Here is a 143,448-nt window from a genome sequence, read left to right as displayed (position 1 = left end):
ATTCAATATCTTGTAATAACCTATAATGGAAAAGACTCGAAAAAATATATATATAATATCCAAATCACTTTGCTGTACACCTGAAACTAACACAATATTGTAAATTAACTGTACTTCAATTAAAAAATTTATCTTATTTTTTTAAATATTTATTTATTTATTTATTTATTTGGTTGAACCTGGTCTTAGTTGCAGAAGGTGGGCTCCTTAGTTGCAGCACGTGGGCTCCTTAGTTGTGGCAGGCGGGCTCCTTAGTTATGGTAGGTTGGCTCCTTAGTTGCAGCAGGAAGACTCCTTAGTTGTGGCACGCAAACTCTTAGTTGCGGCATGCATGTGGGATCTAGTTCCCTGGCCAGGGATCAAATCTGGGCCCCCTGCATTGGGAGCACGAAGTCATATCCACTGTGCCAGTCCCCAATAAAAAAATTTTTTTAAAACTTTTATCCATCCAGAAATAAAAAGAAACTTCCATAATTTGATTAAAAACTATCTGTGAAAACAAAGGAACAAACATCACAGTTAATGTTGAAATATCAGGAGGTTCCACCTGAGATACGTAATAAGAAACAGATGGCCACTGTCACCACTTTTATTCATCACCATGATGGGAATGCTAGACTGTGCAAAAAGGGAAGAAAAAGAAAAAGTACAAGAATTGAAAAAGAAGAAAGACAATTTGCATACAAAATTATTGCATATGTAGAAACTCCAAAAGAATCTATAAATAAACTATTAAAATTAATAAATGATTTAACAAGATCACACAATACAATGTCAATATATTATTAAAAATCAGCTCTATTCCTATAACAGCAGCAAGAAATTAGAAAATGAAATTTTAAGAACAAAGTCACAAAAACCACCAAGTCCTAGAAATAATTCTAACAAAATATGTACAAGTCTGAAGATGAAAATTCAGACATTGAAAGAGATTAAAGAAGACATAATTAAAGGATGAAATATACCATGTTAATGTACTGGAGAACTCAATATTGTAAATATGTTAATTCCTTCCAAATTGATCTATAGATTCATTGCAATCACAATTAAAATCCAAACAGGTGATGTGTCTGTCTGTGTCTGTGTCTGTGTGTGCATAAATTGGCAAGCTTATTACTTAAATCTATATGGAAACACAAAGTGCCAAGAATATCGAAGACAATTCCAAAAAAAACAATAAAGAGGATTTATACTACCAAATATTAAGATGTATCATAGAGTTTATTTTTATAACTTAGAGGTAAGAAAAACTTTCCTCAGGATGAACAAAAGCCCAGAAGCCATAAAGGGAAAATATGAAAAATTTGATCACCTATAGGTGATCACCTATAAAGGGAAAAAAAACATGAATGATGCTAAATGAATTAGATATCCATCTACTTTGAGAGCACTAATTTCTACCTAAGTCAGCTTGCCCTGATTCCCTGAGCACTAAATAAACAACCTTCTGATGATAATTTGGTTTCTGATGCACATTGATCTTAGGGACAGTATGTTCTGAGCAGCCGACACTAAGAATCTGATCTACTTGGTAATTACATTTCTTATAGTAACATAGACTGTCATTCTGGTTTTTTTATTTTCAAAAAGAAATTCCACCCCATTTAATAACATGTTATGTCCATATGTAAACTTAGAAAAATGCTCAATAAACAGAAGGCTCTAATGCCCAAACAAAGATGCTTGTATTACACTTACTCTTTCACTTTTTAAAATGTAAATGGTCAACAGGGCCAAAGAGTTACACTTAGCCCACTGCCAGTGCTGGATTGAATTCCATTGACATGAACCTGTTAGGATAAAGTTACCCATCCAATAAGGCTTCTTTCCCACCCGCTACCTTCTCCCTCCACTCAGGCTTACCCCCAAACCCAAAATTGCCCAAGCCCTTAACACAAGGCCTGAGAGGGACCCAATGGAGAGGGGAAAGCATGGAGATACACATCTCTGAAAGTAAATATGCGTTATCCTGCTTGACACCACACCTCAGGGCAGAGCAAACCAGGGGTCATTACCCTAGTCTTCTGCACCCCGAGATGGCAGCACGATAGTTCTGGTTTAAAGGCAAGGAAGAGCCACAGTTTAAACAGAGAAATCAGAAAAAAACGTTCAACCTGGGATGTGATGTAAAATGAATGTAAAAAGATAGCATTGAAAATGGTCATAATCACTCTTCAAAAAAACCATTCTCAAGGGAATTTAGCAGAGAAATTAACCAAACAGAGGCATAAACACAAAATTTGCCTGAACCACATCAATTTGCTAAACCTACACTTAGAATCTCTTTTGAAACAAGGCAAGTAAAATATGAATTTAAAAATAGAAAACCAGCTTCCTGAGCCTTGAAATATTATGCTTTGGGTGGCAATTTATAAGAGAACTCTACTCCATCTTTGTAAAATTCCCTTTGAACACATTTGACTGGGATAGACCCACTTAAATTCCTAAAACCATTAGATGAGAGAAAAACCAAAATAGCAGAATATCCTCTGAGTTTCTAATTTCCTCGGTTACCCAGAAGTTGCCATCCTCTCTAAAGAGAGGACACTGCCCCCTCCTTGCCCCGATGAGCTGCCACAATCACAGAACTGTGCCCTTCCCAAAATGTTTGAGAGTGGCAGCCTCCGATGTGAAAGCATGAGGACATCTGCGTGTGGCTGGGCCGGCCCTGTGGCCTCCCTGGACCAGGCAGTCACATATCTGTCTCACACAGCACTTACCAAAGTCTGGGTGATTCCGTGCCAAACAATACCAGGTGTGGGACATCAAAATTACATGCAGTGCACATAGGGCTGTGCCACGTTAAGACTGGTGCCTTCTCAGTCTCTGTTCAACAAAGGTCCAAAAAATCTTGGCATCCAGCCACACCCAGGTCACCGTATTACCACAGCAATGACAATTATTATTTTGTATCAAATGCCCACCGGTGCATGACCTGGTGTCACGGGAATTAAGCGGTCACCCACAAAAGACACAGAAGCACAAAGAGACTACTGCCAATGGTCTCTCAGAAGGAGGAAATAAAAAGACAAGTGCGAGGGAGGGAGAGGGAAGAAGAATGGGAAGGGATGAGAAAAGAGACCTGCAGGAGCAGATGGACACTGGTCAGACCTGTGCCCCTGCTGCACGGTGGCTTTTTATTACGCAAGTTGACCTCATTTTTCACCCCATGTAGAAAAGTCACTCAGCACCCCAAGTTCAAGATATCAATACAGAAGTTTTTATTATTTGCTCCATTCTCCAACTGCTCACCCTACCTGACACATAGGAGCAGCAAGATAAATATGAGTATCTCTGTTTCTCACCCGAGCCTCGCCTATAGGCAACCCCTAAGACTTTACTCTTTCTTCTACACCTTGCTGTGTGGGTATCTACAAAGTTACGTAGTCAACATACAGAATCTCATCTCCGTCTCTGTCTTCATCAAGGGGAGTTTTGTGTTGGGTATCTATGGAGGCATTATACAGATGTTTGGCTCCATACTAAGCAATTTTAAAGCAATCAGTTGCTCATGTTTGGGAGGCCACTGGCTCTGCCTCTTGCTAATGGAGTGATCTTGGGAATCTTACCTAACTTATCCAAATCCCATTTCTTCTTCAGCAAAAATATAATAATATTTACTTGACATGATTATTGCGACTAAGGTGGGGGTGGGAGGGAAATACATAAAATGCCAATGTCTGACAAATGCTAGGTACCGCCCACCTCTTTTCTTCTATAATATACATGTCTTTGACATACATATCTTGCTTACCAAATTTGAGTAATATTATTCTAAAAAGGAGAAAACTCAGGGGCTTCTAATATTGTCTGAAATTATTATTATTATAATCTTATTTAATTATTTACAACCTAAAATTAAGCATCAATGCCTTTACTTATAGCTCTTGGAGAGAAAATCATCTTTCCTCTACCCATCTTGGGTTCTGGGCTGGGACTCTGCGACAAAAGACAGATTAACAAGAGAAAAGCATACACATTTATTTAACACAAGGTTTACGTGATATAGGAGGCTTCATAAGAAAATGAGATCCAAAGAAGTGGCAAAACCTAAATGCTTATATATTGGATTGAAGGAAGAAAAGCAATTGTGCAAAAGAAACTAAAATATGTGGAGACTAAAGGAAGATAAAAGTTATTTTGACAAGAACTGTTTTACAGAATTCTCTCAGCCTCAACTCCCCATCTCTGGTGATAAGAATATGTCTTTCCTCCTGGTATAGGAAGGGCATCGTTCACATTGGATTTTTATCTCTTGTCTTCAGGAAGAAAAGGGAAGTTCAGAGTGCCCTTCTTGTACCTGCTATTTTTCAAGTGCTTTTAGCTCAAAATAATCCTTATGCCAAAGTGGCATATTTTGGAGTAGCATATTCTGCCACTCTTCACTCTCATACAAAGTACAAAGCAAAAAACTCACAAATTAAAAATAAATCAAGCTACATAACTAAACAAATTTAAATTAACATTAATTCCATGAGATTGATAATGTTGTTTTGGTGGCTCTAAATCAGTCTGCAACATAAATATGATACCAAAGGCAAGAACACAGATTCTCTTGATTTAAACATTCCTTCAGTAGGGTGAGTCTAATGACTCCCCCTCAACCCTCTGCCAGTTTTGTAACTCAAACTACTGCAAAACCTCTATCAGTACAAAGTGATACTTAACTTACTATGGAGCAAATGCATCTTCTATGTATTATGTCTTTACGTAGTCTCATTGATGAGAAACAATTTCATTGATCTAAGATGCCTTTGATTTTTAGATACATCATTATTTTATATACCACTAAGAATGAAAAAAATATATACTTCTATTTAAACTATGACACAATGCTAAGGTGCCACCAACTATAAGATCTATCATAACTTCAGAAATACTAAAACTGGGGGGCAGGGGGTGGCAGGGAAACATCTATCTTATGATCAATGAATACAGTGGTGCTCACACTTAGTGCCGTGACAGTATTTAACATAAACACAAAATTTGGCTCCCAAGTCACCAGGTGACACTTGAAAATACAGAATATACTTATAATGAATTTCTTTAATGAAAACAGAACGCTTAAAAAACATTTATAGGAAACGCCTTAAACCCAGAAACGTGTACGTGTACTCCCAGAATTCCACCAACCCTACTTTGAGAAATACTTAGGCTTCATGTCTTCATGTCTAAACCCAGGCATTAGGAATGTTGTAAAAATTGATGAGATGGAATTGAGGAAACATATTCAGTTCTTAGAAGGGAACAAAGACCCTATTCCTCAGAGGAATTATTTTTATCAGTTTATTTATTAAAACCCACTGGGCCAACAGGTACATGAAAAGGTGCTCAGCATCCACTAATCATCAGGGAAATAGAAATCAAAACCACAATGAAATATCACCTCACACCTGTTATAATGGGTATCATCAAAATGACAAGAGATAACAAGTGTTGGCGAGGGCATGGAGAAAGGGAACCCTTGTGCACTGTTGGTTGAAATGCAAATTGGTACAGCCACTATGGAAAACAGTATGGAGGTTCCTTAAAAAAATTGAAAAATAGAACTATCATATGATCCAGCAATCTCACTTTTGGATATATGCCCAAAGGAAATAAAAACAAGATCTCGAAAAGATATCTGCACACCCATAAGCATTGCAGCATTCTTCACAATGGCTAAGATATGGAAACAGTCTAAGTGTCTATCAATAGATGAACAGAAGATGTAGTATATATACCACAGCCATGAGAACGAAGGAAATCTTGCTGTTTTCAGTAACTTTGGGAAAACTTGTAGGCAATTATGCTAAGTGAAATAAGTCAGACAGAGAATGATAAATACTGTATGACATCACTTATATGTGGAATCTAAAAAAGACGAACTCAGAGAGTAGAGTGGTAGTTACTGGGGACTGGGGGTGGAGGAAATGGGGAGATATTGGTCAAATGGTACAAATTTCCAGTTATAAGATTAACAAGTTCTGAGGATCTAATGTACAACATGGTGATTATAGCTAGTAATACTGTATTATATATTTGAATGTTGCTAAGAGAGTAGATTTTAAATATTCTCACCCAAAAAAAGAAATAGTGATTATGTGACAGGATGGAGGTGGTAGCTAATGCTATGGTGGTGGTCATTTTGCAATATATATACATATATATGTATCAATCAACAGGTCATACATCTTAAACTTACACAATGTTATGTCAATTATATCTCAATAAAGCTGGGGAAAAATAACACTAGTGTATGGCAGAAGGACACCTTAGAAAAAAAGGTAAATTAAAAATTATCCACCCTGTCTTTTAGCTAATTAAGGGTGTTCACTTTTATCAATTAACTCCTATGTTCCAGCACTACTTTAGCAGTTTACCCACATTACCTCATTTAATCATATGATATAAGGACTCTTATTATCCACATCTTGACAGCTCATCTATCATTTCAACACATCTTCCTTTTTGGTCTAAATATTTTCCCACTCAATATGTGGGAAACATATCCACATAAACCCCACCCATTCTCCCATTCTATCATCTCCTTCACTTCCAACCTAGCCTGTATCTAACATTTTTATTTTCCAACAATTACACAAAAAATCAATATACATTACAGATAAGAAAATACTGATGAGGGAAAAGATTCAAATATTAAATTCATGCACTGTCTTATTACTCATAGCCATTTTTCTTATTTTGGTATATAGCCTTTCAGAAGTTTTAATGCATGTAAATATTTTATATTTCTCAAAAATGGAATACAGTATGTATATGGTCATGTAACTGGCTTTTCCACTTAAAATATATGCTGAATTTTTTCCATGTAAATAAGTGTAGTTGCCCATCAACATTTTCAAGAGCCGAATAATGTTTCAATACCTTAATTTCTTAGCCAAGTGCCTATTTCAAGACACTTGGGTCATTCACAGTTTTTCACTCTTCAAAACAGTGCAAAGATGCACAAACTTGTACAAGCCAGTTATTTCTCCTAAGCCAATTATATCTCCTAAGGACAAATTTGTATAAGTGGAATTACTGGGTCAAAGTGCATGCACATCTTGAAAGCTTCTGAAACATGTATCCAAACGGATCTTGTACCAAGTATGCTCCCACCAGCACAGTTTGAAAGTGTCCCTCCACCCACACCTTCACCATACTCTGGGTTGGAAGAGAGGTGGATCTTGTCCAGTATGGATGTCAACAGCCCTCTCGATGGTTCCATAAAGACCCTGCCCCAACCAATCTTGTAAAAGAAATCTGATAGAAGCTCTAAAAATTATTCTTTTATATTTTCTATTATATTTTCTCATAATTTCAAAATAATCACTAACATATTCACTCCCATAGACACCAGAGTTGGACAAGAAAGAGGATGTTTTCCTATCAAATGCCCTCAGGACCCTACAATAAAATTGTCCCTCTCTGTATGTCCCCAGGATAGGTTCCAGCACTTCTTCATTCAAAGTGTCTCTCACTTCCTTCCTCCCCTTGCCACTCCCATTACCACCAGTGAAATTTCACGCCTTTAGCATCTGTGCCTGAACTATGGTGGTAACTTCCTAAGTGGTGTTCCAATCTCCAGTGGCCACTCCTGTCCCCACCCCAACTATGACCCATTCTGCACACAAGTCAGCCACATAATGTTCCTTTCATCCTGTCACTCCTCTGGTCACAAAAGGGTTTGGTGTCTCCCAGGGGTTGGTGGAATAATATACAGACACCTCAGTTTAGAAATCAGGGATCCTCCATGAACGGAACTCACCCAACTGCTGGACTGTATTTTCCATCACTCCCCTCCCCACACTTTGTTCACAGAGGAGAGGCACAGCCTTCTTCTTCTGTGGAGAAAAATTCCCACCTCCATGCCTTTCTTCCCATCACTCCTCCTTCCTCCAATGCCCTTCCGCCCTGTTTTTATCCCATCCTTCATGCCCAGTTCTACTGAAGCATCCGGAGGAGAGCACTGTTGCCTGCAGAAATAGGAAACAGATGGCCGTGATTAGAGGTTCTCAGTTTTGTTAGTATCTTTTTGTTTCCATACATCTTGCCTCTCCAAATATATCATAAACTCAAGAACATGATAAATTTTTTTTGCTGGTTAAAACACACAACTTTATTGATGAAACACAAGATTAACAAATGTAAACCAATACAAAAGTATAGCTTATTCGTGATTAGTTCGCTGTCAGTTTAAGTAGAGGAAAGAGTAAAAATATCTCAATCTAGGTAGCAAGATGGAATCAATAAATGCTTTCTTTGTACAAGCTCTAGTATTCATCTGACATCCTTAAAATGGTCTAGCCTAAAACCAACCATCACAACCAGCATCACTGTTGATATGTGATATTCATTATTCCAAAATAGCAGCTGAAAGGATCTCTTTGCCGTATAAGCACAGTGAAAAGCAAAGAATTTACAAAATGCATTGTTCCCAAGTGCAAACTAAAAAAATTACCTCAGTATTGTTTGGGACAGACCCCCAGTTAAAGTTTGGTCAATACTTTTAGGACTTTTACTTTCACGACCAGATCACTGTGATTTGCTAATGCTTTGATTTTCTTAACACACACTCCAGATTCTTTGAATAAGAAAAAAAGTGAACTTCTGCTGAATTCTTTCCTGGATGAGGCAAGCCCTTCATTTTTTATGTTGTCATTTATATTCTCAAATAGGGTAAGGATATTAAGAAGAATCTCTCTGTCCCATTCTTTATTAAAGAGGGAAATCAATTCTGATGGTACTTTACAACTGACCAGCTCTCTTGTCATGGCTGGATTTTCAGTAAAGTTTATGATTAGTTTCATAATCTGAATCTTGGTGAAGTAATTTCCCAGGAATAACAAAGCAAAAAAGTCTGGAAAAGAATAGGAAAGCAAATGTTGGTAGTGATTTGTCACAGTCATGTTGGTTAACAGTCTTAGACCAGCCATCTGCACAGCTGAGTCCAAACGACAGATCATGGTGTCATCACACACTTGACTGATATATGTCTTAATCTTGCCCTGATTTTCCGCATTCACACTCAAGTTATTAAGGGCATTGTATGCCTTTTCCCTAATAATGGGATCTTTCGTTTTTATCAGTTTTGCAATAATTGGGAGACCACCCAATTCACGAATGGCATTTTGGTTAAATGAATATGCTGCATTGTTACCCAGAGTGACCAAGGCTACTTCCTGAATAAAAGGATCATTAGTTCTTTCTAGGATGTTAAGGACCTTTTGAAGGTCAGTAGCACCCAGAATATCATCAATTTTATAGGGAAAGTTGAACTTGCCCCTTCGAACAGGCCATGATGTGGCTGGAGTCCTGGTGCTCTTACCTCTGGTCCTTCCCTTGGACTTGCCACTAGTCCTGCCCCCAGCCCTAGCTCCATTCCTCACAGGGTGGCAGCCTCCACCCCTGACTCCTGGGCAGGGTAAACCAGGTGTAAGGGTCCTGGTCCCGGAGATGGTACCCAACCTGGCCCCTTTGCCCGCCTTTGCACTTGCCTGTTCCTTCAGGGTGCTGAAAAGGGCCTTGGCCTTGGCCTCTAGGCCACCTCCGCTCTGGGCCTTCAAGTGGGCCTCTGCCTTTACATCAGGTCCACTCTTGAGTTCCACGGACACCTCAGCCTTGGCCTTTGAGTCACCCTGAAGTCTGGCTCCAGCCCTTGCCCCAGCATTAGCCTTAGCTCCTTTCCCAGTCTCTGCAATATCGCTAGATTCCTCCTCATCATCGTCATCGTGGTCGTCCCAGATTTTCTCGCTCTCATCTCTTCCCCAGGTCAGTCTGTATACGCAGTAGCAGGCGCCAGCGCCAATCACTACACCAGCAGCCAAGCAGCCAGCTTCCCGAGTTCGGCCCATGCTGCCGCGAGTGTCTGGAGGGTTTGCTCTGGCCAGAAGAGCGCTCCCAAGTCAGGGGGCAGGGGGAGGGGGCTGTGGAGTCTTCAGCTACAGCCAGCAGGCTCTGCTGCAGCTACAGATACTGGGGGACCTAAGAATGAAAGGAAGATTTGAGGCTTCAGTCTCCTCCTTCTGTGCCTTCGCATGCAGACAGACTGAACTACAGACCTACAAACAGACAAAACAAATGGGGACATGGCAGGGACTCAAGGGTAGATCACTGATTCCTTTTTTTAATCAGGAAGGTAATTTTGAAAATTTTCCCCACCTCCAGATTCTCCAACCTCATGTTCAACCACCCCACCCCAGTATGTTAAATTTAAGACAGCTAATCAGTTCCCTACCTCCCCTGCCCCTCCAGATGTCCTGGGGGCAGTGGCAGCCCCACATACACCCGCAGGGGTCCAGGCAGTTTCTTCCTTCTATTTCTTGCCTGGAAGTACACTGAGTCCTGCAAACCTGCATACAAAGCGGTGGGGGGAGTGGCGCTGAGAGCTCATGGGACAGACAGATGAACCTCACCCGGGACGGGACACACGTTCCTCTGCGGAATCACTGGCCCTAGTCCCGCGGAGCCCAATATTTCCCACGTTCGGTTCCCCTCCTCTCCTCACTGAGCTGCGGCTTTGAAGTTCATTATGACCCGCCCCCCCCCCGCCCCGTTCTTTCGATCTCCTCCAATCCTCCACCCAGCCCCCACCCCCGAAAGTCACTGCCTTCGAAGGTGACTGCCACAACTCCTTCCCTGTAACAAAATGGATGGTGGTGGAGGGAGAGTGTCTAGAAGCCAGACAGGCGTAAAATGCACAGAAGTCTCGAACTCCGCCCTTGCCTCCGCCACCCCCACCAACTCAGAGGTACCAGGATACTCCTACCCCCACCCATTATATCCACTGCTCCAGAGCAATTTCCTTCCTCCCTCATCTCGGTTTCCGCCTCCACCTAACCTAAAGACTGACAACTCTGGGACCAAAGAGTAATTTGGAGAAAGGTCCTCCCCACCCCCACCCCAGGACTCTCGTGACACCTTCGTCCTCCCAGCCACTTCCTTCCGTGCAGGGCACTTTCTTTTGCAAGCTCCGCAATGGTCCAGAGAGGAGAGGAGGAGGGGTATGTGGGGGAGGTCCACGGGCCCACTGGAGTTTGCAGTCTTCACCATTCTCCAGCCCAGGGATCCCTAAATAGTGCCACCACTCTCACTCTGACATACTTGTTTCTGGACAATTTTCCTCTTCTTCCTGCTCCTAGAGTTGGATTGGCCTTCAGCCGCAAGATCCAAAGACACAGACAGGCGACAGGGCAGAGACAGATTGCTAGGCAGACAGAACAGCACTTCAGACAGTCCCAATACCAGCCTTTCCGAATCCAAGGTCCTGGTTGTCAAACGGATTTCACCTTTTGGTCTCTCACCCTACCCCCACTTCTCAGGACTCCGCTAACAGCAGCCCTCTTCCAGCAAGGGCGTCCATCCACCCCCTCCCCCAGCCCCCAGTCCCAGCCCCAGCCCCAGCCCCAGCGGTCGGCCATTTTCCCAGGAAAAACCACACCCCTTTCGAACAACTGGAAAGAGGGGAGGCGGGGCGAAGGAGTGAGAAAAACCGGAGGAGCAAAAGAAAACCCAAAGATCTCTTTGATTCCCCTGCCCGACGCAGTCTCAGCCCCAACGACAACTATGTTTCCTGTACGCGCTGTCATCTCCTATTTCCTATATAAAAGAGCAGGGAGGTAACTGGGGAGTCAGTAATGCGCCCAAGTTAGGAGGAGAACCCCAGCCATCCCCGCCCTTCTGGGGGCCGCGGGGCAATCCCACCTTTACACTGACCTGCAGGGGTTCGGGGCAGATTCTTTATTCCTTTGCTCCGAGTGGTACAGCGCCCTACTGAAAGACACGGGGAATGACAAGACAGACGCCCAGCCCCAAGATACTGGCTTGCTAGATGGACCGACACACAGGACAAGAATCTTAACATCGGCCCTTCCCGATTCAAGGCCCTGGATGCCAAAGGTTTTCAGGTTTCCCCCCTCCTGGTCTGGGGTCTCCCCTGGAATTTGGCCCCCAAGGTCCACCATTCTTGTTCTCGAAAGGGCCAGGGATAGTGCAAGGGTGTGGAGAAAGCGAGCCTCGTCCTTCTTTAGTCTCCACCCTCCGCTACCCGCACCGCGGGAATCCCTCGGGCAAGCACCCATCCGCACATAGACTGGCTGGGATCAGGGCGGTTACCTCCTCCTCCTCCTCTCCTGGCCACAGGCCCGCCAGCCCTCGAGGTAATAGGGAGATGGCAACCGGACCAAACGAAAGACCGGGATTAGAAGGACGTCTGCACACGTCGGCTCCCGCTCACGTGAGAGCCACGTCACTCGTGAGCTCAGAACCCCAATTACCACTCCCACCAGCAGTGCGGCAGGAGCCGGCCCACCCCTTTCCTTTCCCTTCACAGCAGGTCCTGCCACTCATTTTCCACTGCCAATCCCAGAAACCAGAAGTAGCTTATCTTGTGGTTGGCATTTGCCTTTCTTTGGTTAGCAGAGAGACACTGTATCTGCTCCCATGTCCATTGGTCTTGTCTTCCTCTTTGAGGAATAATTTTTGTCTCCTCTGCTCCCTGTCCACCCACCTCTCCCTTCACCCCCCACCCCCCCCCCCACAACGCAGCCTCACTGCTCAGCGTTTCCCCTGCACCCCTATACGAAATGGGATTCAAGATCTCAGAAAAGGATATGGGTAGTGGGAATGTCTTACTTTCTTAAACTTTTCTGTTCATTTTTTAAAAATCAGTAATGCATTACTCTTATATTGAGAAAATAAAACGATGCTATCTTCATTTGACTGGAGAAGAATTTAAGTCGGAGGGGAAAACCCAAAAGGCCTCGCTAATTTTACTATATTTATTTATAACACAAGGAAAATGTTTCCACTGGTTACAGTCAAGAAGAAGCTTTCAAAACGTAGTAACCTGTTTTAAAATGGAAAACTGTTATTTTTCACACGGTCTATGAATTAGTCCACAAACATGACTAGTTGTCTAATCTTTGCCATTTTACATAAATGATCTATTACTTTTTCTAATTTTGGATCAACTTACAATTTGACAAAATAAAAACAATAAAATCTTATATTGCTTGATTAAAGAAGGACATGCATTCAATGTCCCAAGGTCTTGGCTGACTGCTGTGTGAACCTCTTGTGATTTGATGGCTGTTCTGAACACCTGCCCCAGATTAGCTTTTAGTCTACTATAGCTGAGGAAGCTGAGGGTGTGAGGGATGCAGAAATCATCCGATCTTCCCGGCCTTGTCAAGAAGGAAGGGTGGAAGGTGATGCCCTCCCATCTCTCCTATATTCCAGAGCTTCTCATCCCCTGCATTATAGAACCTGACTCTTTTTGCACACTCTAAAAATATACATGGACAGGTGACCAAAGTGGTAAATGCCACCTTTACTCAGGTGACAAAACTGAGTAAACACCTTTGACTTCTTTCCTCCCTCCCTCCCTCAAATTCCCACAGAGGTAACTCAGGGATGCAGAGAAGGGACTGCTGTTCCCACCTACTCCTGCAGCTGCAGGTTTCCATGAAGCCTAGAGAAGCAATTGCTGGGGGAAGCACCCAGGCCTGCCTGTCCTGCTCTGCCCTGATTAATGGTGGCCCAGTTAACCTTGTTCCTGATGCCGTCTGCTGCTACCCCCTGGCCTGAGAGGGGCAGCCTGCTGGCCTCCCACCCCTGGCCTCCTTACCTCAGGGCACCCAGGGAGAACCCAGCCTTGCTGCAGGGTCACTGCCCACAGCCCACACCCACCTTGGTGCTCCCTCAGCCAAATGTATGCCTGGGCCTGAAGGACTCTCCCCACTGACCATACTGATTAACCTAGAGTAGGTATTCTCAACTGGCCACCTCTGTGTTCTACCTAAAATTGTATCAAAGTCATGTGCACGCATATGTCCATCTTAGTGGGAAGAGGGGTCATAGCTCTCATCAGATTCTCACAGGCAACTAAGAATTAAAAAAAAAACTATACATCCCCTTAGTAGAAATCAATCTCTGTCTCTCTCTCACACACATTATACACACTCTTTATTTTTTAAAAAATGTGCAAACAACACAGAAATGTATAAAGTAGAATGTGAAAGTTCCCTGCAATGCCTGTTCCACCACCAACCACTTATAACAATTTCCACCTTTCTTCATGCAAATACAAAGAGTCTATGTATGCATATGTGTTGAACAACAATGTACAGAACAACTATATACAGAACAAAAAGACTCACACTGAGTGACATAAAGTGCAAAGAATCTGCACTTTAATTTGAGAACTGGTATCTTTAAAAATTGTGTCTTTCTATCCATGTCAACTTTTATGATCTTCAATAAATTTTATGTTTCTTCAGATAGGTCATACTCATTATTTGTTAAGTTTATTCCTAGGTGTTTTATGGTTTTGTTGCTTTGGGGGATGACATTCCTTTTATGATTATATTTTCTACCAGGTTATTGCCGAAGGAAATAATTCTGACATATTTACTTTTAGTGACCTTTCTTAATATTTCTAATAGAGGCATAACTCATTTTATTGCGCTTTGCTTTATTGTGATTCACAGACATTGAGTTTTTTACTAATTGAAGGTTTGTGGCAACCTTGTGTCAAGCAAGTCTATCAGTGCCATTTTTCCAACAGCATGTGCTCACTTCATGTCTCTATGTCAAGTTTGGTAATTCTCACAATATTTCAAACCTTTTCATTATTATTATATTTGTTACAGTGATCTGTGATCAGTGATCTTTGATGTTACTATTGCAAAAACATTACAACTCGTTGAAGGCTCAAATGATGGTTAGCATTTTTTAGCAGTAACATATTTTTAAATTAACATATACACATTTTTAAAGACATAATGTTTTGCGCACTTAATAGACCACTGTATAGTGTAAACAAAACTTTCATATGCACTGGGAAGCCAAAAAGATGTGTGACTCACTTTATTGCGATACTGGCTTTATTGTGGTAGTCTGGAATTGAACCCACAATATCTCTGAGGTATGCCTGTAGTTTTTCAGTTGATAACTGGTTTTCCTAGGTATGCATACATAATCATTTGAAAATGATGATTTTTTTAATTTTGTCTTTTCCAATCATTATTGTCTCTTATTCTTTCATTTTCTGGATGTACTTCATCAACCAGAACCTCCAGAACTATGTTGAATAATAATGGTGACTTGAGAGCCTCCTTATCTTGTTCTTGAAGTAAATGAGAATGCCCCTAATATTTCACCATTTAGTGTAATGTTAGCTATTTGTTTCTGCTGTGCTTTTCTTCATCTGTGTTTCTGTGATGGGGGGAGATGTTTAAGACCTGCACTCTCATAACCCTTTATGTAAGACTGAGAAAATGTAACTGTCTACATCAAAATATTGGGAGGGGGAGAGAAAGAGGGAGCATTGCCACAAGTGCTGTGCTTATTGTGAATATGTTGATGAGCAAAAACAGACACTAATTCTGCTCTCATAGTGAAAACAAGACCTTAATGAAATAATCACATATACATACAAAGTGAGAAAAATACTTTGAAGGAAAGGAAAACTGTTAATACAGTAAAAGAAGTGGCAGAGTCTGGGGATCAGGGAAGGCTTCCTTGATGGGGAGAGGAGTGAAACTTTGAACTGAGATTAAGGGAAGCAGGTGTTAACTAGGAAAAGAGAAGAAGAAAATAAAAATGTCTCAAATTCTCCACCTTTCTTATAACCACCATGATAAACCATCTACCTCAATCCTAGGATAAATCCTGTGAAAACCACTGCTAACTTTTCGATGGACTCTTTCAGGTTTTTTTGTTGTTTCCTATATATCAACAAAAAAATTATGTAGATATATGTGAATGTGTGTACATGCATATCTTTTAAAAATAACTTGGGATCGTACTATGCAAACTATTCTGCAAACTACTTTTTCACCTAATATAACATGTACATCATTTTATCAGCTACAATAATATTCTCTAGTGTGGACGTATCAAAATTCAACCAATCTATTACTGGTTGATATTTAGCCTCTTCCCAAACTTTGTCTATTACCAAAATATTACAGTGGAGACCTTTGTTTACATATATATTTGACAATTGTGGCATTATTTCCTTAGGATAAATTCCTAGAAGTGAAATCACTGGGTCAAAGTGGAAGTTCATTTTAAATTTTATCCATGCTGCCAACTCTCACCTCTTAAATTTTGATATATATTTTCCATGTTGTGCTCCAAAATTTTTTGATTTTTTAAATTATAAGTGAGATTAAGCATCTTCCCATAGGTTTAACCATTTGTATTCCTCTTTCTATGAACTGCCTTTCCCAGTTTTTCCACTAGGTTTTTCATCTTTTTCTTATTAATACATGAAAACTTTCTGTAAATTAAGGAAATGAGCTCTTCGATTGTCATAAGTATTATAAATATTTTCCCAGTTTATAATTTTCTTTGGACTTCTGCTATATAGAATTTTAAAAATCTTTATGATACAAACTGTATCAATTCTTTCTTTACATTTTTGGGGGTTTGTGTCCTGCTTAGGATGGCCCGTATGTTTTTCTAATTTTATGTGTGTTTTTTAATATTTAAATTTTGATCCATATAGAATTTTTTTTGTTGCGTTGCTTCTATTATCAGTAAGCCAGAAATTTTATCCACCCTTGCTTTTGTTCCATTTGTATAAATGTCAACACAGTGAAAGAAGCAAATGACATCTCAGTGTTATTATGAATATATTTTTCCAGCTTTATTAAACATATGGAATTAATATTTTCCAAATAGTTAGCAAATTTTCCTAATACCCATTATCAAATAATACCTCTCTAGCTCCTGATTTTAAATGCCACCTTTATCATGAGCTAAATATCCACATATATTTGGATCTATATTTTGATTCTCTATGTTCCTTTAATCTGTTATTTTTTTCTTTTTATGTCCCTAACTGTTTTAATTATAGTATCTTTATAATATGTTTTAATATCTGGAAGGGTAAGGCCTCTCTAATTATTCTTCTTTTTCATAATTTGCCTGTCCACTCACATTTGTTTATTTACAGATAAAATGAATTATTTTGTTAAATTCCCTTTAAAATCCTGTTTTTAATTTCAATTTGGATGAAGTTAATTCTAAGGTTAACTGAGGGATAATTGGCATTTTTATAAGAATATGTTACCACTTCACACCAGTTAGAATGGTTATTATCAAAAAGATAAGAGATAACAAGTGCTGGTGCAGATGTGGAGAAAAGGAAATGCTGTTGGTGGGAATGTAAATTGGCGCAGCCACTACAGAAAACAGTATGGAGTTTCCACAAAAAAATAAAAATATAACTACTGTATGATCCAGCAATCTCACTCTGTGTACATATCCAAAGAAAATGAAATCACTCTTGAAGAGATATCTGAACCCCAATGTTCATTGCAGCATTGATCACAAAAGCCAAGACATGTGAACAACCAATGTGTCCATCAATGAACGAATGGATTAAAAACAAGCATCATGTACATATGGTACCCTGTAGGTTATCAATAAATAGTTGTTGAATGAATGAGTATATCTTGCAAATTTTTTGTTAATTCTTAAGCTTACTTTTTATATGTATAGTGGAATATTATTCAGCCATAGAAAAGAAGGGAATTCTGCCGTTTGCAACAACATGGATGGAACTATATGTGGAATCTAAAAAAGCCATGAAAATATAGAGTAGGATGGTGGTTGCCAAGGGCTGCAGGGAAGGGGAAATGGGAAACTGTTGGTCAAAGGGTACAAACTTCCAGTTATAAGATGAATAGTTCTGGGGATCTAATGAAGAGCATGGTGACTATAGTTAACAGTACTGTAGTGTACACTTGAAAGTTGCTAAGAGAGTAGATCTTAAATGTTCTCACCATAACAATTACAAAAAAATGGTAATTATGGTAGATGTGTTAACTAACCTTATTGTGATAATCATTTTGCTATATATACATGTATCAAATCAGCACACTGTACACCTTAAACTTACGCAATATTATATGTCAATTATATCTCAGTAAAGCTGGGGGAAAAAAGAATATTTTTCTACCCAAGAACCCAGTTTCTCTAGTTATTTGTCTTCATTTATTTTTCCAGCAGAATTTATACGTTAAAAAATATAACTGGGCTTCCCTGGTGGCGCAGTGGTTAAGAATCCGCTTGCCAATGCAGGGGACACAGGTTCGAGCCCTGATCCGGGAAGATCCCACATGCCGCAGAGCAACTAAGCCCGTGTGCCACAACTATTGTACCCGCGTGCTGCAACTACTGAAACCCGTGTGCCTAGAGCCCGAGCGCCGCAACTAGAGAAAGCCCACGTGCAGCAACGAAGACCCAACTCAGCCATAAATTAATTGATTAATTAATTTAAAAAAAAGGAATAAGATTGTCAGAGCTGCAAGGGATTTAAAAAAAAAGATAACTGAATCTTTTCATTGCAGAAAATCATAGCTGATGTGTAAAAATTAAAAGTCAAGAAATAAAAGTATAAACAGATTATTTAGAAATATGGGGTGATACCAGAAGAAATAGTTAAAAGATTTGAAAGCGATTCTCTCTGAGGAGGAGAAATGTGGGATGGGGAAGGATGAAGCAAAGTTCTGGTAGATTTTTATTGTTGCTGTTATAAGCCTTATGGTATTCTATAACTATAAAAATTACATTTTAAAAAACCAGGACTCCAAACGTGTACAGAAAACTTAAGGACTGTTATGGGCTGAATGTGTGTCCCCCGCAAATTCATACGTTGAAGGCCTTACCCCCAGTATGGCTGTATTTGGAGATAGGTCCTCTAAGGATGTAATTAAGGTTAAATGAGTCCATAAGGGTGGATCCCTGATCCTATAGGATTAGTGTCCTTATAAGAAGAGATATCAGAAAGCTCACTCGCTCTCTCTCCACACACATGCACCAAGAAAAGGCCATGTGAGGTCATAGTGAGAAGGCGGCTGTCTACAAGCCAAGAGGAAAGCTCTCACGGAAACTAAGTTTACCAGCACCTAATCTTGGACTTCCCAGGCTCCAGAACTGTGAGAAAATAAATTTCTGTTTTTCAAGCCACCCAGTCTGTGGTATTTTGTTTCAGCAGCCCAAGAAGATTAATACAGGGACATTATCCTCAATGAAATAAGCCAGTCATAGGGACATTCCTGGCAGGCGAGTGGTTAAGACACTGCGCTTCCACTACAAGGGGCATGGGTTTGATCCCTGGTTAGGGAACTAAGATCCCACATGCTGCCTGGCGCAGCCAAAAAAAAAAAAAAAAAAAAGAAGAAAGAAAGAAAGAAGCCAGTCATAAAAGGACAAATACTGAACGACTCCACTTAAATGAGGTACCTCAAGTAGTCAAATTCATAGACAGACAGTAGAATGGTGGTTGCCATGGGGATGGGATAATGGGGAGTTATTTTTTTTTAACATCTTTATTGGAGTATAATTGCTTTACAATGTTGTGTTAGTTTCTTCTGTATAACAAAGTGAATCAACTATATGTATACATATATCCTCATATCCCCTCCCTCTTGCGTCTCCCTCCCACCCTCCCTATCCCACCCCCCCTATCCCACCCCCTAGGTGGTCACAAAGCACCGAGCTGATCTCCCCTTGCGATGCAGCTGCTTCCCAGTAGCTATCTATTTTACATTTGGTAGTGTATATATGTCAGTGCTACTCTCTCACTCCGTCCCACCTTACCCTTCCCCCTCCCTGTGTCCTCAAGTCCATTCTCTACGTCTGCGTCTTTATTCCTGTCCTGCCCCTAGGTTCTTCAGAACCATTTGTTTTTTTGTTTTTTGTTTTTTGTTTTTTAGATTCCATATATATGTGTTAGCATACGGTATTTGTTCTTCTCCTTCTGGCTTACTTCATTCCATATGACAGACTCTAGGTCCATCCACCTTAATGGGGAGTTATTGTTTAACGGGTATAGAATTTCAGTTTGGGAAGATGGAAAGAGTTTTAGAGATGGATGGTGGTGATGGTTATGCAACAATGTGAATGTACTAAATGTCAATGAACTGTACACTTAAAAATGGTGAAGATGGTAAACGTTTTCTGTATTTTACCACAATTTTCTTAAAACGGAGAAAAGAATGTATAGAGGTATGCATTGCAATATAGATGGGAGGCTGTACGCTTGGTTTCAGTTCTGCATTCCTGCTTGCCAAAGTCTCACACATATAGAGCTTCCTCAGTATTCTGCTCTCAGTTTTTCAGTCTGTACCCCTTGCTGGGGCTACCTGACTAACTCCCTGGCTTCAGTTATCATCTACAATACATATCTTTAGTCAGACCTTTCTTCTGTGCTCTATATCCATATTTTTCAAATGAACACTGAGCATCTCCACTTGAAAGTCCCAAAAGGACCTCAAATTCAAAGAATTCAAACAAGATTCATTCCCTTCCTCTCCCAATTCTACTCCTTCATGTTTGAAAAATAGAAAGAGAAAAGAAATGTTAATACCCTTCCTCCTTCATTCCATACTCCAGACTGTACTCTTTCTCCTACACCACACTGCCTTCAGGGCCAATTAGTTCATGTGTTTCCCAGAAATAGGCCTTTTTCCCCTAGAAGAAGGACTGAATTTTCATCTTCAAAAAGTGATGTTAAATTATACTTCATATGTGCATGACCCAGCAAGGCCACTGTACCCAAAACCTTAAACCAACCCTTGATCCCTGAGTATGCTGTAACAACAACACTAGAGTAAGAATCTGGGGACCCAGGGCCACAGTCAGACCCAGAACTGGCTATAAGACCACTTAATTTTCCAAAACATCTAGGAATGTTATCCACTGCTATCTTAGCCTCATTGCTGCCCCTAGAACTGGGGACGAGGGCCACCCTAAACCCCATGCTTTGAAGGGTCCTGCATATCACACACAAACACACACACACACACACACACACACACACACACACTTATTAAAGAACACATGGGTGCCTGTGTTACATGGGATCTGGTGCTCATTGTTGGTACAATGCAACTTATAGGCTTAAACATCTGTACTTTGACTAACACTGTTCAGGCTCCAGGAAAATGCTTCTCCACATCTGTTTCCCTGTCTCCTTTAAACAAAAGGCAACTGTGTCCAAATGCCATGAAGATTTGTGGCTTGTGCCACTGCTGACATAAGAAATAGACATTATTTCAGACTACAGGGAAGATTCTAGCAGTGAACCACTTAGGGAAGAGAAAAAAACAAGCTACCTTGTCAGAGCCTTCTTCTCAGATACATGAATGCCATAGATTTTTGCTTAACAAACTTTAATTTCCCAGTAGTGTCCATTTTCTTGTCTGTATTTATTTTCTGGTTTGTGGTTCCAAAGTAATAAAAAATTAATGCAATATTAGCAACAGTTGCATATAGAAGCTAAAGAATATTTCACAACATTAAACAACAGATATGACTCTTGATTCGGGGATGTATGGAGAGAGAGAAACACACATGAATCGTTGTCACAGATTGGATCCCCAGGAAACAGATTATGAGACAAAGATTAGTATAGGAGGTTTATTGGGGAGAGCTCCTGGGATAAATATTTATGGAAGAAAAGGGAGAAAATAAGCAGGAATGAAAAGAGGAAAAAATCAAATGTCAGTGCACTATCAGTAGAATGCCTCAGCGTACACTGTAGGGAATTCTGAAGTTAGGATGAAACTTCAAAGCTATCTCAAGTAGGGGCAAGAGGACCAGGCCTTTATACACAGCATCAGTGAGCCATTGGATGTGGGACACTCTGAGAATAGGGTGTGATCTTGAACAAGACAATTCTCAGATGAGGAGATGCCTGAATGGGGCTGGCAGCCAAGGGCTCTCTGATGGCAACATTCTTAACAACTGAAGTAATAAGGCCTTTATTGCTAAAGGGAACTCTGGGCAGGGCATTGCAGTATCCACCACAGTCCACCCCTTGTGCCTCCCCGATCCGCTTTATGTAAGTTCCAGGATCAGCTCTTCCAGGGGTCTGGTAGGCCTCTCTTCCTAGGGGAAACTTAAACTATAGCCCCCAACACTGCAGCTGGTCTCAAAGCTGAAAATGACCATCCCTCTCTTCCACTATCAATTACAGATCCCAATCACTCTTAGGGTCTTGGTGGTTTGCCTGGTGGTATGATCCAGACCCTCATTCCTGATCATCATGGGTTTCTCAGGCTGGAGTTGCTGTCCTGGTTGATACCCACATACCAAGCCCACCAATCTATAAATAAGGCTGGGGTTTTTCCTTCTCAGTCAGCTTGTCAAAAAAGATCTCCCATGAGGCCACAGGTGTAAGGAGTGTGAAAGGTGCTAGCGCAACAGTGGTGGATATCATGGAGGATCTGCTCTAGCTGATTGTGCAGGTGCTTATACCCTCCAGTCCTGCTTGTGCTTGATCCTGTGTATAAAACTTCCATCTTGTTGCTGGGCCTGCCCTCCCTTATACCTTGGAGGATCTGACAGAACTCAGTTCATAATGGGCAGTTCTGGTTGTATGGTCACTTGCATGGTCATTTGATGTCCTATGACCATGTATTCCATCTCTACCAGGACACAGTAGCATATCAGGAGATGTTTTTAAAATATATATAATTCTCCACTGCATGTGGCACGACTTTGTTCCAGAATCTAAGTTCTGGTCTAAGTTGTGACCTTCCCATTGGGGCTTACCAAAAACTCCACATGGCATCTTCCACCAACACAGATATCTCTAATACCTTAGAGTCTATTGACTGCATGGTCCAAATGGCAGGACTGCTTGAAACCACAGCCTGGACCTGCTATAAGGCCTTCTTTTGTTCTAGGCCCCACTCAAAGTTGGCAGCTTTTCATGTTACCCAGTATGTGGGTCAAAACAGTAATTCCAGATGTTAAATGTGCTGCTTCCAGAACCCAATAAAGCCTACTACAAGACACTGAGCTTCCTTCTTCATGAGGAAGGTGGAAAATGCAGTAATTTGTACTGTACTTTTAGAGGGAATCTCCTGGCATGCCCCAGACCATTCAACCCCTAAAAACTGTACTTAATGTAGCCAGCCCCTGGATCTTTGTAGGGTTTATCTCCCATCCTCAGGAGTACACATGTCTTACCAAGGCCTCCAACGTGCTACCCACTTCTTAGCCATTTGGTCCAACTAGCATGATGTCATCAACACAGTGGACTAGTATCATATTCAGATGGTCCAGATCTCTTCAGACTATACCATGACAGAGGACAGGAGAGTGAGTAGAGTCTTGAGGAAAAACTATAAATGTATACTGTTGTCATTCTATGTGAATGTGAACTTTTATGATGTTCCATTCTGATAGGGATAGGAAAAAAATATTTTCCAAATCAGTAGCTGATTACTGTACTAGGTACCTAAGGCCATGTCATCCTGTTCTAGCAAAGATATCGTATCTGACATGGCAACTGCCCTTGTGCCACTAGTTGGTTGAGTTTACAGTAGTCTACTGTCATCTACCAGACTCTGTCCACATTTTTCAGGGGCCCAAACTGATGCATTAAATGGAGATATGATGGGGACCACATCCCAGCATTCTTTAGGTCTTTAGGTGGCACTAACTTCAGCCATCCTCTCCAAGATGTTATCTATATGTTTTCATTTACTATCTTTGCCAAGGAAGAGGACAGCAATTTCAAAGCTTCCACTTGGCCTCATCTACAAATAGCTCTGACTCCACATGCCAAGGAACCAATATGGGGCTTGTACCAACTATCATAATGTCTATTCCAATTATATATTCAAAAACCAGAAAAATAACCATTGAGTGAGTCTGTGGACCCAGTGGAGCCACTATAAACCCAACATAGACTAGGAGCCTATATAACTTCTGGCTTCCATCTGCCCCTATTCTAACAAGGGTGAGGCATGATGACACGTTAGGTCTCTGGGTATCAATAGCAACTCACAACCAGGGTCCATCAGCCCTCAAAATGTTTGGGTATTCCTCTGTCCCCAGCACACAGTTACCTTCGTAAATGGAAGGACTGGAGGAATCAGTCCTGGGTACCCCACTCCTTCAAACAGTGCTCTCTGGATCAAAAACTGACTTAAGGCGAAAGCTGAGCAGGAGAGTGTGACTTCTTATTGAGGCACCTTCCCTCAGACTTCTGAGTATCTTTGATTTTTTTTTTTTTGATTGTACAGATTGAATACAAATTGTTGGACGCCTGTTTTCCCTAGGGCAATGTGTTATATCGACCACCCACATTCTATTAACTACCTCTTAACCATCTGTCTACCAGGAGGAGCACTGTGTTCTATTAACCCTCTCCAAAGCTCTCTGCAGATCAGGCCTCCCGGCCTATGACTCTGACCCTGTGGTGCATTATGGTATTTGCATCTACCTGACTTCTGACAATTGAGTACAGTTATCCTGTCTCGATTGTTTCAGTGGCATCACCATTTCTATCAGTGATCTTCATCTTATAATACCCTCCCCTACTCTGAGCCCTGCTCTGCAGAGGCAAGCCACCACTGAACTTCTCAGTGATGCTGGTAACCCTTTAACCAGTGCATTCCTTATAGCTTTAGCAAATGGTGTGTCCTTTGGGTCCTCCTCCAGAACATAGTCCTCTGGAGGGCTTTCTGGCTTTATAATATATTTATTCTATTCCCACTTCCCTGAGCCTTTAATCCCTTCTCCCACCATCTGCAATGGCAACCCTGGCCTTTATACCTCAATGTGGGCCATTGGCTTTTTGCCATTCTTTGAGGAGCCATTCTAATAGTGAGTTCACATTGATCTCCTGGGATCTTTTCCAGGATGTTAAATCCTGTATCTTGGTAGAGGACTCTCTAATCAATTAATTCTCCCTTACTCAATTTTATATTCTAGCTCCCCTGATCAAGGCCCTCAGAATTCAGTCCCATGCTTACTCCCTCAGCACCTGCTAGAACATGCTGGCTAGGTCCTGCAGCTCCTTCTTGAGATATTCCCTTTCCTTCCTTATTAGGCCCAGCACAACACCAACGAAGTTATGTAACTTAACCCTAGACATAGGCCCAGTGGCCAGGATGGGAGGTGGGGGCAGATTCTGTGGGAAACACACATTATCTTACAAGGGAAAGGGCTCTGCATGTTCAAGCAAGGTGAAGCACTAACCCTTAATAGGAAGGAGTGGGACACTTCTGAACGCTCGAGGAGCTCAGGGAAATCTGAGGATATAAGGCATTTAGGGACATCAATCCAGATGTCCCCATTCCATGTGTCAGGGTCACATTCCTTCCTAACCAGGGCCCTGGTCTTGGCATAGCAGACTTATCTTGGTTTAGATTTTAACTTTCTTTGAAGCTTGTTTCAGTAAGTCCTGGGCTTGGTCCTCAGATTTCTCTACTCTCTACCTGAAAAAGATGAGGGCCTCTTTATATGCTGTGAATGAAACCCTCTGGCTTTCACACATAGCTTAAATTGTTGACTAATTTAATTCAGCTTTTCATTATCTTTTCCTAGAGGTCCATCAAGCTGAGCAATAGCCACCCAATTTTCTGGACTTCCTTATATTTAATATACCTCACATATTTCTCAAATGTTTACCACATGGCACCAGTTAATGCATTCCCTTCCATGAATGCCATTCTAGTTCACCTCCAGTGAAAGCTCTAACTCCTCTGCTACCTGTTCCACGTGTCTATCTACTCCACCTACCACAAATGATGGGGTCCTCATTGCCAGCTGGGCAGCAGATGATCCATCTCCTAAATTTCATCACAGTGTATGCTTTTCTGAACCTCTTCTTGTACCAACTTTTGTAGGTTGGCTTCCTGGAGGGCAGACTCAGAGACAGGGTTCAGCATGAAGGGCTTTTATTAGGGAATGCTCTTAGGATTAAAACCTGTGGAAAGGAAAAGAAGGAAGCAGGATTGGACAGAGGGAGAAGTTAAGCTGTCCCATTTGGGGCAAGAAGGCCATGTAGATCAGTCATTGAATGTGAAGTACCCCAGAAAGGAGGTATGACCTTGGGGGAGGTGGCTTTCTAGCTGAGGCAATTCCTGAAGAGGGCTGACAGCTGAGGGCTGTCTGCTGGCAGCACTCCTAGCAACTGAAATAATAAACTCTTTATTCCTGAAGGAGGATTAGGGCAGCAGATTGCAGAATTCACCACAAGTATGACATCATTTTTTCCACTGGAAAGTTGGTGACCATCAAATGGTAGAATTGAGAACAGCTTTACTTTCAAAACGATTAATGAAATTTAAAATTTCAAACATTTATACTTATATTTCTGGCTTTATTTAAGTAATATTTATTTTAAAATTTTATTTATACCTTCCAAATATTCAGACATACATACGTGAACCTCCATTTATACTTTTGCTCTAGTGCCCTGAAATGCTATTAACAGGCCTGCTTAGCCTGAATTCATCCGTTTCCTTTTAGTAAATTATGCAAAAAGTCCTGGTTTATTATATAAATATCAGAAAATACAGATGAGTAAAAAACAGGTAAAATTACCCATTAATCTTACACTCACAGGGAACTATCCACATTCTCAAGAGTATACACACCAAAGTTTATACATAGACATAATTTAAATATATGTTCTTTCTTCATAAAAAGTAGAGCATGTGCTTTTGCAGCCTATTTTCCCCATTTAAGATTATATGCTGAGTTTTTCCCATGTAAATAAGTATAGTTGCCCATCAACAGTTTCAAGAGCTGCATAATGTCTCAATGTGTAGACATACCTTAATTTCTTAGCCAAGTGCCTATTTCAAGACACTTGGGTCATTCACAATTTTTCACTCTTCAAAAAGGTGCAGATGCACAGCCTTGTACAAGCCAATTATTTGATTATCTCCTAATGATAAATTTCTACAAGTGGAATTTCTGGGTCAAAGAGCGTGCACATCTTGAAAGCTTCTAAAACATGTATCCAAATGGATCTTGTACCAAGTATGCTCCCACCAGCACAGTTTGAAGGTGTCCCTCCACCCACACCCTCACCATACTCTGGGTTGGAAGAGAGGTGGATCTTGTCCAGTATGGCTGCCAACAGCCCTCTCGATGGTTCCATAAAGACCCTGCTCCAACCAATCTTGTAAAAGAAATCTGATAGAAGCTCTAAAAATTATTCTTTTATATTTTCTATTATATTTTTTCATAATTCCAAAATAATCACTAACATATTCACTCCCATAGACACCAGAGTTGGACAAGAAAGAGGATGTTTTCCTATCAAATGCCCTCAGGACCCTACAATAAAATTGTCCCTCTCTGTATGTCCCCAGGATAGGTTCCAGCACTTCTTCATTCAAAGCGTCTCTCATTTACTTCCTCCCCTTGCCACTCCCATTGCCACCAGTGAAATTTCACGCCTTTAGCAACTATGCCTGAACTATGGTGGTAACTTCCTAAGTGGTGTTCCAATCTCCAGTGACCACTCCTGTCCCCACCCCAACTCTGACCCATTCTGCACACAAGTCAGCCACATAATGTTCCTTTCATCTTGTCACTCCTCTGGTCACAAAAGGCTTTCGTGTCTCCCAGAGGTGGGTAGAATATACAGACACCTCAGTTTAGAAATCAGGGATCCTCCATGAATGGGACTCACCCCACTGCTGGACTGTATTTCCCATCACTCCCCTCCCCACACTTTGTACTCCAGGCAGGCCAGTCTCCTCTGTGGAGCAAAATTCCCACCTCCATGCCTTTCTTCCCATCACTCCTCCTTCCTCCAATGCCCTTCTGCCCTGTTTTTATCCTGTCTTTCATGCCCAGCTTACTTAAGTGCCCCCTCCTCTGCAAAACTTTCCCTGAACACTGTTGCATGCAGAAGTTTCTTCTGCCTTTAAGCACTAATAGGAAACAGCTGGCTATGATCAGAGGTTCTCCGGTTTTGTTAGTATCTTTTTGTTTCCATACATCTTGCCTTTCCAAATAGATCACAGATTCAAGGACAAAGACGTGTCTTTTTTTCTGCTTAAAACACACAACTTTATTGATGACATAAAAATAAAGTCTCAAATGTATAAACATAAGTCCACACAAAGGACCAAAGATTACCTTACTTATGAAGAATCAGTTCAGTTTCTGCTCATGAAGCATACCAAAAATATCTCAATCCAGACAAGGTAAAAATCAACACATGTATTTTCAGTACAAGATTGAATTCATTTGGTGTTCATAAAATGGTCCAGCTAACGACCATCATAAGCAACATCACTTTAGAAATTATAATGCAATTTACAATGTGCATTACTTCCAGGCTGCAAAACCAAAATATTACTCAAATTTGTTTGGAAAATTACAACTAATCAGAGTTTACTTAATAATAGCTCAACTCTTTCTTTCACCTCAGGGTCATTGTATTCTGCTGCTAAGACTCGAAGTTTCTTGGCACATGCTTTAGGTCGTTGGAATATGAAATAAAGGGAATTTTTACTGAACTTGTCCTGGGTAAATACTTTTGCTCTTCTTTTAAAATGGTAATTTATATTTTCAAATAGTGAAAGAGCATTAAGAATATTTTCCTTTGTCTCTTTCTTGCTAAAGATATTAATCAGTGACGCCGGTGCATTGGCAATGAGCAAGTCTTTTGTCATAGATGGATTTTTAGAGAAATTTAAAAGCATTCCCAAAATATGGTCTTTAGTTTCTCCACTTCCCACAGTTAACAAACGAAGAAATTCTGAAATGTAATTTGTAACCATATGCTGATATTCACTAATAATAGTCAGGTGCTTTATCAATCTCAATCCAGCCAGCTGCACATTTGAATTCAAGGGATAGGTGATGGTGTCTTCACATACTTGGTTTAAGTATGTTTTAACCTTCCTATGATTTTCAGCAGCCACCGAGATGTTATTCAGTGCATTTAAAGCCTTCTGCCTAACACTGGGGTAGGGATTATTGAGCAAGCCTTCAATAATTGAGATTCTACCTGCATTACGAATGACTTCATGGGAAAATGGGTAATCACGACTGTTATACAGAGCATTATTGGCTATTTCATGAATAGAAGGATCTTCAGTCATCTCAATCATGCAAATGAGTTTTTCAAGCTCTCGTGGATCCATATTAGTTTCACGTCTACAGCGGCAGGCCCAAGGCTGAGTTTTCTCCCCAGACCTGATCTGCTTTCTGAGCTCATCTTCAGGTGGGAAGCAGGACTCATTTTGGTATGGAAATTTCATTTCTGTCCAGATCATGGCTCCGGCCCATGACCCCATTCCTGCCCCAGGGACCATGGATGGATATGTGACTCTTGATTCAGCTGACTTTTTGGCTTTAGTCTTAGGTGCAGATTTATCCTCACTTCTGTTTTCATTACCATCCCAGAAACAAGACTTTACATCGACTCCACCAGCAGCTTCAAGCTTGTCTTTGGTGCTGGCCTTATCTCCAGCCCTACGCTCAAAATTGACATCCTTCTCACGCTTAGATCTGAATGCATTATTGTTCTCACTCTCAGCCCAAAACAAGGACCTTAAACTTATCTCCTCAATATCAGGGCTGGATGCCCTACTTAGCTCATCCTCATCTATATCCCCAGCCAAAGTCCAGGACCCCATGCCAGCCTCTTCCCCAACCCCAAGCCTAGACCCTGTAGTGGCTGCATCTCCATCCCAGAGCCAAGACTCCTGCCTGACCTCAGCCCCAACCCCAGCCCCAGCCTCAGCCCCCACACAGGAATCCATACAGGCAGCCTCATCAGATCTGATCCAGGACCCAATACTGTTTTTGTTCTCAGCCCCAAATCTAGAACTAATGACAGCCTCTTCCCTAACCACTGAGCTGGATTCAATACTGGCCTCATTTTTATCTCCAGGACTAGACACAATACCAGCTTCTTCCCCTCTCCAGAACCAAGACCCTGTACTAGCCTCACTCCCAGCCCCAAACCAGGATCCTTCACTGGCCTCTGACCCAGCACTCACCTGAGACCTTCTACTGGTCTGGTCTCCAGGCCTAGCCCAGGACCCTCCACTTGCCTGATCTTCAGGCCCCAGGCTAGACCCTCTACTGGCCTCATTCCCAGGCTTAGACCCAGCCCAGGATTTTCCACAAGCCTGATCCCCAGTGCCAGCCCAGGAGCCTCCTCCACTGGCTTGATCCTCAAACCCAGCTTTGGAACAGCTACCAGCTTGATCCCCAGCCACAATCCAGGACCTTCCCCTGGCCTGACTCCCAGTGCCAACCCAGGACCCACCACTGGGCTGGTCTGCAAGCCCTGGACTAGACCCTCCAATGGCCTGGTCCTGAGCACCAGACCAGAACGCTCCTCCACTGCCCTGATCCTCAAATCCAGGTTTGGAACAGCTACCAGCCTGATCCCCAGCCCCAGCCCAAGACCCTCCACTGACCTGACTCCCAGTATCAGCCCAGGACCCACCACTGGACTGGTTCATGGGCCCTCCAATGGCCTGGCCACTAGCCCCACCCCAGGACCCTCCTGTATTGGCCTGACTCCCACTGCAAGCATAGAACCATCCAGTGGACTGATCCTTGAGCACCGGCCTGGATCCTCCACTGGCCTGGTCCCCAATGCCAGCCCAGGAATCTCCAACGGACTGGTCCCTGGGCCCCAGTGTAGACCCTCCACTCGCCTGGCCCCCACTGTCAGCCCAAGACACCCTTCCAGATTTGGCCTGATCCTCATATCTAGGCTTTGCCTCACCACCAGCCTGATGCCCAGGTCCAACCCAGGACCCTTCATTGGCCTGGTCCACAGCCCCAACCAAGAAACCTCCACTGGCTTGGTCCCCAGAGTCAGCCCAAGACCCTCCACTGGACTGGTCCTCAGGCCCCGACCTAGTCCCTCCACCAGCCTGGCTACCAGCCCCAGCCAAAGACCCTTCTTCACTGACCTGATCCTTAAATCCAGGCTTGGACCCACCACCAGACTGATCACCAGTCCCAGTCCAAGAACCCCCACTGGCCTGATCCACGACCCCCACCAAGAATCCTTCACTGGCCTGGTTCCCAGTGCCAGCCCAGGACCCAACACTGGACTGGTCTGCAAACCCTGGCCTAGACCCTCTATTGGGCTGTTCTCCAGCCGTAACCCAGGACCCACCACTGGACTGATCCACAAGCCCTAGCCCAGACCCTCCACTGGCTTGGTCCGCAGTGTCAGCCCAGGCCCTTCCCCTAGACTGGTTTTCAGGCCCCAGCCCAGCTCCAGCCCAGGACACATTTTCATTGGTCTGATCCTCAAGTCTAGGCTTGGATCCACCAGCAGACAAATCACTAGTCCCAACCCAGGACGCACCGCCAGACAGATCACTAGTCAGAATCCAGGACCCTCCAGTAGCTTGGTCCACAGCCACAGCCCAGTACCCAATGTTAACCACATTCCCAGCCGTAGCCTGAGCCCAGGATCCTCCATTAGCCTGAATCCCAGCCCCATCCTGGGACCTTCCACTGGCCTGTGCCTCAGCCCCACCCCAGGATGCTCCATTGGCCTGGTTCTCAACCACAGTCCAGGACACTCCAATGGCCTCTCCCCCAGTCCAGGATACCCCACTGGCCTGGCCCCCAGCCCAGGAACTCTCACTGGCCTGAGCTCCAGTCCAGGGCACCACAACAGCCTGGTTCCCAGTGCCAGCCCAAGAAGCCCCACTGGCCTGGTTCTCAGCCACAGTCCAGGACCCTCCAACAGCCTTGTCCCCAGCCTCTACCCAGTAACCCCCACTGGCCTGGCCTGCAGCCCAGGACTGTTCACTGGCGTGACTCCCAGCCCAGAGCCCTCCACTGGCCTGGTCCCCAGCTCCAGCCCAGGACTGAATACCAACCTCATTCTCACCCCTAGTCGCACTCCAGGATTCAACATTGGCTTCATTCTCATCATCAGCCCAGGACATGCTATTCTCCCAGTATCCATCCCTAGCCTGAAACCTAAATTTGATCCATCGCTCAGAAGCAATCCAGTCCTCAACACCAATCCCATTCCAGTAGTAGTCATGGACCTTAGGCTGAGACTTTTTGCAGGCCTGAGTGCCTGCCCCACCCTCACTCTCAGAAGTGGGCGTGGCCTTAGCCTTGGGCTTTACAGAGACATCTCCTGTGGCTTCTGCCTCAGACTTACGCATAGCCTTGTCCTTTGCCCCAGACGAGGTCTTACTCTGGGAATGGGCTACAGACTGACGCTGGCCAGAGCCCATCGTACCTGCTCCAGCCTCTACCTTAGACTCAGCAACACGATTGCCCCTAACCTTACTCCTGGCACCAAGCAAGCCCTCACCCTGGGAATTGGCCACAGCCTGGGGTGGGGCAGAGCCTGTTGTACCTGGTCCAGTTCCTGCTTTAGACACAGCATTGGGATTGCCCTTGACCTTACTCCTGGCACCAAGCAAGGCGTCACCCTGGGAACTGGCCACAGCCTGGGGCTGAGTAGAGCCTGTTGTATCTGTCTGAGGCTGGGCAGAGTCTGCTGTATCTGGCCCAGCCCCTGCCTTAGACACAGCACTGGGATTGCCCCGGACCTTATTCTTAGTACCACACAAGGCCTCACCCAGGGAAGTGGCTGCAGCCTGGGGCTGAGCAGAGCCCTTCGTATCTGTCTTAGACCCTACCTTAGACACAGCATTGGGATTGCCCCGGACCTTATTCTTAGTACCATATAAGGTCTCACCTTGGGAATTGGCTGCAGCCTGGGGCTGGGCAGAGCCCTTTGTATCTGGCCCAGACCCTACCTTAGACACAGCATTGGGATTGCCCCGGACCTTATTTCTGGCACCAGGTAAGACTTCACCTTGGGAATTAGACTCAGCTTGAGGCTGAACAGAGCCCACTGTATCTGCTCCAGCCTCTGCCTTAGACACATCATTGGGATTACCCCTGACCTTATTCTTGGCAGCAGGCAAGACCTCACCCTGAGAATTGGCCACTGCTTGGGGCTGGACAGTGTTTGTTGTATCTGTTTGAGGCTGGGCAGAACACGTTGTATCTGGCCCAGACCCTGCTTTAGACACAGCATTGGGATTGCCCCAGACCTTATTCTTAGTACCAGGTGAGTCTTCACCCTGAGAACTGACCGCAGCCTGGGGCTGAGCAGAGCCTGTTGTATCTGTTTGAGGCTGGGCAGAGCCCTTTGTATCTGGCCCAGCCCCCGCCTTAGACACAGCATTGGGATTGCCCCTGACTTTAATCTTGACACCAGGCAAAGTCTCACCTTGGGAATTGGCCACAGCTTGGGGCTGGGCAGAGTTCTTTGTATCTGGTCCAGTCCCTGCTTTACACACAGCATTGGGATTGCCCCGGACCTTATTCTTAGTACCACACAAGGCCTCACCCTGAGAATTGGCCACAGCCTGGGGCTGAGCAGGGCTTGTTGTATCTGTTTCAGGCTGGGCAGAGCCCTTTGTATCTGGCCCAGTACCTGCCTTAGACACAGCATTGGGATTGCCCCGGACTTTATTCTTGACACCAGGCAAGGCTTCCCCCTGGGTATTGGCCATAGCCTGGGGCTGTGCAGAGCTCTTTGCATGTGGCCCAGCCCCTGACTTAGACACAGCATTGGGATTGTCCTGGACCTTCTTCTTGGCACCAGGCAAGGCCTCGCCCTGGGAACTGGCCATTTCCTGAGGCTGAGCACAGGCCCTCAGTTCTGCCTTAGCCCCTGCCCCAGAAATGGTATCAGGATCACCCCTGCCATCAATCCTGGAATCAGGGAAAACATCAGCTTGGGCCTTGACCCCAGCTTGAGGCTGTGCACAGGTTTTCATGTCTGCTCCGACCCCTGCCTTACACTTGCCTTTGGCTTTGCCCCTAGCTTTACCTCTGGTACTAGGTAGAGCCTCAACCTGGCTCTTAGTGGAAGTCTGAGACTGTGCCTTTGTGTCTGTCCCAGCCTCTTCTTTAGGCTTGGTGTTGGCATTGCCCTGAGCCTTAATCCTGTCATCAGGCAAGGCATCAGCCTGGACATTGGCCTTAGGCTGAGGCTGTGTATAGGACTCAGTGTCTGTCCCAACCCCCACCTTAGATACGGCATTGGAATTGCCTCTACCCTTACCCCTGGCATCAGGCGTAGCCTCAGTCTGAGCACCGGCTACAGCTTGAGGCTGAGCGGCAGCCCTCGTGTCAGCTCCAGTCATTGCCCTAGATGTGACATTGTTATTTCCCCTATCATCAACCCTGGCACCAGACATTGTCTCAGCCTGTTTCTTGGTCACAGTCTGAGATTGTGTAGAAGCACTTGTACCTGCCCCCACCCCTGCCTCACACATGGCATTGGTATTAACCCCAGCATCAACCATTGCCCCAGGCACGGCCTCAGTCTGGGCCTTGGCTACAATCTGAGGCTGAGCAGAAGCCCTCATATTTGCCACAGACCCAGCCTGAGACGCGGTTTTGCAATTCCCCTTGGCCTCAACCCCAGTACCAAGCATGTCGTCAACCTGGATCTTGGCCACAGCCTGAGACAGTGCACAGGACTTCATGTCTGCTCCAGCTTCTGCCTTGGACTTGGTGTTATGATTTCCCTTAGCCTCAACTGAGGTACCAGACCTGGCCTCAGACTGAGTCTTGGCCACACTCACAGTCTCTTCCAGGGCTCTCAACTTGGTCTCAGCCACATTTCCAATCTTGTTTATAGCACCCATCTTGGCCACTTCCCTGATTACTGCCAAGGCCTCATTCTGTGTCACCATCACTCTGTTCATTTCTGTCTCTTTTTCAGCCAATATATGAGTTTCTGCTTTGGTCTGGGTCATTGCTTCTTTCTTGGTCTCTGCCCTAGCACCAAGTGCCCAAGCTTTAGCCTTGGTCTGGGTCACTGCCTCTTTCTTGACTAGTCTCCCAGACTCAGAGTCAGTTTGGGTCACTGCTTCTTTCATGGCCACTTCACTGGCTTTGGCCTCAGTCAGGATCACAGCCTCTGTTATGACCACTGTTCCAGCCACTGTTTTGGCCTCAGATTGGGTCTCTGTCTCTGCCTCAGCCATTGCCTTGGCTTGAGAGTTGGTTTTGATTCTGGCTGTAGAAGTGGTCTTAGTCTCTACTTCAGCCCCAGCCCCACCTCCTGCTCCAGTTTCTGCTCCAGTCTTGGGCTTGGGTCTAGTCTCAATCTCTGTCCCAACCATGGCTTCACACATCGCCAAGGTCTGGTTCTGTATCCCAACCACAGTCTCCATCTTGACTCTGGACCCATTTCTGGCAAGTCTCCTCACACTCTGGGCTCTTCCCTTGGTTAATCTGTAAATGCAGTAGCAAGCACCAGCCCAGATCATCAGTCCTGCGGTCACCCAGCCCACTTCCTGAACACGACCCATGTAATCACCCCTGCTGAAGACACGAACAAGGTACAGAGGGGCTCAGTCAGGCTGGGAAAAGTGGGTAGTAGGTCTGCACGTAGGCCTGTGAGGGTGTTGGTCTTCAGCCACTCAAAGGCCACTACAGTTGCCACTGGAGGTGGACCTAGAAGTGGAGGAAGGAAATGCACTAAAATTTCTCTTCTAATTCTGTGCATCGTACAGATAGATACAGAAGGACAGGAAAGTGTAAAAATGATGTGCTTGGTGGAAGAAGAGGACGATTAGCAAATTCTCTCTCCATCCCTTTTATTTTATCTCCTCTCCATCTTCCCCAGTGCCCAACAATTTCCCCCAAGGTACTTCTGTACACATTTCCTTATACCAAATGAACAGTGGAAAGGATGGTGGTAAGGCTGACTATGAATGGTAGACACTGGGAAGCCCTCAGACTTCGATTTTTACTGGACCTACTCTGGTCACCACTCCCACAGGTCCCCACCCTCATACCAACCTGTAATGATCAAGGCAGTTCCCTCCTCTTTCCTTCTCTTGATTGGAGATATACCGTAAAGTAGATCTATAAACTCATGAGATCTGTGGACCTAGAGACAGACAGATGGACAGGCGGAAGTGAAGATTTTGCTCTTGTTGTGACAGATATATTATTAGCAAACTACCTCTCTATCCCCTTCAATTCGCCCCACTCCCTGTGCCAAAATAAAGGTGAAGGTGTGGGGTAAGTGAAGAGATGGTGGGAAAAGTGACTGGAAAAAGGAGAGACTGAGGATCCTCCAGACTGGACACTGGCCCTACTGGATGGACACTGGTCTCCAGCAACCCATCTTAGATGTCTACCCAGCCAGTCCCCATCCTCTTACCAGTCTATACCTATCAGGGATAATTTCCTCCTTGTTTCTTTGCTTCCAGTGATCTCAAGCCTTTCAGACCTGTAGACCAACCTGTGGACAAGTAAACAGATAGTAGAGACCGGGTCCTTCACAGAACAAACAAGCACCTTGATCCCTGACTCCAGTCCCTGCCTTGTGAGAGCCCATGTCCAGTTTGCTAATATGATCCATCCTTTCAAGTCTTCTCTCCGTCACACTCCAGCCCACCCTTACCCCAATATTCCTACTATTTCCTGCACTGAAATCAGTAGGAGGCATAGCAACACTGTGGCAATCTGGCAGAGTGTAGGAGGGGCAGAAGAACCCTCCACTGAGACCTTCTCAAGTCTCAGCCACCTTATATGCCCACCCTCTCTTGTTACCCCCAGGCACTGCCCATCTTCACACCAACCTCCACGGTCCCAGGCCAGTCTCCCAATTTCCCTTGCTTTCAGTGGTATACAGCCCTACTGTCGCCCTATGGGTAGACCTAGGAAAAAACAGAGAAAAAAGGGAAGGTGAAAGTTGAGTGCTTGTGACATCCCAGCATCTGAAACATGGGTCCCAGTACCTGCCTTACTGGATTTAGAGATCTGTTCTCTGGCAAGCAAAACCTAGGGCTTCTCCAGCACTGAAATGGGCAGGGTGGAAAGGGGAGGCAGGAAAAAGGGGGGAGAGACAGAGGCGAATTATTCTAAAACCACCTGTAGGATTCTAGGGCTTCTCCCAAAAGTCCATCTTTTCCTTCACCTGTGCAGACAGGTGGGAGAGTCTGAAAAACTGGAAAACCAGGAGACACAGAGAGGCCCCCATATCCCATATTCTAGAATCACAGCCTACTGCCATCTACTTCTCTTTAAACCCATCTCTAGGAATCTCCAGCATATGAGACACGGTGTGTGTGTGGTGGAGGGAGGCTTTTGCTTCTGCAGAATCACCATCCCTGCCCCGCAAAGGCTATCTCCAAAACAAAACAAAAAAAAGTAATTCTTTGTGACAACAATTTGTATTTTCTGAGGCGCAAATAAAAGCATCCCTAGAAAAGTTGCTGTCTTTATTGGTCTTCAACATACACTTTACGTTAAAAAGCCCAAGCTTGGTAAGTAAACGCAATTTAGGGAAAGTCCACTATAGCCCCACCCTATATCCCAACCAGATAGAGGCGCCTAAGTTCCTGTCACAGAGAATATTCATAGAGCGCTTCAACTGTTCACAGCGGGTGCCCGTGCCCACACTAACCTCCGCAGATCCTGTGCAGTTGTCTCCTCTCCTTCCCTCGCCTTGCCGCGAACAGTGCCACCCCGAATTACTGTCTTCAGACAGGAGATAGTAAAGGCACTGAGTGCTTGGACCAGTTCCCAGGACACAGATCCCAACGCTGGATTCAGGAACCCAGTTATCAAACGTCCCTCCCCACGTTGCGAGACACCACCCTCACCAACCCCGCCGTCCAGTCACTAAGGCCCACCATTTTCTCTGCAAACGCCACCGTGGCGTGTCCCTTCCACTGAAATGAGCAGGAAGCGGAGCGGGCGTGTGTGGTCTGTGATTAGATTCAGAGAGAATGGGGCATCTCAATCTCTGCATTTCCCTCTTGAGACACTCCCTCCACCATTCGTCCTGTCAAAGCTCACGGTTCCCCAGCACAGACGTAGGGAGGAGGAGGAGGGCTCGGGAGAATCTGAGCGAAGGCTCTGGGAACTTGAGCCCGCTTTGTCCGCCACCCCCGGACCAGCTCCGGGGATCCGCAGTCCGCTGCCGCCCTGGCTTCGGCGCACGGGGCCCTTACCTGCTCCGCTTCCCCAGGGCCCGATGCCAGCCCGCCGTTCGCAGGGCAGCGGGGAGCTGGTACCCAGACACGAGTGACGACTGCACCGAAGGCTGCGTCGCTCTGCAGCTCCCGGTCACGTGAGGACCCCGCGTCACCGCCTAGCTCGCCCTCGGATCCCCCCCCCCAAACCAGGGCCGGCGGGGAGTTCAACAGGACCCTCCCCTCCACCTCCGCGCGCAAGATCTCCCCCTCCACCCAGCTGTGCGCGAGGCCCGGTCACTCAGCTCCTTTCCCTCCAATCTGAGAGCCCACAAGTGGCATCATCTCCCTGCGGTTGGAGTTTGCCCTTCTCTTGTTACCAGGGAGGGTCTGCGTCCCCCATCCACCCTCAGGCCTTGGCTCCGGCCTTTTCAGCTGCTTCTTTGAGGACTCTTTTCTCTCTTACGCTATAAGACTAGCATCCCCATTGGGTACGTTGCTGCACCAAAATGGGCTAGGGAAGAGGTGTCAGGAAGGGGAGCAGAGAGTGCAAGGAGAGGTTTAACTTTCTTTTTTATGTTCCTTTTTTTTCCCTTTTAACGTCACATTCATTGTTTTTGTAATGGGGAAATGGCGTCAAGCCATTTTCGTTTGACATTTACAAATTAGGTTGTAAAAATAACAAAAGCCTCATCCATTTGTTGACGTTATTTTGTGCCACATTAAGAATGTTTTCGAATTGCTATAAATTATTTCACAGCTTTCAAAACAGACTGGTAATTATTAACATTTTAAATATAAAATTTTCCTGAACAAAACCAATAGGTTTTCAATGTGACCTATAAATTCATCTTTGGAAAGACCAATCTTGGCAATTTTACACAAGCGATTTACAACCTTTCGAAGTTCTGGCTGAATTTATTGATGATCTTGTGTCAGGTGTCTGAGAACTTCTTCATAGATGACTCCTGGGTGATGGAATGGAGACCCCACTCCTGATGAACCCAGCGCCTGAAAACTAGTGACTTCCCAGATTAACCTGTTTTCCACTCAAGGAGTTTTATTGGGATTTTACATAAGCGTGTGATCAAATCAGTCTCATCACACCCAGGAAAGGACCAACTGTGCTATCCCACTAATGGAAATGAAGCTTAACAGGTGGATTTTCATTAGATCATGACACTGGTGAGATATCTCCACTATCTGCCATTCAGGCACTGTGTGTCCCCATAGCAGCTGGGACCCAACCCTAACCCTAGCAGCGGGGGCATACAGTGTTCAGCATCTTTCAGTAGAGATAGGGGGTAAGGTCTGTGGCTGACTATGGGTCTGTGGGCAATACTCCTGAAATCCATGTCATCTTTCTCTCACAAAAGGCACAGTTTACAGGATCCCAAGCAGTCGCCAGGGGGAAGTCCCTGCCTTCTGTTACGGTTTCACTGCACCACCCATACAAGCCCCTCAGAATAATCCCAGAACTCAGGGACAAAGTATGCAGAACTTAGTCCCCAGACATTCAGCTGTCCCCGCTGGGGAGTCATACTCTAAATATAGTCCCTTCAGGCAGCCTCTTTCTTAGGTTGAAATCTGACACCCCAGCAGGAAGCTCCCTGCCTGAGGGGCCCCTGTGTGTGGGAGGCCCCTCTAGGAGGTGAAACAGGAAGCCCAGAGTGCCTTAGACCCTTACTAATGGCTTTTCAGAACTCAATCGACTGTGACCAATTTATGTTCCCCATCAGAGGGAAGCATTTAGAAATTGATTGTGAAGACATTTAAAATTTTAGTAAACTTAAAAAAAAAAAAAAAAAACTCATGAGCATAGGATGTCAAACAGCTTATTTGTAATAATCTAAAAACTCTTACAAATCATTAATAAAATGGTAAGCCAATAGAAAGCATGCCAAAGATGCAAATGGATTTGTTTGCAGAAAAGAAATACCAATGACGGATAAACATATGAAGAAAAGCTCAACTTCAAAGAAATGCAAATTGAAACAACTATGTGTTGCCATGTTTCATCTAGGAGTGCCAAAATTTAGAAATTTGATAATGTTGTTGACTGGTTTACGGGGAAATGGGCACTCCCACACTCTGTTGGAGGCAGATGCTGTGATGCAACAGTTTTACAGAGAGCTATTTGGCAAAATCTATTATATGATAAATATAATATCCCACAAATTCTTTGACTGAGCAATTCTATTCCTAGGAGTTTAGCCAGCCTGATACCTACACAGTTTCACAAAGATTCATATACTAGGATATCTATTGCAGTGCTTGCAAAGGTTAAAACAACAGAAGCATCATAAAAAGTCCATCAATAGGGAAAACATTAAATAAATTAGGTTAAATTTATGCAATATGGCTGATAAAAATATTTAGATCTACGTATCCTGATGGAAAGATACTTAAGGTATTTTACTGTTTGCTTATTTTCTATTAAACTCTTTGTTTATTTGTAATTGCATGCAAATTCCGCAAGAATACATTCTAGTATAAGATTCAAACCCAGAAAAAGCACTAGTACAGCTTTAACACCACTGTCCTTATCAAAGCACAGTTACCTCCCCTTTTTATAAATTTTCTGTGTTAAATGCTTTTCTATACATTACACATACGTGTCTTATTAAAATATATAAATGGGTCTCTTCAATAAGTGGTGCTGGAGCTTGCCTGGTGGCACAGTGGTTAAGAATCCGCCTGCTAATGCAGGGGACACGGGTTCGAGCCCTGGTCCGGGAAGATCCCACATGCTGCGGAGCAACTAAGCCCATGTGCCACAACTACGCGGAGCAACTAAGCCTGTGTGCCACAACTACTGAGCCTGCGCTCTAGAGCTCTCGAGCCACAGCTACTGAAGCCTGTGCACGTAGAGCCTGTGCTCCTCAACAAGAGAAGCCACTGCAATGAGAAGCCCACACACCGCAAGGAAGAGTAGCCCCCGCTCGCCGCAACTAGAGAAAGCCCACGTGCAGCAACGAAGACCCAACGCAGCCAAAAATAAATAAATTAATTAACTAATTAATTTTTTTAAGTGGTGCTGGAAAAACTGGACAGCTACATGTAAAAGAATGAAATTAGAACATTCTCTAACACCATATACAAAAATAAACTCAAAATGGATTAAAGACCTAAATGTAAGACTGGATACTATAAAACTCCTAGAGGAAAACATAAGCAGAACACTCTTTGACATAAATCACAGCAATATTTTTTTGGATCCGTCTCCTAAAGTAAGTCTTGATTTCCACTATTCATCCCCTCTAAAATGCAAGTCATAATTTTTTACCACTAAATTTGAATTTCAGACAAAATGGATCATATAAGTTATCAAAATTGGCTCAAGAAGAAGTAGAAAACCTGAATAGACCAATAACCAATGAAGGTGATAGCCTGTTCCACATCGCCTCCTTCAGAGGGACCACTGCCTCTTTCCACGTTCCTAGCTAAAAGTAAAAGCTTTACTTTTTAAACTTTTCCACTAAAAATAAAAGCCAAAGTTGTAAGATTTCTAGCAGAAAACATAGAGGAACATATTCATTACCTTGGAGTAGGCAAAGATGTCTTGGACAGGATACAAGAAGCATTAATAATAAAAGAGAAAGGTAGACTATCAAAATATAAATTTTCTGTTCATCTGTACACATTATTAACAAAATGAATAGGCAAGCCACAGACTTGGAAAAAATTATATATGCAGTTCATGTATCTGACAAAGGACTTTTATGCAGCATATGTAAAGACATACAAATGAACAATCAAAAGAAGAACCCAATGTAAAATTGGGCACAAACTTAAATGGACACTTCACAAAAGAAGATACCCAATCCTCAACATCTTTAGTAATCAGGGAAATGCAAATTGAAACCACAATGAGATATCACCACACACCCACTAGAACAGCTAAAGCCAAAGACTAACAACACCAAATGTTGGTGAGAATGGAGAAACCAGAACTCTAATATATTGCCATTAGGGGTGTAAAATGGTACAAGCACTTTGGAGAACTTTTCTGCAGTTTCTTACAAAGTTTAATGTTCACTTACCCTATGAACCAGCAGTTTCACTTCTGAGTATTTAGTCAAGAAAAATGAAAACATATGTCCACGCAAAGACTTGCACATGAATGTTTAGATCAGCTTAATTCATAATAGGCTAAAACAGAAAACAACAGGAGAAAGGATAAACAAACTGTTGTATGTATATACAATATAATACCACTCAGTAATAAAAAGTAATGAAATACCGATACATGCAACAACATGGATAAATCTGTAAAGCAGTATGCTGAATGAAAGGAGCCAAACACAAAGGAGTACTGTAGGATTCCATTTATATGAAACAGAGAACAAATAAAACTAATCTGTGATGATAAAAATGAGAAAGTGATTGTCTGGGAGATAGAGGGGAATTAACTGGAAAGAAGTGCAAGGGATCTTTCTGGCGTGATGGAAATATTCTGTATCTTGGTTTGTGTGGTAGTTACATGGTTATACACAATTGTTAAAACTCTAAAAACTGAACATTTAAGATACGTGTGATATATTGCATATAAATTATACCTCAGTACACACCAATTTCTTCCCCAGAGAGAGTTGCCTTATTAGTTTGGGTATAGCACAACAGACCTTTTTCTTTGAATTAAGTACACATATGTGTACCTACAGAAATACTGTTGGGGGGCATCATATTGTACGTATGTTTCACAACTTGATGGTTTTTACTCATCAACATATCTTGGAGCTCTTTTCATGCCAGTAAATGTGGATCTTTTTAACTGTTGTATTGTATTCCATAGTGTGGCTATAGCATGGTTTATTTACCTATTCCTCTACTGATGGACATTTATGTTTTCTTTAATTTTGAATAATATCAAACAATACTACAAAAATTATCTTTGAAAATTTTGCCAATTGGAAAACTGAGAAGTGGTATAGCAATGTTGTAGATTACGTTTTGCTTTTAAGTAGTGAGGTTGTGCATTTGTTCACATGTGTGTTGGACATATGTAGCTCTGTGAATTGCCTGCTCACATCCTTTTTCTATTTTTCTGTTGTATTATCTTTATCTTATTGTCTTTGCCGAAGAGCTGTATTTAGTGTGGATAGAACTTGTTTCTCTGTTTATTATGTTACAAATATTTTCTCCCACTTTGTAGCTTGTTTTGATATTGTTTATGTTGTCTTTCCACGTACTGAAGTTTTTCAATTTTGATGTGATCAAATGAATTGTTTTTTTCATTTATGGAATTTTTAATTTTAAAAATGAAAAATTACATAGTTATTGACTATATTCCCCACACTGTACATTTCATAACTGTGACTCATTTATTTTGCAACTGGAAGTTTTTACCTCTTAATCTCCCTGACCTACTTTCCTCCACCCACCCTCCTTTCTTCTGGTAACAACCTCTGTATCTATAACTCTGTTTCTGTTTTGTTATGTTTGTTCATTTGTTTTGTTTTTCAGATTCTACATGTAAATGAAATCATACAGTACTTGTTTTTCTCTGACTTATTTCACTTAGCATAATACCCTCTAAGTCCATCCATGTTGTCACAAATGGCAAGATTTCATTCTTTTTAATGACTGAGTAATATTCTATATATATATATATATATATATATATATATATATATATATATATGCCACATCTTTTTTCCATTCATCTATTGATGGGCAGTTAGGTTGCTTCCATATCTTGGCTACTGTAAATAATGCTGCAATGAACATAGGGGTGCATATATCTTTTTTGAATTACTGTTTTTGTTTTCTTTGGATAAATACCCAGGAATGGAATTGCTGGATCATATGATAGTTCTACTTTTAATTTTTTGAGGAACCTCCATAGTATTTTCCATAGTGGCTGCACCAATTTACAATCCCACCAACAGTGCATGAGGGTTACCTTTTCTCCACATCCTCATCAACACTTGTTATTTCCTGTCTTTTTGATAATAACCATCCTAATGGGTGTAAGGTGATATCTCATTGTGGTTTTGATTGCATTTCCCTGATGATTAGTGACGGTGAGCGTAATTTAATGTGCCCGTTGGTCATCTGTATGTCTTCTTTGGGAAAAAAATGCATATTCAGATCCTCTGCCCATTTTTTAATCGGGTTGTATGTTTGATGTTGAGTTGTAGGAGTTCTTTGTATATTTAGATATGAACACCTTATCATACATACCATTTGCAAATACCTTCTCCCATTCAGTAGGTGGCCTTTTCGTATTGTTGATTGTTTCCTTTGCTCTGCCAAAGCTTTTTCATTTGATTTGGTCCCATTTGTTTATTTTTGCTTTTGTTTCCCTTGCCTGAGGAGACATATCCATAAAAATATTACTAATATGGATGTCAAAGAGCTTACTGCCTATGTTTTCTTCTAGAAGTTTTATGGTTTCAGATCTTATATTTAAGTCTTTTAATCCATTTTGAATTTATTTTTGTGTGTGGTGTGAGAGAGTCATTTATGGATTTTTTTCCTCCCCAACTAAAGTTTATGAAAAATAGTATAATACTATTATAAGTTTTAAAAATCCATTTGGAACTTAATAATTGGCATGAGATAATTCTCTGATATTATTTTTTTTCCAAATGGATATCCAACTTCCCAAAAGCATCTATTGAAGAATCTATCCTTCCTCCCACTGTATTGAAGTAGAACCTTTACCATATATTTAATGCCCATATGTACTTGGACCTCTAGGAAAATATATTGGTTAAATACAAGAATCTTATTGTACATACTATTCTGTACTATGTTTTTCCTCAAATTAATTTATAAATTAAGCACTATCCAGTCAAACCAGTTCTTTTTTAAATAACACCTGAAGCAACAGTTTGAACTGAAACAGAATTTCTTAAATTTTCTAAAACTGCTGGACTGAGCAAAACTAAGACTGAGCAAAACCAAGGCAGAGCATTCTTGGGAGAAATCAGTTGCACTAGAGGAAGGGAATTAAGCATTTGCCTATCTTTCCAGTAAGATCTATATTTCAAGTAACCAAATAGCCCTGTTAATGAAGGAAAACACTGTCTTTCAGATTAGAAGAACATTAACTAATAAGCATATAAGAATGATAGGATTCAAAAATTATCATTTTGTGATCCCCAATGAAATAATTGATTTAGGCACGGATTATCAATACATGCCTATATCATCAGATGCCAGTCATAAGGGGAAAAACATAACTTTAGAAAAGAGGAATTATATCATCACCAGCTTAACCCAGTTTAATTTAATTGAGTTTTTTCCCCTAGCTGCTTGAGATAGATGTTTTGATGGTTTATTTCCAGCCTTTATTAATTTCACAGGTTTGTTTGCTCAGGTTTATCAAAGTAAAATTTACACACAGTAAAATTCTGTTTTTTTAGATGTAAAGTTTTATGAGTTTTGACAAATGTATGCAGTCATGTAACTACCATCACAATCAAGATATAGAATATTTTCATCACCCTAAAAAGTTCCTTTGTGCCCTTTATAGCCAATCCTCTGTCCCCAACCTCAGCCTCTGGAAACCACTGATCTGATTTCTGTTCTTGCAGTTTTGCTTTCTTCAGAATGCCATATAAATGAAATAAGCCTTTTGTGTCTGAGTTTCTAAGATAGTGCTTTTGAGCTTTATATACGTTGTTACTTGTATTAATAGTTCAGTCTTTTCTATGGCTTAGCATTGCACTGTATATATGTAGCACAATCTGTTTTCCATTCACCAGTTGATGAACATTTGAGTTGCTTCCAAGTTGAGCCCATTACCAATGAAGCTGCTATAAATGTTTTCATACAAATCTTTGTTTACTCCTCCCTGGGTATATACTTAGGAGTGGGATCGCTGATTTTCTATTAAAAAACTGTTTTACCAAAGTGGCTGTGCTATTTTACATTCCCACCAGAATTATGTGACAGTTCCAGTTGCTCAAATCCTCACCTGTACTTGGTTTTGTCATTTTGTAACCGAACAAAATTTGGGTCCGCTCACCTGCATGCAGTAAAGTCAATCTACTCACTCCCAATTGTGGTGAAGGAAAGTGCAGCGTTTATTGCAGGGTGCGAAGCAAGGAATCCAGGTAGCTAATGCTCAAAAGACCCGAACTCCCCGATGTATTTCAGGGAAAGATTTTTAAAGACAGGGTGAGGAAGAGGGTTGCAGGATGCATGATCAGCTCGTGGACATTCTTCTTATTGGTTGGTGGTGAGGTAATCAGGAGTCAACATCATCAGCCTTCTGGTTCCCACCAGTCTGGGGTCTACATGCTTGTGGGCAGCATGCAGTTTTCTTCCACCTGGTAGGGGTTTTGATATCTGCAAAACAGCTCAAAGGATGTGGCTCAGAATATTATCTACATTCCTTGAGGAGGAACTAAAGGTCCTTGACTTTGTGTAATGGCTAAACTATTATTATTTTGTCTTGTTTGACTGTTTTACTTTGTTTCTGAATTTTCTCACTTTTCTGATTACATTTATTCTTTGGAACTTGGGGAAGGCCTAGGAGGCTAATGTTTTTCTACAGACAAGATATGGAGGTTTGGGGCCTGTCCTGGGGAGGCCCCATAGGGTCCTGCTCCATTACAATTTTTTAAAGTCATTGTAATAGGTATGGCTATTCTAATCTTTTGCCCATAATTTTAAATTGGGTTGTTTTTTTCTTATTATTGACATGTAAGAGTTCTTTATATATTCTGGATACAAGCCAGAATTATATCAGCTATGCTGACTTGCAAATATTTTATCCCAGTCTATGATTTGGCTTTTCATTTTCTTAACAGCATCTTACAAACAGCAGTAGTTTTAAATTTTGATAAATCCAATTTATTTATTTTTTTTTTATTTATTTTTTTTTTTTATGAACTCTAGAGTCAGCCAGAATTGACTTTTTGTTTTGTTTTGTTTATTTATTTTTACTTATGGCTGTGTTGGGTCTTCGTTTCTGTGCGAGGGCTTTCTCTAGTTGCGGCAAGCGGGGGCCACTCTTCATCGCGGTGCGCGGGCCTCTCACTATCGCAGCCTCTCCTGTTGTGAAGCACAGGCTCCAGACGCGCAGGCTCAGCAGTTGTGGCTCACGGGCCTAGTTGCTCCGTGGCATTTGGGATCTTCCCAGACCAGGGCTCGAACCCGTGTCCTCTGCATTAGCAGGCAGATTCTCAACCACTGCGCCACCAGGGAAGCCCAATCCAATTTATTTTTTCATTATGGTTTGTACTCTTTGTGTCCTAGAGAAAATTTTTACCTGACCCAAGATTACAAAGGTTTTCTATTATGTTTTCTTCTAGACATGTTATAGTTTTAGTACTTACATTTAAGTAGATGATACATTTTGAGTTAATTTTTGTGTAAAGTGTGAGGTTTATTTTTTTTTCCATATGGGTGGCCAATTGTTCCAGCATCATTTGTTAAAAAGACTACTCTTTTTCCACTAAATTACCTTGGCACCTTTGCTAAAAATCAACTGATCACATGTGTGGGTCTGTTTCTGGACTCTTTATTCGGTTTTGTTGATCTATAAACCTATCCTTTCACCAAAACCACATTCTTCTGATGACTATACTTAAGTCTCAAAATCAGGTAGTGTGAGACCTCCAATTTTGTTCTTTTTCTAAGTTGTTTTGGTTATCCTCGGTCCTTTGTTTTTTCTGTATAAATTTTTAAATCAGCTTGTCAATTTCTAATCCAAGAAAAGGCCTCCTGAGATTTTGCACCCCACAAATTCTAATATGTCACAATTTCATTAATGCTCAGTTCAAAATACTTTCTAGTTTCCATTTTTATTTCTTCTTTGACACACACATAGGTTATTTAGAAATGTATTACTTAATTTCAAAACATGTAACAATTCCTAATTTATTTTTAATTAATTTCTAGCTTAATTTCACAATGGTCAGAGAACATACTTTGTGTTATTTCAATCTTTAGAGTTTGTCAGGACTTTTTTTATGTCCTTCACATAGTCAAATTTTGTAGATGTTCCATCTGTACCTAGAAAGAAAGTGTATTCTGCTGTTTTAGAGTATGGGGTTCTATATTTGTTGATTATGTTAAGATTATTAATTGTGCTATTCAAATATTTTGTATTCTTATTGATTTTTGTCTGATTTTATACTGAGATAGGTCTGTTCAAAATCTCCCATGACATTTCTGCCATGGAACTATACAATAATGATAATGAACAAATTGAAACTGCATGCAACCACATGGATGAATCTCACAAATATAAAGTTGAGTGAAAGAAGGCAGACACAGCATAGCATGGAGTGGATGATTCTATTTAGATAAAATTCAAAAACAGGCAAAACTAATCTATGTTTGTAGAAGTCTGAATAATGGTTACTCTTGGTAGGGAGAGAGGGTTTAGTGACTAGAGGGGGATAACATTGGGGCTTCTGGGGTGCTGGTAATGTTCTCTTTCCTGATCTGGGTTCTGGCCACACAAATATGTTCATTTTGTGAAAATTTATCAAGGTGTACATTTATGGTTTGTGCACTTTTCTGTCTGTTATATCTCCTAAAGCTTACTTTAAAAAAAAATAGTCAACCTCACCAGTGATCAAATTCTGCAAATTCAAACAACAGTGAAATATTATGTTTTCTCACCAGAATTATAATTCTCTGTATTTGTATAGAGGTAGACAAATGAATACTCCTTTGCATAATTGTCAGGAGTATAAACTAGTACAATTTTTTCAATGAATATGTGTATTAGAAAGTTTTTAAAATGTGTATACCTTTGAACCCAAGAATTTAATTTCTGGGAAAGCATCCCAAAGAAATGGGAAAACAAATGCACAAACATGTATTCATGAAGATGCGCATTGCAGTGTTATTTATAATTCTATAATGCTAAACAACTTGAATGTCCAGTAGGGGATAGATTAAAGAAATCATGATACTTTCGTATAATAGAGTACAGTGTAGTCTTTAAAAACTATAACAGAACTAAAATTTTTCAATGGAAATATATTTATGATATACATTATTTTTAAGTAAAAATAGGTAACAAGATGATATGTATATTATGGGTTTTTTATTCAAATACGTATGTATATACACATATATACAAATATACAGGGAAAACTCTAGATGGATATATATCATATAAAATAAAATGTTAACAACCGTGAAATGTCCCTTTTTGTCTTTACTGATACTCCTTGCTTTAAAATCTACTTTATCTGATGTTGCCATGGCTACATCAGATTTCTTTTGTTAATATTTGCATGGTATATCTTTTTCCATCCTTTTACTTTCAACCTTCTGTGGCTTCGTATTGAAGATGAACCTTTTCTAAGCAGCAAATAGTTATTTTTTTAATCCAGTCTGACAAGTTTTGTCTTTTGATTGGAACGTTTAGGCTGTTTACCTGTAAATTTGTGGAATATTTGGGCTTAAATCTACCATCTTACTATTTGATTTCTACTGTATTTGTTCTGCCTGTTCTATATTGTTCTTTCTCTTTTCTCTTGCCCTTTTTTGGATTGCTTAATATTTTTAAATTCTATTTTCCCTCTCTATTACCTTGTTAATTATACATTTTTTACGATTATTGCAGTGGTCACCCTAGAGATTACGAAATGTGTCCTAGACATTATTAAGTTCTAATACAAATAATTTTACCACACTGTCTGACATAAAGTGCTCCTAAAATATTTGATCCCTTGCCTGCATTCCCCACTTCCATCTGTGATTTTGAAGCCTGTGCTTTTCTGTCTATATATCACTGCCTTGGAAACCTAATGATGTCAGTCCTACACTTCAGCCCTTTAACACAAGGTAGGGGTTTTTATCTCCCTTTCCTCATCTCATCAAAAGAAGTTGATGAACTGGCACCCATATGCATGTGTCACTTCCAAGCAGCTATAACATAGTCAGATCTTGATCCCTGGAATTCCATCATCTAAAAGGGTAAATGTGGTAAAATTGGGAAGTTGTGCATGTCAAGTCAGGGTAAGAACCCAGACTGGATTCAGGAAACCTGGAAACGTTTTTACCCCATCTTGACCTATTTTCATTTATAGGTCACTTGATATTCTTGGCTCTACCACTAGATGTCAGCAAATCCTAGAAAGGGATGGGTTGTTCAGGGTGTAGGATTCGGGGTGTTTATTCCTATTCTCTTTCTGTTTTAATGTATTTTCCAAATGTTCTACAAAAAAAAAAAAAGGTATCACTTAAATTCTAGGAAAAAATATAATTAATATTACCCATATCAGGCACTTACTAGCACCATATCCATTCCTCTTTGTTATAGAGCAAAATAATACAGTTCCTTATCACAAGCTATCAGTGGGTATCTTACTTCTGTAAATCCAGTATCTTTCCCAAAGACAAGGCTGGTTCTCACTCTCCCCAAGACTCAGTTTCCACAACTTTAAAATGAGGATAACAATTCTCCCCCAAAGTGTTGATCAAAGTATGTAATGCCACCATGTAGGTGTGAGAGCCAAGGTCTGTGCAAATCGATCCCCACCCAGTTCAAGAGATACGCAGCAAACACAGGAGTACTGTAGGGAGTAGCCCACAGTGCAGGTTGCCCAGAACACAGAGCACTTGGGAGACAAAACTGGAAACGTAGTCTGGATCCATGGGGTAGAGAATGCAAGCTGGGGAAAGGAGTTTGAAGTTCTCTTGGTAGGTAGTGGATTGCTTCTGAGAGTGTTTGTGTAATTATATCAGGGTCCACTTCAGGGAAACTACTATGGGCAGCTGTGTGTAAAGTGGCCTGGAGAGAGGCAGGTGGAAGGTTTGGGAAGCCATTACAGTGGTATGATACTTGGGGGCTTAAACCACCTGCTTTCTCCAGGGGACCTTCTCTACAGTGCGGACAGGTCAGCAGACCTTGATGAAAACTGGGGGTGGGGGGAGGGGCGGGGCAAGAGAGAGGTTGATAGATCTATGAATAACGCATATATGAAACTAGATAGATATCCTTTTAGTCTTTTTATATAAAAAAACTCTTTCAAGCACAATTTCAAGCACATATACAATAAGTATATGTACTGCTTAACAAGCAACTTTAAAAATAACATTTTGTTTACTCTAAAAAAAAGGCTTTTCATTAGAAAAGAGAAAAATATGAAGACAGATTCTGCCTAGTGATCAGAATCAGAGTTGCAATTCTGAAGGTCTCAGTACCAGAGGCTTTGCAAGTGGAGGAGAGAATGGAGAAGGGACTTGGCCTTGGCCTCACAGCCAGGTCTTTGCAGAATTTGCCACCCGCTGGCAGCAATCTCTCTGAATATAAGACATTCAGTGGTCTCTAAGCCCTAAAACTAGACATCAACCTCCTGCCTGAGTTGAAGAGAAAGCTGCATGCATGAAGACGTTTGAGACATAGAAACAAACACATACACAGATACACTATCAAATCAGTTGCTTTAACCTACTCTTTTCTCAACAAACAAGTATATTGTGAACACATTTCCGAAACATAACATATGAGTACATAATTTTTGTCAGTTGGGTCACATATTTTTGCTCTTTAGTAATTTTTATCTTAATAAATTTTCCTGAGTATAAATTTCAAACAAGACAAATATGTATATGTGTAAATTGAAATTATCCTGTAATCCCATCTGCCTGACCCTCAGTCCTTTTTTTTAAATATTTATTTATTTATTTGGCTGTGTCGGGTCTTAGTTGTGGTGGCATGTGGGATCTAGTTCCCTGACCAGAGATCGAACCCAGTCCCCCTGCATTGGGAGCGTGGATTCTTAGCCACTGGACCACCAGGGAAGTCCTGACCTTCAGTCCTTGACCCGAAGATATTCACTGAAAATAGACAGATGTCTATTCTTCAGGTGTGTTTCTCTGTATGTAATTTATTAACGTATAATTACATATAATCAGATATTTACATAAAATATACTAAAATGCACATATTCTTCAAAATTATAATCATGTTATACATATTCTTCTGCAACTTGCTTATTTCACTAATATGATTTCTATTATTTGCTAATGTTTATTAGCCACAAATATTGGTCCTCTAGTGAATTTTCTGTTGACATCATTGACCTGTTGGTTAGTAAATCTGCCTAACATAGCAGAAACATAAACCCCATGGAGTTTGCAAATATTTTCTCTCTACTTTTCACATAACTTTTACTTTTTTCCTGCCATACAAAGTTTTACATTTTTCAATATTATTGACTAAAATTATACAGTTATATATAAAATTATTCAAAATAAAGATTATTTTTAAAATAAATAGAAGTCATACCCATTAGGATGGCTATTATATTTTTTAAAGCAGAAAATAACAAGTGTTGGTGAGAATGTGGAGAAATTAGAATTTTGTGCATTGCTGGTGGGAGTGTAAAATGGTACAGCTGCTGTGACAAACAGTATGGAGGTTCCTCAAAAAATTAAAAATAGAATTACAATATGATCTAGCAATCCCACTTATAGGTATATACCCAAAAGAAGTGAAAGCAGGGATTCGAACAAATATTTGTGCACCAATATTCATAGCAGTATTATTCACACTGATAAGACTTTCTCCTTCACCAAATTTTAGTCAGGTTCCTCTGAACCTTTTTCTCAACTAGGTCTCAACCTTTGGACTCTTGTGTTCATCCTTGCATAGCCCAATTTTAACAAAAATCCTGCTAAGTCAACTTAGCAAGAATCCCCACTCTCAATATCTGATCACCATGGCCTGCCTTCAGCAAGAACCCTGGTCAGGTTGGTTTAACCAGAATCCCCCCCTCTGCTTCAATTTTCCATCCACTGACTCCCCACTCTGCTCCTGGGCTATGAACCTGTATTTGCCCATGATGTACTCAGAACTGAGCTCAGTTATAATCTGAGGTTTCTTTACTCTTATTACAATAGTTCCTGAATAAAATCTGTTCTTAACACTTTAACTACTATACAGCTCTGGTTTTCTTTAACAGCAGAAGCCAAAAGATGGAAACAACCCAAATGTCCACCAATGGATGACTACCATACGGTGGAATATCATTCAGCCTTAAAAAGAAATGAAATTCTGATACATGCCAAATGAAAGAAGACACACACACACACACACACACACACCCCAAATACTGTATGATTCCACTTACATGAGGCACCTGGAGTAGTCAAATTCATAGAGACAGAAAGTAGAATAGTGGTTACCAGGGGCTGATGGAAACAGGAAATTAATGTTTAATGAGCATGGAACAAGATGAAAAGAGTTCTGGAGATGGACGGTGGTGATGGTTGTACAACAATTTGAATGCACTGGATACCACTGAACTGTGCACTTTAAAAAGATTATAATGGTAAATATTATGTATATTTTATAAATAAATAAAAAATACAGCCCATTGTAATAGAAATTGAGCAATACCCTGGGGGGCATCAAGTGCCAGCCCCTAGAGAGATTAGAGCACTCAGAGCCCAGGCGGCTTCAGGACACAAAGGACAAAGCTTTAGAGTAATTCAAGGCTTCACTATTTATCTCTGTTAACCCAGCCCACACTCAAGTATAAGGATTACGCATGCACGTGCATGAATACTAGGAAGCGTGGCTCATTGGAGCCATCTTTTTTTCCACAATTTATATACATATTTTCCCTTTACTTCTTTTCATTCACTTGGATACTTAATCTACCCATATGTTCTAACTTAGTTATCTCAATTACAGACTTAAGGAATGGGTCTCTATCAAGAGTCACTGTCAAATCTCGCTTTATTTTGAAAATGGATGACCTAAGTAAGTGGTTCTTTCTCACATTCATGGCCCTTTAATATGTCTTCTTCCTAGGTTCTGTGTGCTGGACTAGTGGATATATATTGCTTCACCTCTACAGACATCATAAGCCAGAGGAGAAGAGGGTGGGGGACTGGACGAAATAGGTGAAGGGGATTAAGAGGTACAAACTTGTAGCTATAAAATAAATAAGCCACCTGGATGTAATGTACACATAGGGAATATAGTCAATAATATTGTTATAAGTTTGTATGGTGACTGATGGTAACTGGACTTATTATGGTGATCACTTCATAATGTATAAACTATTGAATCACTATGTTGTACACCTGAAACTAATATAACATTATATGTTAATTATAACTCAATTAAAAAAAAACCACAGGTTTGCTTTTTGAAAAATAACCTAGACTGAAAGAAACAATCATATCAAGTCCGTAGAAAGAGATGAAACACAGAATCAAAATGATGATCTTTTTATAGTTGCTCTCATCTCAGGGCTCATTTTTGAATAGGTTCTTAACAATTTATATTTTTTATTAGAGTCCACAGTCTGCTAAATAAAAGCAGTAATAAGATATTTCATAAAGTATCATACAATTTAAATCTTATGAACTTAATTTCATAAAAAAATTACGTGCATATTCATACTGGCTACCTTAAAAATGCTATGTTTCATCTATGGTCTAAAATAATGTATAAGAGATTTAGTTCCACCACTAAAAACAATCCCGTCACTAGATTTTTTACATGTTTTACAACAAAATGTTTGTGCTCTTAATCAAAAAGATCCACAGACTAATTCAGCATGTAAAAAATAATTTTACAAAAACAGCAAGAAAACCTTTCAAACTCACTTTTATTTTCCTTTTTCTTCCTCACAGAACTTCTCCATACATCACATGTCTTGCAGCTATAAAGTCACTTGATGTTGGTCAGGTACCATTTTATGCCTAAACTTTGCTGGCATGAAAATAGGACACTTAACCAGTGTTAAATCTATAAAATATTTATATAGGGCAGCACACTAAGGTTTATACACTTGGCAATTAAACCACATAAAAATAGGACAAGACCCCCATTCCACATGTTTCGAATCAAGTGTTTGCAGTCCCTATCTGGTGACTGTCCACTGATCCAAAAGGCAGCGGAGGCAACAGGCAGTTACTTCAAAGGACATTGAACACTATGATCTAGAAGCACATTATGATGTTACCCCAGTGTCATGTACCACCCTACCTTTGTCCAGGGTGGTCTCATAATTCTAGAATGGCAGGTCCAGCTGATACAAAATAAAGACAGACTACATAACATTTAGTCTGTGGAGATATCCTAACTCATCACTATGCACACACTGTGATTTTGAACACAACTCGTCCTAAAAACTTGTCAAGAACATCCTGGTGTTTTCGGTTGGGTAATCCATCTACCTTTCACTTGACTGTTACTTCCTTTATGGTACTGCAGGGTCAAAGGTGACCTAGATGGCAACTAATGGCTGTAGATACCTCACATGCAGTTTTTTCTCAGAATATGGAAAATGTTTTATTCCTATAATTCCATTGGGAGGATAAGTTGATAGAGTAGCTGTGTTTTCATCCTTCGAAATACATTCCATAGTTGGTTCTTCTTAAGGCTTTAATTCAATTACTCTGTTTGTTTTCACATGAATACAAGGCTTTCCTCTGGTATAACCAAACTCAGGATCATCCACACCACCACATGCTTGAAGTAAGACAGTAAAAAACTGACATGCAACATAAATTGGACTTCTCTGTTCAAAAGGCACTTCATCAGGACAGACTGTGAGATTCTTCTGTTCTTCTAAGTCATATGGCTTTAGGTCTTCAATGTACCCTTTATAGGATTCTGGATCAGACAGATTGAATGAATATTCCACCGCAGTCACTGATTTTGGAAAAACCATAAGTCCTGGACTATCTGGTCACGATATTTTGGAACCTCATTGTTCAGATTCTGAAACATAGCCCACATTGTGAATGAGAAGAGTGCAGCCAGGAACCCATAAAAGCCTGGGTAAAAGAGCAAGATCAAACCTTTGTTTAAGGGTCTTTTCACTGTTCAAATACAAGTTCGTTTTCGTGTATGATGTGCTTGTGTGATTAACCCACTGCTGTACATTCAGTGTACAGTACACACTCAATACTCCCACTCTTTCCGACTGGTTGGGGTGGCAGCGTGCGTCACAAGACAGCTGCAGGGGTGGAAATTTCCTCTTCCTGGGAGTGGAACAGGGTCTGGCTTCGCTGAACCGCTCAGCACCTCCGCCAGAGTCTCTCCGTACAAAGGCGCGCTGCGTACAAATAAGGCCCCCGGGGGCGCTCGGGCCGCAGGCTCCGGGCTCCAGGAAGGGGTCCCCGGCTTCCCGGCGCCGCTCAGGAAGGGAGGCTCCGGCTCATTGGAGCCGCCTTAGAGGCTGCTTACCACAGCATCATTTGTCCATCTCTCTATACTGGTTGCTGAGAATGCTTTCATATATCATGAGAATTAGCCCTAATTTGCAAATATTTACTGTAACCATTTCAGACAAGCTTTGCTGGGATGTTATTGTTTTTGTTATTTGCCATAGGGCGTTTTAAATTTTTCAGTAATAGAATCATTTACAAGTAATACAGCTCACTATAAAAAATGATCGAAAAGTAATATCCTGGCCACCATTGACTGCACAGGGAGATTAGAGCGTTCAGAGCTCTGGTAGTTTCGGGACACAGTGAGAAAGCTTTATGGTAATTCCAGGTTTCACTACTGAGCAGGCATTTACAAGACAGTGTCCCTGATTTACTTCACCTCTCCTAACTTCCCATAGCCTGGTCTGAATTAGGGATTTAATAAGAAGTAACCTGAATAGCTCTTAAGATCAAGGGAGATTTGGGGAGCCTGGTGCTTAATCCCTCACCCACAGGGCTCCCCAGGGCGGGAGACACGATGAAATCACAATGTCACATGAACAGTTCTGTGGACCAGTGACTGGTGCCCTCACACTTTAGGAGAGTGACATAGTGTCAGCCACTGTCTGAGTCAATGGCACACTGCACTCTGTATCCCCTTTGCTTTGACCCCAGGCCATGTACCTCCACCAGCCCTCTCAGCTCACAGTGATTCTCTAGGTGCTCGTAAAAGGTAAATGTCATTTTTGTTTGTTATTCACGTCAGTAGTTCTCCAGCTGTGGTCCCTGAACCAGCAGCATCAGCATCACCTGGGAACCTGTTAGAAGTGCACATTCTTGGGCCTCACCCAGATGGGGCCCAGCAATTAGTGTTTACACGTCATACAGATGACACAAGGTAGTTTGAGAACCACTGCTCTAATCTAGAAATGACTGATAGAGTTTTATATGTTATCACCTCTCCGAGCCTCAGTCTTCTCAGTGGATGTGACAAAATCCCTCACTTTACCACAGTGGTGTGAGGAATAAATGGGAAATCCTTTGCAAATGGTATCTGTTGACACTTCTGTGTTGTCAGACGAATTACCTCCTGGAGCTAGGAAAAGAATGGAAAATCCCTATACTATTTCCTTTTTTAAAAAAAAAAGTGCTATAACTGATCTAAAAAAAAAATAAAGTCTTTTAAAAATGTACTTTCTTTTCCTCCTTACTTTACCTTCCAGGAGACTATAATACAAAATATAGTGAGAAAATCTATTTTTAAATGTCTGGCACACAATAAGACTTCAACAAATGTTAGTCCTGGCCTACCCTGATTTCCCTCTCACATAAAAGAGATGAGTTTGATGTAAACTACATAGAATACAGCTATCATAGACAGCATCTGGAAATGTAAGCAATAAGTAAAATACACATATATTTGCGTAATGTATGAAGCTTTGGTGCCATGTCTTCATTGCATGAAGGAGGAGTCCTGACGGAAGAAAATACTCCCACCATGTCCTTTTTTTAAGATTTATTTATTTATTTATTTAATTTTTGGCTGCGTTGGGGCTCCGTTGCTGTACGTGGGCTTTCTTTAGTAGCGGTGAGCAGGGGCTACTCTTCATTGCGGTGGCTTCTCTTGTTGCAGGCTTCTGTAGTTGTGGCATGTGGGCTCAGTAGTTGTGGCTCGTGGGCTCTAGAGCACAGGCTCAGTAATTGTGGCACATGGGCTTAGTTGCTCCACGGCATGTGGGATCTTCCCGGACCAGGGATCGAACCCATGTCCCCTGCATTAGCAGGCAGATTCTTAACCACTGCACCATCAGGGAAGTCCCATCCACCATTTCCTTTTATTCCAGGTGGTTACTGGACCCTATTAGTTTAGCTTAAGTTTGACATTGGAGAGGAATCATTTCTGCCTGATCAGTGTGGCTAGAGGTTTTGCCTGAGCCTCAGGCCTAATGCAAACATTACCAACTTGCCTAGAACACTGTCTGTAACATACCAGCCACTCAGTACATGGGAATGAACGAATGAATGATAGTGACTCCTGGGCTCAGTCTCCGGATGATCACCCATCTCCTCATGTAGAGGGCTGCAATCATGACCTCTGATAAATGGAAAGAAGCAGGTTTTGAGAACCTCTGTGTATCAGGTTTTGTTCTAGGTGTTCGAGATACATTAGTGAACAAAACAAAGTGTTCGCCCTCCATGCAGCTTACATTCTAAATTCTTAGAATATAGAGGAAGAATCAGACAATATACACTGTAATGTCAGGTAATGATAAGTGCTATGAATGTGCATGTGAATGTGAGGCTTAGCAATAGAATTATTATTCTGCCAGCAGCTTAGAGAAATGGCTGATGCCAATTCTGAGGCATATAATGTACAAGATAAGTCTAGAATATCTTGTCATATCATTTAGCAAAGAAGCGGTCAAAGATTACTAGGGTAAAAAAATAAAGGAATGCTGAGGTCATGTCCAAAGGACACAGGAGATAACCTGAAGAGTCTTCCACTGGCCTAAGATAGAACTTGAGCATAAAAAAAGGCTATAACAAAAAAAAAAGACTATAACAGATTGAAACACATTGAACATGTTTTTTAAACTGTCAAGACAGTTCTCAGAAAAAGATATATAAATGACTCTGAAATATATGAAATAATATTCAACCTTACTCATAAGAGAAGTATAAATTAAAACTAAAATAAGATATAATTTCTCACTTATCAGATTGGCAAAAAGTAAAAGGTTTGACCACATAGTCTTTGGTGAGGCTCTGAACAGACATTCTCATGCTTTGATGGTGGGAATGTAAAATAGTACCACCCCAATGGAGGGGAAGTTGTCGAATCTTGCAAAATTACATAAAGCTTTTTCCCTTTGACCCTGTAATCCCACTTCTAGGAATGTATCCCAAGGATACACTGGCAAAAATACAGTAAAGCATATGCAGTAGATTATTCACTGCAGTTTTATATGTAATAGCAGAAGGTTAAAAAAAACAAATGTCCATCAATAAAAGACTGTTTGAATCAATTGCAATACATCCACATGAAGGAGTATTATGTAGCTGTAAAAAGAATGAGGAATATATACTCTGTATACTACTTTGGAATGATCTCCTGGTATATTGTTAAGGTGAAAAAGACAAGATGGAGAAAAGCATGTATAGTATGCTACCGTTTACCTAAAAAGGGAGAGAGAGGGATGAGTACATAGATGATAGTGATAGAGGATGATGATAGACAGATAGATAGAGAGATAGATTCCTGATATTAAATCAAAATAATGGGCAGACATCTGATCCACTCCCATCTTGGGCCCCAGGAGTTCAGGCTATGGGATTGGCAGCAGCAAAGTAGCCCAGCTTTGTGAAGACTCCTAGGCACCCAGGCACGCATCTTCCTCACTGAAGCCACCACCAAGATTTCTAAGAAGAAGGTCAATTCAGCTAAAGAGGCAGTAAAGAAAGACCCCAAGAGGAGATTCACAGGTTGTAGCCAAACCTGTTCCTTCCAAAGTTGAGACTAAGCCAAAAATAAAAGGCAACAAGAAAGAATAAACCTTCAGGAAAAATGTGCAAACAAGAGGGAAAGGAGGAGCAAAAGGGAAATCCACTGGGACTGGGGTGACTAACCAAGACACTAAAGGCTGCAAAAAAGAAGAAACAAAAAAGGAGAGCATGGCCTCTGATGCAGCAGGACGGAAAGAAGTCAAGTCTGACTGGCATACTTAAACCAAGTCTTACTGGTGGTCCCAGTGCCTCCCTTCTTCCAAAAATATGGAGGAATGTTTTTTATCAGCTATTTAGAAAATGCAAATTTTTTAGTAGTTCCAGAAACATATTTTTAAGAAGGAAGAAATTCCACCTCATTTAAAAAACATATTTAGATAAGTGTAAATGCTTTCTTTAGGAGGTGAAATCATGTGCTGGCTGTTTATTTTTCTGTAAAGCCATAAATCAGTCAGATATTGAATGAAAGGAAGCTTTGACTGCCTTGTGTGTCAACTTAGCATTCCATAGACTGCAGACGAGGGTAGTGTTTATATCCTGTTATACAAAGCATAACTAAATGGTAATTTAGAGCCACAATCATGCACTTAACATATCATAAATATTTAAAATTATTTATTCATATTGTTTTATTAATTATCATATCAGAAAGCAAGAAAGCTATCTTTCTTGCAAAGACGATTGGGGTAGTGTCAAAAGCACTCAGGAACCAACTTGAAAAGAGCTACAATGCCAATTTGAATATGATTAAGAATAATAACTGCAATGAACTCATGAATTGAAACACATCAAAAATGTTAAAAACCCATGAGTAATAATGATTCTGAAAAATATATTCATTATTATATTCAGACCAATATATTGGTCACCTTTGGAGGATAGTGCTAAGGGAATCCAAGCTGCCCCTCAGAGTGATGAAATAGCTTTTGAGAGGACTTTTTCCTTTATAGACATATTGCAACTAGTAAATGAAGGAAGAATTATAGAATTGGAATATCACCATCTTATAAACCCCCAATGAAATAATGAATCTAGGTAATGATTATCAATGACCACTAATATCACAAAGAAGAGATTCAGCCAGATATTCTGTACCTCTTGATGGAAATACACACAACTTTTATGAAATATTCCCACCCAAAAAAATCAATCTTGAATCAGATCAAGGCTCTAGATCTACCAGTTTACAGGAAGTATAAGGAACAAAAGAATATGTTAATCAACACTTCAGAGATGTGATCAGCAAAATCCAAAATGTGAGAAACTTTACAGGATAAACAACCTGTTTTCTTCAACAAATAAATTGAAATAATAATTTTAAAATAAAAACAGAGACAGGGAACCAATGAATTGAGAGACTTAAGAGACATCCACAAAATACAATGTATGGACTTATTTGAATCCCGTTTCAAAGAAACTGTAAAAGGAAAATTAGGTATTCAGGAAAATTAGAACACTAAATGGAAATATAATGTTAAGAAATATTGTTAATTGTTTTATGAATAATAGTGATTTCTTTAAAGTCCATCCTGTTTGGATGGATTAAATACAATTGACTATAAATTGATAATTATTGAAGTTAGTTGGTGAGAATATGTTAATCTATTACTATCCACTTTTAGGTATATATGTTTGAAAAAATCCATATTAAAAATATAAGAAGCATACATCTACAGTGTCTCTACTATAAATTCATGTCCCTACTAAGAGTTGAACTCATCATGAACATAAATGCACCATTGGTCTAGTTTGGTAGAAATGGTTCAGAAAAAGCAATAATGAGGTCAGAAAAAGAAGTATAATTAAATGAATTATGAAGGTCAAACACAGTAAGTCAAAAAAACATAAGCTAAACCCTTTAGTCATCCATAGGTACTCAAGATATTAAGAAGATAAAAGTAATACTAGAGCTTTTCAGATATTCTTGGAATTGTATTTGATTGGAGTCTTACCAGATGCATCTGGTAAGAGAATGATGATAGTGAGTTAGTTCTTCTAAAAAACCAAACTTTGATCATCTGCAGCCTCCTCTTCTGCCTTTCTTCTCTGTCTCAGTAAAAGCTGCCATCTCCTCATCCAACCAGTTGTTCAAGCCAAAAACCTAGGAATCATTGACACGTTCCTCTCCCTCATTCTCCGCATCCAATTCTTTACCAAGAGCTGTTAATTTGCAAATAATTCTAAAATACTTCTATTTCTCTCCATCTCTACCTCTACCATCCTAGCAAATGTCACCATAATTTCTCACCCAAACAACTGCAATAGCCTCTCAACTCTTTCAGTCATCCCTCCACTCTTGCCCCCTCCAATCAGTTCTCAGAAGTGCAGCTAGAATGTTTTCAAAATGTAAATCCTGTCAGGCTCATTTCCCTGCCTAAATCCCTGCTGTGTCTTCCCCTGGGTCTTGAGATAAATATCAGAATCCTAAACATAGTATATAAGGCCCTGCATAATCTGGTCCCTGTTACCTCTCCAGCTTCATCTTCCGCCATTTTGCCTCCTACTCTCTGCAGTCCAGTCACACTGACCTTATGTTCTTCAACTGCATCACACTCCCTCGGTGTCAAGGTCTTCATGTATATGGTTACCTCTGCCTGGAACTCTTCCTCACACCCTACTTTTCTTGACCCCATTCTTCTGGATAACTCCTATTTATCTTTCAGATACCAACTTAATATCTCTTTCTAGAAGTCCTCTGACCCTAACTCCTCCACTGCCAGATAAGGTAAAGTGTTGACAGAGTACTTCTCCCATCATAGCCCTTATCACACTGTATTACAATTATTTGTTTAATATACTTCTCTCCCAGTAGACTCTAAGCTCTATAAGAGAAATAATCAGGTATGACTTGTTCACTATTTTATTTCCAGCATTTAGATCATTGCATGGCACAATTTACTCAAAAAATAGTTGTTAAATCAAAGACAAATAAGTCCCTTGTTGTTTTGAGGATTTCCCTGTTCTGAAGGTGACACAACTGTTTTATTAATGTTTATTAATGAATACTGGTTTAAAAAACATCAGAAGAGTCTAAATGTTACAATATTTTCATGTCCTGATGTTCCGCCTATCCACAGACGGTGAGACATTCTATCAATAAGGCCTGTGCCTAAGAATGAGTTTATACATTATGAGTGCCTGCTGTTTAAGGTCAATTCTCCACCTGTACTCTGCATCCATTCCTGTCCAGTATCTTCAGATACTTTGCTTACATCCTTATCTCTCTTTATAGATCATTCTAATAGATCATAGTAGCATCTAAGCCTGCTCTAGTATCACTCATCTTTGAAAAGCCCTCACTTGATCCATATTCCTCTCCACCTACCACTCAAGTTCTCAACAGCTCTTGAGAGTAAAATTTTTCTAAAGAATTATCTATTCTCATTGACTCCTCTTCTTAATCTCCCATTCACTCTTCAGTGTACTCTGAAATGGCTTCTCTATCTGAAATGAAATCTCTATCACACCACTGAAACTACTCTTGTCAAGGGCACTGAAGACCTCCATGTGCCAAATTCAGTGGACACATCTCTCTTGTCTTCTTGTTTGATGCCTTAACAGTTGAATTCCTTTTTTGAAACAGTTTCCTCTCTTGAATCCTGGGGTACCACTGTCTACTAATTTTCTTCTTACTCCACTAATCACTCCTTCTCAGTTTCCTTTGCTGGATTTTTCCATATGCTGGGGTTCCTCAGGGATCTTTTCTTGACCCTCTTCTCATTTCCCACTCTATACCCTTTCCTTAAGAGGCATTCTCATGATTACAATTACAGCCTATGTACTGGTGACTCCCAAAACTATAACTCCAGCCCAATCCTCTCTGCTGAGCTTCAAATTCATATACCTGACTGCCTACTGGACATCTCCACTTGATGTTCTTTGAGTACTTCAAATTTGAACATGTCTGACAGCAGAGTCATCATCTTCATTTTAAATGTGCTCCTCTTCCAGTGTTACCTATCTCATGGGCACTACCATCCAATCACTTGCAGAAGCTAGAAAACCAGAGTAATTCTTGATTTATTCTTCCCCTCTATCCCTAATCAGCCATGAAATTCTACTATTTCTACAGCATTAATATATTTTGACTCTTTCCAAGTATCTTTTCCCCATCCCCAGAACCAGAAGCCCTATGAATTAAAAATATTGTGGTACTCTCATTTCTGCTCTAATTCAATAGTACTAAACTCACATGTATGTTAAAATTAAAATAGCTTCTGACAAAGACTCCCTCCTTGACCAAACTTTAATTAGGCTTCTCTGAGCCCTCTTCTTGACTAAGACTCAACCTTGGCCTACCTTTAGCAAAGAATCCTGTTAAGACAGTTTAGCAAGAATATCTCTACACTTGATGTCTCCTCTTAGTAATTTTCTATACACTGACCCCCTCACTCTTCTCATAGACTATAAATCCCCAGCCGTCATTGTGGTATTTGGAGTTGAGTTCAGTCTCTCTCCCTTGCTGCAATAGTCTCTCCCCTGTTGCAATAATCTTGAATGGAGTCTTCCTTACCATTTTAACAAGTGTTATAATAATTTTTCTTTGACATTTCTTCCAAATTTATTGATTATACACTTAATAATTTCATCAGAACTAATTTTTTCTTTTCCTTGGTTCCTCCACCCTTCTGGTGCCCTAAATATCAATATATGCTTAGTCTGCCTACTGGGAAATTTAACACTATTCCCTCCTACAATTTAATTCAGACTGTCAACACTTACTGCCAAAGCAACATGTTTCCTATGACCATGCTGAGTTATTTGTATTTGCTGTTTCTTCTAACTGGAATCCCTTTGTCTGTCCTCCACTTTTGACGGACTAACTTTAGCTTTACTTCAAATCTCTTCTTAGACATAATTCACTTTGGGAAGTCTTCTCTACCCCAGTGGTGTGCTAGAATTAACTTATCCTGACTTTCAAGAGCCTATTATGCACAACTCCATGTTCAGTGACATCAATTTGGTGGCTTGAAACTGGCCATGATGGGAGCATTTCCACCATGAAAATCAGCAAACGCTAACAAATCAGGGTTTTTATTTTTCTCAGAGAACTGATTGTTAAACATTAACCAGCACACCACTGCCCTGCCTCCTCCCCACCCATCCCAAATTTGGGTTAGATGGCTCTGCTATGGGCTCTGATAATAACCCTAACACCCATCACTATGTACTGTAGGTTACTTGTCTGTGTCTCCCTCCATACTGAAATTTTCTTGAGAGTAGAGATACTATATTTCTAGAATCTTAGCTGGTACTTGGTTCACGTAAGTTACTAATTAGTGTTAGTAGTCTTTGACAGATTGTTTATCTGAATGAATGACTAGAATGCATGCTTGTTAAACACTTGCCAACCCTGGGAGAACCATTAGCAGAGATGATGGTTCTTGACTACCATCTTCAGTGATCACTTATTTGCCTGAAAAGCATGGAATCAGAGCAAGGGGACTGAGCTGGATACTTTCCATGGCCTGTGCCATCAAGCTGTGATTTGATGCAGATATTTCATCTACACCACAGGTATATGTTTGTCCTACAGAATGAACCATGCTAACCATGGTCCAGGGCTCCCTCTCTCTCTTCCCTCTCAAGCAGCAGAAAATACTAGTGTTTGCCTGTCTGATTCACCCTCTTCTTGGCTGCTATTGTTCATCAGCCGGCATTTACGGTTAACATCAAGGGACTACAATAGCATGCAGATCCAGTAATATCTGGCATAGCAGATTTCCAAATCCACTCATATAAGGAGATAGAAATGGTACCATAAGCAGAGCTCTGGTGTAGAGGAGAACCTCTCTAAGATAGCTACGGCCAGAAGCTTGAGAGTTGTAACTCAGCTAGACATCCTTGATCTGTGACTACAAACTCCTGGATAACTAGAAGCATCCCTGGGGATTCCAAAAATGGTTATGGCGGAATACTCCATAGTCCTGCTACTCAAAGTATGATCTGAGATCAAACAGCATCAGCACCACCTGAGAGATTGTTAGAAAAGCAGAATCTGGGACTTCCTTGGTGGCGCAGTGGTTAAGAATCCGCCTGCCAATGCAGCGGACACAGGTTCGATCCCTGGTCCGGGAAGATATCACGTGCCGCTAAGCCCGTGGCCCACAACTACTGAGTGCGCGTGCTACAACTACTGAAGCCCGTGTGCCTAGAGCCCGTGCTCTGCAGCAAGAGAAGCCACTGCAATGAGAAGCCCGTGCACCGCAAGGAGGAGTAGCTCCCGCTCGCCGCAACCAGAGAAAGCCCGCACGCAGCAACAAAGACCCAACACAGCCAATAAGTTAAATAAATAAATAAATAAATTTATAAAAGAAAGAAAAGTAGAATCTTAGGCTCCACTCTGGACCTATTGGATTAGAGTCTGCATTTTCAGCAGATTCCTCCAGGTGATCTGAATGCATATTTAAGTTTGAAAGGCACTGATCTATAGAACATCGAATTTTCTGTAACCAAGCAGTTAGAGCCATGGAGTTTAGGGTGTTAATGCTAATGACGCTTCATAATAATAAATACTATTTATGTACCATGAAGGTATTTACATTCGTCTGTCATTGAATGAAAAAATAACTCTACTACTTAGTCAATTAAAATCAACATGACGCTGAAGCTTGAAAGCTCACCATCTGAAAAAGAAGCACCCTAATAAACACCACAGGCTTGGGAGTTAAACAAAGCCTGGATTTGAGTCCTGCTTATTTCATTCACTTGTAGAATGATCTTGAAAGAACTACTTAACTTTTCTAAATATCCATTTCTTCATCTGTAAAATGGAGATAGTAATAGTATTTTATTTTCAGAGTGGTGGTGAGAATTAAATGCAAAAATATATATAAAATGTCTGGCATGTGGTAGTTACTCATTAAATGTAAGTTCCCTCCCTTCCTGCAACCTCCTTTCTGAAAAGAAATTAAATTTAGAATAAAACAAACAGCCCAATCATGCCATGGAGAGCCTTTGGAAATTTAACAGCCAAAAGGAAAATAAGTTCTATTTTGTACATGATGTGGTAAATTCAATACCATTTCTGTGTGGTGCAATGAATTGGTTTGATAGAACCTGGGTTGAAAGAAAGACCGTTACATTCTTTTCAAATCAATTGGTGGGATTTCCTTTTAGTTTTTGGATTTCCTAGGTTACTATCAGAGATGCATGTTGTATTCTTCCATGCTCTCTGGGAAGCATATTTTGGCCTGGTGTCTTTACCTATCAAAACAGAGACACAAGCCTAGACAGACAGGAGAGAGTAAATACTGAGTACTGGGTGGGCAGCCCAGGTCCCACACAGTCTTTCCCAATCCAGGGCCACCACCATTAAAGCTTCTTCTCTTTACATCTGTTTCATCATCTGATTGTTCTCTGATATCCCTGTTCCCCCCTCCCATCATGCTCTATGAATACCAGAAGCAAGTTTTTCAGGGTTTTGTTGTTGCTTCTGCTGTAAGGAAACAACACGATGGTGACAGCAGCAGCTTCCCCTCCCCTTAAGTGTGGGCTGGACTCACTTCCAACCGAAAGAATATGGCATAAGCAAGGGTGTGTGTCTAGGTCACAGGTCTCACAGCTTTCTGCTCGATCTCTCTCAGGTCATTCACTCTGGAGGAGGTCAGTAATTGTGTCATAAGGACTCTCAACCAACCCTATGAAGAGATCTACATGGTGAGGAACTGAGACATCTTGTGAGCCCCATGAGCCCATCTTGGAAGTGGCTACTTCAACTCCAGTCAAACCTTCAAATGGCTGCAGTCCTGGCTGACATCTTTTTTGTAATAGGTATATTCTTTTTTTAATATAAATTTATTTATTTTATTTATTTATTTTTGGCTGCGTTGGGTCTTCATTGCTGTGTGTGGGCTTTCTCTAGTTGCAGCGAGTGGGGGCTACTCTTCCTTGCGGTGCATGGGCTTCTCATTACGGTGGTTTCTCTTGTTGCGGAGCATGGGCTCCAGGTGCACGGGCTTCAGCAGTTGTGGCACGCGTGCTCAGTGGTCGTGGCTCGTGGGCTCTAGAGTGCAGGCTCAGTAGTTGTGGAGTATGGGCTTAGTTGCTCCGCGGCATGTGGGATCTTCCCAGACCAGGGCTCGAACCCGTGTCCCCTGCATTGGCAGGCGGATTCTTAACCACTGCACCACCAGGGAAGCCCCCCCTGGCTGACATCTTGACTGCAACCTCATGAGAGACCGGAGCCAACTTAGCCACTCCCGGATTCCTGACCCTCAGAAATATGTGAGATAATAAATGTTTGTTGTTTTAAGCTGCTACATTTGGGGGTAAGTAGTTATGCAGCCATAGATAGCTAATAAGAGACTTCAAATAATTTGCTCCCCTCAAAAGGCAGACTTATATATACTACTGGAAACAATGTATAAAGTTGCCATTCTCTGTCCCCTGGTTTTGTTTAACAATTCTCCCCATAAGAGACATCACATGTCTGCTCTTCTTCTTGTATTACTCAATCAGCTTTTGTGGAAGCCATAGTATTTGTTTAGGGGTAACACTGAATGAACAAGGTGAGTACACCTGAAACTATAAGAGACCAACCAAGGGGGATTTAAAATCTGCTCAAAAAGAACCAAGAGATAAGAAATCGGGGTGGCTGGAGAAGTAAAAAGTGGTTTCAAAGAAGAGGTAAAACATTTTCAGTATATTCTGCAGAGAATAAAATTGTTTTTCTAACCAAAAAAGTAAACTAATATCAATTGAGAAATAGTGAATTGGGAACAAGTCGAAGAACCAACATTATGTATAGCAAATTTTCCTATCCAGCTCACATACACTTCTGTAAATTTGAAGATAATGCTGTAACAGTTTGGGAACTATTTGTCCTTGATCTAGTCAGAAGTGAGACCTTCTAGAACAGAAGGAAAGTGCGTCATCACAGTCCATAAACAATAAAGCCAACTGTCAACTGGAAATAAACATATATTGAGCACCTACTGTGTGCCAGGCAAGGGACTCTGCATGGGGAAAGGTGGCTTGCCTTAACCACCCCTACTTGGTAGCTGCAGCCCAAGTACAGACTCTTCTCCCCAGGATTGGCACCCCTCCTTTTCGCCCTCCTTGATACTCTTCCTCCACAAAATAGATAAGAGTAGGGGCAAGGAATCTAGAAAGAGCTAGAAGGGGAGGGGCAAATTCCTGTCACTGCCACTAATGAGACTTCATAATAAACATGTAACATGAGTATAAACTAAAGATTATATTCATTTTGCCATTTAATCTAAAAACTACTGCATTTTCTCCACTCCTCTCTAATTTCCAGCAATCTGCTTTTTTACCAAAATAAGGCTGGTCCTCCCCGCTCCTTGAGACTTGGTTTATTCTTCTCTGAAATGAGAGTAACTATGCTGCCTCATGGGGTTGATCTGAGGATGTAATGACATCATGTGTGTGTGAGAGCCAAACCCTGTGAAAATTGAACTCTAGCATGTTAAAGGGGTGTGGAGAATGCAGGAGTCTCTTGAGGGAGCAAACAATGGTGTAGTTTGCCAAGAGCACAGATGGGTTGGAAGAGAGGACTAGAAATGTAGTTTGGATCCATGGAGTGGGGAGCATTGAACGCCAGCTCAGGACTCTACAAATAATGTCAGAAAATCCAGCCTGGATAATGTGTTGGTTGGGGCAGGGGTGAGAATACTTTGGCATAAGAATAATAATATTATTTCAAGTGATAATGGCATACGAATGTTATCTTTTATCTCTTGCCACGTATTTCAAGATCTTATTTATTGTGGTTAATATGCAACATGTCTTATTTTCTAGAATCTTAACTCCTAAATTTCATCTCAAATGAAGCTGTATACATATATAACATTTGTATTTTACTCACAACTTTCTGACAACAATGTTATTCCAAGACCTTGGGAGATGGAGGGAAGTGACAGCCAGGGTAAGCAGTATGTCCTTCTATTGATAGGCAGTGGGATGCCTCTGAGAGTGTCTGGGTAATGAGATCACAACCAGCTTCAGGAATCCTCTTGGGGTTTAATGAGCTTCCCAGGATCCCACGGAACTGACACCACCTGTGCTCAGTAAATATGACTTTCTTTCCTTCTGAGACTCTATCCCCACTCGTTACCCTAACCCTAAAGCTGTTCACTCCCGACACAGGCCCCTATGAGGGGTCATGCTTTATTTGTGGAAAATAAATGGTTCCATTTTGGGGTTAACAGTCACACCTCACATGAGACTTAGCACACGATCAGTGCTCAATAGATATTTTTTGAATGAATGAACAATGGATGGATAGGTAAATGGAAATTTGGCCACACTGCTCTCCCGCTGCCTCTTACCTCCAGCCATACTGGCATTCTTTCAGTCCCTTTTACTCACCATGCTCTCTCTGAACACATAGCCTTAAGCCTTCTCCCCAACCCCCAGCTCCAACCTAATTAGTCTCTTCTTCTGTTACCTCTCAGCTCAATAATCCGTTCTCAGAGCAACATTCCTGACCACCTTGACTAGTCAAATCTCCCTATTTTATAGGCCCTCATGGCATAATGGACCCCTTCTTCCTGGTACTTGTCCTCACTGGCAAGTGCACTCTTGTATAGATATCTGCATGCTATTTGGCTCCCCTACTAGATTGTGAGCTCCATGAAGACAGAGACCTTGTAGATGATTTTTGCTCACATCTGTTTCCTCAGCATCTAGCACAGTGCCTGGCAAAAAGTAGGCCCTCAATATGTATTTCGTGAATGAATGAGTAGGCATTTTTAAGTGGTCTTTAAAAAAATTGCCCTCCCCCCAGCAGGCCAGACTCATATATACTACTAGAAGCACTGTCTGCCTTCTGTCAAAGAGAAACAGAGCCAGACACCAGATAAAAGCAGTAAAGACAGATTTTTTGCAATACGGGAAGAGAGACTTCAGTACAGAACTGGGCTCAATTATGAATACAACAAGGACAAGTGGGGATTTATAGCCAAGGAACAGAGTGAGAGAGTCAGCAGATGGAAAAATTACTAAGAGGAGACATCACGGGGAGGGAGATTCTTGCTAAATTGACAACAGAATTTTTGCTAGAGGCAGGCCAAGGTGATCAGCTATCAAGGGTGGGGGATGACTTCGCAGGAGTCTTGCTAAAACTTGGCTAGGCATGCCGAGGACACGATCACAGGACAGGGTCCCAGAACAAGGCCTAATTGTAAAGGGGGCTTAGAAGAGCCTGTCTAAAGTTTGGTCAAGGAGAGAGTCTTTGTCAATTCCTCAGGCTGTTGTATTTTTATCATTATGACCTACCTTTCCTTTTAGTCTTCCCACAAAATATATCATATCTCCACTATTCTTTACTTATTACTCCATAGGCATTTAAAGTATTTCTTTGAGGTATAATTTATATTCATAAAGTTCACCCATTTTAAGTCTACAATTCAATGGTTTTTAGTAAATTTACAGAGTTGTACAAACCATCACCATAATCTAAGTTTAGGACATTTACCTCTAAAAGATCTTTCATTCCCATTTGCAGTCACTCCCCCATCCCCACCCCATAGGCACTTTTGAAGACCCTCATATTTGCTTAAGGATAAAAGATACAGCCTAACCATCAAACAAAAATCAAAACTACCACATGTGAATAATTTGAGAACCACCAAGTAAGAACTGTACAGTCTGATTATTTGCTTAAAAAGATTTAGGAGAGGACAAATCAGTGTGAACTGAGGAACGAGAGAAAGTTTCAAGGAAGATGTAGAATATTTTAAGGCTTTGCTACAAGGAAAAAAATGCAAAAAAAAGGATAATAATATGAGTTTATAAATACTCAAGCAAACAAAAGATCCAAGATGTTTTCAGAACTTTTTAAGTTCCAATATGGTGTTGTGACAGTTGGCTAGTCAACAATGGGAGCTTCTATAACAGAAGAAAAAGGATTAATCACAAGCCATAAAAGTTGAATCAACACTCAACTGAAAATAAACATATATTGAGCACTCACTGTTTCCCAGGCAAGGGGCTTTGCATAGAGAAAAAGCGATCACCACATCTCACAAGAGGCCCCATCCCACCTGCTCTCTGGGCTTCCCTGGGGTGGGGGAGTGCTGGGCACGAGAAGCACAACTCCCTGGGGGGCCAGCCCAAGATGACCCACAGAGGGGGCACCCAGGGAGGTTATAGGGCCATTCCTTCCCTGGCCTGTAGCCTGGTTTGGCCTTGGGCCTCCTACTCCTAGTGCCCAGCTGGACTGAAGGGAGCCAGAGGGGCTTGGGAGGGCAAGCGAGGTTCCCAGGTAACAAAATAAAAATTCACATTTTAAGTTAAGACAAGAAAAATTTACACATAAAACCTTTTCTCTGCCCTTTGGCCTCCTTCCTCCCCTCTAGTGTGTATCTGCTTTATGCATTAACCAGACCTCCCCAATGGCAGAAATACCTGCTCAATCATAAAGATCAATTTTTCTACTTCTGGCGCCAGCCACGTAGCTCCTTAGAAGGTAACATTCCTTTATCAATCCTGTAAGGGGTCACAATGATCCACCACTCACCTTGTATGTGTAGACATCTTTGCTGAACTTTATGTACAACATATATGCCAGTATATCATTTCCCTTATAGTACAGAACAGACTGGTCATATGAGCTGGAGCGCTACTGGGCCACACCCAGTGGAAATTAACTTAAATACTTACTTATTACCTTATTAATGTTACTAGCTATATTACTTGTATTCTGCCTATTTTACAAAACTAATGTTTCTTGCGTTACCAAATGTATGACTGAGCCTCCGATAAAAAATAATGATGACTAGGCTACTTGAAACAATTGACCAAATATAGTCCTGTAAGATCAATGATTGTAATATGTAACTCTAGATATGTGAAGAAGCAACAAGAAGGAATCTTTTCCTGGACCATAGCTGTCTAGTAAGACAGGTGGTCCAGAGACTTTTGGCTACTGTTAACAGGGCCTAGTTCAATAGTAGCACATTGAGTGGCCTATCAATGAAATCTTGCTGACCTAGGAATGAGCATTCCTAGCACCGTTGGACAAAATGGTCATGAAATGCTTCCCAAACCTTGGCCAAAATTATTTTACATTTGGTAGTGTATATATGTACATGCCACTCCCTCACTTTGTCCCAGCTTACCCTTCCCCCTCCCCGTATCCTCAAGTCCATTCTCTAGTAGGTCTGCATCTTAATTCCCGTCTTGCCCCTAGGTTCTTCTGACCATTTTTTTTTTTAGATTCCATATATATGTGTTAGCATACGGTATTTGTGTTTCTCTTTCTGACTTACTTCACTCTGTATGACAGTCTCTAGGCCCATCCACCTCACTACAAATTATTAAAAGGACATTCTAAGTTTGTTTCTGAAGCTTATCACAGTAATCTATCTGTGGATGAAGATCAGATGTCCCATGACCTGCAACTAGGAGATTATGCATACTGGAAAAGACATCATTTAAAGGGCTATCTCCAACCTAGATGGAAGAACCCTTATCAGGTTCTCTTAACTAGCTCATACACAGAAAAACTGAAGGGAATTGACTCTTGGATTCATATTTCTCACTTAGAAAGTGCTCCTGCATTGGACTGGTCTATAGAGAGGACTGCTGACCTCAAAATCACCTTAGAACAATGCTCAAACCGAGGAGAAACTACACCCATACCAGGATGAGAAGAAGATGACATCAGAAGCAGAAAGCTATCCCAAGGTACTGGACCTGAGCCGTATTATTATTTACAGTGCTTTCTTAATTTCTTGGACTTTTGCATAAATCAATGTTTTCTTATCATGGGCACAAATCCTATGCAGAGTTTAGAAATTAATCCAATTTTTGGGTTTATGGTCAATTACCTACATCCAGTACTTCTGGGTTACCTTGGTGGATTTCTCCTCTCCAAGGCTCTAATTGGATGGCCCTTAGGAAATTTATTCTAGAAGAAAAAAGTTATAGCTCTGTTTGGGCCACTATTGATAGTACTAGCTGGGACCCCCTCACTTGGCCAATCAGTCATACTTGCTCTGACCATGACCATAAATATGACTTTTCTTTTAAAGTTACGCAAGCTCAGTCAGAGCAATGAGCTAAATTTCAGTCAAAGAATATAACCTTCCTCAGTTATGGGATAGATTAATATGACTAACATCAGGCTACAGTCATCTAAGTTTAAAGCCCCCTAATGTTGGGAACAATTGAATCATACTAAGGATAATCAGCCTAATAATCAGCCTAATAACTAAGGATAATCAGCCTAATAACATACTAAGGATAATCAGCCTAAAAACAGTAGGTAATTGAGCTGGGTGCCTTATGAATAATGACAATATATCATTACCTTAAAGATAGAGATTGGTATGGAACAGACCAGGTCAGATGCCCTGGGGATATACTGGGCCGAACCTAATGGAAGTTCTTAGCATAAGTATTTACTTATAACCCTATTAATGTTACTAGCTGGGAATTCCCTGGTGGTCCAGTGGTTAGGACTCCATGCTTTCACTGCCGAGGTTGCAGGTTCAATCCCTGGTCAGGGAACTAAGATCCCACAAGCTGCACGGCATGGCCAAAAAAAAAAAAAAAAAGTTATTAGCTATATTACTTGTATTCTGCCTATTTTACAAGATAATTGTTTTTTGCATTACCAAAGTATGACTGAGCCTCTGATAAAATGATGACGACTAGGCGACTTGAAACATCTGACCAAATATAGTTCTATAAAATCAATGATTATAATAGTGTAACTCTAGATATGGGAAGAAGCAACGAGAGGGAATCATTTCCTGGACCATAACAGACTAGTAATACAGGTGGTCCAGAGACTTTTGGCTACTGTTAAAAGGGCCTAGTCTAGTAATAGCACATTGAATGGCCTATCAATGAAATCCTGGCCTGACCTGGGAATTAGCATTCCTAACACTGTGGGACAAAATGGTCATAAAACGCCTCCCAAACTTTGGTCACATTTATGACAAAAAGGGGGCACTGCCAACTGAAGAAGGTCGCTCACCATCCACTTCTACAAGGATTGAGTCATTAGCCACTGAAGTCACCGACCTTTAACACACTCTAAAAGGAGGTCAGGGTAGAGATCAGGAATGAGGAACTCTGTGCTCTGGGAAAACTAGCAGAACAGAGCTTCACATAGTTAGATATTTTCAGGAGAAATGTTTTATGAACCTGAATTCTTTCATCTTGCCCTACTTAGAAAAGCGCTGTAACCATTAACCAAGATGTCCATTCCTTGGGACTAGCTGCAACCTTCTACCAAGATGTGTGCTTGGTTGCAGGTACCCCCTCTGCCAAAATCGTACGTGCTGACCTCTCCCCTTACGTCTTGGGAGCAGTTCTTCAGAGCTCTCTGAGAAGCTGTTTCCAGAGCTATAGTCCTCAGTTAGTCACCAAATAAACCTGAAACTCACAGCTCTCACTTTTCATTTCTCTAAAATCTCCCCCTTCACCTCTTTGGAACAGTGCTCAAAACTCTGAGAGATTTTTTGATGATGGCCATTCTGACCGGTGTGAGATGATATCTCATTGTAGTTTTGATTTGCATTTCTCTAATGATTAATGATGTTGAGCATTCTTTCATGTGTCTGTAGGCCATCTGTATATCTTCTTTGGAGAAATGTCTTTTTTTTTTTTTTTTTCAAAAAATCTAGAAACAATAAATGCTGGAGAGGATGTGGAGGAAAGGGAACACTCTTGCACTGTTGGTGGGAATGTAAATTGATTGATACAGCCACTATGGAGAACAGTATGGAGGTTCCTTAAAAAACTACAAATAGAACTACCATACGACCCAGCAATCCCACTACTGGGCATATACCCCGAGAAAACCATAGGTCAAAAAGTGTCATGTACCACAATGTTCATTGCAACTCTATTTACAATAGCCAGGACCTGGAAGCAACCTAAATGTCCATCGACAGACGAATGGATAAAGAAGATGTGGCACATATATACAATGGAATATTACTCAGCCATAAAAAGAAATGAAATGGAGGTATTTGTAATGAGGTGGATGGAGTTAGAGTCTGTCATACAGAGTGAAGTAAGTCAGAAAGAGAAAAACAAATACAGTATGCTAACACATATATACGGAATCTAAGGAAAAAAAAAAAAAGGCCATGAAGAACCTAGTGGCAAGACGGGAATAAAGACACAGACCTACTAGAGAATGGACTTGAGGATATGGGGAGGGGGTGGGGTGAGATGTGACAGGGTAAGAGAGTGTCATGGACATATATACACTACCAAATGTAAAGTAGATAGCTAGTGGGAAGCAGCCGCATAGCACAGGGAGATCAGCTCGGTGCTTTGTGACCACCTAGAGGGGTGGGATGGGGAGGGTGGGAGGGAGGGAGATGCAAGAGGGAAGAGAAATGGGAACATATTGTATATGTATAACTGATTCACTTTGTTATAAAGCAGAAGCTAACACACTATTGTAAGGCAATTATACTTCAATAAAGATGTTTAAAAAAAAAAAAAAAAAAACTCTGAGAGGCGGGTCACCCAGGTTATAATCCTCAGGTTGGCTTGAATAAAAATTTCCATTTCTTTCTTACTGACTATTGATTAATTTTTTTTCACCTACAGGGGCCAGACTTAGCACGGCCTGGGTGGTTACCAAAGTAGGTATCTCCCCTCTCCGAGCTGGGCAGGGACTCCGGAAGCCCCTTCCTCCCGGAAGCCACGGGCATCAGTCACCACGCTAACCACGCCCCCTCAGCCGCGGCCTGTCCCAGGTTGGCCATTGCCAGGCTTCTTCCCCATCCTGCCTGGGAAAGGAAATATACTGGGGGCGGAGATTGGGGGGATCGAGGGTCGCTGGAAAGCGGGAGGGGAGAGGGAATAATGAATTCTTATCAAATTCTTTCTCCGTCCTCCTGAGGCGCCCCTACCTGACCCTCTCCCCGCCACTCGCGGGCTAGCAGTGGGGAAAGGGAACTTCGGTCTGGGGAGCGATAGAAGAGCTCGACCCAGCGCTGGTCTGCGCCACCCTCCTCCCTCATGTATCAGGGCACGGGTACCCTTCCACTATCCCCTGAGGATCTGAGACATTTCCTTCTCTTTCCCTGGCCAGACGTCATTTCCTCCACTCTCCAGCATCCTGCTTCTTTCCCAAAGGCAAGGTTGATTCCTACCCTTCCTGAGACTCAGTTTCCTCATCTCTGAAGTAATGACATGCGTGCATGAGAAACGAGCCCTGTGCGAAGGAGGGAGGGAGGCAGAGAGGGAGGGAGAAAAAGGACTCTTGGAAAAAGTCCTTCCACAGACAGGCTCCAGGCACAACCTAACCCCCTCACCTCCCAAATGGGGTCTTGCACCAAGCTAAGCTGGTGACCCCATAGACGTGCGTGTTTTGTATTCACAAGACTGAATTTTGGTCAGTGTGGGAGCAGGTTGTGAAATGGCCCTTGTGACAGTCCCAGCCTGTATCAGGCACAGCAAGTGGAATTTCATTCCATCAGCAGCTGTTTTGCAACAGTGCTCAAGGCCCAGCTTGGAGAAATCTTCATTTTTGCTGACAGATTAGGCATTTTCACTGAAGGAAAAGGACCTTGATTTGTAAGTGAACTTGCAATGCATTTTCATATCAATTCGCGGGGTGGAGGGTACAGGGCTGTCAAGGTACAAAAGATGTGCCGTGTTTACAGATAGGATTGTCTCTGGCTTACTGACCTCCTTTATGGTTGGATGAATAAATGTAGAAATAAATGAATGGGTGAATAAGGAAATCCATACATAAACCAGTGGTTCTGAGCATCAGAATCACCCGTAGGGCTTGTTAAAACACAGGTTTTGGGACCCACTCCCGGAGTTTCTGATTCCGTCTGGGATGGGGCCAGAGAACTTGCATTTCTAACAAGTTCCCAGGTCTGCTGATTGCTGGTCCAGGAGCGGCACTCGGAGAACCACTGGTATAAGCTATCAGTGGAGACTCCCTTAGGCCATGATTGTTGTCACTGCAAACTTTCGGCCTGATTCTGCCAAGTAGCCCAAGGGGGCAGTCTAAAATGAATCCTGACTTGGTTGCAGGGTATGGGTGGGTTGCCCACTTTACCTCCCAGCAAACTCTCCCGGGTAGTGTTAGTGTTAGATTTAAGAGAGTTAGAGGTGTTTTGTGCATGTGTGTGTGTGTATGTGTGTGTGTGTACACGAGCATCTGTGCTGCTGTCCCCACAGGTACTGCTATCCCTTTTCACACCTCTAGTGCTGCCCGCTGGCCTTCCCCAGGGTCTCTCTCTTTTAACTGCTTCCCTGAGCCTTTCTGAGTTTTGTTCTCCAGCACAGAGGAAGCAAACACCATTGATGGCCAGGCTCAGCCAATCCTTTCCTGGGGTTTGGTGACATCTAGTGGCTAACTGGAGAATCTTTGCTTATAGTAAGAGAATGTTCTGGAAAATTAACTGAGCAGCCTGGAAAGCAAAATCACCTACTTGTGAACCCTCTGCAAAAGCCCTCCTGAAGGCCTTAGGAGGGCAAGGTAAATGACTGGCTCAGTATGACATGAGTTGAAATGGGTATCTTGCTCTATTGGCAGCTGTGACAGAAATTAGAAGTCATCAAAGAATCTCAAATCACCACCCACTGTATCCTCAGCATGAATGGTTTTCAATAAAAAGTGTCCTTGAATAAAATGGAGTCAGGTACTACCAATTTGGTATTTGCTTCCCTTCTCAGAGCGTTTCTCTGGGCCTCAAGCTCTGAACAGACCAAGGATTTCCAGGCTAGTCACGAGATCTACAAAAAGATCTATTGAAGTTCAGGTGCATCTGGTACTGACCTGAGGGCGTCCAGACCTGAAGGTCATTGAGAGGTGTTGTTAATGGCCACTATGATATGGGCGGAAGTGTAAGATAATCCCAGATGTCACATGTTTTCAAAGTTCTCATGGGAGGTGCAAGGTATTATAAATAGTCAAATGCAATTTATACTTTCATAGAAAGCTTAAACTACTTGTTACAGGAAAGTAAGAGGCAATCAGGAATCATGAAGGAAGCGGTTTCTTAGAGTTGCCATTTCAGGGTTTATAGGCCTGTAGCCATTAGAGAACTATGATGGATGACAAAACATGGTCTTGAGACCTGCAGGATCATCAGATTCTCAAGCACCACCCCACTACTGAATTTCAGAAACTCTAGGAGTGGGCCCCAGTAATCAATGTTTTAACAAGCCCCATAGATGATTCTGGTGCACACTAAAGTCTGAGAACCATTGGTTTAAAACAAGCTTTAAATGCCCCCTGAAAAACCTTGAATAGTGTTGAGACTATTAATGAATTCATGAAGGAAACTGAATTATTTCTATGATAACATAGGCCTACTTCTTTTAAACATATAAAGGTGTCTTAGATCTTCTAATTTATGGTTAAATGAAAGGAAGAGGATTATTTATTTGCCTTTAGTTCTTTGGATTTTGGAGCGTGCTGTCTTGATAAAGTACAATGTCTCCAGAGTAGCTCAATAGTCCTGTGGATGTGGTGAGGATAAACGTAGAAAAAAACAGAAAAATGCTCCATCTTAATATTAAGCTAAGGAACACAAATTAAAATAATAACGGGATACCACTTTTCAACTAACAAACTGGCCAAGATCAAGCAGAATAATGTGTTTCATTGAGCAGGCTATGGGGGAAAATTTTTTTTAAAATACACTCCTAGTGGAAACACAAAGTACCATAATCTTTCTGGCAATACAAATCAGAAGCCTTAAAAATGTGTGGACCTTTGACTAAGCAATTCCACCTCTAGGAATATATCTTAGAAATAATTAATGATATGTGCAATAATGTATTATAAAGATGCTAAGGTACATTTATAATAATTAAAAAATTAAAAACAATTTAAATTTCATTAGCACAGGACTGTATAAAAGAAGTGGCTCATATGATAGAACATAATAAAAATCAAGCTATACAAGATTTTTCCAGTTTTCAAAAGGAAGATTTATTTAACAAGTTTCACTTAGTACAATACATCTAATGGAAATCACAATACAAGGAAAGATTTAAACCAAAGCCTCAGAACTTCATACAAACGACATGACCAAACTCCTAAAGTATTGGTATTACATCTCAAAATTGTCCCAGAGCGTTTTTTTAAAAAAAAAGTAAAAGTGTACACTCACGTGCCTTATAGGATATTAAACCGAAAAGCTAGAATTAACAAACATGCCAAATGTTTTCACTTTAAATCGTAGACACAGCTCCTATATTTGAGTTTTACAGAAAAGCATGTTTCTCAACATGCATCCAAAGTTTTCAATGTATTGTGGTATAAGAGCAACATTTAACATAAGTGAAATTGCTTTAACCTAAATACGTTTACTGCTTAGGTACACTCCTACAACATAACTAACTTGAGGAAAGCTGAAAGTTGTTTTAACAGTTATGGTCAATACTGAACTTTGTTATTACATCCTAGGTGAATGTTTCAGTGTTCAAAATTACTGAGCTTGAAGTTTTAAAACAATCTTGACTTCCACTTTACAGTAAGCATGAATCACAAGCCTGTAATGCGAAACCGTTAAACTTAATTTTTGTTTGTTTTCTTAAAAAAAAAAGGAGAAAGCAAAAGGAAGAAAGAAAGAGAAAGAAAGAAAGAAAGAAAAAGAAAAAGAAAAAGAAAAAGAAAGGGAGGGAGGGAGAGAGAGGGAGAGAGGGAGGGAGGGCGGAAAAAGAAAAGGAAGCTAGCTGACCAAGAGTGATCAGAATCAATATTTCCCATTTACCAATCATACTGGATATGCCTAACATCATTCCCATTCTAGTCAACTCCCATAAATGCACGGCTGTTATTTGTTGCTGTTGTTTAGTACTCCTTCTCTAAGCGAGGTTTGATTGATAGTCACTGGAGTTTTCCTGCAGAACTTGGTCATATCCACTCATACTGCTCTGACCACCATAACCACCTCCGTAACCACCACTCAGCTGCTGGCTAGCAGGACCTCCGTAACTAGACTGGTTGGATATGCCCATCCCTCCCATCATTTGGCTACCATAAGCACCACCACTTGCCCCTGCTGTAGAATTCAAAAAGAGCTCTACGTAGCTGTGATCATAAGCACCCCCACTTGTGCCTGCAGTAGAATTCAAGAAGAGCTCCACGTATCTGTGTTGCATGTTAGCTTTGTCTTTTGCCATAGCTGCCACAGCATCTTCATGAGTAGCAAATTCAACATCTGCCTCACCAGTAACTCTGCCATCGGGTCCAATTTCAATGTGTACTCTCATGGGGTTAAGAGGTGAGAAAAAATTGTAAATATCATTCTCAGTGGCTCTGTAAGGTAATCCCCTCATGTGTACACAGTGCCCTGTGGTGCTCTGAAAACTGGACCCACCATCTCCATATCTATGATCAGACATTCCTGAAAAACAGTAATTGAGGTCTCTTCCAAATCTATCAGACCCAAAGCCATACCCATCATTATAGCCACCATAGTCATCATAGCCTCCATACCCTCCACCATAGGCACCCCGCCTCATCCTTTCAAACCCAGCCCCTCTGCCAATGCTATTATACCCCCTGCCAGCCCCTGGCCTATCATAGGGACCCGGCCGCTGCATAGCCATGAGCTTTCGAGGGGGATCGTAGTGGGTTCGCACTTCAGCTCGGCTACTCTTGAAGATTTCAATGTACCTGTGCCCTATTCTTTCCTTGTGTTTCTTTAAGGCCTTTTCAGCTATCTCCTGTGAAGCAAATTGCACAAAGGCCTCCCCTGTGCTCCGCCCCTGAAAGTCCACCGGCAGTGTCATCCCATTTGGCACAATTTCCAACCCAGAAAAGAACTGAACAATCTCTTCCTTGCTACAGCCAAATGGGAGTCCTCTAAGCCGGACGAAGCCATCATTGGCAGTATCAGGACTATTTGGACCTGTATGCTTCAACACCCAATCCATTTCAACACTGTTGGACTTGAACACTTCAACGTATCTGTGTCCCATGGTTTCTCTGTCCTTCTTCAGAGCCAATTTCACTTCATCTTCGGACTCAAGTTCGACAAATGCTTCACCACTTGGTCTGCCTTCTCTGGTGTAGATGAAACGAATACCTGATGTGCCATTTTGGATTTTGCAATCGGAGAAGAAGCGCATCACTTCATCAGCTGAGCAGGACCAGGGCAGGCCCCTGACCTTCACCACGAACCCCTCCCTGCCTTCTGTGCTCAGCATCATGGTGACTGTTGGGCTCTTGCTGGCAGGCTCGGTTCAGTGTAATTTCGGTGTAGCTGAAAAAAATTAAGACTAATTGTCATGGAAAAATGTTCACAATACAGTAAGGGAAAAAAGCAAACTATTAATAGAAAACTCAATTACGCTGATAGCTTTTTTGTAAAGGCATTTGTATAAACAAAAAGACTTCACCAAATTTCTAAGTCATTCATTCAACAACTATTTATTTGACACCTATTATGTGCTGGATACCATTAATGGTGGCTATTTCTGGGTGGTAAGATTATGGGAGCTTTCTGTTTCAGAGAATGTTTTCTTTGGCCATTTCTGTATGTTCTAAGTTTTCCACATTGATCATATATAAACACATAGTCAGAAAAGATATACAAAGTGAATGGCAACAAAAACAGTGGAAGAGGTCAACAAATAAAATATGGTTATATCTGATTACATAAAAATGAAAAACTTCGTTACATCAAAAGTAAGATTAAACATAAAAGACAAACAATACACTTCAGAAGATACCTACAACAAATACTATCCTTATTATATAAAAAAACTCATACAAATTAATAAAATCACGGAAATATTAAGGCCAAAGAGATAAATGGAAAAAAGACATTATAGAGCATTCACACCTTCACTTTACATTTTTCAGTTTGCCAGGTCCAGTACTTGGCTCTGGCATACAAGGCTCAATAAGCCCAGAAAGGGCTTATGGTCCTACAGAGGCACTGTACATCTTTACTAAAGACAAAAAGGGCAAATAAACATTATCCCTGCTATGACATAATTCTGTGCAGGGTGAAAGGGTGTTATAAAGCAGGGACTGGTTGGTCAATTCTATCAGTGTAGAATGGTTAAATGAAAGGACTAACCGGCTCAGGGATCCACAAATTCTTAAAATTATGATGGAGCATAAAATAGAAGGAGGCAAGGCAAGAGATAAGGCTGGCTAGGTAGAGATCGATCCAGGAGGTCTTTTGAGACAGACAAAGGCTAAGGACGTTTTAAGGGTTTTAAACAGGGGACTGAGGGGAGGGGAGAGAGGGGAGGAAAGAGAAGAAGGAAAGTGAGGGGAGGAGAGTGAAGTAATCAGAACCTTTCAGAAAGGTCACCATGGCAACAGTGAGGCAGTCACAGAGGGGATTGGGGTGACACTAGCAAGAGCAGTTAGAACTCTGTCTCTTAGAGATATGTTAAGGGATCCACCTAAGGCAACAGCAGTTTAAAAAAAGGGGGGAGGAAAGATATGATCTACACATTCAAAGCAGTGGACTCTGTGGGACTTGGTAACAGATTAAATATACCGGCAATACAGATGTGAAGATACAGGAAAAGAGTCTGGGAAATGTTCAAACCTCATCAGTCATCAGAAATACAAGTTAAAACCAGAATTAACTGCCATTTTTCACCCATCAACATAGTGAAGTTAAGCAGGGAGGATAAGTCAATACTGATATTCAGGGTTCACAAACTAATATACTCCCAGAGGAGTGAAAGTTCATACAGTATCTCTGGAAAGCAATTTGGAAATATGTATCACGCCTTTTGATACAGTAAACCCACTTCCAGTTATGTGCCCCAAGGAGAGGATCTGAAATTCAGACAAAGATTTATGGAGCTATATATTCTTTGAAAGGTATTTTACTAAGAAAGATAAGATATTACACACTTTAAAAATTATAAAAAATATCTAATAACATGAGAAATTACTTATGCTATAATCTTAAGTGACCCAAGATCATAACTGTTTTATAATCTCAACTATGAAAAAGATATATGTTCACATATCCTTCGATCATGCTAGAATTCCTTCCAGGAACCTGGTCAACAGAAATACTCACAAATGTTCACTGCCACACTGTTAGTAATGGCAGAAAATTAGAAACCTAATTATCCATTAATAGGGGGGTGGCTGAGTGAATTATATTTTATCCTTAAAACAGAATGCTGTGCAGCTGTTTAAAAAAAAATCTGCCCTGACCTAGGAAGATTTCCAAAATATATTAAATGAAGGAACATGTAGAGTATGATCCTGCTTATTTTAAAATATAAGCAGGCACATATATATGTATGCAAATTCACAGAAGTTTTGGAAGCATTTAAGTTGTTTTCTGAGAAAATGAGCACTGGTGGGTAGGAAGAGTGTAGTGGAATTTCACTTTTTACCCTATATACTTCTAAATAGTTCTAATTTTTAAAAATCACTGTAATTGGAATTTAAAAAACAATGTTACAAAAGTACATGCATGGGGAATATGTCACATGTTAATAGTGGCTACTCTAGGTGGTAGGTTTATAGCTTTCTCAACTTTTTTTCAATTTTTTGTGCATTCTTAATTTTCTATAGAGAGCAATCACTTTTATTTCAGCAAAAAAATAACAGAAAACAAGTTTAAATGTTTACTTTTCTGGGATTTAGTATAGCAAATTTGATAAAATTTTCTAATTTTGTATGTGCATGGCTTATCTGACATGGTCTGGGAACACTGGGCCTCTTGGAAAGTAAGTACAAAGTGTACTAACTGCCCTAAAACTACACTGAGGATTCAAGTCAACATTCACTAATTGCCTATTATGTGCCTGGAACACTGCACGTGCAGTGATAACAGTCTTCCTGTAGACCATCTCTAGGTCTGAGTGACAGATTAACGCCCTGGTTTTTGCTTGCCTTATCTCTTGGACGACCCATCCCATTTAATGTCCCTGCAGCCCTCTAGGCCTTAACATCCCCTCTGTGGTGGCAGGGAGGTTCTGCTTCATCACTGTGTCTCCTGGGAAGGCCACGAGGACTCTGTTGCCTGAAGTAGGAACCAGGATTCCACTTGTGAGTTAAGAATTTGTGCATTTATGTGTGTGTTATATACAGACGTTTTACAGACCAAAATGCTGAGTAGTTATCTCCGAGTGATGAATTACGTGTATTTTTTAAAATTTATAGCATACTATTATTTTTCCAAAGTCCAAAACTGAGCACGTAGATTGTTATAAGCCGAAAAATAAACGTTATTTAAATATTTAATTCAGTAAAAAAATTCATTGGGCGCCTCGGTCAGGCACGCAGCATTTGCCTAGATGTGCCTCCCCCTACAGACAGACAGACAGACAGACAATCAGGCACTGGAGACTGGGTGCCTGAAGGGACGGACCAGCATTCAGGCCACTGGACTCAAAATCTGTTTTTCCTAATCCAGGGACGTGGTTTTCAAATGCTTTCCAGCTTACGGTTTCTCTTAAGGGTCCTTTGAGACCCGCCCAGACAGATAGATATACAAAAAACACAGACACAGTCACGAGCGTCCACCATTTCCCCACCAGGCGCAGCAAAGGCGGCTTCCCGGCACTGAGATGGGGGGAGGGGGGTGCGGGGGAGGGGAAAGCAGAGAACGAAAAAGGCGGAGGCGGCCCGCGGACCCCGCTTTGGTCTGCATCATCACCACCCCCGGGTCCCCGTTTCCCACCCACACACCAACCTCTAACGATACCGGATAATTTTCCTCTTTCTTCCCTCAAACGGCTTATAGCGAGACGGTAGACGACGACCAGAACTACTTCTGCTCACGTAAGCGTTTGGTCACGTGAGGATCTACGTCATGTGAGATCTGGGTCACGTGAGCACCGCGCTGCTCTAACTCGGGATTATTAAAGTGCCGCACTTCCTTCTGGTACGAAAATAGGGCGGGTCGATATCCAGGAAGAGAGAGAGTGGTTGGTGGCGGCGCGTCTTCTATGACTGGTCATTGGTCCGCCTCTGGGAATAACCGTCCCAGTTGCCGGAGAAACAATCGGGTCAGGGCTTAATAACTCACCGGTGATTGGTGATGAGGACGAAAGCGGGTTCCCCGGGCCGCCTCTGCCTTTTTAGCTCTTAAGGTTAAATTTAAAAGCCCAGGTGACTCGTGGAAATCTGTGCTGCGTGATGACAGCGACGATGAAGCTGGTGAGCAGAGTCCGGCGGCTGGGCTGCGTGCTGGCCTTTTGCTTCCTGGCCCTGTTTCTCTGGGGGCTCCCTGTGGCCCGGGCCCTCGACAATGGCTTGGCGATGACCCCTACCATGGGCTGGCTGCACTGGGAGCGCTTCATGTGCAACGTGAACTGCCAAGAAGAGCCGGATTCCTGTGTCAGGTATCAGCGATATTGGGTACCCGCTTCCCTTCGCCTTAACGTGTATTTGTCTGGCTGTGTTTGGAGGGGTGGGGGGGTCTCAGCGAGAAAATTTGAGCCCGAGGGAGAGCTCCCCTGTTGCTGCTGCTTTTTTATCCCCAGCAGACTGCCCTGGATGGGGACTAGTCCTAAATTCTCTCCATGTGACCCCTCTTGGCGTGGGAGTCCGGCCAGCGACCTCTGCTTCTCCGCCTCTCTCTGATTGATCATCCAACTAAGGACTTTCTCCATTTACCATCCAGTTCCGTTCAGAGCCTTATTGAGATCTGCTGCTCTGTCTCTGCTGGGTACTAGCAGTGAGGACAGCTGTGGTGAATAGGAGAGACAGAGGACTAAGACGCGTGCCGTTTCTTCTCCTTTTGGGGTCACGGGTTCCTTGGCTGTAACTGGAGGGAATTTAGAGTGACCATGGAGTCTCTGAGATCTCCCCACCCCGTAGCCCTTGGGTATGGCGTGTGCTTGGAAGGTTGAAGTGGAGGATCTTTATCTGTGGAAGGTGGATAAGACAGGTATTGATCCTTTCTGACTCACACATCCCTCGTCTGTAAATTGGGAAAACAGCTCATCTCAGGGAACGACTCTGAGGATAGGTAAAATAGTTCTTATCTCACACAGGTTGACTTTCAATTAGATAACCCATTTAAAGGAGAAAGTACAATGCAGTACCAGACTCCTCAATTAGGCATATAGAAGAAATGTTCTTAACCTGGAATCCATGGGAAAATTAATGCAAATCTGCAAATATGAGTATGTATGTTTTTCTGAAGAGAGGATCTTGAGCTTTGTTCACATTCTCAAAGGGATCCGTGACCTAGAAACGGTTAAGAATCACTGATAGATATTGTTTAAAACATAATAAAGACACCTTTGGTGCAAAGACCCCTCTGTAAGCAGCGGTCATGGTAACATCCCAGTGGCCATAAGTTATTCCTATGAATGTCTTTACAGATGAAGTCAGGATGTTGGTCAAACATGACAGAATTAATTGGCTTGCTAAGTTTCAGACTAAATCCATCCATCGTGACCCTGGGGTAAATTATGGCCATCACATATTTCTTTCTTTGTCTCTTCCTTGTTTCCTAAGTGGTGGTTGTCTTATTTTTGTATCTGGTTGTAAAATTAATGCATGATCATGGCAAAAATTGTAGATGGTAAAGAAGAGTATAATAAAAATAAAGATTCCCCTCATTCCACCACCCAGAAATAATCATGGTTAAAATGTTAATATACGACCTTTCAATTTTTTTCTATGTAAATAAAAACAGATTTCTTTTTAAAGTGATTTTCAATAAAAATGAGATCACGTTTATGTTGTGAGCAGTTAACCGCAAGACTCTGAAGTCTGCCTGCCTGGGTTCAAATTCTAGCTTATTATTACTTAGCCAGGTGATCTTGGGCAAACTAATTACCCTTTCTAAATTAAAGAGTGAGTGCCTGGCACAGAATAAGAGCTTTAAAAGTTAAATTGGCTCTTTGCGTGGTTTCTTTCCTGCACTTTGTTAGTTCCCTATTTTCCATCTGGTATGTTTGGGGTTCTTTTTGTTTGTGTACGTTTTGGTTTTTCTTTGTTTTTGGTCTATCATATGTTGTGAATACAGTGGTTCTTTTTTTTTTTTTTTTTTTTTTTAAAGCCACGCTGCATGGCTTGTGGGATCTTAGTTCCCTGACCAGGGATCGAACCTGGGCCCTCAGCAGTGAAAGCGCGCGGAGTCCTAACCACTGGACCACCAGGGAATTCCCAATACAGTGGTTCTTGCTGTATTTTGGTTTTGATATTTATGTATCAAACATCAGGTTTTTCCTTTATTATTTCTGGCTCCAGCATCATGCAGAGAAAGTTCTTTCCTACCTGAAGATAACATAGTCATGTATATTTTGTACTAGTATTTTTATGTGTTTTTAAAGTATTTAAATCTTTAATCCATCTGGACTTTATTCTCCTGTAAGCAATACTACATTTAATATATACTAAATTTCATGGTATCAAATGGCTGGAAGGATCTCTTTCTGAACTTTCTCTTTGATTACATTGATCTGTGTATTCTAATGCTAATGGTACTACACTAGCTTCATTTATCTTTTGTAGACTGTTCACCTGTTTAATCTTTGAGGTGAACTTTTTGAGTCATGTTGCGAAGTTCCTTAAAAAGTCCTTTGGGGATTTGTCCAGGGTTTTATTAAATGTCTAGAAGTGTATAGGGAGAATTACCTTTTTTTTAGTATTGAGTTTTCCTATTCAAGAGCAAAATAATGTCTCTCCATTTATTCAAATAATTTGGGAACATCACAGTTTTATTCAGATGAGCCCTGCACATAATTTTAAAATTACCTCTAGGTATTTTAGGTTTTATCTGTTGCTTTTTTGGTTTCTCTTGTGAATGGTGTCTTTTTCTCCGAATAGGTCATTGCTGATATCTAAAGAAGCTGTTGATTATGTTAACTTTGTAGTTTTACTTTAGTGAACTGTCTTCTTAATTCTAATAGCCTTTTCAATTTCACGTATTTCTCATTCCTCTTTTAATTGTTTGGCGTTCTTAGGGTAGAGGGGAAAGGAGTGAGAAGAAAAAGGGCCTAGTCCATTTTACCTTGCATTGGTTGTGATTACTACCAAATTATTACTGGGTTGAAAAATAAATTGCAAAACCCCAAGATGCTTAACAAATAGGAGTACCCAAGCATTTGTTTAATGAATTGTAATGATTCTTGGAATTTCTCTTTCAGTGAGAAGCTCTTTATGCAGATAGCTGAGATCATGGCCTCAGATGGCTGGAAGGACGTAGGCTATGAGTACCTCTGCATTGATGACTGTTGGATGGCTCCCGAAAGAGATTCAGAAGGCAGACTTCAGGCAGACTCTAAACGCTTTCCTGGTGGGATCCGCCGCCTCGCTAATTATGTGAGTTTATAGATATTTCTCTTTTTCATTCAGGAGACTATAAGCACTTCTGTACCTAAGCTTGCTCAGAAACACTTAGAAAGCAAAATAGCTGCTGTTATCCCAACAATGAATTCTAAGGCTTATCAGGTGGAACTTTCATCCCATCAGCAGATCTGTGTTTTGCAATAGTTCTTGAGGCCCATCTTGAAGAAGTTCTCCTTTTGCAGAAACCGGTGAATTCTCTAGGAGGAAAAAGGAACTTGGTTCTTGACATGTGTGCATGTATTTCCATATAAGCTTTGAGCAGCTATCACAGTTGTACTATAAACTAGAGTTTTAGAAGATAGAAGGGATATATTCTGGAGATTGTTAAAGAGTAATAGAGCTGGACACTAGTTAAAGGCAGTGAAGAGAGATACTGAGTACAATTCAGTACTACTGCAATGGGGGGAAGAGCCAAGCTCAGTCCCAAATCCACCAAAGAGGAGTGGGGTTTTATAGCCAACGAGCAGATTGTGGGGGTCAGTGGATGGAAAATTACTAAGATGAGACATCAGGAGGAGGGGAATTCTTGCTAAAGGCAGGCTGAGGACTTAGACATCAAGGGTGGGGCATAAGGAATTTGATCAGATATCAAAAGGTGGGGAGATGACTTCGCAGGATTCTTTTTTTTTTTTTTTAATTTATTTATTTTTGGCTGTGTTGGGTCTTCGTTTCTGTGCGAGGGCTTTCTCCAGTTGCGGCAAGCGGGGGCCACTCTTCATCGCGGTGCGCGGGCCTCTCACTATCGCGGCCTCTCGTTGCGGAGCACAGGCTCCAGACGCGCAGGCTCAGCAGTTGTGGCTCACGGGCCCAGTTGCTCCGCGGCATGTGGGATCTTCCCAGACCAGGGCTCGAACCCGTGTCCCCTGCATTGGCAGGCAGACTCTCAACCACTGCGCCACCAGGGAAGCCCCTTCGCAGGATTCTTGCTAAAACTGGACACGGAAGACCAAGGTAGAGGCCTACGTGAGAAGAGGTTTCAGAGGGGCCTAAGGTTTGGTCAAGGAGAGAGTCTTTGTCCAGATAAATCTATCATTGACCTGAAAAGGTAACTTTTAAGATCCCATCAGAGCCCACGCAGCGCAACAAAGAGTAGCCCCTGCTCGCCACAACTAGGGAAAGCCCATGCGCAGCAACAAAGACCCAACACAGCCAAAAATAAATAAATAAATTTATAAAAAAAAAAGATCCCATCAGAGGAAGATTAGAGCAACTGACAACTTTCCCTTCAGTTCTATGCTATAGTTACATGTATAGTTTGAACTCAGCAGAATTGGAGACTTTGCTCTTTATCTTCCAACAAACTCATCTGGATAATTTTGGGGGTTTTGGGATGGGGGCAAAGCCCGCCAGTACCTGGTGAAGTGTACTGGTCTCTGCCTCCAGCCTGGAGTGGTTCTCTCTACTTCATGATTGCCCTCCTACTGAGGTGACTCTTTTCTCTCATTTCAGGTCCATAGCAAAGGACTGAAGCTAGGGATTTATGCAGATGTTGGAAATAAAACCTGCGCAGGCTTCCCTGGGAGTTTTGGATACTATGACATTGATGCCGAGACCTTTGCTGACTGGGGAGTAGATCTGCTAAAATTTGACGGTTGTTACTGTGACAGTATAAAACATTTGGCAGATGGTATGTTTCATTCAAAAGATTTAGCCATGAGCAAAGGGCAGAACTTTGAGGCCAAGGTAGCTGAGCATCCAAAGAACTAATCCTCACGTTGGAAATACCCAGTCACAATACTGGAAATAATTATTCTCAATGTGCCAGAGCTCCTGCCTCTTCTCTTCTTGCAGTTTGTCCATGCATTTGTTCATTCACGCATGTAAAATCCATGTGTGCCTAACCACAGCTAATACCGTGCACTTTTAATTCAAGAGGGCTCTGAGTTCATTACAAATAGTAATTGTAACTCTCCATCCATCACTTGGAAAAGCATCCAGAATGTCAAACAGTCACAGAGAGAGGAGCATCTTCATTCCTGCCTCTCCTCAATATATGCACCATCCCACACTGTCTCCTTGGAACAATCCCAGCAGTCTGTGCAGTACTACACACAGTGTAAGCACAGAGCAGTCACCTGTCTCTGCTGCTGGTTTAAAATATAAACATGGCCCTTCCAGGCAGCCTCTTTTAAAGATATACAGCCCCAGCTGGAAATTCCCTTCTTTCCCTTATTTTACACATTGTTTTCTCATACAGGTTATAAGCACATGTCCTTGGCCCTGAACAGGACTGGCAGAAGCATTGTGTACTCCTGTGAGTGGCCCCTTTATATGTGGCCCATTTTTAAGGTGAGCTAGTGAGCGCAGAGTCCAACAGGGCCTTGCTGATAGATATTCAGAACTCAAGAACAAAGGAGACGAAGGTCCCTGTCAAAGTCCAACCTTACTTAACACTCTCATCCTACCATCTCTCCCAGGATCCACCCACTTCTCACCATCCCCACTGCTATAATTGGAGACTAAGCTACCATCAGTTGGGAAGCCAGTCATCTTTGATTCTTCCTTTTGTCTCATGGTTCCCAACCTATCCACCAGCAATCCTCTTAGTACTATCTACAAACTATATCCTGAATCAGCCCACTTCATTCTTTATCATGTTAACCTATTCAATTTCCTTCTAAGGGCTTAGCACTATATGGAATTATTTGTTGATTTGCCTATTGTCTGTCTCCTCCATTAGAATGTAAGCTCCAGGAGGGCAGGGACCTTGTCTGACTTTATCACTGTATCCCTACCATATGGTAAGTGTTGAATAATTATTTATGGAATGAATCCCTGTTGTCTCCTTCTAATCTCTGCAAAATTCTCTCACCTCTTTCTCAACATCTTAAACCTCAGATATCCCACCTGCCTATCTACAAACTTTTATTCATTCCTTCAACAAATTATATGCCTAGGATTCAAATTGCCTTATCATATGCTTGCCGAGTCCTGTGTAATTTGCAGCTTTTACTTATTAAAATCATTTTAGTTATTTTTTATTGAAGTATAGTTGATTTACAATATTATATTAGGAGATCGTTGTATTTATTTCTGATTATAAAAGTAATACATGTTCATTTTGGAAAAGTTTGAAAATACAGTGAAGTGTGAAAAAAATTAAAATCTTCCATAATCCCAGTACAGTGGTCCCCCCATCCATGGTTTTGCTTTCTGCAGTTTCAGTTACCCACTGTCAAGTGCAATATGAAAATATTAAATGGAAAATTCCATAAATAAACAATTCATAAGTTTTAAATTGCACACCATTCTGAGTAGCGTGATAAAATCTCGCACCATCCCACTCCGTCCCGCCTGGGACATGAATCATCCTTTTGTCCAGCGTATGCATGCTGTGTACGCTACCCACCCGTTAGTACCTGTACAGGAAAAAACGTAGTATATATACAGTTTGGTACTATCTGTGGTTTCAGGCATCCACTGGGAGTCTTGGAATGTATCTCCCGCAGATAAGGGGGGACTACTGTACCTAGTTACCGTTTGGTAAATTTCCAGCAAGAACAGTGTTAAAGCCATTTTAAGTAAGATTTTAAGTTATATAGCCTACTTCTGACGCAAACTTCTTACAACAAAATTCCATTATAATAAGGATTTAGCTCTCCTCATGGAGACCTTTAATCTGTAAACTAAAGAGGCTACGAGAGCCTTTTTTAAACATGATTGTTTTCATATCACAAGAATATTAGTAGAAAGTAAACAGAAGAGTTATCTCTGTTTTCACAGCCCAATTACACAGAAATCCGAGAGTACTGCAATCACTGGAGAAACTTTGCTGATGTTTATGATTCTTGGCAAAGTATAAGGAGTATCTTGGACTGGACAACTTCTAACCAGGAGAGGATTGTTCCTGTCGCAGGACCAGGAGGTTGGAATGATCCAGATATGGTAAGAACCTGAGCCCTCCTGTTCAAGCCCCTGCAGTGGACCTGTTTCCTACTTGACACTCAAGATAAATCAGAAGGGAGAAGTTCCTGGGAGCAGGCTTTATGTGAGAGTACTCAGAGCAGGGTGCCCTGGAAGGTGACTTGTCTGTATGTCTAGGCAACTTTAAGAATGTTTTGTCTTATCTCACTTGAATTCTTTTTTTAAAAATCTATTTATTTATTTATTATTTATTTGGTTGCGCCAGGTCTTAGTTGCAGCAGGTGGGCTCCTTAGTTGCGGCTTGCAGGCTCCTTAGTTGTGGCAGCCGGGCTCCTTAGTTGCGGCATGCATGTGGGATCTAGTTCCCTGACCAGGGATCGAACCCAGGCCCCCTGCGTTGGGAGTGTGGAGTCTTAACCACTGCGCCACCAGGGAAGTCCCTCACTTGAATTCTTCATTCTTTGTCCCAGTTGGTGATTGGCAACTTTGGCCTCAGCCGGGATCAGCAAATAACTCAGATGGCCCTCTGGGCTATCATGGCAGCTCCATTACTCATGTCCAATGATCTCCGACACATCAGCCTTGAAGCCAAAGCCCTTCTTCAGGATAAGGATGTAATTGCCATCAACCAGGACCCCTTGGGCAAGCAGGGGTACCGGCTTAGAAAGGTACAATAAATAATGTTCTATGGGAAAAACTAGGAATTGGCCAGGAACATCTTCTCCTGCCTTCTAGTTTACAGTTCATCCAAATGTTTGTTTGGGGTGTGTATTTTTTTTTTTTTTTTTTTTTTTTATAGCTACTTTATTTATTTATTTTATTTTATTTTTGGCTGTGTTGGGTCTTCGGTTCATGCGAGGGCTTTCTCTAGTTGAGGCAAGTGGGGGCCACTCTTCATCGCGGTGCAGGGACCGCTCTTCATCGCGGTGCGCGGGCCTTTCACTATCGCGGCCCCTCTCGTCGCGGGGCACAGGCTCCAGACGCGCAGGCTCAGTAGTTGTGGCTCACGGGCCCAGCTGCTCCGTGGCATGTGGGATCTTCCCAGACCAGGGCTCGAACCCGTGTCCCCTGCATTAGCAGGCAGATTCTCAACCACTGCGCCACCAGGGAAGCCCTGGGGTGTGTATTTTAAGATGGTTTAACATCCAAGTACCAAGTTTGTCTTGCACCTAAATCTGTTACATTGGAGGATCTGCACTGATATTTTGAGAATGCATTTTTTAATCTTGATATCATAATCAGTAATGAGGCTCCCTTGTGCTAATTTTTCCTAGAAGTGCTCGATAGTTCTGATTATAAGACTTAATGCCACAACTAACAAGGCAGCTTATTGCTAGTTTATCAAGCTATCACACCTATTTTCTTGGCTTACTTTTCAGGAGGACAACTTTGAGGTGTGGGAACGCCCTCTCTCTAACTTAGCCTGGGCTGTGGCTATGGTAAACCTGCAGGAGATTGGTGGACCTCGTTCTTACACCATCTCTCTTACTTCCCTGGGTCAAGGACTGGCCTGTAATCCTGACTGCCTGATCACGCAGCTCCTCCCTGTGAAGAGGAAGCTTGGGTTTTATGAATGGACTTCAAGTTTAAAAACTCAAATAAATCCCACAGGCACTGTTTTGCTTAGGCTAGAAAGAGCAAGCTAGACTGCATTAAAAAGCTTCCTTTAAAATGTATTATTTTGTTGCCAAAGTGACTAGCCACTTTTATCCACCTTCAGCTGTTCTTATTTCCTTGAGTAAGTTTCTACACTTGAGCTTTTTGATTACTACTTCTAAAGCTATCTGGAGAACATTTTGGGGAAAAGCCTCTGAACCTAATGTAAACTGCTGAGAAATAATAGCTTAATAATATAATAAGTAAAATAATAATTTACAGACATACCTCATGTCATTGCACTTCACAAATACTGTGGGTTTTTTTTTGGTTTTGGGGGTTTTTTACAAATTGAAGGTTTGTGGCAACCCTGCGTGTATCACAAGTCTATTGGCCCTATTTTTCCAACAGCATTTGTTCATTTCGTCTCTGTGTCACATTTTGGTAATTCCTGCAATATTTCAAACGTTTTCATTATTATTATATTTATCATGGTGATCGCGATGTTACTACTGCAAAAAAAATTGTTTCTCTGAAGGCTTAGATGATGGCTAGCAATAAAGTATTTTTAAATTAAGGTGTATACATTGTTTTTTTAAGACGTAATGCTATTGCAAACTTTAATAGATTACAGTATAGTTTGAACATAAGTTTTATATGTACTGGAAAACCAAAAAATTGGTGACTACCTTTATTGGAACCAGACCCGCAATATCTGTTGCCTGTATTGGAACTATGTGCCAGGCACTATTCTAGATGCATAAGGTGTAGTGACTCATTTTTATCCTCCCAACAACCTTGATGTAGGTACTTAATCACTGTAAATTACAGCCAGGATTTAAACCCAGGCTTTTAACCCTTACACTGCCACCTACTGAGGTACTAATACTTGGATGGCACTGATTATAACCTTGGCCTAAAGGGAAGATAAAAACTACTTCCTCAGCTGAAGGGCAAAAAAATACCCCAACAGGAATAACCTTCATAAATGGACAATTTAGAGGCAACCCAACAGACGACATTACTGAATTTTTATGGAAGAATCTTGCCAAGAAAGGCACCACCTAGGTTTCCAAGTCCAAGTTGTTTGCAGTCTAGATCCAACAAATGCAATTGGCTTACTTTCACCAACAATAGTTGATACATTATGACCTAAAATACTAAACCTCTGGCCAGGAGACCCCTTCCACTTTAAGATGAATTGCCTTATCTCTTGAGGTTCCGTGATGAGGCAATGAACTTCAGACTGGCATATGGAGGAATGAGTCATTGAGGCAATTTCCAGATACTCTAATTCCTTGCTTTTCCTCCAATTGGTTTACCTGAGGACCAACCTGCAGTCAATGCTTCAGGCCTGCTCCTTCCCCACCTCCCCTTTTACTATCACCCTTCTCCCACATAAGCAAACAAAGGTGTATTCATCTCACCCATCCAGAATGCAGGACAGTACAAAAGTTAACAGGGCACAAAAGGCCCACTCAAAATACAAAGTGCATGTTGTTGTAACAATCCCTTTGCCTGTCAGGTGATTACCAATTATTTTCAATAAAATTGGAGGACTAAGCATTGTCAGTTAATAAAAATTGGAATAGAATTGGTAAATCCAGACAATTCAATCACAGAAACTAACTTGGAAGAAAACTGCTCTCATTTTGAGATGTGCTTCCAGTCACCAAAATGTGTAGCTTATTTGCTTCACATCCAGAGTTTTGCAGCACAAGAATGAAGCATACATTAGCATACAAAGAGGATTCCAACTATTAGGCATTTCACAAAATGGACAGTTATCCCCCATAGGTTCCATTGGGGAGTTTCACTAGAAATTCTATCCTTTGCAATTATTTCAACATGATGAAAATAATTTATATCTACTTTAAAATGTGAGGAAGTATATAACAATGTTTAGGGGGCATGAAAATAAGTCTAACGACATATATAATATAGTATGCTGTGCCTAGAGAACCGGGTTGAAATTCCTCATTCAGTGACTTTAGTAGTAAACATTATTTGAGACAAATTATTTCACTCCTGGTGAACCTCATATTCACTATGGATGTAATTGTTACTGATCTCATTCTATTTGCCCTGAGTTCAGGTCTCTACTTATGTCCCATTATAACCAATAACAGCCTTTGCTTTTTTGGTTATAACAAAAGGAATCCCATGAAGTCCCATCATAGCATCTGATGTGAGTTCAACCAGTCAGATTCAACCCCTAATAAGTATCCAGAACCATCAAGCATAAATTTCCCAAGAAGAATTTTATTGATGGCACTAGTTTATTTCCCTTCCAAAAAAATAAATAAACAATTGAAACTAAACGAAGTAAACAATCTCAAATGTTTATTGTCTTCATAACAAAACAAAATATGAAGCTCAGAACTGGATCACTTGGCCCTGTAAAAGAACAGGAAGAAAAAAGGTGAGTTTTTGTATTTTGCAAAGAACCTTTACTCCATCAAGAACAGTGTCTATTCCTAAAGGGATCACCATCCTTTATTAAGGCCAGTCTTCTCATTCTCCCCTTCCTACTCATGTCAAAACCAACACCAAAATACTTTGAGCTATGGATCTAGTTTAGTTATTTTGAGAGGATTGCCCCTGATCTTGATGCCACAAAAATGAGTAGGCAGAAATGTTCACCTCTCTCAATATAATAAAGCCGTAGAGAAAAGATTGCACCTTCTACCCCGTAATTATCTACCTTTCTCTTCTTATCTCCTCCCAGCTCAAAATGCTTGCATCTCTTAATAGCCAGCATTCTCTTAGATCTGCAGTTCGGCTCAACACATTCAAGCCTCAGCACAATCTTCTTTGTAGTTTTAGCCTGGAAAATAAAATTAAGTCAAAGCCTTCATAAATCACTACAGAAAATCTTTCTTCAAAAGTATGACTCTGTTGGGTCAAGTACTACTTAACGCAAAGCTTTGCAAAGTTTAAGAGTTGTGACAATTTGTTTTCCGCTATAGGGAGAAAACAGAAATGTGAAAACCAGTGTATTTAAGAGAAAATGGTGGCAGATTATCTAGTTGCCATCAAGTTCTCCACTCATACCAAACATCCTAGAGGGCTTCTTAAATAGGCATTCATCACACCACCCTGGCCTTTCAGCTCTAGGTAGTTAAGTATCCACACACCCAAAAATGGGTCAACTGAGTCCATGCAACCATGAAATAAACACAACTTTCGCAACCCATTTAAGTAAGAGTAAGTACCACTTAATATCTATTCTCTGGAGACTACCAACAATTACATCTAGGTTTTATGTGCATTCAACTGTATTATTTAACTCCCCACAAATACTCAACTTCTAAAGCCTGCTCCTGTAGTTAGAATTCTATTCTTAAAAGTTCTCAAAAGAGCAGAAACCTGAGTACAATGTCCCTATCTCCTAAACAAGTTACCCAAACGTGAAAAGGCATATCACCACCTAGAGATCAAACCATTTATTGCACCTAAATGAACACTAAAATCATTCCTGAATACTTTCTGGAACCAGGCTGAATGAGGACCTAAGTGCCAAAAGAAATGCTATGTTCCTGGGAAGGCTATGCTCCAAGCACTGTATACTTTAGGGGGTAGACAAATCACCTGAGGTAGAACAGAAACTCCGAAATTCAGCCTGAGACCAACAGGGAATTCAGGAAGCCAGTGGAAGACCTAAATAGCTATTTTTTTTTAAATTTTAATTTTGGCTGTGTCGGGTCTTCGTTGTTGCTGCGCACGGGCTTTCTCTAATTGCGGCAAGCGGGGGCTACTCTTTGTTGTGATAAGCGGGCTTCTCACTGTGGTGGCTCCTCTTGTTGTGGAGCACGGGCTCTAGGCACGTGGGCTTCAGTAGTTGCAGCACACGGGCTCAGTAGCCGGGGCTCACGGACTTAGTTGCTCCGTGGTATGTGGGATCTTTCCAGACCAGGGCTCGAACCCGTGTCCCCTGCATTGGCAGGTGGATTCTCAACCACTGCACCACCAGGGAAGCCCCCCTAAATAGTTATTTTAAAGAGCTTTAAGACTTCATGAGTTAGGTAGCAGACTGACTGCAGGCTTCTGAACTGAGAAGCAAAATAAGAGAACAATTCTTACTGCAAGCATGAGCTAAGGATTCATTAGGACATGGCAACGGTTAAGGAAGAGGGCGAAGAAAAGGATTTACGGGTGTCCTCAAACTTCAGTCCTGAGGAAGGCAGGGCACATTCCTTGATGTTTGCCTCTTCAAAAAGAGGACAAAACATATAAAACACGGAGGCAGTGCAGTATTTGTAGACTGGAGTGAGACCTGGATTGCACTTCCAGCTCCACTGCCTACTAGATGTATGTCTCTGCAGGTAACTGAGATAACTTCACTGAAACTATGAAAACACATACCTATATTGTAGACATGTGTGGGCTAAAAACAAAGGGAAAGTCTCTGCCACAGTAAGTGGGAAGCATATCACACAGTGACCACTACAAACCTTTTTCCGGAAAATCGGCTTAGTCTGCCCACCATAGCCACTCTGCTTCCTGTCATACCGCCGCTTTCCTGGGAGAATGAAAGTTATTTGTCAGGGTTTATCAAACATAACAAATCACAACAGACAAGTGGAAAAGTCCTCTCAGCGGTTTTATCTTGGGCTTTCCAGCAGAAATATCAATGCCCAAGTGGGGAAGGGAGGGGGGACTGGGCTCGTGCATTCTATAACAAAACAAATGCCGCATTAAAACCAAATCACGTATGCCCGTCTTACCCTGGGCATACAGCGAATCCTTGCCCTTCTTGTACTGTGTCACTTTGTGGGGTTGGTGCTTGCCACACTTCTTACAGAAAGTCCGGCGGGTTTTAGGCACGTTCACCTAGTAAATAAACCGTTCAGAACGCGCAGTGTTACCAGACCAGCCGCACAAAACGCCCGACCCGACCCAGCTAAAGCTAAGGCATCCCACGAGGACTAAACTCTCAAACTCGCTAACACACAACGCTGAGTTGAAGGCGGTCCGGCCCCATGTGCTTCAAATACAGCGGCCTCCGCCGAGCCCAAACTAAAACGAGAACATATTCACTCTACCGCTGTCTAAGTCTACCGCTTTGACCCCATCACTTCAGTTCCTGGTCCCGAAGCCCGGTCCCTTTGGGCTCGATCGCGGCAACATTGGGTTTCTTTGGTACAACGAGTCCACGTAGGAGCCTGGACGCATCCCGGGAAAGCACCATCAACCGGGAAGGAAAGATTAAACTGGATGTTGCCTGGCCCCCACCCAAAGGTCCTACCATGTTTGCGAGAGCGCTATCGGCACGGAAAGAGAGAGGCCTGGCCGGAAACGGAAGTATATAGGAGGTTTCTGGTCGCGCTTCCTCATGGGAGTCGGTGGGAAAGACCATAGAGTTTAAGGCTCTGTGCGTCGCGCCCTCTGGCGGCTAAGAGAACTCGATTCAGAGTCGCGGGGGCGAGCTTAAGGAAGGGCTCCGGCTGAGGCTGATCCACTCTCTTCAACTTGCACCCGCCTCCCTCCAGCTTTGCAACTTTTCCTCACTTCATCACTTTTGGTGGATACTGCTGCGTAGCACCGTTAAGTGAAGGAAGCAATGCTCTTCCCAGACCATCTGGCCTCCGTGTGCCTATCCCCGAGGGAAGCCAGGACTAGGGCTGGTCAAGTGGAGGAGCCCTCCACCTCCATGTCCTATTCCCGTTCCACTTCAAGGATACTGGGAACAACATCTTTCACAGTGAACTGCTGGTTCACTGAAGGCTTGGAGGGAACCAGTGCTCTAGTTCATCAGATGTTTACTGAATGCCTATTCTGTGTTGGGCACTGTTCTAGGGGAGGGACACAGTAATCGAATAATCAATGTCATAAATGTATAATTACAGACTAAATACTTTGTAAGAAAGGAACAATGCTCGGCATTAAACAGCCCCCTTTTGTTGAGGGAGCAAGTTGGCTGACCTAGGTTCTGAAAAGTGAGGATGAAATTGTTCAGCTCCAACAATAGCAATAACCAGGCCAAAAGATAGAAAGTATCCAGCATTTCTTCACTTCCCAGCATACCTGGCAGAAGGCATGTGCTAGGTTTCAAGAGAGTCCAGCAGAGAAAGACTGCAGGGTATTGAGCATTTAAAATGAATTGTCCCATAAAATTCTCACAGTAATTCTAAGAGGTAGGTGATACTATTATTCCCATTTTACAGATGAGGAAATTGAGGCCATAGGGTGTTAAACGATTTGCCCAATGCTGATAGTATTTAGTGGAGTCAGGATACAAACACGGGTGACCTGACTCCAGAGCTTGGGTTCCTTTACCATTATATGATATGATTGTGTGGCCTGGTAATTATAATAGCTAACAATTATTGAACAGTTATTATATGTCAGGCATTTTCCTAACTACCTTACATGCTACCTCTTTTAATCCTAACAACCCAGGTGGTATGTACATTTATTAGTGTTTAACAGGCAAGAAAACTGAGGCACGAGAGGCCTTAAATTCGCTTACCCAAAGTCACACCAGTGGTTATTTTATGGAGCTGGAATTTGATCCCAGGTAGTTTAACACCACAGCCTTGCACTTAACCACAAATCACACAGGGGAAGCAGGAGCATCTGCAGGGTAGAGGATGATAAGGAGTCAGAATTGGGCAGGGACGCAGGAGGAGGTGTCAGTGGATTAGGGCTAAGGAACCATGAGAGCTTGGGTTCTCCTGCTTGCATAACCCTCCAGAAACACCCATAGGTTCAGAACTGGCTCTCTGATCAGCTCTATTTTGTTGGACGTTCTCTGGGAATGAGATAATAAAAACATTACCACTGCCTGCTACATTTCCTAAAAGTTTCTTTGCCAAGCAGCCAGCCTGTAGGCTCAGAGCATTTCCTTCTCTCCAGGCTGTTACGCCATCTTACTGGGCTTTGAGGAGTTTCTAGAGGTTTTTGATGTTAGTAACATGGAAATATGAAGACAGTGAACATGGCCCCTCTTAGTCTAATCAACCTTAGTTCTTTCTATCACACCTTTATGTGGCATGGCTTTGGTTTAGATTCCTTCACCAATCCTGGTCTCTGGTTTGGACATGCTCCTGCTTATTGATTTCCCCTAAGGTGAGGAACTCAGAATTGAACACAGGACTCTAGATGTGGCCTGGCCTCACAGAGTAGGTGGTTGTTCACTTTCCTATGTCTAGATATTGGCACTATTTGGGTGCAGTCCTTCCATCACGTAGACAAGTCTGTGAGGAGAGTGCACATGGGCAGAGGGTGAAGACTCGCCTAGTTTTACTTTCCCCTCTCCCTTGTCCTGCTCTCCCTTGTCTAGATCCCCCATCAACGCCCAGTCTCCACCCCCAGAAGGACCTTGAGAAGGGACAGGGCATGTGACAACAAGTAGCATCTGACTGAAGAAAAGGGGAGGGAAGGTGAATGTCTGTGACCGACTCTCAGGCAGGCCACTGGAGCAGCTATTCAGAGGTGACTAGTGAAAGGATATAAATCGTCAATAAAATAGAGAGATCATACAACACTTGCCGCCCCTTTATCTTGTGTGGACGTGAGGATTAACTAGTCTACTATCCTACAAATACTTTAAAAAAATATATCCTGTTCCCTTAAAAATTCTGACGGACTTCTTCTAGTGGGATTTATGATCTGTTCCTACATACAGTGCCTGGAGCAAGTAAATATGGCTGATGTGTCAAGATGGGCAAGCAGATCAGTCACCAGGGGCTCTGTGGCCATCCTGGTCTACAGCCAGTACTGTCTGCATTTCCTAGGAGAGTCCTCCAGGAGAAGATCGCTGCTAGAACATAGGCTAGGAGGTGGCTAATGAAACATTCAGGTTTCAGGTAACACATCTAGTCTGGTTTATTGTTTTACAAGATTAAAGAGAAAGTTGTAAATTAAGAGTTAATCCTTGAGGCCGAATCTAAAATGGAGAAAATCAACATCCACAGAAAATGGGAAGGACACAAGTCAGTATGTGGGCTTACATTTGGACATTTTTATCTGTAGAAAAAAAATGCTTTCTTAGAAAATGACTCAGCAGGGGGAAGTCTTGTCTCTACCTCTGTCAGGATCTGTACTTTGGGGTCCCTTCGTGAACACTCTCCATCCTTCACTAGCAAGTTTAACCATGTGGCCTTGAGTCTCTGCCTTAGAGGATATGAGAAGCTAAAGACGCCCTTCCTCGCCAGTCCCTTTGTTTTGTCTCCACATGTCTGCATTTCTCCTCTTTTCTGTAAGTCTCCACTCCCTGTGCTGACCACCCCCATGGTCCTTTACCTCGGGGAGGTTGGCCTGAGGACGTGTCTGCTCAACCCAGCCCAGTCTAGAGTCTCAGTGGCCCCAGTAATGTTGAGAAGGGTTCTTTCAGAGCAGACTCAAGAGGTCCCAAGCAAATGAAGGGCGGAGACAGCTGGGGCGGGGAGTGGAATAGGGACAGCAGCAGGGAACCAGATACCATGCTGCTGAGAAGAAGAAAAAAAAAGACATTGGTTTAAGTCAGGAAACAAAAAAAGGGAACTGAGTGGCTGTGAAAGGGTGGGGTTTGCTCAGACTGTCCTTCCTCTCTGGACTGTAAGAATATGTCTCCAGGGCCAGTGTCTTCTGAGATCGAGTCCCACCTTCAAAGTCCTGGCATCTCAATGCATCCGGGAAGCTACCTGCATTAAAGTCAGGACTGAGGTGGGTCTGGGGCATGGCAAGGGCTGGGCAGCAGCAGCAAGTACCTTTCGTGGGACCTCGGGTCCCTTGAAGGCCAGGAAGAAAGCGTGGCTGGTGCCATGTAGTCTGCTGGCGGAGGAGGCTGACAGAGGGTGGGAGTGTCATCAGCACAAGGCCCTGACAGTCTCTTCAGATGATCAGAAGGGGCTGGAAGGGTCCTTTCTGAGGAGGTTGTGGGGGGAACAAGAAGAGAAAAAAGCGATATGAGGTGACCATCTGAACAGGTAGCAGATGTTGGAAAGAGGCACCTCTGCACAATTTGGCAGAAAAGTAAGATTTATTGCCGGTGGCAAAATAAGCCAGGATAAAAATAAGCCCTTTGGTCAAATATTGCCGGAAGACCCAAAATGGATATGTGTGTCAATGAGACCCTTAGAAGAAGGAATTTTTAAGAGGCAGATTGTCTGAGAAAATGGTCAAAGCTCACATGCCACAATAGGCTTTTGAGCTCTGTAAGCTAAGGAAAGGCGAAACCAGGGTGTAAAGCCTCAGGCTGCATCGAGCCAACATTGCTGGGATCAGAGCTGGCTTGTTGGAAGGACTGTGTACGCCAACCTCGTGGTAACAGTGGGTAAGAGGCTGGGCCAGAAAAAAGCAGCCTCAGCCTCAGCCCAGACAGTGTGGCCAACCCCTGAGGTCGCGGGGAAGCTTTTTCCTATTACCATTGCCTGCCATGTGCACGGCTCTCTTTTCTCTAGGCTTCATCATTTTCTTCTCTCCTTTGCTCTCCTCTCCTCCTCTCCATCGTCCTCCTCCTTCTCCTCCTCTTCCTCCTTCTCCTTCCTCTACCTGTATCCCCTCTTCTTTATCCCCTCCTTTATTTTGTTCATTACCATCCCTGAAACAGAGTCAGTGCTTAATAAATAATTGTGGAATTGCGTTGAATTATTCTTGCCCCTCTCTTCCCCTCCTGTTTTCCCTTTTCCCTTTCCCCCTGTTTGCCTAGTGCCTTCCCCATAGTATTGTTGTGAGCAGTAAGTGTGTTAATCTCTGTAAAGTAGTTAAAATAGGGTCCAGCAATAGTCAGTGCGCCTATCTCACTGTTTGCTATTATTTTTATTCTGCCTGAGACCTGCCAAGGTCCCCAGAGGACCTGCCTAGAACAAATAGTGTGGCATTTAAAATAAAAGGGATTGCTGGGCCTGACCAAGACATCCTTGGGTGAGCTGCTGGACCTCCAAATGGAATCCTTGTCCAGTTTCCTGGCCACCCAGCTCTCCAAGCTCAAAGTCTCTATCTCATGCTGTTTGTTTCCAGAGGCAGGGCAGCAGCAAAGCCCAGAGGCAGGGGTCTATACAGCTCAGGGGTTATCTTGTGTGCTGTTAGCTGTGTGCTGGTTCTGCTCCTTCCCTCATTTTGCATGCCAAGCCCCTGACCAAGGGTGCTACAGCCGCTTGGAGCCTCAGTTATTTGATAAAACAATGTCACCTACCAAATAAGCCACAAAATGCAAATACCCTAAATAATCTAATGCATTCTACTGAAACAGGATCCCTTAGTGTTAGCCCTATCTGGTCTATTCTGACCCCTTTTATATTCAGAATATTTAAACTATCTGCTTTCATTAAAGTCCAAATTCCTGTGGCTTATGGCTAGTGATGTGTTTGTTTAGAATCTTTTGTAAACTCCTCATGTTGAGAACTAGTGCAACTTTCCATCCACTTCTAGGTCTTGGTGCAATTTAAAATTATCATCAGTATGATTTACTATTTCCATTCGAGCAAATTTCCTATAGAGAGTTTCCTTTCAGTGGACTAGACCCATACCAGGAAGTGACTTAGGTATAAGGGGAAGATACGGCTTTTGAAAACCAGTTTGGGTGTTCTCCAAAGAGTCATCAGATGCCTGCTGCTTTTTGCCCATGGATGCCATGCCGATATCCGATTTCTAGCTCCTGGGAATAAGGGAGAGCTAGAATTTTCAGTGAGGCAGTGCTCAGCAAGAAGCTAGAGACAGACCTTGACCTAATTCACTCCAAAGCTGCTGGGTTATGCAAACGAAGCCATCAGGGGAGGGGGAGAGAGAACTCCTCTGAGGACCCTGAAACAAATGGGCCACGTGTGACTTTCAGTTTCTCTGGAGGTTCATGTGCACTGACTGAGGGTGTTGGGAGAGCATTCGAAACACAAAAGCCTTGATCCCAGGCTTTCCACCTCCCTCTCGGAGAGCCATCGCCACATGCCTTAGGGTTAGCATCAGTTAGCTGAACTTCAAGGAGAAGCTCTACTTCACTGCCTTGACTCCCAGACATGAAAATGAACTATAGTCTATTAACTCATCCTTACATATCTGTCTGTAATAGAAACAGTAAAAAAAAAAAAAAAAAACTGATTAGAAGTGGAGCAGAAAAGAGACAAAAGTGTGGGAAAAGCAGGCTCTCCAAAACTGCTATTTGGAATGGAAATTGGTTACAGTGTTTCTGGAAACTATTTTGTCAATATATTTCAAAATGCAAAATGTACAAACTTTTGACTTGGTAAATGATGCTTATATAGAGATCCTAATATCATGGGAAAATAATCAGGAGTAACGTTAAACAAGAACTTTAGATATTTTGAGGACAATATGTGTTGGGTGGATGGATGGATGGATAGATAGATGGATACTTAGACAGATAATGTTAAGAAAAATAAGCAAACTACAAATAGTATGTGCAATATGATCTCAAATATAGTCAGAAAAATGCAGAGAAAAAGAATGGAAGGAAATATGCCTAAATATTAATGTCTCTGGATAATGAGCTTATAATTGATGTTTTCTTTTTAATATCCCTGTACTTAAAACATTTTCTATAATGAACATGTGTTATTGTGATATTGACGGAAAAAATAAAATGTTTAAACCAGGGAAAACAAAAACTATATTGAAAAAGAAGGTCAAAGGGTCACACAAGTCCAGAGTGAAAGACGGACAACCCAGCAGTCACCCTCAGAGCAGAGGAGCAATGCTGAAAGTATTACCACCGACCTGATGCTCAGTGTAAACTTGCAGATTCGCTATCTGGCTCTCCTTTCATCATTACTTGGCCAGAATCTATTGCCTCTAGTGCAGGGCAGAAGAGATGACAGACCCAGAAGTTTCCAAAACCACAGAAGAAAACTGTAAAATGTTAACAACGTGAAATGCTGAAGAAGACCAGAGCACCGAGACCTCTTAGAAATGATTACAGTAGATGAGAATTTCCCTGGTTAGCCAGCAGCCAGAAAACTGATTTTGCTGGAAGTCTTCACCACAAATTTGGTCACCTGTAGCACTGACCCTGAAACTTATCATGAAATAATTAGCTTTCACTAGGGCTTGAACAGAGCTTCTTGGGAACTTAGCAAGAGTAATTATGGCTCTTTGTTGCTATGGGTACGATATTTTAATGACGACTTCTCTTCTGGTTCCAAGACTGGGGAATTCTCAATCAAAATCTCAATCAAAACCTGAGAGATGCTTCTTGGGCTTGAGAAGAGATTTTTAGTAGGCCTATCAGTTATACTCTACTCTAATGAGAGACCATTGATAAGTCTACCAGATTTCATAGTAAAGCCTCAGGAAGATGGGACTAAAAAAGGAACAAGGGATTACATGAAGTGCATAGTCCAACACATAAGCAGGACCTGGGTTTGCCACGTTGTCTAAGTAACTGAGAATTCATTCTGAGATTGGAAAACTATGACCACATGTACAAGATCGTTCATGGTAGCATTATTTATAATTGAAAACAAACAACCTAAATAACCATCAGTAGGAGAATGGATAAATAAATTGTGATGTATTCATCATATAGAATACTGATACATATCAAAATGAATTAAAATGTATGAACTAGAGGTGCCAAGATATATAAATCATAAAACATTACATTGAGAAAAAAAGTAAGTTGCTGAAGACTATGTAACACTTATATTAAAATGTGAAACATGTAAACCAATACTAAATGTCTTTTTTGGATACTTACATATGTAGTAATTATATAAAAACATGCCTAGGAATGATAAATGCCAAATTCCAGATATTGGTAACCTCTATGGAGGGAGGGAACTAAGATTGTGGAAGAGTACACAAGGGTGTTTTGGCTGTATGGATAGTATTTCATTTCTAACAAAACACCAGAAACAAAATGGCACAATGTTAGGATTCTATAGAGCTAAGTGGTGAGCACATGAGTGTAATGTTATTCTCTTTACTTTCTGCCTATTTGCAATATTTCACAATATAAAAGACAGTACATTCAAGCAAACTTTTATATTCACAGTAAGCAATAACAACCCTAGAATAAAGAGTTGGTGTTCTGCCTAAACCCTGTGCTTTCATCCCATTAACAACGAAAAATCCTGAAGGAAAAAACAGCTGGCAACTCTAGAAATCGACCAGTTAAACAAGATCTCCTTATAGAGGATTTAAAGGAAAATGTAAGAAAACCTTGGCGGAACTAAGAAGAATCCTCATGTGGGAAAAAGTACTGTTGTCAGTTAAGAGGGACATATCATCCTTTCTAGCCTAGAGGAATATTGCAGAGGAAAGTGCCCCTGGATCCTGAATTCTCTCTTACTTATCCCCTGTACTTAACCACCATTTCCTCCTTTGCCAAATGTTCTTAGAAGATGGAGAGGGGTCTGTCCCCAGTGCTCTTTGCTGATAGCCATGGGGAATAACAGGGTGCTGAGGTGGATGGCATCACACTTCCTTGAAGGCAAAAAAAAAAAAAAAATCCCTCTGGGAGGCAATGAGGTACAACAGAAACAACAAGGGTGTGGAGTCACAAATGGATAAGGTTGGGCCAGTCACATAACCTCCATGAGTCTCATTTTCCTCATCTGTTTGCCTTGAGGAATAAATGAAAGAATGTGTGTAAAATGTCTGATGGATGGACTGCACTGGGAGAAGCATGAGTTCCCTTCAATTCCCCTGGGGAGAAAAGGGAATGGCTAGAATCTTGCTGGACAATTAAGTAATGCTTTAAAGGAGAAATAAACACAAAACGCAGCTTATTGGATATTTTGGCTTAATAGTTGTTTGAACCATGACTGACTATTTCTAACTAGCTTCTCCTGGACCCTTCCCAGTCATAGACAGGCTGTGTCTTTTTCTCTGGTGTTGTCCCTAATAGTGTTTAGTTTAGTTTTGTTTTTTTAATAATAGCCAATTTAAAAAAAATAAATTTATTTATTTATGGCTGTGTTGGGTCTTTGTTGCTGCACGCAGGCTTTCTTTAGTTGCGGTGAGCGGGGGCTACTCTTTGTTGCGGTACATGGGCTTCTCATTGTGGTGGCTTCCCTTGTTGTAAAGCACAGGCTCTAGGCGCACAGGCTTCAGTAGTTGTGGCATGCGGGCTCAGTAGTTGTGGCTCGCAGGCTCTGTAGTTGTGGCGCACGGGCTTAGTTGCTCCACGGCATGTGGGATCTTCCCGGACCAGGGCTCGAACCTGTGTCCCCTGCATTGGCAGGAGGATTCTTAACCACTGCACCACCAGGGAAGTCCCCCTAATAGTGTTTTATCTTAGCATGAGCAAAGATAGGAGCCAAAGGTGGTTTAGTTTACCGATTCTACAAGTGCTATTTACATTAATTCCTTGGCATAGCACAGTTTGTAAAGTGGCTGAACTCTTACTACTAAACATTCTCTTTTGGAATTCTACTGCTCCATAAAGAGCTGCGAGGCAAAAGGTGGCCGTGTGAAAATCTTTGCATTTGTAGTTTAATAAAGAGAACATTATAACACTGGAACTTTATATTTTAAATGAAGAGCTCTGTGTGTGTCTTTCTATTCTTTTTTCTCCTCCTCTTTCTTTCTCTATGTGAAGTGTGTGTGTGTGTGTGTGTGTGTGTGTGTGTAATATTCATGTCACTTCCGTTTCCACCCCCAACCCCACCACTTGAGTGAGGTGCAGGGTCAGCCCTCACTGTGCATCTTTTGTGGTCAAATTGACTCTGTGGGCTGCTGAAATTGTTAGAAAAAAATTAGGACCTTTCACAATAAGTACCCAAAGAAGCTGCAACTATCCTCTAAAGCAGAGTGTCCATTACACACCAACCTTCAGGAAGACATAAAAGCAGATGCCTCTCCTTTCACATTAGTGGTGGATGGACTAATGGTGACTCAGGAAGAACTACCACATTTTCAGGCTGTGTGTGCCTGGAGTGGATCACAAGGAGTGGGGGAAAGCAATCAAAGAGGGAGCAACCAGGCCATGGAAATCCCAGCAGTCCTCCAGCTCAATGATCTAGAAGTAGAGGCCATTTCACCCCATGCTCAGAGGGGCGATGGCTAGTGAGAGGCTTACTTACTTCCTCATACTTAGACCAGCACTAAACCCTACCCCAACACAGACACTTAAAAGAGAGGAAGGCTTCCTCCTGTACAAACTGGATTTGTTCTAAAAAAGAAAAAGAACAGAGGCAGCTTCCAGAAGGACCTGTCTTATAGGAAACAAGAGCAGAGGCCAAGACTGAAGCAGATGCTGGGTCTGAACAGGGAGTGTATCCACCAAGAGCTTGCAACAAAACTAAAGGTAAAATGATGGGTGTGCTTTACTCAGCTAAAAGAGGAACAGCTGGACGTGGTTTGTTCGGATGCTTCTGATCCAATTTACTGGTCATGCTACTCGATTTCTTTAGGGTATTATTTTGTCTTCTCTAAGTTGAGTCTTTGGTTGTGAATAGGTACTTAATTGGAATTCACCATGGGAACAAATGTGATATTAGTACAGGGATCTCGATGAGTTGGCAGTTCCTGAGAATAGACTATTATTACTTGGTTACCACTACTTCTGAGTAAATGAAAAACCTTAATGTTAAAAGAAATCTTTTTGGGGTTTGAGCTGAATCTGAATGCTAGATAGAACTCTAGTTGGTTGCAAACTCTTATCAGTTTGTCACTCCTGGGAGAGACGATTTAAACCGAGGAGTCAGGGAAGAGAGCTGTGTGGAGGATGTAGGGAAAGGTTTGCTCCTTTGCCCAATTTTCTCAAAAGATCATTTATAAAAAATTGAACAAGTCTACCACCAGAAAACAGTGGCATCCACATGATGAATAAATAACAAAGTGATCATTCTGAATATCCCTGGTGTTCCTGTAACCTATTTTTGTCTCCTCAGTACAATAATAGAACATTTTACACCACAGGAAAGAGCAAAATAATGGTGTGGATAGCCTCAGGCTTCGATAAGAAACCATTCCCTTGCTTTCCTGGTGTGAGAAGTAACCTATGCTTGACAAGTACAAAAAACTACTGACTTTATTCTGCTTCCATGGTGCCACCAAAATCATAAGGAGTTTAGTTTAAAAAAAAAAACAACCTACATCCTTCAGGAAAAAACTTACCTCCAACAAAACTTGAGGGAGAAGGGGCTGGTGATTTGGTGATATTTTTCAGTGTTTTTTTTAGTGCTCTATTTTTGTGGCAGTATTTATATTTTCACTTTATCTTTCTAACGAAGGTTTGGGTTGGTAATAAAAGATAGTGCATTTAAGTGAATAACTGCGTGTTTTGTGTGAATAAAAAAACCAACGGTGACTTTTTGTAACTTTCTTTGCCTTTCTGTATTTCAGTTACCTAAACTGAATCTTTCTGAAGTACTGTAAGTTTGGAGAGGCTAAACAAGTTACTTTTCATAAATGATCAAAGAGAGCATCTATAAGATTAAGACAGTTGCATCAGCTGTCTGAAAGAACTAATCTAAGCAAAAAGGAAGGGAAAATCAAAAACAAAACAAAACAACTACCTCTCAAAAATTGTTTTTCAATTTTAGAACAAAGCTTCTATCCTTTGTAGCTCAGCCAGAGGGTGATGGGCAAAATCAGTTGGGTGGCAGTTAGTATATGTCCATAACTGCAGGTGCAGCCTCCGTATCCTTATTAGACCCCTTGGTTACAGACCCCAGTGGGACAATGTATGAAAAATTACACTCACTGTCTAGGAAACTGGGAACTGAAAGTCCAATATCTGCCTCAGTGGAGTTCTGGCACCTGCATTATCCCTTCTGTGGATATAAGGGTCAACAGCTGCACAGAGACTTTTACTGTTCACAGATTCTGCACGTATCATAAAAGGGTGGTTAGTGTAGATCTGCCTCTAGACATTACCAAGCACATGGGTACATGTCACTTGATATCCAGAGCATTCCATTGCCTTATACAAGAACCCAGTTTATATGAACTCGTGATGTAGAATCAATCACCCCACTTCGATGTGCATCCATTATACATGAAAACTGGCAGAAATGGGGGCTATGGAAGGAGGACGTCAAAGTAAGAAGGTTCTTTGTTAGCTTCGAACGTTTCTGTTCCATTTGAAACTAGGTGGCTAGGCTGAGGGGGAACCAGGAGGGATGAGGTTCAATGTGTTGGGTCCTCAAGAACTTTCATTATCAACAGCACCCAGTGAGCTCCAGAAAGAAGAAGCTATGGCTGCAGTGATATTGGAGAGCATCTTTCTGAAGCGATCCCAGCAGAAAAAGAAAACATCACCTTTAAACTTCAAGAAGCGCCTCTTTCTCTTGACCGTGCAAAAGCTTTCCTACTATGAGTATGACTTTGAACGTGGGGTGAGTTTCTCTGCTGTGAAACCTGAGTTTTAAGGACTTGGCCTTAGATCTGCCTTGCGGGGAGGTAGATCCTTTTTGGTTGGAGGGGGTAGGTGGAAGGGACCCAAGTACATTTCAAACTCAGCAAAATGTTTCCTAGCCCAGAACTAGCTACAGACATACTGGAGCAAAAATTCAAAGGTGCTAAGAAGCTATGGGGAAAATCTCACCATGGATTCTTGCAGTTGGTGAGCACTCATTAAATGATTGTTGAGAATGAAATCCAAGACTTGGAAATTGCTTCCTTATTTTTTATGTTAAAGGCACACAAAGTCATCCACTCTTCTATAGTGTTTGCCCTCCATCTGGTAGTCAAAAAAGGTTAGGTTAATAGATCTGGAAGTTGTTTGGGTTTTTGTTTGTTTGTTCGTTTTTTCAAAATGACAGGTCCTGATATAGAGTGTGGGTGTCACCTCACTGTGTTGAATGATGAGATAGCAAAATCTAATCATCTGGTTGCTTAATTGCTCTTAATCTTTCTCCATTTTCTTCCTCATTCTCTTTCTCAGAGAAGAGGCAGTAAGAAGGGTTCAATAGATGTTGAGAAGATCACCTGTGTTGAAACAGTGGTTCCTGAGAAAAATCCTCCCCCTGAAAGACAGATTCCGGTGAGAAGAGGCCATGGTTAGAACTGGGCATGGGGTGGGGGGGTGGGCAGGAGGGTTGCAGTTAAGAAACTTGGAACACTTCAATTCTCTGTAAATAAACCTGTGATGCTGTGCAGTGTGGGACACATAAAGCTCCCTTATATGTTCTTCACTCTGCCACATATTGGTTATGCTGAGTCTCAGCGTCTTTTCCCCAGATGCAGAACAACTCACTTAATCTGGAAAACTTGTAACGCCAATCTTAAGATGATATCACATCAAGTTTTCAAACTGATCAGAGATGATTGGTTTTACTCCCTCGGTCACCAGGATCAGATTTACAAGCTTGAGTTAGTCTGAGAGCCAGAACTCTAGGGCTCTGAGTCATGAGATTCTTTATTAGCTCACTGTTTCTTCTCTCATTTCCCAGAGCCTCTCGAGGACATAACGTCTACTGATTTCCTAGTTGATTGTTTTAAATATCATTTTTTTCCTGACGTCAAGAGTAATGCGTATTTATTATAGAAACTTTGCAAGATACAAAAAAAGCACAAAAAAGAAGATAAAATCATGCATAGTCTCATTATTCAGCTAAAACAACTATTAACATGTTCGTGTATGGACTTACAGATGTTTTTCTCCATTAACAACACATACACTCACACTAATATATATGTTATACATTTAAAACATAGAATCATATTATACTACACATCTTACTTTGCCACCTACATTTTCAATTTAACAATATAAACTTTTCCCCAGAACAATAGATACTCTTTAATAAAATGATTTTAATGACTGTATAGTATACCCTATCATGGATATATTGTAATTTGTTTAACCAATCTCCTATTACTAGACATTTAAGTTGTTTCCAATTTATTTGATATCATAAATCATGTTGAAAGGAACATTCTTGCATACATCTTTATGTACTTTTGTTATTCTTTTCTTTATAATAACTTCCTAGGAGTAATATTTTGTTCTTTATGAAATCTGTATGCTCTGGTTATTTTTATAGTTTTATTCTATTTAATTTTGTAGAAGTAGAATTTGAATATCATATACACCTACAAGCTCTGTGTGGCAGTATCTATTCCTCTACATTCTTTCCAACGCCATATATTTTAAATATTTGTTAATTTGAAAGCCAAGAAAAATGATACTTCATTGCTGACTTATTTTGCAATTTTTTTGTTACTCATAAGGTTGGACAATTATACGTCTACAGCTCATTTATATTTTTCCATTTGTGAATTCCTGTTAATTTTTTTGGCCAGTTTTTCTATTGAAATGTTTACCTTATTCCTAGTACTTTTTAAGAGATCTAGATATGTTAACTTTAACTATATGTTGAAAATATTTTCCAGTTTTTCATTTATCTTTGAATTTTGTTTATACTTGTTTTTTTTAACCATAGTGGGTTTTAAAGTCTATGTCATCAAATTAGCTCATCTTTCTCTTAATGGTTCTAACTTTTAGCATTATATTAGAAAGGCCTTGCCTCTCACAAAATTATGTAAATAGTCAGTATGTTTTTTTCTGTTAGTCATAGTTTCATTTTTTTATATAAAGCTCTTGAATCCATCCAGAATTTACGTTGGTGTATGGTGTGAAATAGCTACCTTAACCACCCGCCCCCCACCTCTGACAATATTAGTGGTTAAGTGTTTGTCCCAGCATCATTTATTGATTAACCTCCCTTTCCTCAATAGTTTGAGATACCTCAGATTTTTTTTTGAATGAGTATGTGCTGGATCCTATGGATATGTTTCCCTACTGGGATATAGGAAGCAATCACTAAGGATTAGCATTGTCCATGCAGGAGAGCCTTCTGGAACCACTGCAAAAGACTCCTAGTACCTAGGGAAATCCAGAAAAGAGCAATGCATCAACCAATAACTATGATTTCTTCTGTCACTGCAGAGAAGGGGAGAAGAGTGCAGTGAAATGGAGCAGATTTCAATTATTGAAAGGTTCCCTTACCCCTTCCAGGTAAGGTATTTTCTCTCACTAGCTCACAAAGGGACCTGTAATATAATCGTTAGGGATGGCATGGGCTGTGAGTGTTTGCTTTTCTATTTTTCCAATCAAACATAGTTTCTTTTAGTCTCTACACCTCAAAGAGGATCCATAATGGCACTAACTCTATTATGGTGTGTCTTGTCTATGGTAATGGCATTGAGAAAGATGCTCTGTTTGTTAAGTGAGCATTTCACTTCCTTCTGGTTCTGCCTATCTGTCTAATGGTGGTCATGTGGGTTGAAAAGACAGAAGAGGGGAGGGAAGGAGTAGTATTAGGAAGTTCGGTGTAGGGAAGGCTTATTAGACTTACGTATAAACTTAATTCTAGTCTGGAATAACTGAAGAGCCACATAGACATCTGTTTGGTAGATGCAATGTAAGCCATAAAAGAGAGCAAGAGCTTCAGATTCAAGAGCTTCAGATTCAATCTCTGATTTGGTTTGCTTATGATGTCCTGAGAACCCTGAGGCCACATGTCATGAATATAGCAGCCTCTGCAACAGTGAAAGCCAGAAAAGGAAGTGGAAAGTCTCAGGGGAGGGGGCTTTCTGTCATGGATTTATGAGCACAGCAAGACTAACAAGCAAAAAGAAAAATGTAAAAGGATCTTGTTCATGTCCCTGACTGTAACAAAGTTTACAAAACCTGTGAAGGAGGGGTGTTTTAGACACAGTTTTTACTACCATTGTCTTTCAATAAGTTGATGTTTGACTGGGCTAGTGGATACTGGTAAATAGCAGATAATTCAAAATTAATTTACACTTGACTTTAGAATCCACTGTGATGTCTATCAAGTCTGTGAGGGTTGGAACCACATCTTACATGTTTTGTACATCTCCATAACACCTAGCACAATGCCCTGTACATGTGTGGTGTTCAAAAACTACTGACTGATTTGATGACAATGCTTAATATATACTTCACTCTTTTTGAAGTAGGTATGTAGTTCCAAACGTGGTTTATTTTGGCTAATATTGGCAAGGGGAGGCCACTAGGCAGTGGGGGGAAAATCAGCCAAGAGTTAAAAATTTGCTCCATATTGATGAAGTGTATAATCCACTTGTACTAATCAAGATTTGTTACATAAATCATTACTTCAATTATCTTCTATACAAACTCAAGGTTTAATAAGATCATAAAATATCCTTCATTGGATAAACAAAAATCTTGACTCCACCAAGGGCTGAAAATTATGAACTAAGTTTACACACAAATTGAAATACAAGTCAAGAGGACCCAGGAGTATTCACAAAGCAAAGAGTTTCTAAGTCCTACATCCCTGGATATGAATTGTTCAGGAATTCTTCAGATGGTTCATATGACCCCAGCTCCATGGCTCACTGAAGACCCTGCCTTTTTTTTGTTTTCCAGTATCATTATACAAAGTTGTAGCTTAAGATTAGTTCCTTCAAGGTCTTTTTTTTTTTCTGACTCCTAACTGCTGAAGTCTGTGTGTCCATTGCCCCAGGTTGTATATGATGAAGGGCCTCTCTATGTCTTCTCCCCAACTGAAGAACTGAGGAAGCGATGGATTCACCAGCTCAAAAATGGTGAGAATTATTTGGAAAATAAACTAGTTTCCAAAGAAAGAAGGAAAGGAAGGAAGGGAGGAAGGAAAGAGAAAAGTTGGGAGAGAGGGAGAAAAAGAGAAAGGAGAGAGAAAGAAAAGAGAAAGAAAGAAAGAAAGAAAGAAAGAAAGAAAGAAAGAAAGAAAGAAAGAAAGAAAGAAAAAGGAAAGAAAGAAGGAAAGAAAAAGGGAACAGGGAGGGAAGGAGAGAAGAAGAAAGGGAGAGAGGAAAAAAGAATGGATGGAAGAAGGGAGATGAAAGAAAGAAGAAAGAGAGGGAGAAGGGAAGGAGGGAGAGAGAGAAGGGAGGAGAGAGAGAGAATGGGGGGAGAAATATTGCATTTTCTTCCATATTAGTGATACAATTGAGTTTAATATTCCATCATATGAATAAAAGATCACATGATAGACTAAGAGTTTCAACTCTGTTCTACCACTGTCTCTCTAATGCAATTTTGTAATTGTAGGCCCTTCCATTTCCCTATTTATAAAAGAGGTCTTGTTCTTTACACCAATTACAAGGGTGGTATGGTGTGGCATTCAATGGTTATTTCAATATTTTGAATCCTAGGTATGAAATATCTAGTTCCAAAAAAATTAAATACATGATTATGAGAGTGCTTGGGGTCAGAGTAAAGAACCTGGTTCCAAGTCCTCTTCTACCACTAATAAGCTGGGTGACCTCTGGCAAGTAGGCCAACAAGCTTCTTTGAGGCTCAGGTTTTTCTTCTGAAAGAGGAATAATAATGATGCCTACAGTACCTACCTCCAGGGTTGTCCTAAGGCTCAAATGAGGTAATGTATGTGAAAGCACATGGAAAACTGTAAAGCACTGTACAAGAAAGCACTGTACATCTTTTCATTGTGGATAAATATTTTCCAAGGAACTATTTCATGTTCCTTGCTTTGTGAGGACCTCAACTTGAATATAGTTCAGTATTTCACATAGACCATACAGTGTGCTCAGATAAACTTGACTGTAAATGCTTACAGCACAGGATGCATGCACACATATTTGTGTGTATATATAGCCACATGTCAAGTGACTGAGAGATTAACTGGTTGAGTTGACATCAGGAAAGGCTGCCTAGAGAAACAGGAAGGATGGCAGACTGATAACGGCATGGTTGGGTTATTGCGTGACAGCCCTTTGTCTTAATAAACACTTAGACTCTGATATGCAGTGGCTGACTACACCAGCTTTGTTCACTCCCTTGAATGTAAGTCTGGCTAACATAAAAATCATCAAATCTTTCAACCTGAAAGAGGAGAGGAGAAAGAAAGAGAAGTGTCATTTACTTAGTTCTTTCTATGTGCCAGACACCAAGCTAGACACCTTGTATTTATTATCTCATTTAATTCTCACAGCAACCTTGGGCTAAAAACATCAACTAACACTTAATGAGCACTAACTCTGTACCAGGCTCTGTGCCAAGTGCTTCAAACAGGACTAGCACATTTAATCCTTATAATAAGCTTATTAAGTATGTATTACTCCCCTATTTACAGATGAGGGAACTGAAGCTCAAAGAGGTTAAGTAAGTTGCTCAAGGGCACATAGCTAGTGAGTGGTGGAGCCTGGGTTCTTACTACACCCCTAGGTCTGTTTGACTCCAAAGCCTAAGCTCATTGCATATTTTTGCGCTGCTTGGTTCTCAAGCCCAGAAATTGCACCTGTAGTTGGCTGCAAGATATTTTAGAGTAAGGCTATGTGAAGATTACAAATAGGTCCTATCTTGCACCACACAGTTCAGTTCTTGACATGTTTTGAAGTAAGAGGTCGGCTTTAGCCCTGGGGGTACAAAATGAGCACTTCAGTAATGCTTATTATGATCCAGGATCTTCTCTAAATTCTTTACATATATTAACTCATTTCTTCTTCATATCAACCATATGAGGCAGTTATTTTCACCATCCCCATTTTAGAGATGAGAAAACAGAGGTATAGAGAGGTTAAATAACTGGCCCAAAGGCACTCAGTTAGTAAGTGGCAGGGTCAGGCTTTGAACTCAGGCTCTAGAGTCTGTGCTCTAAACCAAGATGCTACCTCCAAGGCAGAGAAGTACACACAGAGCTCCAGAGGGCATATATATTTGTACTTCTTTGGTTCTCTCCACAGTGCCTCATAAATTGCCTTGCACAGAGAAAGGGACCAACAAATAGGTGTGTTAATTGATTTTTCTCCAAGAGTAAACAACTACCACCAACTTGGGATCCACATTGATGGACAGCTAGGATTTAGTTTGGAAATAGGGGAAGGTGGGACATACTAGCTGAGGGAGAAACCAGTTGTAGGTTAGCCCAACAAATATTTATTGAGTGCCCACTCTAGTGATAAGTTATCCCACTCTGAGGTAAAATGAACCAACTGGTAATCACTAACATGAAAAGGGGACCTCATGGTATACTGGCTACCTCTGTAGTGGTATTGGCTGTGAAGAGGCATGAGGGAGCCTTTGAGGTGCTGGATCTGAGGTGGTTAAATGGTTGTACACAAATGTGGTTAGCTGGATATCTTAGATTGTACATTTTATTATATGTAAGTTATACTTCAATTTAAAAAGTAGGGCCTCAGGTACCTCATATTGAGCTGCCATCTTTTTTCAGTGGTACTTTCCATGCAAAGTTTATATTCCTGAGGACTTAGCCCTGGGCTCTCTCCTTCCACTTCGTTGAACATGGCAGTGGGCACTTTAATGTTACAGCACCACAGATATTTGTCTACATTCACCCTAGACTCTTCATTTGGTCAAGCTCAATAGAGCCTATCCTAACTGCAGCTTCAAAAATAAGCAAATGACCTGACCTCACCAAAATGAATGAAAGAGTGGCATTAGTGAAACTCCAATGACATATATGGGGAGTAATCATTCATTCATTCCCCAAACAGAATTTTAGCCATTATCCTGAAAAAAATGAATATGAGAGATCAACCCATCAAGTACTTGGAATGTGCATTAACCATTAGTGCTTCCCAGATAGGGCTGGCCCCATGCATTGGTGAAGTAAGCAGTTTTCTCCTAGTCCTCCCACTAGGACGCTGTCATAGTCAGCTTGGGCTACCATAACAAAACATCATAGACCAGGTGACTTAAACAACAAACATTTATTTCTCACAGTTCTGGAAGCTGGGGAGTCCAAGATCAAGGTGTTGGCCAATTTAGTTCCTGGTGAGAACTCTCTACCTGGCTTGCAGACCGGTCACTTTCTCACTGTGTTCTCACATGGCAGAGAAAGAATTTCTCTCCAGTCTCTTCTTCTAAGGGCACTAATCCCATCATGAGGGCTCCACTCTCATGACCTAATTACCTCCCTAAGGCCCCACCTCCTAATATCATTGCACTGGGGGGGGCTTCATTATATGAATTTGGGGGGACACAAACATTCAGTTTGTAACACTCTGCTTTTGCAATTCTCTCCTAAGTAGCTGGAAATACCAGCGCTGCGTTAACCAACAAAAGAAGGAGTGCCATCTTCGAGGGACCTCTTAATTATTTGGGAATGTAGGGTGGGTTCATAATGAGTGTGCTGGAGGTAGGAGGGCAGGAAGCCCTATAGCCTCTCATTAGCATATTAGCATAGCTTAATTTATCAGAGCAGCTAGTTGTTGATTAAGAATTTTTGAAATGTCTACTGGTGCCCAAGCCTGCACCCAAGAATCTTCAAATCCCTGGGTGATGGTAGTGGCATGCGGGGGAAGGGCAGAGGGTGGGAGCAATCAGTCCTGGCCGGGAGGAGTACCTGGAACATTGTTCAGAACTGCCAGTGCCTGGTAATAATAAAAGTCAGACAGACTTTTGCTTGGTTTTATTAAAGTTCTCTACAGATGACGTAGCCCCCTATAGCCTGCACCCCATCTGAACAGCTCCCACCACCCTGCATTTGGTGCAATGGTGAAGGGGTATGCTGAAAAAGCGAGGGGTGAGGGTGGGCAGGGTAGACTGGTTAGAAGCCTTCAAATCCATGTTTAGAAAAGCATCAAGATAGCACTTTAAAAAAAAGATGGCACTTTTTGTTCATTTGCCTATAAAATGCATCTGGCCACCAGTAGCTTCTAGGCCTCCCCCAAGGTCTTAAGTGAGTGGAGTGTGACTAGCAAGCTCTTAAGGACTTAAGTTGGTCTCTACAGAGGAAGGTTTTATTTTGTTCTTGTTTTTAATCTTTAAAAAAAAGTTATGCAGAGCTTCTTTTTAGCATCAATGCTGAAATGTGTTATGTCCTCAAATATGCATATTCTTAGACCAGCCTAGGTCTTTGCCCCAGTGCTAGCTATTGTCAATTATTTCATTTGTCTTCGCTTTTCTGTTATCTGGCAACATGATCCCAGGATGACTTGTCTAATTGACTTCCGGTTAAGATTCTTGCAGTGCCACAGTATTAAAAACTGTAAAACTAATTCCTCTTATCTGCAAATCTCTCATCCTGAGAGATCTTTGGGGCCTCACAACCCTGTGAGGGAAATGGAACTGCTGTGTTTGTCTCCCAAAATGAGCTCAATCTACCTCAGTGGCCCTAGGAAGACTGAACTATGTTTATTCTAGAGGCAGAATCACCTTCATTTGATCCTGAGCTCTGCTCTGTTGACTGTTTTATGAACACAGAAAGCGTGAAGCAGAAGTTCTCACAAAGACAAATATCTCTAAAAGATCACTCCAGGAGCTGGGACATTGGTATATTGAGAGACGGAGTGAGAGTCTGGCTTGTCACGTTGTTTCCCTTATCTGGAAAAGACCACCATAGTCAACACCTGCCTTACAGGAAGATTGTAATGGCTACCGGAAAAACATAGATAACATATTTTTGTTCTGGGGCTCTGGAGAATCAGATATTCTTATCACTTTGGTCACCGGTTGGGAGATAGTCATCATAACAGACCACTGAAGAGAACTGCACAGGAACTCTCTGGGGCCAAGCATGTGAGCCAACTGGTCCTGTGTCTGCTTCCCTTCAGGGTGGCTGAGGAAGGGGCAGTTGTTTGAAGCTCACTACTAAACTCAAGGAGGAAAACATGCCTATGGTGGCTTCTCCCACATGTCAGATGTGACCTCTTTCTCTCTCTCTCTCTTCTCTCCTGTTACAGTAATCCGGTACAACAGTGATCTGGTACAGAAATACCACCCTTGCTTCTGGATCGATGGGCAGTATCTCTGCTGCTCTCAGACAGCCAAAAATGCTATGGGCTGCCAAATTTTGGAGAACAGGAATGGAAGTAAGAGATGTGATCAATATAATTTCTCCCTCCTTTGACTATCCATCACTTTCTCAGGGCTCTATCAAACCCAGGTTTGTACATTTTGGCCAGTGCACAAAGGAGGGTGGGAGAGGGGATCAGTGGGGGCCAAAATTCAGCTGGTGCTCTGCTCTTCCAGCTGGGCGACCTAGCATTGGGCTGTATCATTCCAGACTTTTCCTAACTTATGTAAAGTCAATGAGTACAAGAGTAAATTTCCAGACCAAACCTGTCCCTGGGCCCTTTCTGAAGATGCACTCTGTATCTATCGTCACTGGTTTCTCACTTTGCAGGCTTAAAACCTGGGAGTTCGCACCGAAAGACGAAAAAGCCTCTTCCTCCCACGCCTGAGGAGGACCAGGTATACAGGGAAATTGGGTGCTGCTACTGTTTAAATTGAAACTTACAATCACACCCTGAAAACAGACCAAAGTCTTAGAATTCTCCCTGGGATTTGGCAGTGTAAATTGGTATTCTTGCTGAGACAGGGGCTTTGTCCTTCTAATTAGGACTTCCTCTTCAGTGGAGAGATAGAGGGCTAGTAGGAAGCTCTTGGCAACCATTTAATCCAATCACCTGTTTAAAACAAAACAAAGCCTGATTTTTTTAAATGAAAGATATTTTCAAACATAAAGTTGAAAATTTTTAACAGTGAATATCCATATACCCAATATCTTGATTTTATCACTATTATATTACTTTAAAACTTGATTTTGGGGGTTACTTTTTGAGGTCTAGAAAGCCCTTTCTCATATATTGTAAGTAAGCAAGGCAGGAATTATTATACTCATTTTACAAACTAAGAAAAGAAGATTCAGAGCCACTTAGTAGGTCCATGTACTTAGTAGAAGTCCATGTACTTCTTGGCTTCTTAGTAGTGCCAAGACGCTTTCCCGACTACGGCTGTACATGGTTTTTGTCCAGGAAGTTTAAAAATACTGATACCTGGGTCCAGCCCTCAGAGATTTTGACATAATTGGTCTTTGAAACTGCTTAGGTGTCAGGATTGTTAACCGCCTGCTAGATGGTTCTGATGTGCATTCCAGGCTGAGAGCCCCTGCAGGGGTGCTTAAAACTGGTTGTTGAATGAATGCTGAATAAACCTTTTATTTTGCCTGATTTGGGTTAGAACAGTGTCTCCAGTAAGCCAGAGAGCTGGGGAAGAACAGGAGAGTGCTTCATATCTAGCCAACATCTAGCCAACCCCACCCCTACTTTTTCCTCTTAACAACACAGATCTTAAAAAAGCCACTGCCCCCTGAGCCAACAGCAGCACCTGTCTCGACAAGTGAGCTGAAAAAAGTTGTAGCCCTTTATGACTACATGCCAATGAATGCAAATGATCTACAGCTGCGGAAGGGCAACGAGTATTTTATCCTGGAGGAGAGCAACTTACCCTGGTGGCGAGCCCAGGATAAAAATGGGTGAGTCCACGCCTGCCCTTCCTGAGCCTTGTGCCCACCTACTCTATACACACGCAAAGTCCTGCAGCATAATTCCCCTACTCAGTATCCTGATCAGAAATTGTTCTTCCCACACCAAAAGGAATATGCTCTCCCTCCAAGTACTTCTCAGAGGGCAGCTCTACACGTGGCCACCTCTCTGAGCCTGTACAGTCTGGCCCACATGTTGTCGAGCACATGTAATCAATGCCGCATGTGCAGAAGCTACACACTTCACTGGCCTAGCCATGCATTGGCAACATGATTCTCTTTGAAGGAGGGGCATTTTATATACCTCCATTCGAGATTGGTTATGAGCCCAAGGATACAGGGCATCCAAATCTGTCTATCACCCAGGATGGGAAGTGCTGGATGATCGATCACGTTGTCTCCTCTACAGGCAGGAAGGCTACATCCCTAGTAACTATGTAACCGAAGCAGAGGACTCCATAGAAATGTATGAGTGAGTATGCTTATGTTCCTAGCGCACAATCTTCCCAGAGGAACTAACTATAGTATAAACTTTTTTTTATACTTTCAACAAAATTTTGATTTCAAGATACCTATTAAAATCAGTGTCAACTGGGTCAAATGATGCCACTCAAGTTAGTGCCTCTGTCTTACCCTCATCCCAAACACCCTGTTGATGAAAGCTGGAGAGGTCACCACACCCCCTCCTCCCCCCAAATCCAGAAGAACCACACTACGACAACCTGATAGGAAACATTTGAAAAGGTGAAAATGGCAAACTTCTGTGGATGTGCTTTCTCCCTAATCATGGAAGTGGGTTGTCCTTGAAGGCCCTGTCCCTGATCCCTTCCCTGCAACCTTCTGCCACCTGCCTTTGCCCTCTACTCTCCATTTCCATGATTCTTCAGTGCCAAGCAAGCTTTGGGAAAGGGATGTAGTATGCTATGCACGTGATAAGACACTCAGTAAATAGAGGTTGAGTGAATTGACTGACTCACTGGCATGGAGGAGCCACAGATAGCACTCTAATCTCTGAGCTACTTACACCATGGCCTGGGAGCCACACAAGCACTCTCCCTTTACAGGTGGTATTCCAAACACATGACTCGGAGTCAAGCTGAGCAACTGCTAAAGCAAGAGGTAAGTATGTGACCACAAGCAAATGGCATTCTCCTTGCACAGCAAGCAAGGATCCTGAATTGCGGGCTTGCTGCTGTCCGCCATCTCCAGGCAAAGCAGTGTCAACGCTGTCATTTTATGGGGTCCCAATTATACTTTTCACTGTCAAAAGCAATGAGGCTGCAGCTCAAACATGGAACTTGGCAGTGAAATCAAGGCTCCTATAATATTTTCTCTCGGGTTTGGGCAGGTGGGATCCAGGTGTGAGCACCACTTCCACCTGACGGTCAGCTGCTTTTTCATCGTTTCAGGGGAAAGAAGGAGGCTTCATTGTTAGAGACTCCAGCAAAGCTGGAAAATATACTGTGTCTGTGTTTGCCAAATCTACAGGGTAAGTGTTACTGTTTCAAGGCCCTGGGGACAAAGGACAGGGGTGCCCAACCAACAGTTCCTTAATGAAGTGCTCCTCTCACATCCTCTGTCACTTAAACTCAAAACTCATCTCACTTCACTTCTTGGGTCCTTTGGACCCTTGTTCCCAAGTTGCTGACTCAGCGTCCACTTCTTCAGGGAACCTCAAGGGGTGATACGCCATTATGTTGTGTGTTCCACACCTCAGAGCCAGTATTACCTGGCTGAGAAGCACCTTTTCAGCACCATCCCTGAGCTCATTAACTACCATCAGCATAACTCTGCAGGTAAGTACCAGGGGAACCAGAGAAGAAGCGTGTGACAAGTACCAGGAGAAGCAATTTGGGACAAGGTGGTTAGGGGAAGAATAAGCCTCACAGGGTAGTGGGAATTAGCTGTGAAAATAAACCCCTGTGATGCTGGGTCGAGGTCAAGTGAAGAGGTGGTCAAAGGCAGACCTTATGCCCAGTAGGGACTGACTTCTTATTTGGTGATTGATGCTCAGTGCTAAGGAAAGACATAAAGGAGACTGGTAATTAATCAATCAGCAATATTCATTGTGTTCCTGGTGTATACTCAGCAATTTTTTTGTTACTAGAGAACACACGAAAACTATTAGTTGAAGTCCTTGCCCCCAAAGGACATACAGGCTCAAAAACATCAGAAGAGAGTTTCTAAGCAGTGTAGACATTCTAAAAACTGGGAGATGGGTGAGAGCACGAATACATGGGAAAAACTTCATCAAGAAGGCTTGCTGCTATCCACCATGTCCAGGCAAGGCAGTATCAAGGCTGTCATTTTATGTGGTCCCAATTACACTTTTCAGTATCAAAAGCAGAAGTAGGATGTGAGTTAAGGCTAGGCTGGGAGGTGGGGATATATTTAGCTGGGGTGTATATTTCAGTTAGCATTCTCTCTTTCTTGTCCCTGAAAAACATCTGTAAGAGGAGAAACTTCCAGAAAAATTCGGGTTCATGGAGATCTTCTGGGATTCAAAATGTACTAGAAAGATGACCACTGGAAGCGTGAGGCTTTAAGTGAGGGTGTGTGAGGCATCTCACCCCTGCTCCGCACCAGCAGCATGACTCTCTTTGTATGTTTCAGGACTCATATCTAGGCTCAAATATCCAGTGTCTCAACAAAACAAGAATGCGCCTTCCACTGCAGGCCTGGGCTATGGTAACTGATTATTTCTCTAGGGTAGGGTGGACTGGCCAGTTGGAAGGACTACGTCTGGCAGACCCAACCAGACCTTGCCTCTCAGTCATCCTTGCAGCACACTGTTTTATCCCAGCTGCTGCCAAGGAAGGTTAAGAAGGAGCCAAACCAAAGTTATCTAATGATTTTTCTCCCTCTGGTGGCTCCTACTGGGACTGCAAAAACATAGATTCATAAAGGGATTTTTTTTTTTAATTGTGGGGAAAAAAATCATAAAGGGATTTCAAGAGGATGTCTAGTTTATCTTCTTGCTTTATGCCTGACTTGTACCTAAATTCCCAGACTCCTCCAATCAGTAATCCCCTGTCCCTGAGATTTACCTGAGCAAAGATGGATTAGTACCCCTGAGAATTTCCCTTTTACTGCTTGTCTATTTCTACCCCCAGTAGGGATTCTTATCTATTGTAGAAATTATACATACATGACTCCCAAATAATCACATCAAGGCTTTGTTGTTATAGGATCATGGGAAATCGATCCAAAGGACCTGACCTTCTTGAAGGAGCTGGGGACTGGACAATTTGGAGTAGTGAAGTATGGGAAATGGAGGGGCCAGTATGACGTGGCCGTCAAGATGATCAAAGAAGGCTCCATGTCTGAGGATGAGTTCATTGAAGAAGCCAAAGTCATGATGTGAGTTACAGTCCAAACTCAACTCTCCATCCAGTCTAGGAATTACCAGGATGGTTCCCACTGGGGTTTAAGGTGATTTATAGTAAGAGAGATTTGGGACCACGGCCTGAGCTCAAACTTTGATTAGTGGGAGTAACTGCTAAGGTAGTCATTTCTCTTAGATATTGGTGGAGAGTAGTATTGATCATGGGCGTGTACCATCTCAGCAGCATTTGGGGGTAAATGTAGAAAATGAGACTTTCAAAAGGAAGACATTCTGATGTAGCCTTAGTGTTCATTCAGCCCTGGGCTTGTTTCCTGTTCTACTGATGGACTCTAAATCCTGGCTCACCCTCATATATTAGGCACTTTGGAGTTTAGGGTAGGAAGGAGGAGCGTCAACTTGTTATTTTGGTCCCTCATCTGACACTCTACTCCCAGGCCAACTCCTTTCCTCCTCAGCTCCTTTCTGAATAGTATTCAGAGCCAGAAAGGGAGGACTGGTTCACTGCCTTTCCTGTAGGAATCTGTCCCATGAGAAACTGGTGCAGTTGTACGGCGTCTGCACTAAACAGCGCCCCATCTTCATCATCACTGAGTACATGGCCAATGGCTGCCTCCTGAACTACCTGAGGGAGATGCGCCACCGCTTCCAGACTCAGCAGCTGCTGGAGATGTGCAAGGATGTCTGTGAAGCCATGGAATACCTGGAGTCAAAGCAGTTCCTCCACCGAGACCTGGTAGGACCTCAGAAGGATTGGCCTGGGTCCGAGGGCTGAGGGGGTGGAAGTAGCAAAGGAAGACCTATAATACATGGCTGAGGAGGGTGGCAGGAGCCATCATTTCAGTTTTATCTAGAAAACACTATAAGTTTGGTGAGCCTCTGCCCCAGTGGTCAGCCAGTCAAAGATCTCCAGCCTCAACACCACAAGTTCTGCCATGGTGGGAGCTAGAGCACTCACTCCCAGCCCCCTACCATGACAAAGAAATGGTGGGGTCCTTCAGTGGCAGAAGGGAAGCCCTGCTTCCTGATGGGACTGCTCTTAGCACAGAACCATCATTTTGGTTATATCAGAGTCACAAACTGGGGGTCTGTTGGAGCATTTGGGTTCTTTTTTTTAAATGTTATATATTAGTTAGCAAACACTTAAAAACATTTCACATTAAAGAACTGAATTTCCAGCTTCTCTTGAAAATCTAGACCATCTTATAACACCAGGCCCACATTCTCATAGGCCATGCTAACAGTTGGCTGGAGCTGACACCTAGGAAAATGTGGGCCTGGTGTTACAATATGGTCTAGCTGATTACAGGAAAGTGGCTGGCCTTCTTTAGACCAGACACTTTCCTGACACCTCCACCCACCCACTTCACTCTGTCACTTCACCTGCCTGGCCTCTGGAGGCATCCGAGTTTGGGCCCCTGTTTATTTCAGCCAGGCCAAGGCTCAAATCGCCCTAGTCCCACTGGTAGAAAAGCAGAAAACAAAACACACTTGCCTTCTGCTCTCCCTTAATTCTCTCGGCATTTCAATGCAGGAAGGGTTGTCGTGGAATTGCCAATATGAGTGAAGTCATTCTGCAAGTCCTCAGTGCTTTACTTACGACTACGGGGGTTGCTCTATATGTGGTGGAAGTGCATCAAAATTTCTCAGTGGCATCAACTGACTCCTGTTAGGTGGGAAGGTGTCTCTATGTGAAGATGAGGCTTCCCTGGCCTCACTCCCCTGGTGGGCAGAAGTTTTGTGCCTTTAACCTGTGTGCCAGGGACAGAGTCTCACTGGTATGTGTTGCACTACAGGCGGCTCGAAACTGTTTGGTAAACAATCAAGGAGTTGTTAAAGTATCTGACTTCGGCCTGTCCAGGTGAGTGTGCCTTTTTCATCTTTCCCTCTCAAAGTAAAAATGGCACGGTACAAACATGAGGTGACACTGTAATTTTTAATCCTCTCCCTTTTCCCCCTAATTCTAGTCTTTTCCACCATCTTTCTATACCTTTTCTTTCTCTGAATGCTTTAAGTCACTTTTCACCTCTTGTTTTATTGTTATATCCCTCTCTTCTCCTTTCTCCTTTGCTCTTTTTTTAAAAGCTAATTTCTCCAATACTTTATGTTGATCTGTTAATCCTGTTGACTTTACTCCATGTCTCATTCTTTCCTAAGCAGTCTAATTCCCACTGACAACTGCAGAATAGAAGGAAGGGAAGGACGCAAAAAGAGAAAGGAAAGAAGGCTAGAGAAGAGGAAGGGAGTACCTATTAGATCTTATTTCACTTCATCCTTGCTGTAACCATATTGTCAACCAGGAAAGCTAAATCGGATATGAAAACAGGAATCTGTTAGAAATAACATTTGTAAAAGACACTGGTTGGCCTGTAGGCGTATATTTGTGCAACTCTTGTGGCTGTGCCAAGAAAATTTAAGCAAATATCAAGCTCTCCAAATTCTAACAGTAACAAGTCCTGAATCCTTTGCAGGTATGTTCTGGATGATGAATACACAAGCTCAGTAGGCTCCAAATTTCCAGTCCGGTGGTCTCCACCAGAAGTTCTTATGTATAGCAAGTTCAGCAGCAAATCTGACATTTGGGCTTTTGGTGAGTGAATAAGATCACATGGATTATACAGCTCAAAGGAAAAGGAACGCAGTGGGGGAAATTCACACTCTGCAACCTGCACAGAGACACTGTTATTTGTTCTTGCTTTCATTCATCTAATTCTTAGGGAGCCAGGCACCACAGAGGTTTCTGGGGATTAAAAACAGTAAACTAGACACGATCCCTGCCTTCTTAGAACTTAGAATATATTGAGGGAAACACACAATTCATTCAGTATGCCACAGCTTCTGAATACTGATTATGTACCAGGGACTCTGCCAGACCCTATAACTATAAAGACAAATAAGATGCTGTCTCTCTCCTAAAGGACTAATAGTCAAGGGCAACCCTGATTACGCTCCAGTGTACTCAGTACTATAGCAGAAGTCTGAACAAAATGAAAAAAAGCACAGAGGGGAGAACCAGATGAATGTAATGTTTGAGGTTGATTTAGGGAGACTAGGATCCCTACTACCCAGAAACAACACATTTTTTTTCATTTTCTAGGGGTGCTGATGTGGGAAATTTACTCTCTGGGGAAGATGCCATATGAAAGATTTACTAACAGTGAAACAGCTGAACACATTGCCCAAGGCCTACGTCTCTACCGGCCTCATCTCGCTTCAGAGAGGGTATATACCATCATGTATAGCTGCTGGCATGAGGCAAGTATTTTATTGGGACCTCAGATTATTTCCTTGAACCTGCTTTCCCGTTTAGCTGGCCAAGCACCCCGGCCCCACTCTCCCGGGCCACATAGCAGCTGGGCACAGACAGACAGCTGTGCACATTCTTGGATCCTGGCCTACATCCCAATCCTTTCACGGCCAGAAGTTTTTCCAGGCCCGTTCCAATTCTCACTAGAGTATCATTAGCAGACCCCAATACCAACTCGGCTTTAGGGAGAGAGGTGTTGTGGGGTCATGTCACCTAGCATAAGCAGGCAGCCAAAGGCACTCAGACAAGCGTATGGACATTAAAAAAGAAAAGTCATTAAAATCTGTGTTCATTCCTTTGGGAGTCATTGGCCCTTTCTTCTACTTTACTAACTGCACACCTTTTCTGGCTGTGGTCCTAAATGAGATTTCTTTTAAAACCCTAAGGCCTGAAAGGAAACTAAAATAGGTAGTGCTCATGGTTTTTTTTTTTTTAAATGCAGTGCATTACGGGATATGTGGGTAGATATGGTATTTTGAAAATAAAGAGCCTGTCCCACTATTAAAATGCTTTGCTGCTCTCACCTTGGGTTCTTCCAGGGGTGCCTTCTCCACTTTCAGTAGATCCCTGGCAACCTTAATTTGGCAACCTAAATGTCTAGTAGGAAATGAGTGCTCAGCTCTTAGTTCTGCCCCACTAGAAACAGGGAAAGAGACAGTGTCCAACAAGCATATATGTGAACCTGGAGCCATCTCTGTGGGGTGAAAAGTGGGCATTTGGATCAGAACACGGCTCCTTTCCCTTCAACAAATCACTGAGGTCACAAAGAAAGTGTGGAGAAAGGGAGAAGCCCTAGGAGCCATTTCCCTTCTCTCTCCCATGCCAAGCAGGATTAAGGGTGATTGACTATGCTCCCTCCCAACTAGGACATGCTCACTCTGCTAGTTAAGTATTTCAGACAGGCACTTTCTCCACAGCCTGTTTAAAGCAGTAGTCATGAAACTGGATTCACATCAGAATCCCTGGGAAACTCTTAAAACTGCAAATGACTGGGCCTTATCTGATTAGGTATGTCTAGAGTGGGACTCGGGTACGTCTTTTTAAACTTCCCAGGAAATTCTGATACTCAGCTAGGTTTGAGAATCACTGATTCAAAGGAACAAGAAATTGATGACTTTTTAGTTCTGATGGATTGAGACCTTTCTTGCATGAATATGCCCTGAATCACTAAATACCGCAGGGGCTTATGGACCAATGGCTATCACAAAGGGCCTTAGTCTGGAGGCCAGACGGTGGTAATAAGAGGTCCCAGATGCTTAGGATCCCTACCCAGTGATGCAGCCCATGGTCTTGAAATGTTAATTCCTTTGTTAACTTTGGCTACAGGATGGTAGAAACAAGTGTTTGAAACCAAACTAAAAATTATCACAGCTTATAGGATTTCAGCTCTGTCAACCACTTAAACTTCTTTGGTAGCCACTTGAGGTTCCAAAATAAGAATGCATTGGTGCACAATTATGTAATGAATTTTGCCCTTAGTTTTAATCAGTGTTTGTCAGTGGAATTTTCACAGTGTCCTCACCACATTAATAAGCCGAGTTACTAAAGATTTAAAGCGCACAAGGACTTTATGGAGCACTTCTATTTCTCCCCCCACCCCTTTTTTTCTTTTGGTAATCCACAGGGTATGCTACTGGGCACATAGCATAAACTTCATAAACATTTGCTGTTTACTCACTGTGTTTCCCTTGAATTTTGGACTCTAGTCCACTATAACACTATTTTTTCTTTGGTTTTAGAAAGCAGATGAACGTCCCACCTTCAAAATTCTTCTGAGCAACATTCTAGATGTCATGGATGAAGAATCCTGAGCTCACCAATAAGCTTCTTGGTTCTACTCCTCTACTCCACAAGCCCCAATTTCACTTTCTTTGAGGAAATCCCAGGCTTACTGGCCCTGGAGCCTTTGTGCTCTTGCTGAATACACAAAGGCCCCTCTCCACATCTAGGAATGCCTTTCTATCTCTTCCCTTGGATAGTACCTTCTGAGCAAAGGCCAAGGAATTATTGTACCTGGTATTTTCCCCCAGAGAGGAAATTTCCCAAGAGTATTAAAACAGACTGAAATTGGGATGGAAACTTTTTTGGGGAGGGAGGGAATGTAAATAGCCTCACAATGGGTCCAACTGCTCTTTGGGTAGGCAATAGAGCTTGCGGGGAGGGAGGCAGAATTTGGCAGGAATAAAATGGTGTCATAAAAATGGGAGGGGAGGGTGTTTTGATAAAATAAAATTACTGGAAAGCATGAAAGTTTCTTGCTATTTCGATTAATCATGCAGCCTCTCTGAAGCGCCCTATAAAACTGCTGTGTGGCACTGGTTTGTCATATTCCTACTTGGAGAACTCCACAGGATTCTCCGCATTTAACCCCCCTGGCTCTTGGAAAATTCTGCTTCTGAATCAGAGACAGTGATCACAAACCAAAGCACACTGCCTGACACGCAGTAGGCATTAGATGCTATTGGAATGAATCTGACAGTTGGAGACAAATACTGCCAGATCCTCTTTTCCCTACCTCAGGCGGGGTAAACTCCATTAAAGAACTAGAGCTAGGGGCCCAGGACAGCTAAGTGACGGGCCCAGCAGTCCGGACCGAGCACTAGCTTGGCAGTGGGGAAAGCGCGGGTCAATTTGGAAGCCGGCAGGGGCGGGGCTATTGGGCCGGCCAGGAATGGGCCACATGGTCTGAAGTAACTTCCTTTTTTTACCTTCTTTCTTTCTTGTCTTTTTGAAGTAAGGTCTCAACAGCGCCACGGCGCTGGGCGACGAGTCCTGAAACCTCAGGGCGCAAGTGCGGCGCCGCCGCGGGGCCGCGCGCGGGCAAGTGCGAGGCGCGCGGGCGGCTGGGAGGAACGCCCAGAGCGGGGGGCGGGCCCGCGCGTAGGGCCGTGCGCCGGCGCAGTGCGCTCCCCGGGCAGTCCCGGAGGCAGTGGTTTGTGGTTCCGGTTCCGCCGCGGAGACACGTGAAGGTCGGCGAGTTGGTGCGGAGTTTGTCTCGGCACGCGTGGCCGCGCTGGGATGGAGTCCTCCTCGTCTTCCTCCGCAGCGGGTTTGGGCTCGGTCGACCCGCAGCTGCAGCATTTCATCGAGGTAGAGACTCAGAAGCAGCGCTTCCAGCAGCTGGTGCACCAGATGACGGAACTTTGTTGGGTGAGGAGCCTGGGGCTGGGACCTGGCCACTGTACCTACTTTCCTGCCCTTGCCTCGCGCAACTCGCCACGACGCCTGGGATTCGGGGAAGGGAGAGGACCCAGCAGCACCCCTTGGTTTCCTTAGGTTCCTCAGGTCGAGCCGGAAGGGAAAAAGAGTGACTCCGCGTCTCAGAGGGCTGTCATGCCGGACCTCGGCTTTGTTAGTGCAGAGGATTGGAGATCGTAGAAGACTTATGCCATTGTCCCAACCAGCACTTTAGGCACCTAAGGTTGAAGCTGCCAGTGCTGGTCACCAAGACTGAGGAGAGCCCCCAGTACTGGGATTTCATTTTTGGCACCCTGAGTCCCAGAGAATCAGTGAATCTCCTGTCCCTGCGCTCTTCAGAGTTTGCCTTGATTACTCAGTTGCTCTAAGCGTCCCTCGTGAGAAGTGAGTGGCTCTAGCCCACTAACTATAAAAGTGGGGTAATCTCTACCAACATACACACTTTTTTGCCTTCTTGTTGGATTGTTGTGTAATACTAAGCCGTTTCAGGTCTGAAGGTTGAGGAATTGAGTATGCCCTGTGAGGGGACTTTGGCAAAAGGGTAGAAGGCATTTATTTGCAGCTTGGGATCAAAGTGTTCTCTGGCAGCCAAAGACAGCATAACTGCCCTGCCTTGACATACAAAATTCACAGAATTCAGAGGCCAAGGATAATTTTCCTTGGAAGTGGAGAGTCTGATGCTTGTGTACACAACAGAGGATAATGAACGAAATTCATTTGAACCATAAACTTATGGTATTGCTGGACTCTGACCCTTAAAAAAATGCTTACTCAACTCCTGTCTTCCTTGAACCAGAGTGCTTTGATTCTTTTTAAAAATCTGATTCATTACATTTGGACCAGCAGGTGGTGTGGTTAAGGACTCCTTTAAGAATCTGAAAGCTGTGGGCCCTTTAGGAAAATTCATACAATTTTCCATTCGTCTTGAGAGAGGATTCAAGAGCCTCTGGCTTACGTAGACGTTACAGAATCTCCAGTCATAGATATTCTTTTTTTCCTTTGGTAGGTTTTAGTGTGTCTTAAAGGCATTTAATGCAAGCAGCATTGTAGAGTTCGAACCAAATTCAGCGAAGGGTTAACTTCCCTTGTATTTTGCTACCTATCTTGCTTTGTAATATCTCAGCTCCACCATTTTCTGGCCCCATGACTTAGGACAAAGTATCTCTGTGCCACAACTTCCGTCTTTGTAAAATGAAGATTAATAATAGTATCTATTCCATAGGGTTGTTGTGAGAATTTAATGTAAGCCTGTAGAAAATTGCCACAAAGTAAGCTGCCAAATGTGAACTATTATTAACATATCAGATACTGTTTTTAGGTGAAGTTTTTTCCTCTAAGCAACAAGAAGCTCCCCTTCCTTTTTTTCCAAGTTCCCTTTGTGATTCTGTATCTTGTCCTGAGCAGGAAAAGTGCATGGACAAGCCTGGGCCAAAGTTGGACAGTCGGGCTGAGGCCTGTTTTGTGAACTGCGTTGAGCGCTTCATTGATACAAGCCAATTCATCTTGAATCGACTGGAACAGACCCAGAAATCCAAGCCAGTCTTCTCAGAAAGCCTTTCTGACTGACCTGAGTATTACCTCTCTGGAAAAGGAAGGTAGTTCAAGAAATGAAGAGCAGTTGATGGGATGGTTGAAGAAAAGGCTGTGGGGGGATCGGCTCCCACCTTTGTCACTCTTGGGACATCCTGTCATCTGAGAATGAACAAAGACCAATTTTTGTGTGTGTGGGTGGTTTGAGGGTCAAATGTGTTTGGGGTTGTGTTTTTTAATGCTAATCTTGGGGAAACAATTGACAGATGAATGGAAAACTCTGCTAGATGTATGTTACTGTATGTGGGACAATGCTTTCCTCATAGTCCCATTAACTGCTTCCTATAATTTTAATAGTGGAGCTGCTCTATAATTTGACAGTGGGACCACATAGGTAATAATCTGTTATTTGTGTGGATTCCTTTCAGATTTCTGGAGAGATCGATATACATCTTTGTGTCTCTCAGAAAGGGCAGCAGTGGGGGAAAGAGTAATTTGGTACTTGACTGTAGGCCTCCTTATCTAGTGTTTGATTATCAGTGCTGGAAAAAAAATGTATGGAGTATTCATACAGTACATTTCACCTTTCTAGATTATCTCCCTCCCTCATACTGTGATTCACTTAAATATCTATATATAAAGTACAGTCTTGAGCTAGTACAGGTAGCCTGAGAGTCTAGAGGCCTTTAGTTAAAGGAATCTAGCCAGTGAACATAATTCCCATACTAAACTGCCACAAGGAAGAAGTTAACTTACCCTGTATTTCAGGGTCCAAAAAAATTTAAAGATGTGCCTAAATGAAAAAATAAGTTATAAAGATTTAGGCCAGTCAAAAACTAACAGCAGTTTCAGGTAGAGGTGCATGCCTAATGTAAACCAGCATAGTTTCCATTTACTGCGTTCTTTTAATCACTGAAATAAAAGCTTCTACAAGATTCAAGTCTGATTGAGAAGGCTTTCTATTCTGGTTATCACCTACACCCAGGAGAGATTTGGTGTGGGCTGGTTCCAAGGCTGAAATGTAGTCAGCCTGGGTACCTGTTCTGTGCAAATTATGGCACAGTACTCCAGGGACCCCTGACCTTTTTGTTAGAAAAAAGAACCTAGAGATGAGATGGAGAGGGAAGGAATTCAGTGCTGATGGTTAGTTCCCTGAGTGTAGTAGAAGAGATTATAGTGACTGGATTCCCCTCCTCTTACTTCAAATCCTAGTGGACTGGAGTATAGACCTAAAGTGGAACTACTTGTTGGGAGCCTCTAGTGCAAATCCATGAAAGCTGAGAAATACACATTTCTAGAAGCCTCAAGTCCCTGTTTAACTTCCCACCATATAGGCACTACAAGGAAATTTTTTAAACTCCTGATGAAAACACAATTCACCAAGCATTTAAGTACCTACTATGCCGGACACTGTTTTTTTTTTTTTTTTTAAGTATTTGTTTATTTATTTATTTTTGGCTGTGTTGGGTCTTCGTTTCTGTGCGAGGGCTTTCTCTAGTTGCGGCAAGCGGGGGCCACTCTTCATCGCGGTGCGCGGGCCTCTCACTATCGCGGCCTCTCTTGTTGCGGAGCACAGGCTCCAGACGTGCAGGCTCAGTAATTGTGGCTCACGGGCCTAGTTGCTCCGCGGCATGTGGGATCTTCCCAGACCAGGGCTCGAACCCGCGTCCCCTGCATTGGCAGGCAGATTCTCAACCACTGCACCACCAGGGAAGCCCCTGGACACTGTTTTTGATGCCAGGATTTCAGCAGTACACAGAAACAGTCCCTGCCTGTGTGGAGCTTCTGTTTTAGTACGGGGAGACAGGCAACAAACACATCCATATGTCAATATAATGAGTGCCGAGGAGAAGCAGGAGAGTAAGGGTGTCAGGGTATGTTTGTGGGGCATTGTTATTTTAGCTAAAGATGATTGGAGAAGGTCTCTTTGGGGAGGTGGCATTTCAGCAGAGACCTGAAAGAACTAAGTGACCAAGCCATGTAGGTATCTGAAAGAAGAACGTTTCAGGTAGGGGTGACGCCAAGTCCAAAGGCCCTAAGGTGGAACTGCATGCTGTGACACCAGTGTAGAAGAGAAGTCGAAGGTCAGTGTGGCTGGAGTAAAATGAGTAGGAGAATAGTAAGAAATATGGTCAGAGACAGATGGGGGGACGGCGGGTGGGGATGTGCTGATCATGTAGGGCGTTATAGGCCATTGTGAGGACTTGGCTTTTACCAAGCAAGATGGGGAGCCATTTGAGGGTTTTTAGCAGACAGTGATGTGATATGACGTGATATAACAAGTTTTAACAGTGCCTGGCTGCTGTTTGGATAACATGTACATGGTAAAGAAGTAGTAGTAGCAGCAGCAGAGTAGTAGGAATAATGGCATTTGAAGTCCAGGAGAAATCAGGCTTTTAGGATGGGTATCTGGTGTATACCTTGTATCTATATGCCCGTGTTGATTTTCCCCCCCTATAAAATTTAAGTGTTCATGTAACACCTCAAGTCATAAAGGAAGGATCCTTTAGTCTTTTCCATATTCTTACTTCTTCCTTTTTATTATATATTACTTATTATATTTTTTTACTGTATCATTATTTCTTATTCTTCATTACCTGCTAAAGTATTCTCATTACCTTTAGACACAAACTGATATGTCTGTTTTACAAAGTATTATTGCTTGCTTAGCTAACATACATAATGAGAAAGAGGGTCTGTCAGATTCATGCAATACGCTTGAGCACCAAGTATATTTTCGATGCTACTAGACACAGGACAAGGGGAACGAAAAGGTAGACCATTTGCCTGCATCCTCTTGGAGGTTACATACCAGAGCAACAATTTGAGCTCTTGTTTGTCTTGTCAGCCTAAGAAATTTATTTTCAGAACCTTGATAGAAAGGGTACTGTCAGCCCTAATGACATTCAAAGTCCTTATTTCAAATATTCAGGGTAGAAAATTCAAGACTCAATATAAAACAAAAGGATTGGATTAGCAGACTCTTCCTGGAATGAAAAGAAGCCTAAGATATAAAATATAAATACAAAGCTGCTCTGGTGGTGGAGGTGTCTGGAGGCCTGCTTGCTCTTCTCTCCTGCCCATCCCTATGCACCGCCTCCCCATCCCTATGCACCACCTCCCCCTGGTTCCTAAGGCACTGTCTCAGGACCTCTAGGGTTTATGCAAGCATACTGTGAAAACTGGAACCAGACTATCCCTAAGGCCCCCGCCCATGAATGAACATTAGGGATAACGGATACAAGGAAATCAAGCAAGAACTTGATATTTATTTATGCTAACAAATCTCCAAGAGGAGTGTGAATTAAAAAACATAAGTCAATAAACCCCATGTAAAATAGCCTTTACATGGAAAACAATTGATGGTCCTTTTTAAACCAATTTTTCCTTGTATCAGTACCTTAGTGCAAAATTTTGGCCTAGGGAGATTTTAGCCCAGAGTCCTCCCAATAGGGCTTCTTGTAAGACTCCTCATGCTCCCTCTCAGCCTCATTTTTTTGTTGTTGGCATCTTCTGGACTCAAAAGAGGTTGATAGAGAAAAGTCTGGTAACCTTCATTTTCACTCCATGGAGGAGTAAGGGTATTGTTTACATTTATTGATCTTAAGTTAAATGACAGTAGGTATGGACCAAAAGGGATATCTCAAAAGCTCTAGAGGAAAAATGGCCAAGAGCTATGGAAAGGAAACCACAGGAGGTGCCACTAAAATTGTTGAGGGCCATATGCTGCCATTTCTTGAAAAGAATGGCAGAGCAGGTCATGACAGCAGTAGGGAAAAGGAAATACTACATGGGAATGACTGCATAAGTACTGAAAATATCCAAGGCCCTGTTCAGATAGTTTATCTGAATGCTTACACAGATCACAAGGCAAATCAAGAGTATCCAGCCCAGGGCTGGTTTTGTGATTGGCTTCCCTAAAACAGCTGCTCAAGGCAACGTCCAAACTTGATACCTGACACAGAAAGTGAGCCAACAGAAGAGCAGATGAGACTATACACCCTAGGTTACTCTGGTCATCCCGAGGTCCCACTATGAAGACAAGTAAGTGGAACTGATCACAATACACAGGGCAAAAAAGATGAATCCTGCAATAAAAGAATTGAATTACTATTTTTAGCACTTATATAAGAAATGCTAAAGCTATTTGACAATTAAATCATTACATTCTTAACACCTTAACAAGTGAGCAGCAATTGAGCAATTAGCTGTTTAATCTATGAATTAAAAGTTGTATATCTAAAGCTGTCTTGGAAAAATCCCTCAAAAAGGCAAAGCCTATACAATATAATTATGCTACACAGAAATACATAGAAGGGATAATTAGGATATGGCAAACCAGGATTCAGAGGTACTGACCAGGAACTCCAGATGAGCAAAAGGGCCAACAGAATTTTGAGATGTATCTGCAATATAATAATAATAGCTATGCTTTATTGAGGGTATGCATACTGCTTGCCACACAGTGTACTAAGTATTTTACATTGGATCATCTTTTTAAAAATTAACAATTCTGTGTGAGAGGAGCTATTATCATATTCATTTTACAGATGGAGAAGCTGAAGCTCGGAGAAATTATTCAAGGTTAGGAATAGGATTTGAGCCCAGGCAGTTTGACTCCAGAGCTCATGGACCGAAATACTGTACTAAACTTCCTCCTAAAGTGTTTAAAGATAGGAAGTAATGTTTCTCCAGAAGGTGGGGCCAGAATGACGGGAACATTTCATTCTAGAGATGCCATCATAGAGTGGAAAGAGCCGAAGTTTTAGAGTTAGGCAGAACTGGGTTCAAATCTTGACTCGGCCAGTACCTGCGTGACATTAGGGAAGTCACTTAACCTCTGATCCTCAGTTTCTTTATAAAAAGCATAGATGGTAATGCCTACCTCACAGGGTTGAAAAATGAGATTGCATGTAAAGTGCTTGGCACACTGTAAGTACTTTAATGTAGCTATTATTTATTATTATTATTCAGAACTGAGCAACTTTGATCATCCTGGCAGAGTTGTTGTCTGGGAGAACAAGAAAAAAAGCAAGAAGTCACTTCATGAAGCTAACTAGTTGATAAAGTGGCAGAGCTAAAGGAGCATGTAATGTTAAGAAGTTTGAGTTTTATGTTGCAATCAATGGATAGCTGTTGGAGAATTTTAAAGTGGAATAATATAATATTTGTACTTGTTTCATGACAAAAGTACTACCTGCATGTTTTAAAACTTTCAAACAATATAGAATTGCTTACGATAAATGAAAGTCCTCCCCTTACCCTCATATATGCATTTAGAAAGATCATTTTCACAGCTATATGGTAGTTGGATTAAGACTAGGAGAATAGTAAGGGTATTTCGTTAGTTCAGGCAAGAGACTGTGGAGGATTGAATTCAGATAGTGGAAGTGGGGATGGACAGGAGGGGACATGTTAGGAATATGAGGGAGCTGTGAGAGAAATCTGGAGTAAAGTGGAGAGGGAGTAAAACAGATTATAGGGAAAGAGGTAGGGGATAGAATAATGTGCCAGTGAGACCATGCCTTGGGATTCAAAGGGCAGCAAAAGTGACCGGGAAGAGAGGGAGATAACACAACTGATCACGTTGAACAGGCTTCAGAGAGGAAGTTACACAAATGGCCATCCCCATGGGTAACCCCTGGAATTTATTGCTGCCCTCCAATTTGAGGAACATAAGCATATCGCCAAAGTCACAAGATTACACACAATGTTCTATAAACTTTTCACGGGAAAAGTTAGAAACAAGCCAAGAGGAAAAAAAAAGATAAAATATCATTTGAGTTTTAAACTGTATTCTGATAAGGTAAGGAGGAATGAGTAGAAAGACAAAAAGGAAAAAGGAAAAGTGGGGAGGCAGGGAGTCAGCAGTACAGTCATCCCTACAGGGGGATTGGTTCCAGGACACCCCCCCACCTCTGCAGATACCAAAATATGCAGGTGCTCGAGTCCCTTATATAAAATGTAGTATTTGCATATAACTTACACACATCCTGCTGTATGTATATTTTAAATCACCTCTAGATTACGTATAATGCCCAATAAAATACAATGTAAGTGCCATGTAAATAGTTGCCAAAGTTCAGGAAATTAAAAGTTTTGCTCTTTGGCACTTTCTGGATTTTTTTCCGAATATTTTCAATCTGCGGTTGGTTAAATCCACAGATGTGGAACCTGTGGATACAGAGGGCCTACTGTATTTGTTAAACTGTCCTTCAGACCTATAGTTATTTCCTTAAAGCTTAAACCATTTGCTACATAACATGACTGACCTGTGTACTAAACCAGTATTGTTCAAATTAAAAATCTCAGGTGGTCATGATATTGCTAGATGTACCTTGTCACTACAAAGGAAACATTATCAACACGGCTTAGTTATTTTTCTCAACAGCTCTCCATCATTATGTGGCAGCATACACCACCAGGTTGAAAGAGCTGATCCCCATTTTTCAAGCACTTTCTTTTTTTTTGTTGCCCTTAGGCAGGTCCCAGGGATGCTTCATTTTCTTCTTTTTTTCTTGAAGCTGCCAACACTTTGAGGTTCTTCCCATCAGATTAACTATAATTCCTAATCACTCCATTCTCCACAAGACAAGCATATAGGCTCTTAGCATAGTAAGGGTTTTGCTTTGAATCACCATGGGAGAATAGACATGGGATGGGACAACATGCAGAATAAATACAGGGAAGTTACAAAGGTTACAGAATTTTACAAATTTCTAACAGTCAACTCTGATTCATATTCCCTTCCTTACTGATATAGTGATTACCAAGATCTCCTTCGGTCTTTATTCTTTAGTGGGCTTTCAGCTTCCCCACTTCACACAAAACTCAGAAGCGAAAAAAGAAAGGGTTATTAATTTTGTCTACATAAAAAATTATGAACAGCAAAAACTTCCATAAGCAAAGTTAAAAGAAAAACAAATGGGGAACAAATATTTGAAACTTTTCTACAAAGGACCTAATTTACTTCTTATATAAAGGGCTCCTACAAGTTAATAATAAAAGAACAATCACTCGATAGATGGGCAAAGGATATAAAGAGACAGCACAAAGAAATAGAAATGCAAATGGCTCTTGAACATGTGAAAAGATGTTTATATTTAAGAGAAATTTTTAAAGCCTGCACTGAGATATCATCTTTGTGGGTGCAAGGAAGCAGGTACTCTTTACTGGTCAGAATGTAAATTGGTACCACCTCCATGGACAGCAGTTTAGCAATATCTACCAAATTGATAGATGTATAAACCTATTCCAGAAATCTGACTTCTAGGAACTCATCCTGCAGATATACTCACATGTACAAAATGAGGAACCTCTTTATATACCGATATGGAATGAGCTCCAATACATATTGTTAAATTAAAACAGCAGTATTTAAGACACAATATGCTACCATTTGTACAAAAGGGGGGGATTAAAATACATGTACACATTTGCTTGAATAAGCATAAATTATCTCTTGAAGGATATTGTTAACATTGATTGCTTGCAGGGAGAGGAACTGGGTGGTTAGAGAGTAGGAGTGAGAGGGAGACTTTTTACTATATATCTTTTCTCTATGCCTTTTGAATTTTGAATCATGTGACTATATTACTTATTCAAAAATTAATATTATTTTTTTGGAAGAAAAATCAAACTCTCATTTTTATATATCCTTGTACCCAGTAGTTTGTAGATCCTCTTGGATTTTTCTAGTAGAAAATTAAAAAAACATATCATCTGTAACAACATTGCTTTTGTTTCTTTCTAAGCCTTACACTTTTTGGTTTGTTTTGCTTTATTCACGGGCTTCCAGTACAATAGTGAGTAGAAGCAGTGCTGGTCAGCATCCTTGTCATCTTCCTGACTCTTCTATTTGCTCTTCTAAAAAATTAATATTATGTTAAAAATAAAATTTCTCCCCACTTCAGAACTCTGAGCTCTGTACTAAGAAGCGGAGAGGTGATGGAAACCACTTCCAGGGATAAAAATCCTATATCTCAGCTACAGTAATTTCAGATGCCCACTAGTTGCAAATAGATTATTTATATATCTAAGGACCTCAAGTAGGGATGGGATAAGGGGGGGGGGGTGAGTAAGGCATTCACCTTGTGTGCAAAATTTAAGGGGATGCCAAAAAACTCAGTGATCAAGATAAATACTTTAATGCAATATTTTAAAAATCAAAATTAGTGCAAAAATTCATGATGAACAAAACGTCAAAATTTTAAATAAAGACAATGCCATACTGAGCCATACTGGAGTGTGAGGAAAAAGGAAAAATGTGGGCCCCATATACGTGTTTTTGTGTATTCTTGAATGGTTAATTTTTTCCAGAACATTAAAGCAGTTGAAAAAATGTTGGAAAAATTGAAAAGTAGATACATTACAAGTCACAGCATTAAGTATAAATATTTTATCAACACTAAAAGCAGAGTTAAATTTTACTTTGCTGCCTTTAATGGAAGCAAATTCATCAATAATATTTTCATTAAAACCAATAATAGTCTCATTAAATATTTTCTTAGGCCTAATAAGAATACATAGAATTTGGGGGAAGTGCTAGTAATCTAGTGGGATTTAAATGCAATGTAGGGGCTTCCCTGGCACAGTGGTTGGGAATCCGCCTGCCAGTTCAGGGGACACGGGTTCGAGCCCTGGTCGGGGAAGATCCCACGTGCCATGGAACAACTGGGCCCGTGCGCCACGGCTGCTGAGCCTGCGCTCTGGAGCCCGCGAGCCACAACTGCTGAGCCCGTGTGCCACAGCTACTGAAGCCCGCGTGCCTAGAGCCCATGCTCTGCAACAAGAGAAGCCACCTCAATGAGAAGCCCACGCACAGCAACAAAGGGTAGCCTCCGCTTGCCGCAACTAGAGAAAACCCGCGCGCAGCAACGAAGACCCAACGCAGCCAAAAATTTTTTTAAAATAAACAAAATAAATTTATAAAAATAAATAAATAAATAATGCAAGGTGGATATTGGAGAATCTCTGGAAATAAGGATCACAAGGTAGACATGTACTATTTAGTTATGCCATGTTAAGGAGTTTAGATTTTATTTTGAAGGTGATGGTGAACCTCTAAAGTATTTCAAGCACATGTTTTAGGAAGATTACAATCACACCAGTGCCAAGGGCTGAAAAAGGACAATACTGGAAGTAGGGACCTGATAGATTTTTAAGTCAGAAATGTAATTCCAAGGTAGATAGGGTAAGTTTTGATGACTAAATAAGAGGAGCAAGGGACTTCCCTGGTGGTCCAGTGGTTAAGACTCCGCGCTTCCACTGCAGGGGGCGCGGGTTTGATCCCTGGTCGGGGAACTAAGATCCTGCAAGCCGCGCAGTGCGGTCAAAAAAAAAAAAAAAAAAAAGGGAAAAAATGAGGATGACCCACCATTCAAGATTCGCCCATTTACCACCTGTTGTGTATCCGTATTACACATTTGTTCTTGAAATGTGTGAAAGGAAATATATTACTCTCTCCTTTCTAAGAAGCATGCCAAGCACCTTTTATTTTTGTAGCTGAACTCAGTAAAAAAGTTGAGGATCATTAATCTGGTCAATTTTCTCATATTAAAAATGACCTGGGCTTCCCTGGTGGCGCAGTGGTTGAGAATCTGCCTGCTAATGCAGGGGACACGGGTTCGAGCCCTGGTCTGGGAAGATCCCACATGCCGCGGAGCAAGTGGGCCCGTGAGCCACAACTACTGAGCCTGCGCGTCTGGAGCCTGTGCTCCGCAACAAGAGAGGCCGCGATAGTGAGAGGCCCGCGCACCGCGATGAAGAGTGGCCCCCGCTTGCCGCAACTAGAGAAAGCCCTCGCACAGAAACGAAGACCCAACACAGCCAAAAATAAATAAATAAATAAATAAATAAATAAGACCCATCCATAAAATAAATAAATAAATAAATAAATAAATGAGACCCATCCATAAAATAAATAAATAAATAAATAAATAAGACCCATCCATAATATATATATATATGACATA

The 143,448-nt window shown here is 41.8% G+C and overlaps 7 protein-coding genes and 1 pseudogene across 15 annotated transcripts; 3 read left to right on the top strand and 5 right to left on the bottom strand.

Annotated features, from left to right (window-relative positions):
• Positions 1 to 8,128: 8,128 nt before the first annotated feature.
• On the bottom strand, positions 8,129 to 12,212 carry ARMCX1 (armadillo repeat containing X-linked 1). Of its 5 annotated transcripts, none has more exons than XM_059911402.1 (5): positions 12,097 to 12,212; positions 11,698 to 11,754; positions 11,086 to 11,248; positions 10,220 to 10,334; positions 8,129 to 9,966 (listed from the first exon to the last, which is right to left on the bottom strand). In XM_059911402.1, exon 5 carries the CDS (start codon positions 9,834 to 9,836, stop codon positions 8,472 to 8,474), a length of 1,365 nt encoding a protein of 454 aa, XP_059767385.1. In that variant the 5' UTR covers positions 9,837 to 9,966; positions 10,220 to 10,334; positions 11,086 to 11,248; positions 11,698 to 11,754; positions 12,097 to 12,212; the 3' UTR covers positions 8,129 to 8,471. The 5 variants fall into 5 exon arrangements, with proteins under 5 accessions (XP_059767385.1, XP_059767383.1, XP_059767386.1 ...); XM_059911400.1 differs by having other exon boundaries at positions 11,086 to 11,188; XM_059911403.1 differs by having other exon boundaries at positions 11,698 to 11,751.
• Positions 12,213 to 27,876: 15,664 nt separating this feature from the next.
• Positions 27,877 to 37,851, bottom strand: ARMCX4 (armadillo repeat containing X-linked 4). Of its 3 annotated transcripts, XM_059911043.1 has the most exons (6): positions 37,761 to 37,851; positions 37,211 to 37,284; positions 36,384 to 36,461; positions 35,963 to 36,043; positions 35,596 to 35,686; positions 27,877 to 35,247 (listed from the first exon to the last, which is right to left on the bottom strand). In XM_059911043.1, exon 6 carries the CDS (start codon positions 35,100 to 35,102, stop codon positions 28,146 to 28,148), a length of 6,957 nt encoding a protein of 2,318 aa, XP_059767026.1. In that variant the 5' UTR covers positions 35,103 to 35,247; positions 35,596 to 35,686; positions 35,963 to 36,043; positions 36,384 to 36,461; positions 37,211 to 37,284; positions 37,761 to 37,851; the 3' UTR covers positions 27,877 to 28,145. The 3 variants fall into 3 exon arrangements, with proteins under 3 accessions (XP_059767026.1, XP_059767025.1, XP_059767028.1); XM_059911042.1 differs by lacking the exon at positions 37,211 to 37,284; XM_059911045.1 differs by lacking the exons at positions 35,963 to 36,043; positions 37,211 to 37,284.
• Positions 37,852 to 54,752: 16,901 nt separating this feature from the next.
• LOC132357131 (sodium/potassium-transporting ATPase subunit beta-3-like) lies at positions 54,753 to 63,241 on the bottom strand (annotated as a pseudogene).
• Positions 63,242 to 79,217: 15,976 nt separating this feature from the next.
• On the bottom strand, positions 79,218 to 85,045 carry HNRNPH2 (heterogeneous nuclear ribonucleoprotein H2). 2 transcript variants are annotated; one of them, XM_059910300.1, is made up of 2 exons: positions 84,917 to 85,045; positions 79,218 to 81,496 (listed from the first exon to the last, which is right to left on the bottom strand). In XM_059910300.1, the coding sequence occupies exon 2, from the start codon at positions 81,441 to 81,443 to the stop codon at positions 80,094 to 80,096; it is 1,350 nt and encodes a 449-aa protein (XP_059766283.1). In that variant the 5' UTR covers positions 81,444 to 81,496; positions 84,917 to 85,045; the 3' UTR covers positions 79,218 to 80,093. The 2 variants fall into 2 exon arrangements, with proteins under 2 accessions (XP_059766283.1, XP_059766284.1); XM_059910301.1 differs by having other exon boundaries at positions 84,929 to 85,038.
• A 56-nt stretch (positions 85,046 to 85,101) lies between these two features.
• Positions 85,102 to 94,567, top strand: GLA (galactosidase alpha). The gene is made up of 7 exons (XM_059910302.1): positions 85,102 to 85,568; positions 88,329 to 88,503; positions 89,980 to 90,157; positions 90,728 to 90,819; positions 92,254 to 92,415; positions 92,865 to 93,062; positions 93,774 to 94,567. The coding sequence occupies exons 1-7, from the start codon at positions 85,363 to 85,365 to the stop codon at positions 94,038 to 94,040; spliced, it is 1,278 nt and encodes a 425-aa protein (XP_059766285.1). The 5' UTR covers positions 85,102 to 85,362; the 3' UTR covers positions 94,041 to 94,567.
• Positions 94,568 to 96,316: 1,749 nt separating this feature from the next.
• On the bottom strand, positions 96,317 to 99,349 carry RPL36A (ribosomal protein L36a). The gene is made up of 5 exons (XM_059910176.1): positions 99,239 to 99,349; positions 98,718 to 98,823; positions 98,445 to 98,512; positions 96,695 to 96,817; positions 96,317 to 96,387 (listed from the first exon to the last, which is right to left on the bottom strand). The coding sequence occupies exons 1-5, from the start codon at positions 99,347 to 99,349 to the stop codon at positions 96,367 to 96,369; spliced, it is 429 nt and encodes a 142-aa protein (XP_059766159.1). The 3' UTR covers positions 96,317 to 96,366.
• Positions 99,350 to 111,056: 11,707 nt separating this feature from the next.
• Positions 111,057 to 130,734, top strand: BTK (Bruton tyrosine kinase). 2 transcript variants are annotated; one of them, XM_059910002.1, is made up of 18 exons: positions 111,057 to 111,212; positions 111,761 to 111,859; positions 113,768 to 113,836; positions 115,335 to 115,416; positions 120,514 to 120,642; positions 120,957 to 121,024; positions 121,900 to 122,087; positions 122,506 to 122,568; positions 123,161 to 123,215; positions 123,506 to 123,585; positions 123,765 to 123,892; positions 124,710 to 124,784; positions 125,285 to 125,456; positions 125,959 to 126,175; positions 127,236 to 127,300; positions 127,911 to 128,029; positions 128,537 to 128,694; positions 130,486 to 130,734. In XM_059910002.1, exons 1-18 carry the CDS (start codon positions 111,072 to 111,074, stop codon positions 130,555 to 130,557), a joined length of 1,980 nt encoding a protein of 659 aa, XP_059765985.1. In that variant the 5' UTR covers positions 111,057 to 111,071; the 3' UTR covers positions 130,558 to 130,734. The 2 variants fall into 2 exon arrangements, with proteins under 2 accessions (XP_059765985.1, XP_059765984.1); XM_059910001.1 differs by lacking the exons at positions 124,710 to 124,784; positions 125,285 to 125,456; positions 125,959 to 126,175 and having other exon boundaries at positions 111,072 to 111,212; positions 123,765 to 123,828.
• Positions 130,735 to 131,671: 937 nt separating this feature from the next.
• TIMM8A (translocase of inner mitochondrial membrane 8A) lies at positions 131,672 to 134,414 on the top strand. The gene is made up of 2 exons (XM_059910269.1): positions 131,672 to 131,896; positions 133,349 to 134,414. Exons 1-2 carry the CDS (start codon positions 131,765 to 131,767, stop codon positions 133,508 to 133,510), a joined length of 294 nt encoding a protein of 97 aa, XP_059766252.1. The 5' UTR covers positions 131,672 to 131,764; the 3' UTR covers positions 133,511 to 134,414.
• Positions 134,415 to 143,448: the final 9,034 nt, after the last annotated feature.

This window comes from Balaenoptera ricei, chromosome X (genome assembly GCF_028023285.1).
Source record: "Balaenoptera ricei isolate mBalRic1 chromosome X, mBalRic1.hap2, whole genome shotgun sequence".
NCBI classification, from domain to species: Eukaryota; Metazoa; Chordata; class Mammalia; order Artiodactyla; family Balaenopteridae; genus Balaenoptera; species Balaenoptera ricei.
The sequence above is the reverse complement of the archived record's forward strand: the minus strand, read 5'-3'. Positions and strand labels throughout refer to the sequence as shown.

Bases quoted from the DNA above. Each gene is read 5' to 3' on its own strand.
- GLA (XM_059910302.1), top strand. From the start codon at position 85,363: ATGACAGCGACGATGAAGCTGGTGAGCAGAGTCCGGCGGCTGGGCTGC. The intron at 90,158-90,727 runs GTATGTTTCATT...TTTCTCATACAG, and splicing joins TATAAAACATTTGGCAGATG to GTTATAAGCACATGTCCTTG. The intron at 93,063-93,773 runs GTACAATAAATA...CTTACTTTTCAG, and splicing joins AGGGGTACCGGCTTAGAAAG to GAGGACAACTTTGAGGTGTG.
- HNRNPH2 (XM_059910300.1), bottom strand. From the start codon at position 81,443: ATGATGCTGAGCACAGAAGGCAGGGAGGGGTTCGTGGTGAAGGTCAGG.
- ARMCX1 (XM_059911402.1), bottom strand. From the start codon at position 9,836: ATGGGCCGAACTCGGGAAGCTGGCTGCTTGGCTGCTGGTGTAGTGATT.
- TIMM8A (XM_059910269.1), top strand. From the start codon at position 131,765: ATGGAGTCCTCCTCGTCTTCCTCCGCAGCGGGTTTGGGCTCGGTCGAC. The intron at 131,897-133,348 runs GTGAGGAGCCTG...TGTCCTGAGCAG, and splicing joins AGATGACGGAACTTTGTTGG to GAAAAGTGCATGGACAAGCC.
- BTK (XM_059910002.1), top strand. From the start codon at position 111,072: ATGGCTGCAGTGATATTGGAGAGCATCTTTCTGAAGCGATCCCAGCAG. The intron at 123,216-123,505 runs GTAAGTATGTGA...TCATCGTTTCAG, and splicing joins AGCAACTGCTAAAGCAAGAG to GGGAAAGAAGGAGGCTTCAT. The intron at 123,586-123,764 runs GTAAGTGTTACT...CCACTTCTTCAG, and splicing joins GTGTTTGCCAAATCTACAGG to GGAACCTCAAGGGGTGATAC.
- RPL36A (XM_059910176.1), bottom strand. From the start codon at position 99,349: ATGGTCTTTCCCACCGACTCCCATGAGGAAGCGCGACCAGAAACCTCC. The intron at 98,824-99,238 runs GTAGGACCTTTG...TTTATTTACTAG, and splicing joins ATAGCGCTCTCGCAAACATG to GTGAACGTGCCTAAAACCCG. The intron at 96,388-96,694 runs GTAGATAATTAC...GTTCTTTTACAG, and splicing joins GAGGAGATAAGAAGAGAAAG to GGCCAAGTGATCCAGTTCTG.
- ARMCX4 (XM_059911043.1), bottom strand. From the start codon at position 35,102: ATGGGTCGTGTTCAGGAAGTGGGCTGGGTGACCGCAGGACTGATGATC.